General features: G+C 39.9%; 1 protein-coding gene across 6 annotated transcripts; it reads right to left on the reverse strand.

Moving 5' to 3' along the window:
- Positions 1 to 12,302: 12,302 nt before the first annotated feature.
- Positions 12,303 to 92,179, reverse strand: CWH43 (cell wall biogenesis 43 C-terminal homolog). 6 transcript variants are annotated; one of them, XM_003415873.3, is made up of 16 exons: positions 92,013 to 92,179; positions 89,653 to 89,844; positions 82,212 to 82,332; positions 81,330 to 81,484; positions 76,589 to 76,790; positions 70,201 to 70,289; positions 59,776 to 60,033; positions 56,719 to 56,844; positions 54,677 to 54,756; positions 50,568 to 50,673; positions 48,986 to 49,121; positions 33,515 to 33,664; positions 28,417 to 28,561; positions 23,334 to 23,395; positions 18,904 to 19,059; positions 12,305 to 12,604 (listed from the first exon to the last, which is right to left on the reverse strand). In XM_003415873.3, exons 1-16 carry the CDS (start codon positions 92,053 to 92,055, stop codon positions 12,526 to 12,528), a joined length of 2,100 nt encoding a protein of 699 aa, XP_003415921.1. In that variant the 5' UTR covers positions 92,056 to 92,179; the 3' UTR covers positions 12,305 to 12,525. The 6 variants fall into 6 exon arrangements, with proteins under 6 accessions (XP_064141899.1, XP_064141900.1, XP_064141901.1 ...); XM_064285829.1 differs by lacking the exon at positions 56,719 to 56,844 and having other exon boundaries at positions 12,303 to 12,604; XM_064285830.1 differs by lacking the exons at positions 23,334 to 23,395; positions 28,417 to 28,561 and having other exon boundaries at positions 12,303 to 12,604.
- Positions 92,180 to 144,179: the final 52,000 nt, after the last annotated feature.

Here is a 144,179-nt window from a genome sequence, read left to right on the forward strand (position 1 = left end):
TCCATTTTGTGATTGTAATTTTATGTTAAAGAGGATTCAGGTGGAATTGTAATACCACCCTTACCAGGTCACATCCCTGATCCAATGTAAAGGGAGTTTCCCTAGGGTGTGGCCTGCACCACCTTTCATCTCTCAAGAGATAAAAAGCAAAGGAAGTGAGTGGAGAGGGGGGGCCTTATACCCCCAAGAAAGAAGCCCCAGGAGCAGAGCGTGTCCTTTAGATCAGGGGTTCCTGTGGAGAGAAGCTACTAGTCCAGGAGAAGATTGACGAGTAAGACCTTCCCCCAGAGCCAACAGAGAGAGAAAGCCTTCCCCTGGAGCTGACGCCCTAAATTTAGACTTCTAGCCTACTGGACTGTGAGAAAATAAACTCTTTGTTAAAGCCATCTACTTGTGGTATTTGACTAGCACTAGATGACTAAGACATTTGCCTTAATGGTTAATTTTATTAAAAAAATATTTTTTTATTGTGATAAATATGTGTGACAAAACATTTCCCATTTTGACAATCTTCACATGTATATTTCAGTGACATAGATTATGTTCATCATGTTACTCAACCATGATCCTTATCAGTTCCCAAATTTTCCCCAGAAGAAGCTCAGTGTCCCCTGAACAGAAGCTCAGTGTCCCCTGAACATTGAGTGCACCTTTCTCCCTTCTTCCTGCCCATCCCTGGTTATCACTCATAACCTTTGGTCAAAGAGGAAGAGTAAAAAAGAAGCAGTATTAACATATTCTGTTGGTCAGAAAGTGTTTATTTGTGTTCAAAAAAATATGTCCAGCAATATACCTGTGAGGTTAGAAAATACAGTAGCCCTGGAGTCAGGAGCCCTGGAGTAGTATACCACCTTCCCCACTTACTAAATGTGTTATCCTGAATCTTAGTTTTTCATCTAGAAAATGCAAGTAATATCTCCTGAAATCTAGGTGTGGCAAATAAAAGATGGCCACGTGCTTTTTGACATCTCTCCCATTGAAAGGTTAAGTCCTAGTCCCCTCCACTTGAATTTAGCGACTACTGTGATGAGCCCTGGTGGTTCAGTGGTTAAGAACTCGGTTGCTAACCAAAAGGTCACCAATTTGAATCCACCAGCCACTCCTTAGAAACCCTATGGGGAATTCTACTCTGTCCTATTGGGTCTCCATCAGTCAGAATTGACTTGACTACAACGGGTTTTGTCACAGAAGTGACGTTACTCCAATTTCTGAGCCTAGGCCTTAAGATTCTGGCAGCTTCCATTTTATGTCTCCCAGAAAACATGCTGAGGGAACCCTGAGCCACCATGTATAAAGTCCAACTATCCTACGGGAATGGCTATGTGGAGATGTTCTGGGTCTGCATGGAGAGAGCAGCTGAGGGGCCCAGCTGAGTTCAGCCTTCCAATTGTCCTCTCCAAGGCACTAGGCATGTGACTAAAGCTATCTTGGACCCTGCAGCCCAGCCCAGCCCAGCCCAGTCCAGCCACTACCTAAATGCCAGCAAATGATCCCAGTCAATGGCACATGGTGCAGAAGAATCACCCCGCCAAGCAGTTTTCAAATGCCTAATCCACAAAATGATGAGACATAAAGTACTTTTTGGTTTTAAGTCACTAAATTTTGGGGTTGTTTACTATGCAACAATAGATTACCAGAACATGAACTAAAAAGATGATTGTAAGGATCAAAACGAAATTGCATGTAGGAAAGAACTTGCAGACTACAAAGGAACATGTATTGTTAATATTATATAAAAGAACAAATAAAGTCTCTGAACACGGGGGTTTACAATAATTCTTGTGACATATGCCATCATTCTCTGTTTAAAGATGCAAAGTTAATTGCCATTAGGTCACAGCGATGGAGATTAAGAGAAATATGTTCAACTTTTCGTTCTTTCCTTTGATGAGGGCGTGGGCTTTGTGAATAGGGGCTACTAAGGCAAACTCCAGCTAAGGAAAGAATATACCATCAGGCTTTAAGTTATTTACTTGGTTAAGGAATTTGGGACAATGATTTTTCTTTTCCTGTGACTATGTTATGTTATGACTATGATTATGTTAACCTTAGAGTATTTTGAAGTAATAATCTTATTTAACAAGAATACTCAGAGAATATGCTACCCAAATTAATTATCTGAACATTACATCTGAATTTCTTGTTGACAACCTCCCCAAAATTCTTTAGTAACTTTTTTGCCTTAGTAAGGAGTTCAGGAAATACAAACTCTTGGAAAGATTATATTCCAAACATTAATTTATAAGTTGAGTATTTGAAACTCAAAATACATTTTTCTCATTGGAATACTGCTGTAAAAGATAGTAAGAATCCTGTTGGATTCCAATAGATGCCAATGTGCTATGGAGCAGTTCTGCTCTGACACACATGGGGTCGCCATGAGTCAGAGCCAACTCAACGGCAATTGGTTTTGGTAATACTGCATAATTACATGTTTTAAGATGCAACAAACAAAACTAAGTCCACGCACCTTTTCTTAAAGCCTCATAAAATGTATTCAATCAGATCAAACCCTTTTTAGTCAAATTCAGGGAGCCCTCACAATGTCAGAGCCTAGTAGAATGACAGCTTTATGAGGGCAGTGGCTACATCTGTCTGTTTCTTGTGTATGTCCAGGCCTTAACACAGTATCTAGCACAGAAAAGTGTTCAACAGCAAATGTCTATTGCTGACCACTTAGGCAGAGACGCAGAGGGACATAGATGTGCTTTCAGGTCAGAGAGACCTAGGTTTGATTCTGCCCTACATCTTGCTAGCTGCAACCTAGGGTAAAGGCCAGTCTCTCTGAGCCTGAGTTGCTTTAACAATGAAATGAGAATCAGTAGTGCCTACCACAATGGAACTCCAGTGAAAATTCAATGGAAGATTTTATATAAAGGCCCGGCACTGTGTCTGGCACACACTAAGTGCTCAAAAAATAGCAGAAGCTATTATTACTATTGGAGTTACTGGGTTAATGTGCTTGACTGGTAACTGAAAGGTTGGAGCTTCAAATATACCCAGAGGCACCTTAGAAGAAAGGCCTGGCAATCTACTTCTGAAAAATTAGCCATATGGAGCATACTTCTACTCTGACGTATATGAGGTCGACATGAGCCAGAATCAACCCGAGAGCAATAGCAATAGATGGTATTATTATTACTGAACCCTGACCTAGCTTTGTGGCTCCCAGAGCATCCACTGTCTAACTCAGCACTTTTGGGGAATGGCGAAGGAGGGAGAAGTGCAAAGAGAAAGTATTAGGACTTCTATTTGTACATGTATATAAGTTATAAAATAAATATACACGTTGAGAGTGCATTCTCCATTTTTGTTCACTGATAGGGCTGCATACATCAAAAATGTTTGGAGACCGTTGGCTGAATCCTTCAAATAAGTAGTGGAACTGAAGCAAGGCTAGGAGTAGACCCTGACCACAAAGAGGGAGCCCCACCATGGGTGGAGGATGCTTAATGTCCTTAGCCAAGAGAGGGATCTTAACTCTCTATCTCTAGCTTCCATCACAGGAAAGGCCCTGCCTCCTTCTGAAGGCAAAGAAGTTGGAGGAGTGGAGAAGGGAGGGAGGGAGGCTGAGAGTGAGAGCTAATCTCTAAGTCAACCAGCCAGCAAAACAGTCAATGACAGTCAAAGTTAGGCAGTGAGCAGGCTTGAGCTCCCTCTGTTCAGGGAATTTCACAACAGAAGGTATGTGTGCGGAGAGTTTTCAGAGTTTGTATTGGTTTCCTAAGACTGCTGTAAAAAAGCACCACAAAGTGAATGGTTTATAAAATAGCTCCAGAGACTAGTAGTCTGAATTCAGGGTGTCAGCAGGGATATGTTCTCTTGAAAGTTCTAAGGGAAGATTCTTTCTTGTCTCTCCCAACTTCTGGTAGCCCTAGGCATTTTTTACTGCTCCTTGGCTTATAGATGTATCTTCATTTGGCCGATGTCGCTCTCTGTCTCTGCGTCTTTTCTCCTCTTTCATAAGGGTGCCGTTCGGATTAGATTAGGACCCACCCTACTCTAGTATAACATGTTAACTAATAACATCTTCAAAGACCTTATTTTCAAAGATGGTCATGTTCACAGGTACCAGAGGTTAATTAAGACTTCAACATACCTTCTTTGGTGGACACAATTCAATCTATAACAGAGCCGTTGACACCAAGACTAACAAAGCAAAGGACAGAAATGAGGTCAAAGAGGTGGTTGGGAAAGGAATCTCACTGGAGACATGAACATAAAAGGAAGTTAAATTAGAGGTGTGGATGGAAAGTACACGTCTGTCTCAAGAGGGCAATGAGTCAGGGCGAGGGTGCCGTATGTTTATTTGAGATGTGTGTAAGACAGACATAATTCAGGCTCTTAAATCTTCAAAGATGGAAGACATTGCACAGCTGCAAGTTCGCAATTTGGAACATTAGTTTTTATGGTGTCGAAGTTCAGACTGTGCAGATTCTCAAGATATAACCTGCAAATATTTTCCCCACCATATTTTATGAGGGGTAATATCATGTGGAAGGTGAAATGTTGGACGAGGGAGAGAGGAAAACTGGATTCTTCTTCCAGTTTTTCTGTTATTTAGCTATGTCCTTGTATAAGTCACTCCGTGCCTCTAAATTCTGATTTTCTAGGCTGCAAAAAAGACAGCTGAGTTATGTGATCTCTAGGTTCCCTTCCAGCCTTGTGATTATAAATTCCGTAATTCTGATATAGGAATATTTTCTTTTATTTGCCTCCTGCACCTCAAAATTGAGTGCAGAGAAGAATAATATAGTTTAAGAATGTCTGATTATGTGTGTTCTTATCAAAGTTTGGCTGTTTTTCACTCTAGAGTCTTCTTTAACGTGTCTACTCTCAAACTACTTAACTCCATTGCTTCTCCCAGAGTCAGAACTGACTTGACAGCAACTGGTAATTGCTGCTCCCACTTGCTGCTCACAGAATGAAAGCAGCTGAAGATATTAACTCTTCTCCAGCTCCTTAATACAGATTAAGGTAGTCTACCTGAGAGAGAGACAGACACTGCATTGTGATTAGCTCATATGAAAATATAGCTAAAATAATCTAATACTTCTCAAATACATGGGAATCAAAACAGCTACTGATCCAACTATATAAAAGAAGATAAATCCACCATTCCACAATACAACATCTAAGTGCTTTTCCTTTCTTCTTGTTTCTTTCATTATCTCCATAACCCCTCTGACCATCTAAAAGGCATCCTTGAATTCAAAAACAAATGAGAAATGAAAGGCTAGAGGACATCTTTTGAACTGCCAGATTCCACTGAGTAGGAAATTGGCACAGGACTGGGCAGTGTTTCTTTCTGTTGTTCACTGGGTTGCTATGAGTCGGCACTGGCTCAACGGCACCTGACAACAACCAGAAATTGGTAGAAGGCCAAGTAGGGAAGAACGGAGCGCCTGGACCCGAGAATATGCGAGACATCCACTGTCCGGAGTGACCACAATGTGAAGTTGGGGAGAGGTTTGGTTATTTCCATTGCTCTTCACAGGACTCTGACTTTCATAACCCTTAGCCCATGCTAGCAGACCCATCTCCTGGAGGGCACACTCAAGAAACAAGTGCATTCACATTTTAAATGTTAAAGGAACAGGGAAAAAGAAGGAAAATCAAATTCAACATTTTGCTGGCTAGCTAAATTTAAAAACAAAAAAAAACTAAACGGAAACTGCCAGAAATGTTGAGAAAATATTTACAGAGATATTGTTAGGAAGTTTCTGTTATGGCAAAAATATAAGATAGAAATGTTTATAAAGTGTTTCGTTCCCCTGGAAAGCAGTACAAACATGAGTAGAGCAATCTGCACACTTTCCTTCTCTAGATAGTAAATGGGAATTAGGAAGAATTAGATCCCCAGAGCTCCCGATAATCCTGGATCCAATTACAGAATACGGACTCTGGTGTTCTCACTAACCCAAACTAAAAACACCAAACCATTGCTGTTGAGTCGATTCCAACTCACGGCAACCCCAAGTGTTACAGAGTACACCTGCTCCATAGGGTTTTCTGGGCTGTGATCTTACAGAAGCAGATCACGGGATTATTCCGATGCGCCAATGGATGGGTTTGAACTGTCAGCATTTCGGTAAGCAGTCGAGCACAAACCGTTTGCGCTACTCAGGAACCAGTTATCTTTAACAAGAATTCCAAATTTCCACAGAATTGATTCAATTTCTTATCTATAGATTTCCTCTCAGAAAACTTTAAAAAGAAAGACTAAAACCGTATAGTATTTTGCTGGGTTCACAGATCAGATCAGCAACACTGTCAGTCTCCAAGGAGCCCCTGGGTGGTGCAAATGGTTAAAGCCCTTGACTGCTAAATGAAAGGTTTGAAGTTCTAATTCACCCAGAAGAGACTCAAAAGAAAGGTATGGTGATCTACTTCTGAAAAATCAGCCACTGAAAATCCTGTGAAGCACAGTTCTACTCTGACACACACACGCGGTCACCATGAATTGATTCTGACTTAATGGAAATTTTTTTTTTTTTTAATCAGTCTGCAAAGCCATCCCCATCAGTTCCCAGGATAACATTCCTCCCTCCCTCCACCCCAACGCCCCACCAACTTACCACAGGCCTTTGTCTCCTACTCCCAGGCAGGCCAATGGGCCTGCTCAGAACCGCCCAGCAATCAGAGAAACTGTGGACAGCCATACCCTCATCCAACTCAACACATCACGGCCTTTACCTTACCTCAGGATTTAGTAACAGCAAGCATCTATGAGGCTGGGATGATTACAGCTGTGCTCCATAGGGTTTTCAATGGCTGTTTCAATAGTTGGCAGTTCTGAATTACTATGCTTGCGCCGGAGTAATGGTCCTCAAGTTAAAGATTACATAATACTAACGCTCCATGTAAAACCAGAAAATTGTGTGTATTTTGACTTGCACACAGCACACTACTATATGGAGGTGTAAAGAGATAAATATGTGTTTTTTTATACGTCTGATATCATAATGTCTTTGCAAATACTAAACAGAAATTTGGAAGACAGCTACCTGGCCTACCACCTCGAAGAGATTCGTACTTGTGCCCATTCCAAGGAAGGGTGATTCAACAGCATGTGGAAATTACTGAACAATATCATTAATATCACACACAAGTAAAATTATGCTGAAGATAATTCAAAAACAGTTGCAGCAGTACATCAACAGGGAACTGCCTGAGGTTTGGGCTGGATTCAGCTGAGGACATGGAATGAGGGATGTCATTGCTGGTGTCAGAAGGATCTTGGCTGAAAGCAGAGAATACCAGAAGGATGTTTACCTGTGCTGTTGACTATGCAAGGGCATTTGACTGCGTGGATCATAACAAATTATGGATGACACTGAGAAGAATGGGAACTCCAGAACACTTAGTTGTGCGTATGTGGAACCTGGAGGGCAGTCGTTCGAACAGAACAACGGATACTGCGTGGCTTATAATTAGGAAGGGTGTGTGTCACCATTGTATCGTTTCACCATGCTTATTCAATTTGTATGCTGAGCAAATAATCTCAGAAGCTGGACTATATAAAGAACACAGCATCAAAATTGGAGGAAGACTCATTAACAACCTGGGATATACAGATGACACAACCTTGCTTGCTGAAAATGAAGAGAACTTGAAGCGCTTACTGACGAAGATCAAAGACCACAGCCTTCAGTATGCATTACGCCTCAACACAAAAAAACAAAAATCCTCACAACTGGACCAACAAGTAACATCATGATAAACGGAGAAAAGATTGAAGCTGTCAAGGATTTCATTTTTCTTGGATCCACAATCAACAGCCATGGAAGCAGCAGTCAAGTAATCAAACAATGTATTGTATTGGGCAAATCGTCTGCAAAAGGCCTCTTTAAAGTGTTAAAAAACAAAGCTGTCACCTTGAGAACTAAGGTGCACCTGACCCAAGCCATGGCATTTTCAATCATCTCACACGCATGCAAAACCTGGACAATGAATAAGGAAGACCGAAGAAGAATGGATTCCTTTGAATTATGGGGTTGGCAAAGAATATCTAATATACCATGCACTGCTAAAACGAACAAATCTGTCTGGAAGAAGTACAACCAGAATGCTTCTTAGAAGGGAGGATGGTGAGGAGGATGTAAGACTTTGTTTAGACATGTTATCAGGAAGGGCCAGTCCCTGGAGAAGGACATCATGTTTGGGAAAGGGTTAGCGAAAGAGAGGAAGACCCTCAGTGAGATGGGTTAACACAGTGGCTACAACGATGGGCTTCAGTATGGCAACGATTGTGAGGATGGCACAGGACCAGGCAGTGTTTCATTCTGTTGTACAAAGGGTCACCACGAGTCGGAAATGATGTGACCGCACCTAACAACAAGAACAACTGGCATGAAGCTGTTCATACTATTCTCTTATTTTCTTTATAATGTTCGAAAGATCTGTAATGGTGTCTACTTTTTCATTCCTGATGTTGGTGATTTTTGCCATCTCACTCTGGTTTTTTTGACCAGTCTTACCAAAGAGTTTTCAATTTTACTAGTATTTTCAAAGGAAAGGACTTTTGATTTTCGATCTTACAGGTCTGTTTTCCTTAATTTCTGTTTATTTCCTTTATTCTATTCTTTTTGCAGTTTAATTTTCTGTACTATTTCAAGGTTTTTCTGATGGATACTTACGTAACTCATTTTTAGCCTTTCTTCTTTTCCAAGCCATGCATTTAAGGCTACACTTTTTCCTCTAAGCAGAAAACTGTATCGCACAAATTTTGATATGCCATGTTTTCATAATTTAGATCAAAATATTTTCGAATTTCCATTGTAATCTCCTCTTTGACCCACGGTTTATTTATAAGTTTTTATTCAATTTCCACATATTCAGGGATTTTCCATTATCTTTTTGTTTCTGGCTTAGTTTTGGTATTGTCAGAATATTCTCTATATTAATTCAACGTTTTGACATTCATTAAGTTTTGATTTTCGGTCCAGCATATGGTTGGTTTTGATAAATGTTCCTTGTACACTTAAAAAGAATGAATAATTTGAAGTTACTTGAGGCGCGGTTCTACATATGTCAATTAGATTCACTGTACCGTTCAAGTTTTCTGCTTGCTCTATCATTTACTGAAAGAGGTGTATTGAAATCTCCCAGTTGGATAAGCCTATTTGAGAAGAAAGGAAGATCCTGAGAGCATGATGAGTAAACAAGAAACAAAGAAAAAGCAATGATTAATGTGATCTGCATTAGAAAGGAACTGAAATTTGGGGAAAGATGTGGGAAACCAAAGAAGGGGGTGACTGCTAAGCTACATAATGTGGAGAGAACAAAAGTTTTGTAAGATCAGGGGATATCGAATCATTCTATTTGAAGATGTTTTGAGTTTCTATCATATAAGCCCTTTGTCTCCAAATCGTCAAAAAAATTTGCTACCCATTAAACCACATGGTGAGCATGTTTTGTTTTGTTTGCTTGTGTAAGTCAAGGAAAGAACTGAGTTTTGTGTTCTGTTTGTTTGGTGTGGAGCAGAGGTAGCATTTGAAGATCTGCCTCCCCAGAACTTGGGAAATACTGAGCACCAGCTGAGTGCAAGACACTGGCTAGGGACTTTAAATGCATTCCTTCCTTGCTTTTACCTTGCATCGTAGCACAATCCAGGCATCAGAAATGAAACAGTCAGACCATCTCTGAACTGAAATATGATAGTGGAAGGAGATCAGTGAGAGACGTGGTCACAAAGATACAGCTCTTACCCCTCGCCCCAGCCTTCCTCTCTCACAATTCACACAAATCTCGGGGAGGACACTGCCTTTCAAAGGGAGTGGAATGGGAGTTCTGGCCATCTTATCTGGAGCTGAGGGTTAAAGAGACCCCAGTTGGCATGTGGGTAACCTAAACTTGCAGCATCATTGTCAGGAGATAATGTCGTTAAAGGACACGTAGAGAGTCAATAATCAGTAGTTAATATCCAAGCCTTTTTTGTATTTTTCTGTCTCCCAAGCTTAGTGTTTGGAAACCCTTGTGGCATAGTGGTTAAGAGCTATGTTTGCTAACCAAAGGCTGGCAGTTCAAATCCACCAGGCGCTCCTTGGAAACTCCGTGGGTCAGTTCTTCTCTGTCCTGTAGGGTAGCTATGAGTCAGAATTGACTCAACAGGAATGGGTTTGGTTTGGTTTTTTAAGCTTAGTGTTTAGGATTCGAAGAAATGAGCAACATCTTTTTCAGTTAAGTGGAACCTCTCCTCACCACCAAGTGCCTAGCACAGTACTATGGATATTAAAAAAACAAACAACAAAACAATCAGTTGCCATCAAGTGGATTCTAACTCATGGTAACCCTATATGATAGAGTGGAACTGCCCCATAGGGTTTCCCAGGCTATAATCTTCAGGGGAGTAGATTCCCAGGCCTTTCTTCTGGGTTGCCTCTGGGTGGACTCAAACTACCAACCTTTCAGCTAGCAGCTGAGCACATTAGCCATTTGTCCCAACCAGGGACTCTATTATGGATATGTTGTTGCTATTTTGTACTGTTAAGTTGATTCTGTCTCATAGCGACCCTATAGAACAGAGTAGAACAGCCCCATAGGGTTTCCTAGGCTGTAATCTTGATGGGTGCAGATTGCCAGGTCTTTTCTTCCATGGAGCTACTGGTAGGTTCAAACCCCCAACCTTTTAGTTACCAGCTAAGCACTTAACCATTGTGCCACCAGGGCTCCTCCACTATGGATATAGTAGACACTAAATAAATATTTGTTGTCATCAGGTTCTTAAAGTTCCCCAAACCTGAATAGGTTCAAGGGCTGTATTAGTTATTTATTAATGCATAACAAATTACCACAGTATATACCAAAACCCATTGCTGTCGAGTTGATTCCAACTCATAGTGACCCTATAGGACAGAGTAGAACTGCCCATAGGGTTTCCAAGGAGTGGCTGGTGGATTCGAACTACCGACCTTCTGGTTAGCAGCTGAGTTCTTAACCACTGCACCACGCGGGCTCCCCCTAATATATACCCATTGCCGTCGAGTCAGTTAGTGGCTTAAAAACAAACAACAACAACAAAAAAAAACCAGTTACTATCTCATAGGTTCTGTGGGTTAAGAATTTGGGAACAACTAAGCTAGATGATTGGGCTCAGAATCTCTCCCGAAGTTGCAGTTGTCAGCAGGGGCTGAAGTCATCTGAAGACTGACTGGAGTAGCAGGTTCCACATCTCTGATGGCTCATTTACACGGTTGTTGGCACGTGGTCTCAGTTCCTCACCAGAGAGGCCTCTGCATAGGGTTGCTCCCAACTTGGCAGCTGGCTTCTCCCAAAACCAAGAGAGTTAGACCAAGATGGATGCCACAATATCTTGTATAACCTAGGCTTGGAAGTTGTACACTATCTCTTTCACTCTATTCTCTTCATTAGAAGTAAATCACTAAGTCCAGCCCACTCTCAAAAGAGGTGTATTATACACCTCCTTTTTTTGAAGGAAGCGTCAAATCATTTGTGGACATATCTTTAAAACCACCACAGGGACACAGTGTTTTACATATGCCAGTGTACTCAATACATTTTTATTAAGTAGACCCATGGAACCTCCTTTAGATTGTGACATGAAACCTTTGAAAACTGTCTTTCTTCTCTTATCCCTGGCCCCAAACAACATTCAGGGCCTTTCCCAGTCCTAAAATCTTATGTGCCTCCAGGAACAACATTCAAATCATTATTACCTGTGAATAAAGACAGTGTTATTGAGCTAAATTCTCCCCTTACCTTCCTGTTATTTTAGGGAAGAAAATTTACTCCATGAGATGCCTCTGCGTGTTGAGGTGTGCACATTGAGAGCCTGGTGGCCTGACTGATTGGAAGCATCAACACACTGTATCACGTACTGCCAAAGAGTGATGGGGAAAAGACAGATGATATTTCATAGCTCAGGGAAGGATGGTGATGGAGGTGCTGCTCCTGCTAATTAGTCACCAGTAGTCACGTACACGTTATTCTTCTAACATGTAGGCTTACTCTTGAAACATTTTTTTCCTGCTTTGTCCCAAGCAGGATTTAAGGCTGCTTGATTTTTGTAAGTAGTCTTTCCGGCTCATCAATAAATCAATTCCCTTTTTTTTTAATCATGGAAAAGTAAGACATTTTACTGAGTTTCTGTTAAGGGGAATGAAAAATTTGGAAAAGAACAGATTGCTGCATACCATGGTGGCTGTAATTAGTGTCACTAAATTGTCCATGTAAAAATGGTGAAAAAATAAATGTTTTGTTACATATATTCCACCACACATACACAGAAAAACTTTTTTTAAAGTAAGACATTTTTATTATTTTATCTTTAATAGTAAAACTTTCTTATAACACTTTCCATTCTACTTTTTAATATAAAATTTAAAAACAACTGGGAGAAATGCTTTTATTAAGCAATGTTTCATAAATTGCTGGTATTTTTCATTGCATAAGTACCATACTTTTTTTAAGTTGAGGTTCTTCGTGGGTATTTTCCCACTTTAATATCGTATATAATTTTTTTCCTTAGACTTGCCAAGTTAATGACTTCTTGTTTTAAATAGCTCACAGAAAGTATTTGGGAGTACTCATATGGAAATGATGGTTGTTCTCATAATTGTGGCCTTCTTTGTAGGATCCAAATCTAAAAAACAAAAAGCAAATGGCACACAAAAACCATTGAAAAACGTATGCTTGTAGGTGAAATTTAACCATAATCCATTGTGGTTTTACTTATCTGTCATAAAACCAAGAGAGATGTGATCAATTTATGAAACATAAAATGAAGACATAAAAAAGGATTCATGCATATGGAAAGGCAGACCAAAATGTTAACCTGTAAAGTCCTCTTTCCATGGTCATGGATCATTCCAAAAGAAAAGTTGTTTAGAAATTGTTGGCTGATGACATAGCTGAAAAATCAGTTTGGATTTTCTCTCTAGCTCTCAGTTTGAATAGCATCTATTTCACAGGAGAAGCAGTCATGAAACAGGAAATGCTATTCATGTTGCTTTTGGGTGTATACAAAATCTATTTTGGCATAACTTCTAAATCTTCTACAAGTGCTCACATGCTGCAGATTAGCTATTTACTTTGCTCATGAATAACTAATTAATTTTACAGCTCTGGTTGCTATGAGGAATTACAAAAGATACTGGAAAGCAAGCTAAGGCCTGAGCAAACAAGGCAATTGCTTCCCTTTCTTCATCAGTAATATCCAAATAACCTCTATAATGTAGGAGATGGAAGATCTGTCTACTTTGTCATCTGAAAATGATAATGATGAAGAATATTAAAATTCTGCATCACCTTTGACCCTGCTGTTTCACATCTAGAACTAGATCCTAAGGGAGTAGTCAAAGATACGCCCAAAGATGTAATAATGAGTCGTCCCTGGAAGAGTTTTAAATTAGTGAAAAGAAAAATGTGCAATAACACCTAAAACTAGTTACTAAATTTTGCTAAGTCCATACAATGGAATGTTAAGTAATCATTAAAAATGACTTTAAGAGGAGTACTATATTGTGGAAGAAAGTTCATAATACATTATTGGGTGGAAAAAAATAAGATTAACAAATAGAATGAGTATACACACATACATATATATGTCATACATTGAAAAGTTGGGATAATTATATGATAAATAGATACACGTGCATATAAAAGTTGTTGTGCATAGCGACCCTATGCACAACAGAACGAAACACTGCCCGGTCCTGCATCATTCTCACAATTGTTGTTATGCTTGAGCCCACTGTTGCAGCCACTGTCTCAGTCCATCTCATTGAGGGTCTTCCTCTTTACCGCTGACCCTCTACTTTACCAAGAATGATGTCCTTCTCCACGGACTGATCCCTCCTGATAACATGTCCAAAGTATGTGAGATGTAGTCTCGCCATCCTTGCTTCTAAGGAGCATTCTGGTTGTACTTGTCCGAGACAGAATTGTTTGTTCTTTTGGCAGTCTGTGGTATATTCAATATTCTTCGCCAACACCACAATTCAAAGGTGTCAATTCTTCTTCAGTCTTCCTTATTCACTGTTCCAGCTTTCACATGCATATGAGGCGACTGAAAACACCATGGCTTGGCTCAGGCGAGCACCTTAGTCCTCAAGGTAGCATCTGTGCTTTTCAATACTTTTGCAGTTGACTTGCCTAAAAAAAAAAAGGCAATGTGTATTTTGATTTCTTGACTGTTGCTTCCATGGGTGTTGATTGTGGATCCAAGCAAAATGAAATCCTTGACAACCTCAATCTTTTCTCCGTTTATCATGATGTTGCTTATTGGTCCAGTTGTGAGGATTTTTGTTTTCTTTATGTTGAAAAAAAAAATTTTTTTTTTTTTTTTTAATGTTGAGGTGTAATCCATACCGAAGGCTGTGCTCTTTGATCTTCATCAGTAAGTGCTTCAAGTCCTCTTCATTTTCAGAAGCAAGGTGTGTCATCTGCAAAATGCAGGTTGTTAATGAGTCTTCCTCCGATCCCAATGCCCCATTCTTCTTCATATAGTCCAGGTTTTTGGATTATTTCCTCAGCATACAGATTGAATAAGTACAGTGAAAGAATACAACCCTGACACACACCTTTCCTGACTTTAAACCATGCAATATCCCCTTGTTCTGTTTGATCGATTGCCTCTTGATCCATATACAGGTACCTCATGAGCACAACTAAGTGTTTTGGAATTCCCACTCTCCACAATGTTATCCATAATTTGCTATGATCCACACAGTCAAGTACCTTAGCATAGTCAATAAAACACAGGTAACCCTCCTTCTGGTATTCTTTGCTTTCAGCCAGGATTCATCTGACATCAACAATGATACCCTTGGTTTCACGTCCTTTTCTAAATTTGGCTTGAATTTGTGGCAGTTCCCTGTTGATATACTGCTGCAGCCACTTTTGAATGATCTTCAGTAAAATTTTGCTTTTGTGTGATATTTATGATATTGTTCAATAATTTCTGCATTCTGTTGGATCACATTTCTTGGGAATAGGCATAAATATGAATCTCTTCCAGTCGGTTGGTCAGGTAGCTGTCTTCCAAGCTTCTTGACATAGACGAGTGAGCACTTCCAGTGCTGCATCCTTTTGTTGAAACATCTCAGTTGGTATTCCATCCATTCCCAAATCCTTGTTTTTGCCAATGCCTTCAGTGCAGCTTGGACTTCTTCTTTCAGTACCAATGGTTCCTGATCATATGTTACCTCCTAAAATGGTTCAACGTCAACCAATTCTTTTTGGTATAGTGACTCTATTCCTTCCATCTTCTTTGGATGCTTCCTGCTTCGTTTAATATTTTCCCCGTAGAATCCTTCAGTATTGCAACTCGAGGCTTGAATTTTTTCTTCAGTTCTTTCAGCTTGAGAAATGCTGAGAATGTTCTTCCCTTTTGGTTTTCTATCTCCACGTCTTTGCACATGTCATCATAATACTTTACTTTGTCTTCTCAAGCCACCCTTTGAAATCTTTTCAGCTCTTTTACTTCATCATTTTTTCCTTTCGCTTTAGCTACTCGATGTTCAAGAGCAAGTTTCAGAGTCTCTTCTGATAACCATTTTGGCCTTTTCTTTCTCTCCTGTCTTTTTAATGACCTTTTGCTTTCTTCATGTGTGATGTCCTTGATGTCATTCCATCACTCATCTGGTCTTTGGTTATTAGTGTTCAATGCATCAAATCTATTCTTGAGATGGTCTCTGAATTCAGATGGGAGATACTCAAGGTCATACTTTGGCTCTTGTGGACTTGTTCTAATTTTCTTCTGTTTCAACTTGAACTTGCATATGAGTAACTGATGGTCTAATCCACAGTCAGCCCCTGGCCTTGTTCTGTCTGATGTCTCTTTCCACAAATGTAGTTGATTTGATTCCTGTGTATTCCATCTAGTGAGGTCCCACCACTTATGTATGTTGGTGAAAAAAGGTATTTGCAATGAAGAAGTCATTGGTCTTGCAAAATTCTATCATGTGATCTCTGGCATCATTTCTATCACCAAGGCCATATTTTCCAACTACCAATCCTTCTTCTTTGTTTCCAACTTTCACATTCCAATCAGCAGTAATTATCAGTGTATCCTGATTGCATGTTTGATCAATTTCAGACTGCTCAAGTTGGTGAAAATCTTCAATTTCTTCATCTTTGGCGTTAGTGGTTGGTGCATAAATTTGTATAATAGTCATATTAACTGGTCTTCCTTGTAGGCGTATGGATATTATCCTATTACTGACAGCATTGTACTTCAGGATAGATCTTGAAATGTCCTTTTTGATGATGAATGCAAAGCTATTCCTCTTCAAGTTGTCATTCCTGGCATGTAGACCATATGATTATCTGATTCGAAATGACCCATACCAGTCCATCTCAGCTCATTAATATCAAGGATATCAACCTTTCATTTTTGACGATGATATTAAAGGAAAGATATATCCCAAAATCCTATCAGTGATAACCTTTCAGTTGCTTATCTCCCAAATAGAACATGATCTCCATAAGGAGAGAGACTTTGTCTTGTTCAGCACTCTGTTCTTGGTATCTATCCAACACAAGGCCCAGCATGGCGTTGTCATCGTAGTACTCAATGAATAGTTGCTGGATTAAGGAATTAAAAGAGATGGAATTTTTGGTAAATTTAGTTTCCTTTGCCTATTTCTACTTTATAAATTTTTACATGTGTGGGTGTACCTTTTGTAATAAGAACATTTTAAATTAAGGCAGGCCTTCTAGTTATGCTCCCGTTATTTTCATAATTAAACTGAGTGGGGAAGAAGGTATCTAGCTCTGCTCAGTTTTTGGAATTAATCTGCAGTTGTGGTTAGCCAAAAATATTTTATTTGAATTTCTCCACACTCCTGATATACAAAGTATAAAGAAATAGGAAAGTCTTTTCCTTCCCAGATCTTATATAACTGTTAGAACAAATAAGACCCACTAGTTGTTACTGCTTCTAATTTAGAGGAGAGGCCTTTGATGTTCTTCTAGTTTCTATTTAAAAAGTCATCTTAATCAGCAAAGGGAGAGGAAATATTGTATTTTATTTCTACTGTTATTACAACAAACACTATTCTTGCTATTGCTATCGAGCACTTACTATGCCACTGTTTATTCTAAAAACTTTATGTGTCATTCAAACCTCAAATAACCATAGGAGGTAGGCACTACTGTTGTTGTGTGCCACTGAGTTGATTCAGACTCATAGTGACCCTACAGGACAGAGTAGAACTGTCTCATAGGCTTGCCTGTTTTTATGGAAGTAGATCACCAGATCTTTTCTCCCGTGGTGGTTTTGAACCTCCAACCTTTCAGTTAGCAGCCAAGCACTTAACTATTGTGCCAGTAGGGCTCCTTAGGCACTAATTTTTTTTTTTCATCGAAGGACTTTTGGCTTAGAGAGGCTAAGCAACTTGCCCAGGGTTACCCAGCTATTAGTTGGCAAGAGTGAGGATTCGAACCCAAGACACCTGACCCCAGAGCCCATGCTCTTTACAACCACATTACATGTACAAAGAACAAGAAAAAAGTACAATAATGGAAGTAAATCAAGATTTAGTCATAGCACTTCTCATATTAATTGCCTACACTTTCATGCAGATTTTTTCTTGTTATAAGTGGGACAAAGGAGAAAAAGAAGATGGGGAAATAGGTCTTTCTTTTTCCACAACAAAATGAAATCTGAGAAATTTCTGAAGTTATTCACTGGCAAACACAATAAAGATGTCAAATAATAATAATAATGTACATCACATGTTCCAAGTTTGTTTTTATGCAGCGGTTTCCTCTCATTATCCAGTCAAGGAGGAGAAAAGAGTACATATTCCAAATTATACGTTCTGCTGCAAATAGACTTTTCAGAAAACCTCTATTAAAAACAAAACCAAACCCAATATACTTCACATGGTAGAGTATCTGCAGTGTAAACAAATTATGCACTCTCCATAGTCTGAGTTACATTATACTTGTCATCCTTAATCCTAACTGTACATTAGAATTGGTCTGGAAATATTTTTTAAATCCCAAAGCCCAGGTACCACTCCAAGAGCTTCTGAATAATTGGTCAGGGGTCGGGGGTCCAAGCAGTGTAAATCTAATGTGCAGCTGAACTAAGAATCACAGCAACCCAAGGATGCTAAGAGGCTTTCTTTCCACTCATTAGCTCTGTTACCTTCGTCAGCCTAAGCTTCCTTATCTATAAAATGGGCATAGTAAGAGTACCAAGCTGAACACACACAAAGCACCTACAACAAGATCTAAGACATGTTGTTGCTGCTGGTGCCATCGAGTCAATTTTCCACTCATAGTGACCCCATGTGACAGAGTAGAACTGCCCCACAGGGTTTTCTAGGCTGTAATTTAGGGGAGCAGATTGTTAAGTCTTTCTCCCACAGAGCCACTAGATGGGTTTGAATCACCAAACTTTCAGTTAGCCGCTGAGCGCTTAACCATTGAGCTACTAAGGGCTCTTCATCTGAGACATAGAAGCACTCAAATATTAGCTATTTTGATGATGCTAATGATGGTGACAATGATAATGATGACGTAACATTTTTTACCTGAGGTTGGGACCATAAAAGGTTTCTCTTAGAAAGCAGGGACCATAACTTCAACTGAAATAGGATTTTATCATGTTACCATGAGCTCCCTTATTTGGCATGAACCTCTAGAACCAAATTCAACTTGAAGCTAATTTTGAGGTGATATTTAGATTCCCCAGAGGCACGTGGCATCTCCTAACTGTCCAGTTGGCTCTGACTCATGATGACCTTATACATAACAGAATGAAACAACGCCCAGTCCTGCACCGTCTTCACGGTCATTGGCACGTTTGAGTCCATTGTCGCAGTTATGGTGTCAGTCCATCTCACTGAGGGTTTTTCCCTTGTTTTCGCTGATCCTCTACTTTCCGAAACTCTCATAAGCGTAGCCTACAACATAGAGGAACTCACTTACCTCGGATTGAAATGAATTTTCTCAGGAACTTTTCTGTGGTCGATGACCACTTTCTGGTTGTCTCTATAATTAACGGGGTCATCAGGGATCCTAAATTTGGCCACCTGAATTTCAGAGTCACTCAGTTCAGCATGGGAGATTCTTGCATATCCTAATCTGTGGCAGAAGAAGAAATGGTTTGTAAAGGTTTTATCATCATGTAGAAATTAGATGATCCCTAATAGTTAGTACTTTCATTATTACACCAATTTCCTATTTCTAACTCCTCAGACTCTGTATATCACAACTAGAGCTAAAGTAGAACTAAATATTTATTAAAACCTCTCTTTATGATATAAATCAATAAGGAGCATTCACATGAATTTAATTAACTAAATACACTGGGCAAACTTAATCTACTTTCTTAAACTAATGAATATTCTGCCTATACAAACTACCTCCACATGATTTTGTATTGAGTCAATAACAGGAATTCTTCAGGATGACAGGAATTTATGCATAAATTATTTTTTACCTTTAAAAATTCAAATACAACATGTACATTTTCATTCACTCTTATAAGTTTAGAATAAAAGATTTTGTATGTCTAAAAAAGCCCCACATCCTGCTTTGCTTAAAGCTTTCCGTTCTCCAGGAAATTCAAAGCATTTTACAGGCACTGTTCTTAGTGAGACGCTCAGACGGAAAAATGAGGGAACAGTGAGCAGCAAAGAATTCATTTTATTTAATTTTGCCTCTTCAAAAAAGAAAAATTAAGTCAGCTTCATTGATTTCTTTTTCAATGAATAAATATCTGTCAGTCCCTATTATGTGCCAGACACTGTTCTAAGCACTGGGGATAGGCAACGAACAAAATTCTTGCCCTTACGGAGCTCTCACTCTAATAAAATCAAAACCAAACCTGCTGAGTCTGTGTTGATTCTGACTCATGGCAACCCCATGTGCTGCAGGGTGATACGTGGCCGTGACCTTTCAAAAGCAGATCATCAGGCTTTTTTTCCAAGGTGACTCTGGGTGGGCTCAAACCACCAACTTTTTGGTTAACACCAAAATGCTTAACCATTTGGGCCACCAAGGGACCTTTTCATTCTAATGTTGTTGCTGTTTTGTGCCGTCACATTGATTCCAACTGGTAGCCACTCCATGTGAGACTAGAACTGTCCCATAGGGCTTAACCAAAAAAAAAAAAAAAAAACCCACTGCTGTCACGTCCATTCTGACTCACAGCGACCCTATAGGACAGAATAGAACTGCCTATTGGGTTTCCAAGGAGCGGCTGGTGGATTTGAACTGCCAACCTTTTGGTTAGCAGCCGAGGTTTTAACCACTGTGCCACCAGGGCTCCATTTAACTTATATATATATTACATATATTCATGAAAGTATCAAAATTTTCATATGTGTGTGTGTGTATATACACATATAACCATGCCTTCCCACCCTCTTGAAGTAATAAAGGTCTCAGGCTACATATGTACAAAGAACTCGGCTAGCCAGCTACAATGGTTGCTATAAACACCTTGTTCCTTGATGACCAACAATTTTTACAACTTGGAATTATACCTATTTCAGTCTATATTGTAAACTATTTTCTAGAAACTCTATCCCCATTAAGACAACCCTTATAATAAACATTTAAATAGTATTTTCAAACTGAGATATAAAGTACTTTACAAAACTAACACTTTAACATGCCCTCTCCCTGCTTAACTCTTTGGGAACACCAAAATTATAGCTGAGCTATCTACCTGGCAGCCATTTGGGCATATACCAGGCCTTTTAGGGTTTCTGAACGAGCAGTATAACCAGAATGATCCTAGCACGACAAGGTCCTCCTTAGCTCACTTCAGTAAGCATATGAACTTATGGAATTGTCCAGAAACCAAGAAAGGTCACCATTTTACTCAGAGTACTATCTAAAGTCCTCAATAAGGGCCAGGAGATCCTTTCAAGATCTCCTCCCTTCCCTTCCTGCCCACATACTCCCCACTTACCTCATCCTTCTTGTGACCCCGCCCCATTCCAACCCCACCCCTACACACACACTCCAGCCTCACTAGCCTCAATTTTCCTCTAACACATTGCACACTCCTGCCCTCGGGGCTTTTGCACTGGCTAGGTTGTATGCTTTCACCATATCTGTTCAATCTGTATGCTGAGCAAATAATCTGAGAAGCTGGACCAATAAGTAACATCAGGATAAACAGAAAAGATTGAAGTTGTCAAGGATTTCATTTTACTTGGATCCACAATCAATGCATATGAAAGCAGCAGTCAAGAAATCAAAAGATGCATTGCATTAGACAAATCTGCTGTGAAAGACCTCTTTAATGTGTTGAAAAGCAAAGATGTCATCTTGAAGACTAAGGTGCACCTGACCCAAGCCATGGTGTTTTCAATCGCCTCATATGAATGTAAACCCTGGTGGCATAGTGGTTAAGAGCTATGGCTGCTAACTAAAAGGTTGGCAGTTGGAATCCAAGAGCTGTTCCTTGGAAACTGTACGAGGCAATTCTACGCTGTCCTATGGTGTCACTATGAGTCAGAAATAACTCGATGGCAACAGGTTTGGTTTTTTTTGGTCATATGCATGTGAAAGCTGGACGATGAATAAGGAAGACCAAGCACCAGCGGAAAAAAGAGGAAGACCCTCAAAGAGATGGACTGACGCAGTGGCTGCAACAATAGACTCAAGCATAACAGCAATTGTAAGGATGGCACAGGACCAGGCAGTGTCTCCTCATGTTGTACATAGGGTTGCTATGAGTCGGAACCAACTCAACAGCACCTAACAACAACAGTTCCTCTACCTGGAAGGGTCTTCTCCTAGATAACCTCATGGCCCACTCCTTCAAATCTTGACCCAAATGATCGTGTTCTTGGTAAGATTTATCCAACTCCATATTTACAAATGCACCCCCACCTCCATATTCCTAATGCTTCTTACCCTGCTCTATTTTTTCTGACAGCACTCCTCACTTTCTAAAACACAATATCATAAAATTATGTTTATTGTCCATTCTCCTTCCTCCAGGGTAGAGATGCTTGACTGCTTTGTTTACAGCGATACTCCCGGTGCCTAGCATGTATACCACGCCTGATCAATAATTGTTGAATGACAAACAGGGATTGTACACCAAGAGAACATGAAGGTTTGATTTTACTGGACTGCTACTCTTTGGTCCCCACCGGACCCTGTGATCCTATATCATTCCTAGAAGGCAACTATTTCTTTCATAAATGCAGACCCACGCATCTTAGAAGATTACTTAGAGGATGATCAGGAGTACGTGAGTGGTGCAAACGGTTAAGTGCTCAGCTACTAACTGAAAGGTTGGTGATTAGAATCCAACCACAGGTGCTGTGGAGGAAAGGCCTGGTGATCTGTTTCCAGAAGATCACAGCCACCGAGACCCCTGTGGAGTGGACTGCAGTTCTATTCTGCAATCCATAGGATGGCCATGAGTTGGAATCGACTGACAGCAACTGCTTTTTTTTTTTTTTTAAGCAGTGATCAGATCAATCACCAGCCCCTGTCCTCAGGCTGGAAATACCAAGACACCTTTGATGAGCTGCTCTGTATGGATGAGGGACTAAAGCCCTGAGAATTTCATCCTAGAAGCCTACACCAGAGTTCCCAGCACTGCCCCAGGGGGGTAGTTAAAGGCCTCAGATCAAATATCTCCTAACAGATTCTGTACTACCAGGAGGAGCCTCTGGGAGTTTTAGGGTAGGTCTTCAGATTGCAGCATGGTCCCTCCGCTGAAGATGTGGAGGGACCTGCGTCTCAATCCACTGTCAACATGATCTGGACCCCCTTACATCTCTCCCCTCCCTTCCTACTTCACTCCACTCCAGCCACACTGGCCCCCTTGCTAATTCTCAAAAATATTAATCACACTCCTTTTGGAAGCTTTTGTACTTGCTGTCCCTCTGCCTGGCACGGTCTTCCCCAAGATACGAACGACTCTCTCATTTCATCCAGGCTGCTGCCCAGACATCACTCCATCAGAAGGGCCTAGTCTGCACACCCTGTGTAACATACCACAGCTTTATTCATGTCTTCGTCACACTTACCACCACCTGTCAAATTTTAGAATTTATTTGCTGATTTTCCATTTCCTTCTGTTGCAATGTAAGCTCTGTGATAACAAAGGATTTTGTTTTGTTCCTGTTATATCCCCACTAAGACAGTGTCTGGCCCATAATAAGTATTTAATAAGTACTCATCAAATGAATGAATGAACAGTTATTCCTTCTTAAATCACTAAGCCACGCCTTAAAAAAAACTGTTAAACTGCATAACCAGCCAAATCAGTGTTTATAAAAAACTAACAAAATAAATTGCTTTCGCAAAAATTTTCCTTCTAGGGTAGACCCAGAAGATCACAGTAAGAATAGATTAAAAAGAAATCAAACATCTGTGCTCACCTGATCAGCCCTCGATACATAATGTATTCACACCATCTGTCATGATCTGTGCTGTCGATATCCTAATAAAGGGCATGGGAGAGAACGCTTAAAGCATAAAAAGCAATCTTCGATTCTGAATTGCCAAGAAAACGCGTGAGCTACCATGATAAATGAGCATGCTGTTTTGTCTGCCTGGCTCCTACTCATCTTTTAAAGTTCATTAGACAGGTATTTATTCAGCACCTGCTAAGTGTCAATCTAGCTACTGTACTACCCACCCACCCACTGCTGTCAAGTTAATTCTGACTCATAGTGACCCCACAGGGTTTATAAGGCTCTAAATCTCTACGGAAGCAGACTGCCACAACTTCCTCCTGCGGAGCCACTGGTGGTTTAGAACTGGTGGCCTTTCGATTACCAGTCGATTGCTTTAACCACTGCACCATCAGGGCTCCTTAGCTACTGTAGATGCTAGGAATACAAAGATGAAGGTGGTCTAAAGAGGGAGTTGGGCAGGAAATCACTGATTACAATACAGTTCCTGGCTCCCTGCAGCTTTCCGAGACCTTCACCGTAAGCAGAATTTACCGTCTCTTCATTTGTCACCCTATGTAGTACTTTTTGCACAGCAGCTATGCCATTCTGCGACAGTGATTTGTTCATATATGTCTCCACCTGCCCTTCCTGAGCAGAAGGACTCTTCATCACTTTTGTCTCTCTGATACTTAGCATGAAGCCTGCTGTTCAGCAGGCACTCAATATGTGTTCGTTAAATCGAATCATGGAAATAAACACATTTTGGGAGAAATCACGAGCGTTTTTGATGTTGAAAGCTTGAGCCCAGGGTTATTTTTCATCACAGAAGCAGAAGAGAAATACATTGTTTTTTCCCTATAATGTGTTAGGAAAAAATAGGAAGCTGTTATATTGAAGGAAGAAGTCTCCATTTTTCTCTTAAACAAAAAAAACTATAAATAAAAATATACCTGACTTTTTGCTATTCCTGAATTTTACTAAGAAATGTAATTAAGAATATATTTTTAAATCACTGAAAGAATACATAATTTACTTATCTCCTAATTTTTTTTTCCTTAAGCTTGGTGGTGAACACATGAATGACTGTTACATGAACTTTTATTGGCATTTATATTACACACATATTAATGTACATTTCCAAACATGTAAAAACTGTAATGAGTTTTAAAAATTTAGAAGATTGTGAAGAACATCAATAAATAAAAGAAGTATGGTTCTGGTCTGCTTTAGGAAGAGATAAGCAGTAAGTCACTCAGCTATCTATACTGGGAGTAATAAACTATGAAGCTGTTTTAAGACTACAGAATTTAAATACTCATTTTTTAAAGAGAAAAATCTGTTCATCCAAGCATTTTTGACTTAAATGCCTCTCCACATGCAAAAACTTAATAGAAAAAGCTGTATGGGAATCCGTTGCCAATCCTGTTACGGCTTCTGACAGTGATAGTGGAAAACAACAGAGGATTAAATAAAAATCAAATAAAATTTGTCCTGCCCAACACCATGTATTTCCCTCACAGACACAGATGCACACTCACAACCATGCTGTGCACACACACACACATACACATACAATGTAAGAATGTTGTCCTTTATTAGGATGACTTTTTCCTCAGGCTTGCTAAATCTCATTTTGTCTAACATTCTTTCATAACTTATAAACCATGTACTTACACACGCATTTGTCTTGTTGGATTTTATACAGGCAGCCAGACAGACATAAGACATACATGTAGCTACCACTTAGTGGGTGCATTCCATATATGAGGGTTTTGTATACATTATATTTCCTCTTCACAACAACACAGTGATGGAAGAGATATTACATTACCATGTTACATGTGTGGAGATTGAGCCCCAGAAAGGTTAAGCAGCTTGTCCCAAGGTCACACAGCTGAAAAACGCAGCCCTGGCTAGGTTAGTGAAAGATGAGAGACCAGTGGAGAGAAAGGCTCAGCCGACAGCGAGCACTAAGGCCCCAGACATGTGAGTGGGGCCATCTTAGACCCTCCAACAAAAGCCAAGCCACCAGCTCATTGTATAAGTGAACCCAGGAAAGACCAGAGAATTGCCAAGTCAACCCACTAAATCATGAGAAATAATAAACTGATGTTGTTTTAAGCCACTGAATTTTGAGGTGATTTCTAACACAGTGAAAAATAACCGATGTCGTCTCTATGACTCCACACTCTCCAGGTTTTCCTCTTACTTTTCTAATTGTCCTTAATCTCTTTCTTGAGATAATTTCCCTTTTCTTCCCTCACCCACCACCCCATGATCCCCAAACCAAATCACTATTGTTGGGTCGATTCAGACTCATAGCAATCCTATAGGGTTTCCAAGGCCGTAAACTTTACGGAAGCATACTGCCACATCTTTCTCCTGCAGAGTGGCTGATGGGTTCAAACCATTGACCTTCTGGTTAGCAGCTGAGCTCTTAACCACTGTGCCACTAGGGCTCTCTCATGATAGCTGCATTGAACATGGCTTTATTGGGTTTTCTTTGATCTTCTTTTATTTTTTTTAATTTTTATTGTGCTTTAAGTGAAAGTTAAACCTATAGCCATCAAGTCAATTCCAACTCATAGTAACCCTAAAGGACAGAATAGAACCGCCCCATAGGGTTTCCAAGGAGCACCTGGTAGATTCAAACTGCCAACCTTTTGGTTAGCAGCTGTAGCTCTTAACCACTACACTACCAGGGTTTCCATGGTTGGCAGTTTGAACTTACCAGCCACTCCTTGGAAACCCTATGGGGCAATTCTACTCCATCCTACAGGGTCGCTGTGAGTCGGAATCGACTTGACAGCAACAGGGTACAGGTAAGTGAAAATTATAAATCAAGTCTGTCTCTCATACAAAAATTTATATACACCTTGTTTTTTTTTTTGCTATATACTCCTAGTTGCTCTCCCCCTAATGAGACAGCACACTCCTTCTTTCCTCTCTCTATTTTTGTGTCCATTTGGCCAGCTTTTAACTCCCTCTGCCCTCTCATCTCCTCTCCAGACAGGACCTGCCCACATAGTCTCATGTGTCTACTTGTTTGATCTTTTTGCTCTTCTATAACTTCACAAGCAATCTCATCCACTTCCATGGTTTCAATGATCACCTATATGCTGGCAACTCCCTAATCTCTATCTCTAGTCCTGATAGCTCTTCTGAATTCCAGACCCATATATCCAGCTGACCATTGGACATCGCCATTAATGTCCCACAGATGTGTCAAACTCAGCCCAAACCTGAGCTCATGATCTCTCTGCAAAACTCTTCTTTCTTTTGTATTCTATAATAGTAAATGTTACCATCATAAACTCTCTGACTAAAGCCCCAAACCAGTAGTCCATGTTGACTCCACTTTCTGCCTACCTACTGTGGCAGAGACTAACTCATGCTCCCCAATATCTTCCCTGTTCTTCTTCCAAAGTTGTAGCATGTTTAGCTGGGTTTGTGGCCATCAAGATTAAAAATTCCATCTTCCTGCTTTCTGTATAGGAAGGTGTGGTCATATGACTACATTCCAGTCAATGAGCTTCCTGGAACTTGCCTTTGGAGATAACCTGCATATGCACATTGCCCCTTCTTTATCCCTTCCTCTATTTTTTTAACTGGAATGTGCCTGCCATTTCCGACCGTGAGGCAAACTTGGAAATGTAGGCCTTGTAAACTGGAGCCACAGACAGAAGGACAGATTCCTGACACTACAGAGTGACTGAATCACTCGCCCAGACTTTTATATATATATATTTAAAAAACTATCTTATTTAAGCCACTGTTACTTTGTATTTTCTGTCACATGCAGAAAACCCTCATCATGCAGTGCTCTCTCCCACCTCTGTCTCTCCAAGCACTTGGTAAATAATATTACGCTCTATGAGTTTAAGTCCTAAGATCAAGTAAGATGGATAAGCTTTTATCACTGCAGATATTAGCTCAAGACATGAAGTCAAAAGCAAAATGAAAAGGACCAAGAAATCTACAGAAGGCTTAACTAAATAGAAGAATTGTATTTCTCGATTTGAGAACGCACTTGGCATTCTAGTGTATGTACCAGTCTCTTGAGGATTTGATTTGCTCATGGTTATGTCCAAGCACACTGACAAATTCAAGAGTTTTAGACTTGAAAAGGTATGATCTAATTCAGTGTCATCTGGTAAGGTCCTGTCTAGCTGATCAGCCTGCCACTCTGTGTGATGTTTCATTTTATCTTTCACTATCATAATTAACTCTCACCATGTGGCAGATTGTATTTTCTAAACATGGCCGCAACAATGTCTCACATCCCATATGCTATTCTTATATTGTGACTTTGATACTCCTCCCATCAAGAGGTGGGTTTTATGTTTCTTCCCATTGAATTTGGACAGGCTTGTTACTATGGCAGAAGAAAACACTATGTTGCTTATAAAGCTAGGCCATACAGCTTCTGCCTGGTTCTCTTGGGGCACTCACTCTTAAAATCCAGCTGCCCTATAGGAGGAAGCCCAAATAGCACATGGAAAGGAATCAAGGTCCCAAGCCCAAAGCCTCATCTGAGCTCCTGGTCAGAAGCCAGTATGAACTTGCCAACTATATAAATCATCTTGAAATTGGATCTTCCAGTCTCCAGTTGAGCCACCTCATTGACATTACATAGATGTGCTATCCCTGCTGTTGTTGGGTGCCATCAGCCATTTTTGACTCATAGTGGCCTCATGTGACAGAGTAGAACTGCCCCACAGGGTTTTCTTGGCTGTAATCTTTATGGAAGCAGATCACTAGTTCTCTCTCCCATGGAACTGCTAGGTGGGTTCAAACTGACAAGCTTTGGGTTAGCAAAAAAGACAAAAAATTTAGCAGCCATGCGTTAATCATTTACTCCACCAGGCCTCTGATAAGCCTGTCCAAATTGTAAATCTGTGAGCAAATAAATGATTGCTATTGTTTTAAGCCAATATGTTCTGTGGTGGTTTGCTCTATAGCAGTAGATAATTAGAACACATATTAAATTGTTGGGTTGTTTTTTTTTTAAGTATGAAAAAGAAGTATTTTACATAAGTCAGAAATCCTACTAAGATTGTGTTACCTTCACGTTGCCATGTTCAATGAGCTGTAGATAATCTCTGGAACCAGGTGCTGAGGTGATATATCCCAGAAATATCACTTGATCAGAGCTATTTTTCAGTAGCTTTGAAACAGCAATAGCCTGAAGTTTCCTGTCCAGGTCATCTCTAAAAAATGCAAAAACGTACCTCTTTATTATATTTGCAAAGCCACTTTTAAAAGTTTTAGGTACCTAAGGGAGCCCTGGTGGTGCAGTGGTTAAGAGTTTGGCTGCTATCCAAAAGGTCGGCAGTTCGACTGCCCCTTATTGGAAACTCTATGGGGTAATTTTACTCTATTCAATAGGGTCGGTATAAGTTGGAATAGTCTCAATGACAACAGGTTTTTTTGTTTTGTTTTGTTTTAGGTACCTAAGATGTCAAAGAATACCTTCAAATAATGCACAGAGGCAGACTAATTCCTACTTGGGCAAATGCCTTAATGTTACAAAAATGAACAAGACATTGATACAGAGCTTCAACCCAGTAGGCTGATACACTTTTCACTAAGAACAACATGATCCTTCTCCACAAATCACTTGAAGTTGATTTAAATATCTTTTAAAAGCAGCATTTGTCCAACTTTTCAGCAGAAGAAATTATATCAATAATGCCAGACCTAGTCATTGGCACTGCAGCTAAAAATGCTGGAGTTAAAAAAAAAAAAAAAGGATCTAGAAGCACTGGTAAGGAGAATCCTAACATCCACAGAACACTTCAGCATCATGTAGCCTGCTCAAATTCTTCAACTGAGCTTTCTAAAAGCCTCCCTAACTCTCCTGGCCAAATACTGGCTGATCACGGCACTTTTACTATGCCAACTGCTGTGGAGAGGCATTGGTGGTTCAGTGGTAGAATTCTCCCCTTTCACGCAGGAGACATGGACTCGATCCCTGGCCAATGTACCTCAGGCACAGCCACCATCTGTCTGTCAGTGGAGGCTTGTGTGTTGCTATGATGCTGAACAGGTTTCAGCGGAGTTTCCACATAAGAAAGGCTAGGAAGAAAGCCTGGTGATTTACATCCAAAAATCAACCAGTAAAAGCCCTATGGATCACAATGGTCCAATACACGATCAATCACTGATAATACGGATGGCGCAGAAGTGGGCAGCATTTCATTCTGTTGTGCATGAGTTGTGCGTGAGTCAGTGGGCAAACAGACAGCACCTAACAATAATAAAACACAGTGGCAGGTACATTAAGCTTTTGGGGGTTCATAGTCAGTCAATTTGGAGAAAAAAAGGATATCCTATTTGACATGATCCAGCCAGGAAAACTAAAACCATTCTAGGTGTTTGAAGCAAAGTGAGTTTAAACACAGAATTGGTCACCTAGGTGATGACAGAAAGCCAAAAAGAGACAACCAAAGGTTAGCAACAGCTGGAAACCTGTGCTACTTCTAGGGTTAGAGGGACAATAGGAGAAGGTGATATTATGAGAGGCCAGAAGCCAGCACTGACTGGTGGGAGATGGAGCTATGAAGAAGTTGGCCCAGAAGGAACTGGGACATGTAGGGAGGAGTTGGAGCCACGGAACTGACTCAGCCTCTGCCAGAGACACCAGAGGAAGCAGACAGAAAGAATGAGAAATACCCTGGCTTCTCTCCTCCTCTTGCCCTCTTGACCTTCCACTTGTGTCTCCCATTGGCTAAACCTTCTCAGAATCCAGAAGACAAGGAAGTCTGGGAAATATGGTTCCTTCAATGTATATGTAGCAGAGAAGGAGAACAAGGAATGGGTCCAAGGCAAATAGTTAATAGACCAACATAAAAAACCCATTGCTGTCGAGTCGATTCCAACTCATAGAGGCCCTGCAGGACAGAGCAGAACTGCCCCATAGGGCTTCCAAGGAGCAGCTGGTGGATTTGAACTGCCAACCTTTTGGTTAGCAGCCATAGCTCTTAACCGCTGCACCACCAGGGCTCCATAGACCAACATAGGTATTTTAAAAACACAGCTACCTAAGAAAAAACAGCTAATAAATGAGTGTTAAGGTAAAAAAGAAAAATTCAAAGCAAGATGGAAGGAGATCACAGAGGACTCAAAAGATTAGAGGAAACCTCATGGAGCTAGAATCTGCAGATAGGATTAAGTTTGGATAAGTATGTGTAGACAGCTGAATAATATTAAAAGATGTCTCAAGAAACAAACAAGTGAAAGAATGACCAGTTGTTAAACACCTACCGTCTGCCAAGTACTATGCTATTTGATATCGAATTCTCACAATAACTGAGAGGCAAGCACTAGCTGTATTTGTTAAATGAGGTTAAGTCACTCGAGTATGGTTATCCTTCATCTCCCCTGCAGAGATCCACTCTCTGCCCTTCTCTATGCCCGGGGTGGGTGGCCCCTGTAGACTGCACCTTGCAGGCTCCCTTAAATGCTGGTTTCCTATTGGGTTTGGTCAACTGGAGGCACCAGCAGGAGATGAAAAGGTGAGGGGAGAGCAAAATTGGGGCATTTGTTTCCCAGTCCCTCCCTCCTTTAGGGCTGAATCTCTAGCAGTAGTTGCATTCCTCTTGCCAGGTGGCCCCTCTTCCTTGGCTCCAGACCTCACTGGGCCCTAGAAACATTATCTCCTCCGATCGTTCCTTCAGAACTAAGGGTGGTAATGGTTCCTGACTGTTGCCAGCGTTTGAGCGCCTCAACATCTCATTTGTTTGTTTGGCCCTTCCAAACATCTTGGCAAGTAGTCCCTTCATTAGGTCTGCAGTGGATTCTGTTCCTTCTGATACATGGAATCAGGATTCAAATCCAGGTCTTGAGAGTTTCAAAGCCACTGCAACACAGGTAGTGCTTTCATTCAAATATATTCTAGCAATATATTACTGGAAAATAATCTGTGAATTTGATTTTATATTTTTGCAGGAGATAAATGTTATCTAATGATAATAAACAGTATATGTATGTGTGTGAGGACGGGAGAGAGAAAAAGAGAGCGATGGCTTTATGTTTTCTTATCTTTTAATATTTGCTCAGCCGAATAACCCTATAATGTGGGTTAGAAAAGATACATTTTATCCCATCTTCAGAAATGAGAGAATTGGAACTCACCCAGCTTACCTTGTGACAAACCCAAAACTAGAACACAGGCCTTCAGGCTACAGGTTCTGTGCTCTTTCCTCTTCATACATGGCACATGTTACAGATTTTTAAAAAATGGCGGCTTTAGAAATGGACAGTGGTAAAGGTCACACAACACTGTAAATGTAATCAATGTCACTGAATTGTACACTTAAAAATGGTTAAAACGGCAAGTGTTTTGTTATATATATTTTACCAAAATAATTTATTAAATGATGGGCTCAGTTAATTACATAAAATATTATCCATTTTACATATGGTGTTTACCTACATGACTTCTAAGAAGTGCTGCTATTTCCTACTTTCAATTGCGAAAGAGATGTTTGTATAGTCAGTAATTTAAAAAATTTGTTGAATCAGCTAGTCACATGTACAAGCAGCTTGTATTTCACTCCTAATATGATTTCACATTTGTATGCCTTAATCACGAGAAAATGAAATCTCTACATATTTATTCACAGTAAGAATTTTTATATCTAGTATTATAGAAAACCAAAGCAAACAAAAATATGCAACAATGGCTTCATAGACTATTCAAGGCACCAACTTTCTTATGTCATTTGTTGAGAAGGCACACAGCACAATGGTCATGGACAGTGTTTCCAAGGAGTAACACAGAGCAGTGGCTCCTTAAGGGCAAAGACTATGTCCACACTGTACCTGGGACGTAGAAGATGTCCAATTTATGTTTGATGAATGGATTGTTGTTTACAATTTCTAATATACCTTATATTAAAAAAAAAGTTGCCACCGAGTCTACTCTGACTCATGGTGACTCCAAGTGTGTCCGAGTAGAACTGTGCTGCACAGGGCTTTCAACAGCTGATTTTTCAGAAGTACCTGGCCTGAACTTTCTTCCGAGGAACCTCTGGGTAGACTCGAACCTCCAACCTTTTGGTTAGCAGTTGAAAATGTAACTGCTGCATTACTCAGGGACTCCACCATACATTTATAGTCTGATTCGGTTTAATAATAATGGCCAGCAGTAATTGAGCACTGTACTGTATTCATATTCTGTCTCATTTAATTCTCACGAGGAGCCTATCAGATAGATAAGATTATTGCTCTTGACTTACAGATGAGGAAACGGAGGATCCAGGAAGTTAAATAAGTTAGTAAAGGATACACTGCTACTGACAGAATTATTCAGACCAGACCGTCTGATTTCCAGGACTCATGCTCTTAACCATTAAACCATACTGCTTCCCTCTCTGGGGTTGCAGCTCCTCAGTAAGTGTTAGCTCTTACTGTTGCTGCTTGTGCCGTCATTTATTATTATTAAATCAAGAGCGTGAGTAAAGCAGCAAGTAAAGGAGATGGTGTAAATCAGAGAGCTTTAACAGAAAGTTAGAAAAGGACATCCTCCCCTCCTCAGAAAAGAGCACATTCCTAGGGCTGTCTTGTTTTCTATTTCAAGTCTATTCTTCACTTTGTAGGGGAGGCTGAGAGAGCTAGAGGGGACGGAAAAAAGGGAAGAAAAACAGACAGAGAGTAGATTCAAGTTTCTTAGGTGCAATTCCAAGTGAGGCCTCGAGAACTGGAGACAATTAAAAAAAAAAAAAAAGGCTCATAGTGACTTCAAGTGTGTCAGAGCAGAACTTCACTCCACAGGGTTTTCGATGGCTGATCTGTAGGAACCAGATCACCAGGACTTTCTTCTAAGAAGCCTCTGGGTGGACTCGAATTGCTAACCTTTCCGTCAGCAGCCAAATGGTTCCAAGCATTCAGGCTCTAGAGTTTTGGTTTGCCCATTCTCTAGCTGCACTATCTTGGCTGGACAAGTTACTTAACCTCTCTCAGCCTAGTTTCCTTAAAAATCAGGCACAGACATATTCTGAGATACAGGCAGTTCTTAGGAATGGTGCAGGGAACACACAACACAAGAGAAAATACTTTGGGGGCGGGGAGAAAGAAAGATTGCTTCATGGAAATTAATGTAATGTGTTAATACTATTTGTTGGCATTTGTATAATAATAGATTAGCCAGGGAAACTCACTCGTAATTTCCAAAGTGTGTCACAACAAAATCCACCAGCTTGCCTGCGATGGTAACAGTCAGGGTTATGGCTGGTGCAATCTCGCCCTCTGGTGACGGAAGCAAGTGGTGCTCAGATTTCACAATTGGGTATCTTGACAAAACCATAATCCTGTAAAGAAACGAAAAGAAATATGTGCATCGCTGTTGGTCCCACCATGTCATGCAGACAGGACTAAGCAAATGCCTTAAAAAGGGATGCACCACACTACAAACATCCCACTGAGGGAAATTAAAAGCAATAATGTCACACAGTATAACGACAGGGAACTGCCCAGAATTCAAACCGGATGCAGAAGTGGATGTGGAACGAGGGGTATCATTGCTGATGTCAGATGGATGCTGGCTAAAAGCAGAGAATACCAGAAAGATGTTTACCTCTGTTTTATTGACTATGCAAAGGCATTCGACTGTGTGGAACTTAACAAGTTACTGATAACCTTTTGAAGAATGGAAATTCCAGAACACTTAATTGTGCTCATGAAGAACCTTTACATAGCTCAAGGGGCAGTCGTTCAAACAGAACAAGGGGATACTGACCGGTTTAAAGTCAGGAATGCTGTGCGCCAGGGCTGTATCCTGTCACCACACTTATTCAATCTGTATATTGAGCAAATAATCCAAGAAGCTGGACTATATGAAGAAGAACAGGGCATCAAGATTGAAGGAAGGCTCATTAACAACCTGCATTATGCAGATGACACAACCTCGCTAGCTGAAAGTGAAGAGGCCCTGAAGCACTCACTGATGAAGATTAAAGAGTAAAGCCTTCACTATGGATTACACCTCAGCAGAAAGAAAACAAAAATCCTCACAACTGGACCAATAAACAACATCAAGATAAATGGAGAAAAGACTGAAGTTGTCAAGGATTTCATTTTACTTGGATCCAAAATCAACACCCCCAGACGTAGCAGTCAAGAACTCAAACAAAACATTGCACTGGGCAAATCTACTGCAAAAGACCTCTTTAAAGTGTTAAAAAACAAAGATGTCACCTTGAAGACTAAGGTGCACCTGACCCATGCCATGGTGTTTTCAATCGTCTCATATGCATGCAAAAGCTGGACAATGAATAAGGAAAACCAAAGAAGAACTGACGCCTTTGAATTATGGTGTTGCCAAAGAATACTGAATACACAATAGGCTGCAAAAAGAATGAACAAATCTGTCTCGGAAGAAGTACTGCCAGAATGCTCCTTGGAAGCAAGATGGCAAGACTTCTTCTCACATAATTTGGACATGTTATCAGGAGAGTCCAGTCATCATGCAGGACATCATGCTTGGTAAAGTAGAGGATCAGCGAAAAAGAGGAAGACCCTCAACAGGATGGATTAATACAGTGGCTGCAACAACGGGCTCAAGCATAACACTGATGGTGAGGATGACGCAAGACTAGGCAGTGTTTCTCTCTGTTGTACATAGGGTCACTATGAGTCAGAACCAACTCAACGGCACCTAACAACAAAATGTGAAGCAGAATTGTATCGCATAGAGAGTGAAAGTCAGCTTGTCAGTTCACTGCATCACTGTGACATAGAAACTCTTTCTATGACAATAAGCACAATGGCTATCAATTCTGTTTTAATGAGTCCTAAGGAGCCCTGGTGACCCAGTGGTTAAAGCTCGGCTGCTAACCAAAAGGTCGGCAGTTCAAATCCACCAGGCATTCCCTGGAAACCCTATGGGGCAGGTCTACTCTGTCCTATAGGGTTCCTATGAGTTGGAATCAACTGCATGGCAATGAATTTTGTTGTTGTTGTTTTAATCGTGCTTTAAGTGAAAGTTTACAGTTCAAGTTAGTTTCTCATGCAAAAATTTATACACAGATTGTTATGTGACCTTAGTTGCTCTCCCTATAAGGTGGCAGCATACTTCTCCTTTACACCCTGGATTTCCCGTGTCCATTCAACAAGCTCCTGTCCCTTTTTGCCTTCTCATCTTGCCTCCGGACAGGAGCTATGAATTTAGTCATGTATCTACTTGAGCTAAGAAGCACTCTCGTCATGAGTATCATTTTATGTCTTATAGTCCAGTCTAATCTTTGTCTGAAGAGTTGGCTTTGGGAATGGTTTCAGTTCTGGGCTAACAGAGAGTTCGGGGGCCATGTCTTCTGGGGTCCCTCCAGACTTAGTCAGACCATCAAGTCTGGTCTTTTTACTAGAATTTGAGTTCTGCACCCCACTTTTCTCCTGTTCCATCAGGCACTCTCTGTTGTGTTCCCTGTCAGGGGGTCATTGGTGGTAGCCAGGTACCATCTAGTTCTTCGGGACTCAGGTTGATGGAGTCTCTGGTTTATGTGGCCCTTTCTGCTTCTTGGGCTAATATTTTCCTTGTGTCTTTGGTGTTCTTCATTTTCCTTTGCTCCAGGTGGGTTGGGACGAATTGATGTATCTTATACGGCCACTTGCTAGCTTTTAAGACCCCAGACGCCACTTACCAAAATGGGATGAAGAACATTTTGTTTAATAAACTTTATTAAGCCAGTTGACCTAGAGGTCCCCCAAAACCATGGTCCCCAGACCCCCACCCCTGCTACTCTCTCCCTCGAAGAGTTTAGTTGTACTCAGGACACTTCCTAGCTTTTGGTTTAGTCCAGTCATGCTGACTTCCCCTGTATTGTGTGTTGTCCTTCCCTTCACCTAATTCTTATCTACTATCCAGGAATTGATGGAATATCAATTGAAATGTTTCAACAAATGGATGTAGCACTGGAGGTGCTCACTCATCCATGCCAAGAAATATAGAAGACAGCTACTTAAACAATAGGCTGGAAACGATCCATATTTATGCCTATTCCCATGAAAGGTGATCCAACCGAATGCGGAAATTATAGAACAGCATTAATAGTACACGCAAGCAAAATTTTGCCGAAGATCATTCAAAAACGGCTGCAGCAGTGATATCGACAGGGAATTGCCAGAAATTCAGGACGGTTTCAGAAGAGGACGTGGAACCAGGGATATCATTGCTGATGTCAGATGGATCCTGGCTGAAAGCAGAGAATACCAGAAGGATATTTATCTGTGTTTTATTGACTATGCAAAGGCATTCAACACAAATTACAATAACACTGTGAAGAATGGGAATTCCAGAACACTTAATTGTGCTCATGAGGAACTTTTACATAGATCAAGGGGCGGTTGTTCGGACAGAACAAGGGGATACTGATTGGTTTAAGGTCAGGAAAGATGTGCGTCAGGGTTGTATTCTTTCACCCTACTTACTCAAGCTGTATGCTGAGCAAATAATCCAAGAAGCTGGACTATATGAAGAAGAACGGGGCTTCAGGATTGGAGGAAGGCTCATTAACAACCTGCGTTATGCAGATGACACAACCTTGCTGGCTGAAAGTGAAGAGGACTTGAACCACTTACTAATGAACATGAAAGACCACAGCCTTCAGTACAGACTGCACCTCAACACAAATAAAACAAAAATCCTTACAGCTGGCCCAACAAGGAACATCATGATAAACAGAGAAAACATTGAAGTTGTCAAGGATTTCATTTTACTTGGATCCACAATCAACACCCGTGGAAGGAGCAGTTAAGAAATCAAACACCACATTGCATTGGATAAATCTGCTGCAAAGGACCTCTTTAAAGTGTTAAAAAGCAAAGATGTCACCTTGAAGACGAAGGTCGCCTGACCCAAGCCATGGTATTTTCAATCGCATCATATGCATGTGAAAACTGGACAATGAATAAGGGAGATGGAAGAAGAACTGATACCTTTGAATTGTGGTGTTAGCGAAGAATATTGAACATACCATAGACTGCCAAAAGAATGAACAAATCTGTCTTGGAAGAAGTGCAACCAGAATGCTCCTTAGAAGCAAGGATGGCGAGACTGTGTCTTCCATACTTTGGACACGTTGTCAGGAGGGATCAGTCCCTGGAGAAGGACATCATGCTTGGTCAAGTCCAGGGTCAGCAGAAAAGAGGAAGATCCTCAGCGAGATGGAGTGACACACTGGCTGCAACAATGGGCTCAAGCATAACAATAACTGTAAGGATGGCACAGGTCTGGGCAGTGTTTCATTCTGTCGTGCATAGGGTCACTATGAGTCAGAACCGACCCAATGGCACCTAAGAACAACAACAACGTCTAGTTAGTGAATACTCCTCTTCCTCCCTGCCCCCAACCCTCATAACCATGCAAGAATGTTTTCTTCTGTGTTTAAACCTTTTCTTGAGTTCTTGTAATAGTGGTCTCATATAATATCTGCCCTTTTGCAAATAATTTCTCTCAGCATAATGCCTTCCAGATTCATCCATGTTACGAGATTGTTCTTTATCATTGTGTAGTATTCCATTATGTGAATATACCATAATTTGTTATTCATCCATCCATTGATGGACACCTTGATTGTTTCCATCTTTTTTCTATTGTGAACAGTGTTGCAATGAATATGGGTGTACATATATCTATTCGTGTGACTGCTCTTATTTCTCTAGGATATATTCCAAAGAGTGGAATTGCTAGATCGTATGGTACTTCTATTTCTAGCTTTTTAAGGAAGCCCCAAATCGAATTCCAAAGTGGCTGTACCATTTTACATTTCACCAGCAGTGTATAAGTGTTCCAGTCTCTTCACAACCTCTCCAACATTTATTATTTTGTGTTTTTTGGATTTTGGATTTTGTTGGGGTGAGATGGTATCTCCTTGTAGTTTCGATTTACATTTCTCTAATAGCTACTGATCATGAGCATTTCCTCATGTATCTGGTAATGCCTGAATGTCTTCTTTGGCGAAGTGCCTATTACCCTTTGACCATTTTTTAATTGGGTTATTTGGCTTTTTGTTATTGAGGTTTTGCAGTATCTTGTAGAGTTTACAGATTAGATGCTGACCGGACTCGTCATAGCCAAAACTTTTTTCCCAGTCTATAAACTGGCTTTTTACTCTTTTGGTGAAGTCTTTTGATGAGCATAAGTATTTGATTTTTAGGAGTTCCCAGTTACCTAGTGTCTCTTCTCTTGTGCATTGTTAGTTATGGGCTGTATTTTGTTTATGCCACGTATTAGAGCTCCTAGCATTGTCCCTTATTTTTCTGTCATGATTTTTACTGTTTTAGATTTTATATGTAAGTCTTTGATCCATTTTGAGTTAGTTTTTGTTCATGGTGTGAGGTATGGTTCTTGTTTCATTTTTTTGCAGATGGATATCCAGTTATGCCAGCATAGTTTGTTAAAGAGACAGTCTTTTCCCCAAATAAAGGACTTTGGGTCTTTGTCAAGTATCAGCTGCTCCTATGTGGATAAATTTATGTCTGGATTCTCAATTCTGTTCCACTGGTCTACGTATCTGTTGTTGTGCCAGTACCATGCTGTTTTGACTACCATGGCAGTGTAATAGGTTCTAAAATCAGGTAGTGTGAGGCCTCCCACTTTGTTCTTCTTCAGTATTGCTTTACTTATCCAGGGCCTCTTCCCTTTCCCTATGAAGTTGGTGATTTGTTTCTTCATCTCATTAAAAAATGGCATTGGAATTTGGATCGGGATTGCACTGTATCTGTAGATTGCTTTGGGTAGAACAGACATTTTCACAATGTCAAGTCTTCCAATCCATAAGCAAGGTATGTTTTTCCACTTAGGTAGGTCTCTTTTGGTTTCTTGCAGTAGCATCTTGTGGTTTTCTTTGTATAGGTCTTTCATATCTCTAGATTTATTCCTAAGTATTTTATCTTCTTGGGGGCTACTGTAAAGGGTATTGATTTGGTGATTTCCTCTTTGAAGTTCTCTTTGTTGATGTAGAGGAATCCAACTGATTTTCGTATGTTTATTTTGTATCCTGATACTCTGCTGAACTTTTCTATTAGTTCCAGTAGTTTTCTTGTGGATTCTTTGGGGATTTCATATTATCTGCAAATACAGATACTTTTACTTCTTCCTTACCAATTTGGATGTTATTTCTTTTTTTAGCCTACTTGCTCTGACTAGCACCTCCAGCACAACATTGAATAAGAGAGGTGATAAAGGGCATCCTTGTCTGGTTCCCGATCTCAAGGGGAATGCTTTCAGACTCTCTCCATTTATGACGACGTTGGCTGTTGGCTTTGTATAAATGCCCTTTATTATGTCAAGGAATTTTCCTTCTATTCCTATTTTGCTGGGTGTTTTTATCATGAATGGGCATTGGACTTTGTCAAATGCCTTTTCTGCATCAGTTGATAAGATCATGTGGCTCTTGTCTTTTATTTACGTGATGGATTACATTGACTGTTTTTCTAATGTTGGACCATCCCCATATACCTGGTGTGAATCCCACTTGGTCACCGTTAATTTTTTTTTTTTGGATATGCTGTTGAATTCTATTGGCTAGAATTTTGTTGAGGATTTTTGCATCTAAGTTCATGAGGGATATTGGTCTCTAACTTTTTTTTTTGTGGTGTCTTTACCTCATTTTGGTATCAGGGTTATGCTGGCTTCATGGAATGAGTTTGGGAGTATGCCATCCTTTTCTATGCTCTGAAATACCTTTAGTAGTAATGGCGTTGACTTTTCTCTGAAAGTTTGGTAGAATTCTCCAGTGAAACCGTCAGAGCCAAGGGCTTTTTTTTTTTTTTTTTTGGTCAGGAGTTTTTTAATTACCTTTTCAATCTCTTCTTTTGTTATAGGTTTATTTAGTTGTTCTACATCTGTTTGTGTTAGTTTAGGTGGGTAGTGTGTTTCTAGAAATTTGTCCATTTCCTCTAGGTTTTCAAATTTGTTACAGTACAATTTTTCATAGTATTCTGTTATGATTCTTTTAATTTCAGTTGAGTCTGTTGTGATATCGCCCATCTCATTTCTTATTCAGGTTATTTGCTTCCTATCTTGTTTTTCTTTTGTCATTTGGCCAATGGTTTATCAATTTTGTTGACCTTTTCAAAGAACCAGCTTTTGGTCTTGTTAACTCTTTTAATTGTTTTTATATTTCCTATTTCATTTAATTCTACTCTAATTTTTATTATTTGCTTTCTTCTGGTGCCCAAGAGCTTCTTTTGCTGCTCTTTCTATTTATTTGAGGTGTAGGGTTAATGTTTTGATTTTGACCCTTTCTTCTTTTTGGATATGTGCATTTATTGCTATAAATTAACCTTTGAGCACTGCTTTGCCGTCTCCCAAAGGCTCTGGTAGGATTTGTCTTCATTTTCATTTGATTCCGTGAATTTCTTTATTCCGTCCTTAATCTCTTCTATAACTCAGTAGTTTTTGAGTAAGGTGTTGTTCAGTTTCCATGTGTTTGACTTTTTTTTTTTCCTTGCTTTTTCTGTTTTTGATTTCTACTTTTATGGCTTTATGGTCAGAAAAGATGCTTTGTAGTATTTCAATGCTTTGGATTCTGTTAAGGTGTGCTTTATGGCCTAATATGTGGTCTATTCTGGACAATGTTCCATGTGCATTGGAAAAGAAAGTACACTTAGCTGCTGTTGGGTGGGGTGTTCTGTATATGTTTATGAGGTCAAGTTGGTTGGCTGTGGCATTTAGATCTTCTGTGTATTTATTGAGCTTCTTTCTGGATATTCTGTCCTTCACTGAAAGTGGTGTGTTGAAGTCTCCTACTATTTTTGTGGAGCTGTCTATCTCTTCAATACTGTTAGAGTTTATGTATTTTGGAGCCCTGTCATTGGGTGCATAAATATTATGGTTATGTCCTCCTGGTGTATTGACCCTTTAATCATTATACGGTACCCTTCCTTATCCTTTGTGGTAGATTTTACTTTAAAATCTATTTTGTCAGAAATTAATATTGCCACTCCTGCTCTTTTTTTCTTGTTGTTTGCTTGTTATATTTTTTTCCATCCTTTGAGTTTTAGTTTGTTTGTGTCTTTAAGTCTAAGGCATGTCTCTTGTAGGCAACATATAGACGGATTGTGTTTTTTTTTTTTTATCCATTCTGCCACTCTTTGTCTCTTTATTGGTGTATTTAGTCCTTTTACATTCAGAGTAATTATGGATAGGTATAAGTTTGATGCTGTCATTTCGATGTCTTTTTTTTATGTTGTTGACACTTTCTTTGCTCCACTTAATTTTCTGTGCTGAGTTGTTTTTCTTTATGTATTTGCTTTTCATCTTTTTCATTATTGTTGATTTTTATTTGCTGAGTCTTTAATGTTTTTCTTGTTTTTTTATTGTGATGTATAGGATTGATAGTTTCCTTTGTGGTTACCTTAATATTTACCTGTATTTTTCTAAGTTTAAACCAATCTTTTATTTCTTTGTATCGCCTGACTTCCTCTCCATATGAAAGATCTATGACTACATTTTTTAGTCCCTCTTTTTTGTTTTAATGTTATCTTTAACATATTCTCTGTTTCCCTATTTTCAGTGTTTTAGCCTTTATTTTTGTGACTTCCCTATCTGGGTTTATATACAGTTGCTCTGTTGTCTGTTCTAGACTTGGGTTGTTATCTGATGTTATTGATTGCCTAGCTGGAGGACTCTCTTTAGGATTTCTTGTAATTTTGGTTTGGCTTTTGCAAATTCCTTAAACTTCTGTTTATCTGGAAATGCCCTAATTTTGCCATCATATTTAAGAGACAGTTTTGCTGGATATAAAATTCTTAGCTGGCAATTTTTTTCCTTCAAGGCTTTATATATGTCATCCCATTGCCTTCTTGTCTGCATGGTTTCTGCTGTGTAGTCCAAGCTTAATCTTATTGACTCTCCTTTGTAAAGACTATTTGTTTATTTTTTTTTTTTTAGCCACTCTTAAAATTCTCTCTTTATCTTTGGTTTTGGCATGTTTGATTATAATATGTCTTGGTGACTTTCTTTTGGGATGTAGCTTATGTGGGGTTCAATAAGCATTTTGGATAGATACCTTCTCATCTTTCATGATATCAGGGAAGTTTTCTGCTAACAAATCTTCAACAATTCTCTCTGTATTTTCTGTCATCCCAATCACTTGTAGGTTATTCCTCTTGATAGAGTTCCACATAATTCTTAGGGTTTCTTCATTTTTTAAAATTCTTTTGTCTCATTTTTCCTCAAATAATTTGATGTGAAGTGCTTTATCTTCAACATCACTAATTCTGACTTCCACTGCCTCAATTCTGTTCCTACAACTTTCTATTGTGTTGTCTAATTCTGAAATTTTATTGTTACCTTTCTGGATTTCTGTTTGCTGTCTCTCTATGGATTCTTGCAGTTGTTAAATTTGTCATTGTGCTCTTCTATACCTTCTTAAGTTCCTCTATTGCTTTTACTGTGTGTTCCTTGGCTTGTTCTGCATTTTGCCTAATCTCTTTCCTGATCTCTTTAAGAGTTCTGTATATTAATCTTTTGTATTCTACCTCTGGTAATTCCAAGAAGTTTTCTTCCTCCAGAAAGTTTCCTGATTCTTTGTTTTGGGAGCTTGCTGAAGCCATTGTGGCCTGCCTCTTTATGTGATTTGATACTGACTCTTGTCTCTGAGCCATCAATAAGTTATTATATTTATTTATTTTATGTTTGCTCACTGTGTCCTAGCTTCTTGTTTTGTCATTTTGATATGTCCAAATAGGCTGCTTTTGTGAGGTAGTTTGATTATTGGTGCCTTTGAAGCTCTAACGTCCTTCACCAGGTGGGTAGAGCTGTTACCAGGTATGTGAGTCCAGGAGTCCATTTACTTTCTTGTATGGATTCAGCTCAAGTGTCCAGATAGTCAGTCACCAAGTTTGTCACATGGGCAGGCGTGATTGGAGTAGGCACAGGTATCTGGCTGCAGTAGGGGGTCACGCGCTGAGCAAGACAGGGGCCTGACGGCTGCCCCTGGGTGTCCGGGAAGAAAGCGTGTCCCTGTTCCCTAGAGTGTGTAGGTGGGTAGGTTATGCAGCAGGACTACGGGCACCCAATGCTGTTAGCTGTAAGGACTGGGAGGCACCACTTATTCTTGAACCCAGTCACAGGTGGCTAGGTGGTGTGGGTTGAGCTACCAGTCCTCAGGTCCCTGTTGTGGGTAGGTGAGGACCCTTCTTAATGGGCAGAGCAATGCCAGATATCACAAACCTACCACTTTACCATATGGCTGATACAGGGAAATTAGGCTTCAGGTATATACCCTGTTGTACTGTGCTAGTGAGGGCCTACCTTGTTGAAAAGGGCCTACACAGGTCTATGCAGGGGTGAAAGACATTCAAAGTTCATGGACCCCTTATGCCTGTGCCTAGGCTGTGCCCGCCCTGAGTTCCCTGGCTCAGGGGAGCTGGCAGATTATTTTTTCCTGTTTGTTAATGTGTTTCCTCTCCAAGACTGGGAGAAAGGCTTAAGGCACATGACAGGTCCTACTTCCAGCCTAGGGGAAGTGGGAAGCAGAAACAGGAAATCACTGAAGCTGACCTGGGATCTGGTGCAGTGCAGGCAGGTAAATGGGAGAAAGGTTCTTCCCAAATGGGGTGTTTTTTGATCGGTGTGGTAGGTTACATGCATGTACTTATGTTTTGCTGACTGACTGCTGCTTTTCACTGGTTTTGGAGGCTTGAGTAGACTCTCTGCCGCTCTGTCTCTCCCAATGTGGAAAACATATCCCAAACGTCACTACTTGCCCGCACATGCTGGCAGATCTGGCCTGTAAGGTGCCGGTTCCTGCTGGGTCAAGTCTGTCAAGTTCTTGCTGCTTCTGAACCATCTATCCTTCCCCCTGCCACTCAGTCCAGTTCCTCAAATTTGCCTTTGATGTTCAGGGCTCCTACATTGTCACATATAATTGATTCACTTTTTGGAGGGGTCTTTGTTGTAAGAGGGACCACTGGAAGCATCTGACTACTCTGCCACCTTGGCCCTTCCCCTCTGTTTTATCTGGTTTTGGTTTTTTAAGGAGCTCTGATGCTGCAGTGGTTTAGCACTCGGCTGCTAACTGAAAGGTTGGTGGTTTAAACGCAACCAGCAGCAACGTGGGGGAGAAAAGGCCTGGCAATCTGCTCCTGTAAAGATTACAGCCTAGGAAACCCTATAGGGCAACAGTGCTAGTCTGTCATACAGGGTCACTATCAGTGGGAATTGACTCAACAGCAAACAACAAGGAGACACTAAATGAGCAACATCAAAAACACAGAAAATTCATTTTATCTACGCTGTTACTCTGACAACATATTTGCATAAAGAAACATTAATCAAAACATGTGAGAACGTACAATCTTGCCAGCAAATATACAAAGTAACAATTTACAAAATTTCAATTAGAAATCTAAAAACAAGAAATAAAAATTTGTTGGACAAAAAGATGGTAAAACAAACATGAAAAACTGTCCAAGCCCATCATAAATCAAAGAATTATCTATGAAGGATGAATAGAGCTCAGGCCTCAGCACTTCGCTTCTCTAGTTTCATGCATGAACCCCTGTGCCCTCATGGAGTCCTTCATACAGAACCACCTCTGCAGTCAGATACCTGAATTTATGTCTCCACCCTGTTCCAAGTGAACCCTCCAGGCTATGCACAATTGCCTACTTAACATCACTTAGCTGTCCAGGGCATCTCAAACTCAACAAAAACCTGCTGCTTTCTTGGTTGTTCCTGTCCCATTAAACCACATCATCTCCAGCAATTCCACTCCTACGTATATACTTAAGAGAACTGAAAACATATGTTCACACAAAAACTTGTATGTGAATGTTCATAGCAGCATTGCTCATAATAGCCCAAAAGTGGAACCAACCAAATATCCATCAACTGATACAATGGAATGAAGCTACAACATGGATGAATTTTCAAAACATTATGCTTAGTGAAAGAAGCCAGACACCAAAGACCTCATATTGTATGATCCCATGCATGAAGACGTCAATCAATAAACAGAAAATTAGTGGTTGCCAGGCGATGAAGGGTAAGGGGAATGGGAGTGACAATAGGTACAGGGTTTCTTTTTGGGGGGACAGAAATGTTCTAAAATTAGAGAGTGGTGATGGTTTCACAACAGTTAATATACTAAAACTACTGAATTACACCCTTTAAGATGGTGAATTTTATGTTATATGAAATATATCACAATAAAAAAAAACTTATTCATCTCTAATAAAATAATAAAGAGCTCAAATCAAAATGGAAGTTAGGATGTAGGCTACAAGCGCATACTACCAAACATTCTAGGCTTTAACATTTCATTACAGACACAAAATGCAGAGTTAAAAAAAAAACAACATAATTTCTTTCTCGCTGCCAACAATAATCCACTAGAGTCAACTTTCAGCTATGAGAGCAGCTTTCCTTTCACTCTTCAATTTTTCATAATTAACAATATTACTAATTCTGAGGACCGATACAAATTACCTAAGTTATGACATACTTCCCACAAAGAATCTTTGAGAACAATAGTAACCTTTTTTTCCTTTGACATTTCCCTAGATAGATTTGATTATTTCTTGAATTAGCACAATGTTATAAACAATTAGCACCCCAGTGTTCCTAGACATAACTCTTGCCCTTTGTATCACCAATCTCAAGCTTGAAAAGGTTCTAGACGTGGTTATTGTCACTCTGAGAATAAAGAGAGTTTAGGGCCAGCTCCTATCATTTGCTCAATGTCATTGTGAAAGAAAAACTCACACAGGAATGCCCTGAATTTCGAGGGAAATGTTACAAACCCATATTAGAAATTACTTGCAGTGAAGAAGCTCAAATATTATGAGTGGGGTGTTAATTTGAACACTTTGAATATATTTTAAGTTGAGAAGTAAACAAAGAAAAAAACTTTGTCCAGAACTCAATCATTCACATCTACGGATGAAAAAAAATCATGGTTTTTACCCCCAGAGTTCCATTCTCCATACTTTTTCCTTTCTACAGAGTTTCGCCAATGTTGCCTTCACACCCAAGGTCTCCAGTACCATCATCAGCAATCAGGTCCCCAGGCCCTCTCTCCTAAGCTCCAGATACGGACATCAGCTACTTACAGTGATGTCCCAAGACCACTTCAAAATCAACATCTTCAAAATCACCAGCTTCTCCCCAAAATCTTCTACTCTCCCAATCTCATGGAAGGGCACCACCATTGCCCAACCTGTCAAAGTGAAGAATTGGACAATCACCCCTGACTCCTCCATCAGCTGCCTCCCACATGCCCCTCAAATCTCTCCCCGCCTCTCTATGCTCATGCCTTGCCTCAGGCCCTCTTCATTTCTTGCTTGGAATATTGAAAATCTCAGCATTTGATCTGCAATCTTAGCCCCTTCCACCCCTCCTCCACACTGCCTTGAGCATGACCTTCCTAAAGTACAAATCAAAATCCTTCAGGGGTTTTAATGTATAAAAGGGCTAAACTCCTTAGAGTAACATAAAAAGCCTAGGTGGTTCTAGAACCTACTATCTTCCAATCTGACATATTTACACTTTCCAACACCTATCTAGGAGTCCCTGGATGGTACAAATGGTTAAATTAAGCAAAGGTTGCTAACTGAATGACTGGAGGTTCGAGTCCACCCAGAGTCACCTCAGAAGAAAGTCTTGATGACCTACTTCTGAAAACCCTGTGGAGGATAGTTCTACTCTCACACACATGGGATGGCCATGAGCCAGAACTGATTCATCAGCAACTGTTTTTTTTGTTTTGTTTTTTTAACCTATCTAGTTGCACAGTGGTTAAGTATTCGGCTGCTAACCAAAAGGTCAGCAGTTCAAATCCATCAGCCGCTCCTTGGAAACTCCATAGGGCAGTTCTAGTGTGTCTTATAGAGTTGATATGAGGCGGAATCAACTCAACAGCAACGGGTTTGGTTTGGTTGGGTTAGAATCCATTCACACTAAACTACTTGTGGTTCTACGAATGCAATATGCTAGTCTCATCTCTGAAAAGCTCTTCCTCGTCTCGTCTGCCTGGAAAACTTATCTTTTAAGACTCAGCCTAAGCTTTTCCTCATCGTGAAGTTATCCTTGAGCCCCACTCAGCTTGAAGCAACCCCTTCTCTGTGCCCTCACACAGCCGTATACAGCCTCTATTATATCTCTCATAATTGGGTGCATGAGTAATTGTTTACACTGATAAACAATGAACCCCTTAAGGGTGGGAATGGTGTTGTACTCAGTCCTGTATGCTCAACAAATACAAAAGTGCCTAGAACACAACAGTGTTCACGTAAAAAAAATGCATTATTGCTACAACTTCCTCCTTTAACAAACCTATACTCAAAGATTAAAAAAAAAGAATTAATTGGAAAATTTTCTCATCTTCCTGGCAAGCCTCATACAGAAACACAGTCAAAAGAAAAGTTCCGAGAGAAAACAACAGCAAGGAGTGATTCACGTGTTAGACAATCATGGCTTGGACCCTACAGCTGCCTGCAGCCATGAGAAAGCATAGATATTTTGAGCCGGCACTAAACCTTTTCTGAAGGCTTGTTCTTAAACTTTATTTGGCTTTGTTCTTAAACTTATTTCATTTAAAATTAAACCTTTAATTTGACAAGGTGATTTTCCTAAAGGCACATTTGAAAAGGAATTTCCGAGATTTTTTTGGACTATTATATACAGTGTTTTTAATAAGGAAAACCTACATCAAATCCACACAGTCCCATTCCATTCCCAAGGTATTGGCTGAACAGCAAAGTGCAATTCCAATTTCATTAAAAGGATTCCACTTTAAACTCCAAACCTTAAGAACCTCTTTGAGGATGCTCGCAAGAGACTCCTTCAATCGCACCATGACTACAATGATCTTTAGCAAAAGCTTATCACGTGTTACACAAAATTTTGCTGCAGATACATTTATACTCTCTCTTTTGAAAAATATTTTCCTTTAATATACAAGGCTTTGTCATTTGTAAAAATCTATCGTCCTTCATTCAGGGGTTCTTAACCACACATACCTATGGAGTCTTTAAAAATATCCTTGGGTAGAAGGTGGGAATGGTGTTGTACTCAGCCTTGTATGCCCAACAAATACAAAACTGCCTTGAATAGAACAGTGCCCAATTTAAAAAAAAAAAAAAACATGTTCTTGCTATCAATTCCCTCCTTTAACAAACCTTTACTAAGAAGATGAAAAAAGAAAAGTGAATTAATTGGAAAATTTTCTCATCTTCCTGGCAAACTTCCTGCAGAAACATAGTCAAAAGAAAAGTTTTGACTTCTACCTCTTTCTGGAGTCTCTGACTTAGTAGATCTGGCAAGTGGTTCCAGCATCCGTAGTTTTTCAGAACTCCCCAGTGACTGTATAACTACTACTGCTGAGATCACTGCTTTGGCCCCTAAACTCACTGATTCTCTTGGGATACAGAGGAGATGCCAAATGAGCCACACCAGTTCTGCTAAGAATTCCGTTTAGGACCACCAATGGAGAGGGAGGCTGGGCTATAATCCCTATGTGAAGTCTTCATCAATATCTGTTCTTAAGCACCTCCCAATCTCCCAAAAAGCATCACTGGGGCATATTCATGGAACAAGGTCACGACAATCTCAATTTCCCACTCCAAGACTGTGCTACCTAGTCTTTCAGGGCTATGTTCAGGATTAATTCTCAAGGTATACTCACCCCCAAGTGTGATCCCTTGTGCTTGGACCAAAGTCAGTATAGAAACCCAACTTCTCCCCTAGCCACATGGCTAAATCATTGTTCCCTATATAGGGCTTAGATGCATCGCTCTCCAAAATTGTTATGAAATCTGCACCTGTTCAGGGAAAAAACGCATGTCGTGATTCAACATACAATGCAAAAAACAATTAGTAAAACTTTATTCCTGACACTTAACCCTTCTGCTTTTACTCATAAACTGAAAACAAAGTAATACCTAAGAAGTCACCAAAGTGGAGAGGTTCAAATATGATCTATAAAGGAATTTTACCATGTTTAGAGTTTTTTTTTTAGAGTACAATTAAAACATGGAATACCTAGAGGAAGGACAGGGAAGGATAAAAGCATAAATGTTCTGCAGTTTATATCTTTCTTAAATACCTAAAACTCCAAATGATTTTAATGCCTTTCCAAATACCCAATTTATGTTCAGAAACAATACAGTAGTGCATATGGCATCTTATTCTAGGGCAATCACCGCCATGGTGCTGGCATGTTGTCGTTGTTAGTTGCCATAGAGTCAGTTCCAACTCATGGCAACCTCATGTGTGCTCCTTAGAGTTTCCAAGGCTGTGACCTTTCAGAAGCAGATCGCCAGGCCTGTCTTCCGAGGTGCCTCTTGAACGGGTCCAACCACCAACCTTGCATCTAGTAGTTGAGGGCTTAAATGTTTGTGCCACCCAGCTGCCTGGGATTGGCATAGAAGTGTATTAGCTTTTCAGACCCTGGCCAGATATGCCTCTGAGGTGTATAATCAGGACTAAATAAGGAGTAAGGGCCAAAGAAATTTTGTATTGACATAATAATCGTACAGAAACCCTGGTGGCATAGTGGTTAAGTGCTACGGCTGCTAACAAAAAAGGTGGCAGTTTGAATCCACTAGGCACTCCTTGGAAACGCTATGGGGCAGTTCTACTCTGTCCTTTAGGGTCGCTATGCATCAGAATTGAGTGGAAAGCAACGGGTTTAATAATCATATAGAGTAAGACGTTTCTCAAGAAACATGCTTATCAGTAGGAAAAACCAAAACACTTTAGCACTTTATTTTGCTCCACACTCCATGTAGCTGACCTAAGAACCAAACTCCCACATATTTTAAATGATGCTTCGTACAAAGATGAGTTACCCAGGGCACAGAATCAAACAAAACTGGCCCTCAAACTCTTGGAGAAAAACTGCTTCATAAATGAGCATCACTCTGACCCATTCTGCCCTTTAATCCAATAGTTTTCTGGGTCCTTAACAGAAGTTCCTCAAGTGACAGGAACCACCAGCAGGAGTATCACTAATAACAACGGCATGAGAAGAGCCCCCCACAGATACCCAGTATGAGGCTGTGTTCAGAATCAACTGAATTACCGTCAAACACAAACAGATGTGGTTACAGAAGCTTAACCCTCCTGAAGCTGCCGTGAAAGCAAAGCTTTTTGAAGAGGAGATTAGTTTATGACCCAACAAACCCTCCTCCTATAGCTTATGGACTTAAAATAAAAGTAACAATGGTAGTTTCTCAAAAACTGGAACTCATTCCAGTAACACTTACCAGTGTGATTGAGCAGTTGAGCTGATCTTTCTAGATTAGACCATCCTTCATTGTCGTATCCAAACCTGAAAGGCCAGATGGCTACAGAGACCTCTTTGGCTGGGGACTGAAGAATGTTTCAATGGTAATTTATGATGATTGTAAAAAATGGCAGTTTTGGTGGCCCAGTTTTCTCCACCTCTCTCTACCAAAATCCCTATGTCCCAAGTTTCAGCAAAGGAATACCCCCAAACATTTTTTTGTTGTTTAGAGCCATTCAGTCGGTTCCTACTCAAAGCGACCCTACGTACAACAGAACGAAATGCTGCCCGGTCCTGCACTGTCCTCACCATTGTTGCTATGTTGAGCCCTTTGTTGCAGCCACTGTGTCAAACCATCTTGTCGAGGGTCTTCCTCTTTTTCATTGACCCTCTACTTCACCAAGCATGATGTCTTTCTCCAGGGACTGACCCCTCCTGATAACATGTCCAAAGAACATGTAACAAAGTCTCGCCACCCTTTCTTCTAAGAAGCATCCGGGCTATACTTCTTCCAAGACAAATTGGTTCATTCTTCTTGCAGTCCACGATATATTCTTCGTCAACACCATAATTCAAAGGCATTAATTCTGTGGCCTCCCTTATTCATTGTCCAGTTTTCAGATACGTACTAGGCAATTGAAGACATCATGGCTTGGGTTAAGTGTACCCTAGTCCTCAAGGAGACGACTTTGTTTTTTAACACTTTAAAGACGTCTTTTGCAGTGTATCTGCCCAATGCAATATGTCGTTTGATTTCTTGACTGCTGCTTTCATGGGCATTAATTGTGAATCCAAGCAAAATAAAATCCTTGACAACTTCAATCGTTTCTCCATTTATCATGGTGTTGCTTACTGGTTCAGTTGTGAGGATTTTTGTTTTCTTTATATTGAGGCGTAATCCATACTGAAGGCTTCGCTCTTCATCAGTTAAGTACTTCAAGTCCTCTTCACTTTCAGCAAGCAAGATTGTGTCACCTGCATATCAAAGTTTGTTAATGAGTCTTCCTCCAATCCTGATGCCCCATTATTCTTCATATAGTCAAATTGATAGATGAGTGATGGCTCCAAATATAAGCACACATTTGATTCATTAAAAAAAGGAAATACTTGCTATATGGAATTCTCATATTAAATCTTCCTTCAACTTCTATGTTAAGCTTGGAAGTTAGGAGGAATATTTGGAAAGTGAATATTTATAATAAACATTGCTTATAATAACAGCAAAAAATCAGAAATGATCTGTCCATCAGTAAGAAAATAAATAAATAGTGTCACGTATATATGTATATATATCTTGTAATACTACTCAGCAATGGAAATAAATGAATTAGGGCTACATGTACCCACATGGATGAATCTCTATGCATAGGTGATTTTAAATAAAAATAAGTCAGTTGCAAAATATGTATGTACAATGTCATTTATTTAAAGTTTAAAGGAAAAACCAGTACTGTCTAAGGACGTATTACGTGTTACTAGCAATATAAAAGAAAGCATGAAAATGATAAATGCCATATTCAAACAGTGGTTACTTTTGCAAGGGAAAAGAATGCGGTCACAGAGGGATACACAGAGACCTGTAACGTATTTGCAAAGTGGTCTACTGATTCTCATGTAGTGTTATACCCTCTACTGTACTGGCAAGCTACTACCCATCTGTCCGTTTGTCATATTACGGTGGCTTGAGTGTTGCAGTGATGCTGAAAGCTACACCTTCTTATTTCAAATACCAGCAGGGTCACCCATGGTAGGCAGGTCTCAGCTAAGCTTTCAGACTAAGATAGACTAGGAAGAATGGCCTGGTGATCTACTTTCAAAAATTAGCCAATGAGAACATTATGGATCACAGCAGAGATCAATCGCCGGAGGAGGACATCATGTGTGGTGAAGTGCAGGCCAGCGACAGTGGGAGAGGCCCTTGGTGAAGTATGCTGGCACATAGCTGCAACGATGGACTCAAACATGCTAGCGATGGTAAAGATGAAGCAGGATCAGGCAACATTTTGTTCTGTTGTAAATAAGGTCACCATGAGTTAGATTTGACTCAACGGCAGCTATCCATCTATCTATTTCTATCTGTACTGGCAAGGCAAGGTTGAAGAACACAGCCTCTTTTGAGATCTCTTCTTTGGAATCCATGAGTTCAGTCAGAATGCACTGCCCAACTCTAACCATCAATCTCAAACAAATACCTACTGATCTATAACAGACATTTTGCGAGTACATGGTTGAATAAGAAGAAATCCATCACTGCAGTTGAAGAAACAACTCAAACTGGACCATACAAGTTCAGGTTAGGGAAAGGATAAGTAGCAATATCTTTGCATCAGAGGTCCACTTTATATAACAGCTCAATGTGCTTGTTTTACCAGCAGTGGGCTGGACATTTCATTTTTATCGAGAAGAACTATTCTGTTTTGTAAATACATCATAAAAAGAGAATGAAACCATCAACAGATACTTGAAAAGGCATGATTATCTTCATCAAACTATCCTTTTTGTGACATAACCATACTTCTGTGATTCTTGATTTCATCACCCAAAACCTATTATTCCCTCATTTTTCCCATCTCAGTAAATGCCACATCCTCCATCCAGTTGCTCAAGCCAAAAACCTAGAAATCATCCCTGATTCTTTCCTTCTCCTCATCTGCCAACGTCTAATCCATCGGTAAGTCCTATCAGCTCTGCTTTCAAAATATATTCTAAGTCTATCTACTTCTCTCCAACTCCACTGCCACCACCCCAGTCCACATCATCTTTCCCCTGGACAACTTAAAGCCCCATAACATATCTCTCTGCTTCCACTCTTGTGTGCCCCTATAATCCACTCTTCACAGAGCAATCTAAGTGATGTCTTCACTCTCCTGCTTAAGATACTCCAATGGCTTCCATTGCAAGTAAAATAAAATCAGAGCTCCTTACTGTGGTCTACAAGGACCTATGTGATGTGGCCCTCACCAGCCTCTTCAACTTCACCTTCTACCACTCTTCTCCTTGCTCACCAAGCTTCCGCAACTCTGGCTAGCCTGATGTTCCTCAGACATGCCATGATTGCTCTCCCTTCAGTTTTTTACACATATTCCCTCTACTTGATTCCTTTATCACCAGCTCTCCGCACAGATATGTTTTTCTCAACTTTTAGGTCTCAAATCAAATGTCACCTCCACAGAACAGCCTTCTTTAACCACCTAGACACAGTTACTCTCTACTGAATAATCCAATTTCCTTCATAGCAGCCCCATCAAAAGTGGTGGACTTTATTTATTTGTTCTTTTGAATCCTGTCATTATCCTCTACTAGAATGTAAACTCTATGAGGGCAGGTGTCTTGTCCAACTTGTTTACCTCTGTATCCCTGGCACCATGCACATAAGAGACATTCAATAAACATTTATCAAATAAATAAACAAATGAATGCATAAAGAATGAATGAAAGAGCATGTGTTAAATCTAATCCAATGGCTCCTTTGGAAAAGGAGTCCTGGCTGACATTAGGTATCCTCTCTGACTGACTTTATGTTATAATGATAACAGCTAACAATTAAGGGGCAAAAGAAAGAGACCATTTAATAAATTATTTAACTTTTAACAAAAAGTTACTGAGAACTGCATATATGCCAAACACTCTGTGAGGTGCTGGAATATAAAGACAAACAAGAGAAGTATGATCTCTGTCCTCATTGTAACTTTTTACTTAATATGAAAAATTTGCCAGGTAGTAGAGATTTCTAAAATTCAAAGTTAACTTTCAAATTCTATTTTAGCCAAAATTGTAACTCCAACTCATCATAAAATACTTTGAAGTTTTTATCAGAGCAAATAGAAAGCACAACACTGCAACTACTTGCTCCAGCCCAGCTTTCTAGAAGAGAAAGGGACAATAAAATATTTAAAAACTGTATACAGTAATAGGGAAAAGGAGGAGACAAGAAAACTTTCAAGCCCATCAATATACAAGCAACCTGTACTCTGCAATATCAAGAAATGTCTGTAAGACTTTTCCTGGTCTAGAGCTCAATGTACAACTGCATATATATAAATACATATCATATAAAATTCTATTTCAAAGTTTTAAATTACTACTTACCTCTTTGCTCAATTTCTTCTCATAGGCTTTTTGTCGTAGTCCTAATCCCAATAATCCCACACCAACAAGCAGCCACAAGACTAAACAAAACCAAAAAAATAGCTGCCTTTTAAACAACTTTTAAACTATTTCTTTTAAAAATTAAGTTTACTGATTTAAAAAAATCATTTTTATGATTGTGTCAAATCTGTTAACCGAGGATTTTCTGCAAAGGGGAACTGTCCAGTTCTTGGGTTAATTTTCATGTGTGACATGCATACATGACCCATACTTTAAACCCAGAACTCAAAGGATATTCTCTAAAAGTGTTCCAAGGACCATGAACTTAAAGTAACAAATAAATAAATAAATCATAAAATACCTAAGAAAACATGTCTTAATTAGCAAGAATCAAAGGTGGGAAAACCCTGCAGAATTAAGCCCACAAAGATTTCAGATACTAGAACTTTCAGAATCAGAATACAAAATAAGTATTTAACATGTTTAAAAAAATAAAAGAAGATATTCGCAGTAAGACTAAGGTATATGAAACTATAATAAATGATCAGATATGTTTGTAAAGAAATCAAATAGACTTCTGGGAATAAAAATATAATAATTATGATAACTGAAATTAGAAACTCAATGGACAGCAGATGAGACAAAACATAATATAGAACTAGTAAACTGAAAGGTGTATCTGAGGAAATTACAAAGGGTACAAAACATGAGAGCAATCAAGAGACATGAAGAACAAAATAAGAAGAAGATCCAACATATATCTAATTGGAGTCAAAAAGGAGAGACAAGAAAGAATGGAGCACAGGGAATATTTGAAGAAATAATGGCTGAATATTTTCCAGAATTTATAGAAGACATTATTATTCAGGTTCAGGAAACCCAAGGACTCCTGATCAAGATGAAAAAAAACCCACATCCAAATATATTACAGTGAAACTGCAGAGCACCACAAAAAGAGAAAATCTTAAGAGCTACTAGGACAAAAGACAGATTATCTTCAAAGAAGCAACAATTCCACTGACACCTGAATTTTCAATAGCAAAAATGGAAACCAGAAGGTTGTGCTGAAAGGAAAATAATATAACTACTTGAAGAATAGAAATTGAAGGTATAACTTCCAAACTAGAACAAGGAGTGGGGAGGAGGGGGATAAGGGAGAGGGGAAAAAAAAATAGCAAGAGGAAAAAGGGCACCCTGAAAAAGTGAGAAAAGAAAAGACATAGTAATATATGATAGAAATAAATTGTAATACCTCAAAAATCACAATAAAAATAGATAAACTCAAGTTAAAAGACAAAGATTGTCAGGATTAAAAACAAAATCTGCTAGATCCTGGTTTCAACGGCAATAGGGACACAAAAAAAGAACCTCATTTCCACTAAATTTAAATATGATGTTTCCAAATTATGATGAAGCATACATGAAAATTTTTAAATATTGCTTTGTGATATTTCTTTTAGAAATACACTAAAAATTTATTTAGTTTAATTGTTCCCTATCTCATTACAATATAATAGTTTATCTCCTTTAGTAAAGTATCAAGTTCTTGAGGGTGGGGAACATTTTTTTACTCATCTTTGTATAACACTTAACAACTACCTAATACACTATCAGCACATTGTAGACATTCAATAAATATTTTTATTTAATCCAGTCTATCTGTAACGAATCAGATATTGAATAGTAAATTAATAACATGCTTAAGTTTCTTCATTGACATTCCAAACATAATCCATTCAATCTCCCAAAAAAGGAGAACTAGAAATGAATAAATCATCTCAACTATTAGAAGAAAGCATTTTAGAAATTTCACCTGTTAAATTATCATATCCATATTGTATGTGAAGCAAAATGAATACAGAAGTTTTTAAAGTACTTCAGCAAAAAAAAAAGGAAGCTATCTGTTAATAACATTGGTAAAATGTTGATAATTGTTAAAACTTGGTGAAATGTACAAGAAGATTCATTATACTTATTACTTTTGTATATGTTTGAAAATTGATATAATAAAATGCTTTTAAAAAGCATAAAACTATACTTACAAAGTTTCACGTATTTTTCACTCTTTCTGAAAAGCATTTTAGGACTATTTTTTGTTTGAAGAAGAAAGTCAAGGCTTTTCTTAGGACCAAAGAGCATATTTAGCCCAATAATTAGCATCATTGTCCCTAATAAAAGAGAAATGAAGCATATATTATATTTTCATACCCCAAATCCTTCCGATGGTATATTCCAGGAGCCAAAATGTCATTTAAATGAACATACCTTGAAAATTCAGTTATTGAGTTAATTTAGCTCAGTACCGTACTCAGTAAATTACTCTAATAGTAATATTAATAATTAGGGCAATTATAAGAAATCAAGTAGAGTTCTAGGAATCATGCTCTAATCGAGGGGGCCCCAGACTTTTCCTGATATGGGATTTCTTTTAATTTCCTGAGTGCTTCCTAGTTGTTAGGTTGCTGACATGATAAGTCATTGGCCATGAAGGAATGACTGCTGACTACACGGAGAAGACAGAGCACAAGAGAAAGGGGCCTTCTGAACCAATCTTCTCTAGGGAAGAGACCATGCATGCACCAAGCTGAGGAACAGGACAGAGGGTGTGTAGGTTCTATATATGATGGCATTTGTGGCAGTAATTCTGACCTAGGATACAGGAAATGCATGCCAGAGCTCACACTGTGCCAATAAGGCTGGCCAATAAAGTTGAGCTAAATTAAGATGCTTTACAATATGTAAAGTTTACGTACTTCTAAAATCATACATAATAAGAATGGAAACAGGGGTATGATTGAACAATATGTAAATTAGGAAATGCCAAGTAATGGTTTAAGCTAGCAAAAAAAAATTGCGATCAATTTCCAGAAAAGAAAAAGAGGAGCCTAAAAAATAAATGTATAACTAATTTCTGATATAAAAATGTATAATTTCAGTTCAATTGTATTAAAAGCTACTCTGAATGTTACCAGTGTTCCCTGGTTTTCTTGCAGCCTTATTAGCCTAACGTTCATGTTTACTAAAAAAAGTCTCAGTTGTATAAGGCTCTAAGAAGGCAGTTTCAGCACCCCCAGAAGCAGTGAACAGTGAGAAGGAACTCAAAAAGCTCATCATTCACAACAATCTGAAGAAACAAACTTAAACACGGAATGGAATACTCATGGGCTCTTACTTTCATTTGTTTTCTCCACATGGCTGACCTCTAAGCAAGCTGGAGTTAGAAAAAAAGCAGGGCATTGGACAGGAGGAGAGAGCAGGACAGAGTACACACACCTGAAAGAAACCAGAAGAAATACAAAGTTCCCAAAGCCAAGACCATCCCAGAAGAAATGCAGCAATGTACCTCTCTAATTAAATATGAGCTGGTAATTATCAGAGATACAAAATCCTCAAAAGGCGATTCTAAAATATTTCATGCAATTTAAAAATATACCTTCCAAATCAGCCTGTTCTGACAGCTGCCTACTGTCCTGACAGTTGTCTACTGTCCTGACAGTTGTTGTGAGGTATAAACGTTTAAGTGAAAATGTACAGAGTTGTTGGTTATATGCCAGGGACACAATAGACAAGGGCAAAGGAACACAAGCTGTAGTCTATACATCTCCTTTATAGCTCTCATCCTAATTGTAGTTTTATATGTATTTGCCTCCTTTATTGCTGAAATGAGACAAATATGTACAAATTGCAAACACAAAATAAATTAATAATCTCATTTTAATTAATATCTCATTTTATTATTTATTAACCGGGAACCCACCAAAGTTCCGGCAGTCAGGGACAGTATGTGTCTTGAATCTCTAGCACCTGCCAATGTGCCTGGCACTTAGTAGGTGCTCAATAATTTTTTAAATAAATAAATGGCTAAGTAGAAAAATAAATGTGTGAACAACAAGAACTAGCTCCCGTATTAACATTTTTTCTCCTCATTTCTCAAAGAGTTTATTCTGGAAGCATTTAACATATTTTACTTAAAACTAAAATGATAAGCAACATTTGATTTATGGATGCCTGGTGAATGCCAATAATTTTATTATTGCCAGATGACAATTTTTAAATATTAGACTAAGCTATGTTTATGAAATTTTAATTCTGGTACATAAAATCATAACTACTGAACTAGAAAGTGAATTTTTTCCATGATTTCAGAATTTATCATTTACATGATTTCAGAATTTATCATTTACAATAAGATAAAACCCAGAAACCCATTGCCGTTGAGTCGATTCTGATTCGTAGCAACCTTATAGGACAGAATAGAACTTCCCCATAGAGTTTCCAGGGAGCGCCTGGTGGATTCAAACTGCAAACCTTTAGGTTAGCAGCCATAGTGCTTAACCACTATGCCACCAGGGTTTTTTGTTGTTGTTGTTGTTGTTGTTCTCTTGAATTTTATCTCTCATTTATATTTACCACATTTTTACCAATAAAATATATTTTGCATGTATTATCTTATTATCTCTAGAATAAAATCTAGAGATAAGATAATAGAGATTATCTTATTATAAGATACAGAAATTATCTTATTATAAGATATAGGGATTATCTTATTATCTCTACAATAAAATGTAAAGACAAGATAATAGAGATTATCTTATTATCTTATCTCTGCAATAAGAAAATATATGCAAAATATATTTTATTGGTAAAAATGTGGTAAATATAAATGAGAGATAAAATTCAAGAGAACCAAAAAAAAATCAGTCTTTCTCTCTACTTCCCAACCTACTGTTGAAGTACCAGCATGAGCATCATAATCAGACCTTTTCCCAAGATAGCAAATAATACAAGTGTTACACAGTACCTTTTTTACCCTTTAATATGGATTAATTTTTTTCCACAAATAATTCACTAAAGCCACATTTGCAATAATAAATATTACTGAAACTCAATGATGAATTAAAAAATTTGTTAAGTAATAGTTTAGACATTCTTCAAATTTCTTGTTTCCATTTTTGTTTTAGTCAAGAAAGTCTATTTCCCTAAGATAAGCAAGGTCATCCTACTTATTTCCACCAGTCACATAAATGGCTAAATCTTGGTCAGGCCTGAGGTGTATTTTTGAGCAGCTGCTTTAATCCAGACTTTTCAAATGTACTCACCCAAAAGCAAATCAGATCTTTCTCTAGCATAGATGCCTCCTGGGACAAACTTAAAAGCTGTACACCATGCACAGAAAAATATTTCTAGAAGATAAAATATCATGGCAGTGGTCATGGTTTTTCCAGGGCTTGTCCCTGAGCTAATAAGGTGTCCGAGCACTTGAGGCCACAGGGACGCTGTGAAGATGGCAAGCACACAGCCAGAAATAGCAGCTGCCCACGTGGGCAGGTAAAGGAGGCCTGCAGCTGAAGCCGCTCCTATTTGTGAGAGTGAGAGAGAGAAAAAAAAGAATCAGACAGGAAAGTGCCAATAGTCTCTTTCATTTTCTTATTAAAAAAAACGAAGGGGTTGGTGGTGGAGAATAATAAGCTTACAGGATAACTGATTTATAGTTGTTCAGAACTTGAAGGCACATTAGGGAACAACTGGTCCAATCTCCTGACATGAAAAAACGGAGGTCCCTGCGTGGCACAAACTATTAAAGGTTAGCAGTTTGGACCAACCTGGAGGCACAGCAGAAGAAAGACCTGGGGATCTGCCTCCATAAATATTACCGCCAAGAAAACCTGTGGAGCACAGTTCTACTCCGTAACACATGGGGTCACCACAAGTCAGACTTGGCTCAATGGCAACGAGTTTGATTTTTTGTTTTTGGTTATCGAGGTTACAGTGATTTGTTCAAGGTCACGCAGCTAGTTACTGGCACCACGACTACAGGTGGAATGTGGGTCTAGTAAATCTCAGTCAAATGGTAGTTTTTCACAAAGGCAAGGACAGGGAAGAAAGCAATTTCAGATTATTTGTGTTAAGATCTTAACATTGATAAAAATAGCAAATACCTGTAATTACCAAAAATATGTTCACTAAATTTAACCACCCAGATCCAGGACGTTAGAAAACACATAAAGTCAGTGTGGTCTCCAGAACATTTTTAAAGGACTTTCTAAAGAAATCCTCCCCTGCCCCGCCCCTGCCATTTAAATGCTGCCCCTTGTCCTAAAAAAAAAAAAAACCAAACCCAGTGTCGTCGAGTCGGTTCTGACTCATAGCGACCCTATAGGACAGAGTAGAACTGCCCCATAGAGTTTCCAAGGAGCGCCTGGTGGATCTGAACTGCCGACCTTTTGGTTCGCAGCCGTAGCACTTAACCAGTACACCACCAGGGTTTCCGCCCCTTGTCCTACAATGTGTAAATAGAATTTCTCAACCACACAGTTAAAAGAAGACGTAACTGATAAAGTACAGTATAAACAGAGAATTCCTTAGTCAGTCTGTTCATTATTCAGGAGTGTTGGGGCCTATACAACCTGCCTCCAGTAGGCACTTAGTAAATGTTTACAGTTTGTGGAGCCAATGCTGAAGTAATATAACATTTCTCCCAGTTTCTGTGAAATCAGCTTTGAGATGGCATTTCAGGGCTCAAAAAAAAAGTTTTTTTTTTTTACAGCACCCCGTTTTGGAACTATCACTATGACATCTTTCTATAGATATGATATTTTCTACACTAGTCTGTGTAGAAATTTGAAAAATGCATAATTACAAAAGAAGCACTTTAGAGCCACCTTAGACTAAGACAACCACACCCAATACTTGTATTTTTCCTGTGTATACAGAGAAGTACTTTTACATAAATGGAATCATAAAACACATAAATAATTACATTCTGCTTTTTATGTGATATTACATCAACAGTATTTTCTCCTGTTATTAATTTTTCCTAAAATATCGTTTTTATGTATATATGTGTATATATATATATATATACAATATTCCATTGGGTGAATACAAGTAGCCATTTTTCTATTCCTGGATAAAACAGGAACTCAAGCAGATATTTGTACACCAATTGATGGGATATTGTGCAGCCATAAAGAGAAATGAAGTTCTACTATATGCTATGACATGGATGAACCTTGAAAACATTATCTTGAGTGAAATAAACAAAACAAATAAACAAAAAAACCTGTTCAAGAAACTAGACAACTGGGAGCTCCTAAAAATCAAACACTTATACTCATCAAAAGTCTTCATCAAAAGAATAAAAAGACAACCTACAGACTGGGAAAAAATTTTTGGTTACGACATATCTGAAAAGGGTCTAATCTCTAAAATCTACAAGATACAGCAACACCTCAACAACAAAAGATAAATAAACCAATTTAAAAATGGGCAAAGGATTTGAACACACACTTCACCAAAGAAGACATTCAGGTGACTAACAGATACTTGAGGAAATGCTCACAATCATTAGCCATTACAGAAATGCAAATTAAAACTACAATGAGATATCATCTCATCCCAACAAGGCTGGCACTAATCCAAAAAACCAAAATAATAGATGTTTGAGAGGTTGTGGAGAGACTGGAACACATATCCACTGTTGGTGGGAATGTGTTGCTGTTGTTAGGTGCCGTCGAGTCAGTTCCGACTCATAGCAACCCTGTGCACAACAGAACCAAACACTGCCTGGTCCTGCGCCATCTTCAAAATCGTTGTTATGCTTGAGCTCATTGTTGCAGCCACTGTGTCAATCCACCTTGTTGAGGATCTTCCTCTTTCCCGCTGACCCTGCACTCTGCCGAGCATGATATCCTTCTCCAGGGACTGATCCCTCCTGACAACATGTCCAAAGTATGTAAGACGCAGTCTTGCCATCCTTGCCTCTAAGGAGCATTCTGGCTGCACTTCTTCCAAGACAGATTTGTTCCTTCTTTTGGCAGTCCACAGTATATTCCATATTCTTCATCAACACCACAAATCAAAGGCGTCAACTTTTCTTCGGTCTTCCTTATTCATTGTCCAGCTTTCACATGCATATGATGTGATTGAAAATACCATGGCTCGGGTCAGGCACACCTTAGTCTTCAGGGTGACATCTTTGCTTTTCAGCACTTTGAAGAGGTCCTTTGCAGCAGATTTGCCCAATGCAATGCATCTTTTGATTTCTTGACTGCTGCTTCCATGGCTGTTGATTGTGGATCCAAGTAAAAGGAAATCCTTGACAACTTCAATCTTTTCTCCGTTTATCATGATGTTGCTCATTGGTCCAGTCGTGAGGATTTTTGTTTGCTTTACGTTGAGGTGCTGTCCACACTGAGGGTTGTGGTCTTTGATCTTCATTAGTAAGTGCTTCAAGCCCTCTTCATTTTCAGCAAGCAAGGTTGTGTCATCTGCGTAACGCAGGCTGTTAATGAGTCTTCCTCCAATCCTGATGCCCCGTTCTTCTTCATATAGTCCAGCTTCTCGGATTATTTGTTCAGCATACATATTAAATAGGTATGGTGAAAGAACACAACCCTGACACACAACTTTCCTGACTTTAAACCAATCAGTATCCCCTTGTTCTGTCTGAACAACTGCCTCTTGATCTATGCAAAGGTTCCTCATGAGCACAATTAAGTGTTCTGGAATTCCCATTCTCCGCAATGTTATCCGTAATTTGTTATGATCCACACAGTAGAATACCTTTGCATAGTCAATAAAACACACGTAAACATCCTTCTGCTATTCTCTGCTTTCAGCCAGGATTCATCTGACATCAGCAATGATATCCCTGGTTCCACGTCCTCTTCTGAAACCAACCTGAATTTCTGGCAGTTCCCTGTCAATATGCTGCTGCAGCTGTTTTTGAATGATCTTCAGCAAAATTTTGCTTGTGTGTGACATTAATGATATTATTCTATAATTTCCACATTTGGTTGGATCACCTTTCTTGGGAATAGGCATAAATATGGATCTCTTCCAGTCAGTTGGCCAGGAAGCTGTCTTCCATATTTCTTGGCATAGATGAGTGAGCACCTCCAGCACTGCATTCGTTTGTTGAAACATCTCAATTAATATTTCATCAATTCCTGGAGCCTTGTTTTTCGCCAATGCCTTCAGAGCAGCTTAGACTTCTTCCTTTTAGTACCATCGGTTCCTGATCATATGCCACCTCTTGAAATGGTTGAACATTGACTAATTCTCTTTGGTATAATGACTCTGTATCCTTCCATCTTCTTTTGATGCTTCCTGCATCGTTTAATATTTTCCCCATAGAATCCTTCACTATTGCAATTCGAGGCTTGAATTTTTTCTTCCGTTCCTTCAGCTTGAGAAATGCCAAGCGTGTCCTTCCCTTTTGGTTTTCCATCTCCAGCTCTTTGCACATGTCATTATAATACTTTACTTTGTCTTCTCAAGACGCCCTTTGAAATCTTCTGATCAGTTCTTTTACTTCATCAATTCTTCCTCTTGCTTTAGCTGCTTGACATTCGAGAGCAAGTTTCAGAGTCTCCTCTGACATCCGTCTTGGTCTTTTCTTTCTTTCCTGTCTTTTCAGTGACCGCTTAATGGATGATGTCCTTGATGTCATTCCACAACTCGTCTGGTCTTCGGTCACTAGTGTTCAATGCATCAAATCTATTCTTGAGATGTCTCTAAATATAGGTGGGATGTACTCAAGGTCATATTTTGGCTCTCGTGGACTTGCTCTGATTTTCTTCAGTTTCAGCTTGAATTTGCATATGAGCAATTGATGGTGTGTTCCACAGTCGGCCCCTGACTTTTTTCTGACTGATAATATTGAGCTTTTCCATCGTCTCTTTCCACAGATATAGTCAATTTGATTTCTGTGCGTTCCATCTGGCGAGGTCCATGTGTATACTTGCCGTGTATGTTGGTAAAAGAAGGTATTTGCAATGAAGAAGTCGTTGGTCTTGCAAAATTCTATCATTCAATCTCCGGCATTGTTTCTATCACCAAGGCCATATCTTCCAACTACTGATCCTTCTTCTTTGTTTCCAACTTTCGCATTCCAATCACCAGTAATTATCAATACCTCCTGCTTGCATGTTCGATCAATTTCAGACTGCAGCAGCTGATAAAAATCTTCTGTTTCTTCATCTTTGGCCCTAGTGGTTGGTGCGTAAATTTGAATAATAGTCATATTAACTCAAAATTAACAATTTTGAATCGGTGGGGATGTAAAATGGTACAACTACTTTGGAAACCAATTTGGGGTTTCCTTAAAAAGCTAGAAATAGAAGTACCATATGATCCAGCAATCCCACTCCTTGGAATATACCCTAGAGAATAAAGAGCCGTCCCATGAATAGATATATGCACCCCCATGTTCACTGCAGCACTGTTCACAATAGCAAAAAGACGGAAACCACCTAGGTGCCCATCGACAGATGACTAGATAAACAAATTATGGTACATAAACACAATGGAATGCTACAGAACAACAAAAAACAATGAAGACTCCTCAAAACATCTTACAACATGGATGAATCTGGAGGCATTATGCTGAGTGAGACTAGTCAGATGTAAAAGGGCAAATATTGTATGGGACCACTATTATAAGAACTCAAGAAAAGGTTTAAATACAGAAGAAAACATTCTTTGATGGTTACAAGGGTGGGGAGGGAGGAAGGTGGGAATTCACTAACTAGACAGTAGACAAGAATCATCTCAGGTGAAGGGAAGAACAGCAAGCAATACAGGGGAAGTCAGCACAACTGGACTAAAGCAAAAGCTAAGAAGTTTCCTGAACACAACACTTTGAGGGACAGAGTAGCTGGAGCTGGGGCCTGGGGACCATGGTTTCAAGGGATATCTAGGTCAATTGGCACACAAAGTTAATCAAGAAAATGTTCTGCATCCCACTTTGGTGAGTGGCATCTGGGGTCTTCAAATGTACTGTGTAGCCATCTAAGATGCTTCAATTGGTTCCAACCCACCTGGGGCAAAGGAGAATGAAGAACACCAAAGACACAGGAAAATATTAGCCCAAAAGACAAAAGGGCCACATAAACCAGAAAGAACTAGATGGTGCCCAGTTACCACCAATGACCACCGTGACAGGGAACAGAACGGAATCCCTGACAGAGTGGGAGAAAAGTGTGGAGCAGAGCTCAAATCCATGTAAAAAGACCAGACTTTATGATCTGATTGAGACTGGAGGTATCCCCGAAGCCATGGCCCCCACACGCTCTGTTAACCCAGAACTAAAACCATTCCTGAATCCTACTCTTCAGACAAAGATTAGGCTGGACTGTATAACACAAAATAATACTGGTGAAGAGTGTGCTTCTTAGTTCAAGCAGATACACAAGGCCAAATGGGCAGCTCCTGGAAGCAGGATGAGAACACAGGAAGGGACAGGAGCTAGTTGGATGGACACGGGAAACCAGAGGTGGAAAGGGGGAGTGTGCTGTCACATTATAGGGGCTGCAAGTAGTGTCACATAATATGCGTATAAATTTTTGTATGGGAAATTGAGTGTAAACTTTCACCTAAAGCACAATTAGCAAAAAACTGTTCAGCCATAAAGAGAAATGAAACTTCCAATGTTAAGGTTTTTAAAATAACACTCTGGTAACCATCTTTCTTTTTCAATAAATCTCTTAGCACATCCCTGATTATTTCCTCAAAACAGATTCCTATAAATACAACTACTCTGACAAAAGATGGAAGCATTTTAATGAGTGTTATTACTTGTAGTCAATCAATTGCTTCCCTGAAAGGTTATACCATTCTTCACTTGCAATGGAAACCTTGCCAAGAGTGTCTTTTAGGCCTTGCCAAAATTACTTCTTTTTAAAAATCTTTATCAAATTAGTATGGAAATAGTATCACACTTCAAATTGCATTTATTTGATTATTAATGAGATTGATTTTTTCCTGTTTATTAGCATACAATGACTATTTTTAAAAAATAATGAGATCTAATTTGATATTCTAATCTAAAGCATGAGAATGATTTTGTTATCTCTCTCTTACTCAGAGAATTACCTGGAGGAAAAGAAAGCATCTGTTCAAATTTTCCTTGATTGTTCTTGATTTTATTTTTTAATTTAGTTTCTACTTTTAAATAGGCTATATATTTTTAGTTCTATTAAAACTGTATTTTTAAATAGGTCATAAATTCAAAATACATAATTAGAAGTATACAAAAGGGTCCCTCTGACTGCTGTCACCAACTAGAGCCCTTGAGTGAAGGCAACCGACGTGTTTTCTTCTGCATCCTTCTACAGATATTCTATGCGTACAAAGAAACATATATGCGTGTGCATTTTCCTCCCTTTTTGCACACCAATGGTAGCATATGATGCACAATGTGAGTCCCTTTGTCTTTTTCACTGAACTGTATGTACCTTAACTGGTTTTCATTTGAGACTCAGTCCTCCAAATCATCACCCTTAAATCTTTATAATGTCTAAGACATTACGCAGAATGTATGGTAACTGAATATTTAAATAATATTTACAATAACTAACATGTAAGTTTTCAATAGATTAATTTTTCATATGATAAAATTATACACACATTGTAGAGTACACTGGGGCTCTATTCACTGCATTTAGGACATCTATGCCTCTTTCACAGAACTTTGATTTTGGTAATTTACTTGCCATCAAGCTCCTGTATCTCTGCTTTTATGAAATTCTATTGGCCACTGCCGTAATTAATTTCATGCTGAGTCCCCAGGTGAAATCGCAAACTTTAACTGCGCAATGATAAAATATGATTCATTTTTCTACACCCTGCTTTATGATACGGTTTCCAGAGATGATTCACAGTGAAAAGTGAGTGCCACCTCAAGATAATTAAGTGTGAGCTCCAACTTATTTCAGGAGAGCCAGCCATGAGAAAAAGAGATAAAGCTCAAGAATTATGTCCCTGCTTTTCTCTCCACTGTAAACAGCCTATTACGAGCCTTAAATCTGCCTGCCCCTAGGATCTTTAAAATTAATATTTAATACTCCAGAGAGACAGGAAAACTAGATTAGCTTTGACTGTCAGGACCATAACCTTACTCATCTGGAAAAATAAGCATAAGTTGTTTCTCACAGCTTTTCTGTTTTTTGACTAACCATCTATGTTCCTGTGTACCTCAGTTTCCCCATGTTTAAAATGGAGCTGGGAATTATCTGCTCAATAAGCATTTTGTCTATATTCTATGACAGAAGGCATGATGTAAGTGCTAAAGAAACTTTGAATGTGTTTTGTGCTCCTTTCCAAATTGCATACAGATTAGAAGTTATATATGACTCACTGCAAACTAGTGTTAAAAGATATCAGTCCCATTGCTGGGCTGAGGGCTGTGGGCACCAGGTCTAGGGGAACATCTAGCTCAACTGGCATAACATAGTTTATAAAGCAAATGTTCCACATCCTACTTTGGGGAGTAGCGTCTTGGGTCTTAAAAGCTTGTGAGCATCCATCTAAGACACTTCACTGGTCTCACATCGTGGGGAGCAAGGGAGAATTAAAAAAGCCAAAGACATAAGGGAAACATTAGTCCAAAGGACTAATGGACCACATCTACCACAGTTTCCACCAGACTGAGTCCAGCACAACTAGACGGTGCCCAGCTACCACCGCTGACTTCTCTGACGGGAATCACAACAGAGGGTCCTGAGCAGAGCTGAGGAAAGATGTAGAACAAAATTCTAACCCACAAAAAAAGACCAGACTTACTGGCCTGACAGAGACTGGAGAAACCCCGAGAGTATGGCCCCTGGACACCATTTTAGCCCAGTAAAGAAGTCACTCCTGAGGCTCATCCTTCAGCCGAAGATTAGACAGGCCCATAAAACAAAACGAGCCTAAAGGGGCACACCAGCCCAGGGGCAATGACTAGAAGGCAGGAGGTGACAGGAACCCTGGCGATTGGGAACCCAAGGTTGAGAAGGGAGAGGGTTGAGACTGGAGTTGACTTGTCATGGGTCACTAGTGTTCAATGCATCAAATCTATTCTTGAGATGTCTTGTCATGGGGTGGTAACCAATGTCACAAAACAATATGTGTACTGTCTAATGAGAAGCTAGTTCATTCTGTAAACCATCTAAAGTACAATTTAAAAAAAAAAAAGGTATCAGTCCCCCTTTTTGATGAAACTCAAGAGGCAGCTCTCTGGTAAGAAAAAAAGTTACTCCTATACACACACACTTCCACACACCTTAAATGGAATGCCTCAGTCTACCAAAAAGTACACAGCCAAACAGCCAACAAGTTGCCGTCAGGTCAATTCTGACTCATGGGAATCCCATGTGTGTCCAGTAGAACTGTACTCCACAGGTTTTTCATTGGCTGATTTTTTTTTCTTGCCAGGGCTTTCTACCAAGGTGCCTGTCTGGGTGGACTCCAACTGCCAACCTTTTAGTTAGCATCCAGGTGTGTTAACCATTGCACCACCCAGGGACTCCAAAAAGTACACAAGCAAGTAAAAATCAGCTCAACAGGCCTGCAACAGTTTGCTCATGCAGCTCCTAGAGGATAGGAACCTGGTCAACCTCATTAATTCACAGTCTATTGGGATTATACATTCAATTCCATGCAAGTTCAATGATGCTTATCCTATACAGAAGTTTTCTTATTATGTTACTTATCCCACATCTTCTATTACTGATGCATACAGTCCCACAAGCTGCAGGAAGCTTCTAGTGCAGCACTCTGAATCTCCTGCTTAATTTGCACAAGGACACCTATTCTCACAGAAACCAAATTGTAGTATTTTATCTCTAACAGAGTAAGAACTTTTTAACACCAAAACTGACTATAACCATGTCTGCCTTTTAAGGAGACAAGGAAAGACTGACACAATTCAGTGATAGGAAAATAAGTACAAATCTCTCTCATGCTTACAAAAAATGATGGGAGAGGAAAAAAAAGGGGGAGACCCTGGGTGGTGCAAACAGTTCATGAGCTTAGGTGTTAAGCAAAAGGTTGGAGGTTCAAGTCCACCCAGAGGCACCTAGTGATCTACTTCCCAAAAAAAACAGCCATTGAAAACGCTATGGAGCACAGTCCTACTCTGACACACGCGGGGTCACCATAAGTCAAAGTCAACTCGATGGCAACTGGTTTGAAATACAATAGTCTTCACCAATACTTCTGTAATCCTAAAGGGTGTGACTGGGAGGAGATGGTCCAAGTCTCTGAATAAACAAACATGGACCCAAAAGCTTGGTAGAGGGTAGAGAGTTAAATTGTTACATGTAAAAGAAAAAGGAAAGTTAGTTTCAATATGTAGTCCCAAAAGAGAGTGTTCCTAAAAAGCTGAGAAGCAAGGAACCTTGGAGAGAGGATGGGATCTAGCAATATGGCAATGTATAGCCCTTCGATCTCCTTACACCTTCGGTAAAATCCGCTATGCAGGATTATGGCAGTATAGTCAGGGGGGAATGGGGCGGCCACAGGAGGAGAGGGAGAGTGAAGTGGGATAAAGCAAGAACCTGGAGCCAGTGGTCACCAGTGAACTTGGTTATATCTGGATTAAGCTGCTGCAGTTGGTTGTAATAGCCCACTTGGCAACAGCACATATTTGTATCGCTACTTCAGTCATCTACTCTCAGTCTAGCTGCATATGCTTACAAGTTCATTGACTGGATAACCAAGCAGAATGACTAGCATCTCTGCAAGAAAATTCCACATACCTGTAACCCACCAGATTAAACTGGAACCAGGAAACCATGAACAAACCGAAAGCATCAATCCACTTGCCAAGCCCAGCAAAACTGCACCTCTGTCAAAAAAGATATGCTGTAAAACACTTGGATTATTAACATTTCATTGTCCCAAATACAAAACAGATATATACCTCCTACCTCTAAGAATTAACATGAGTGTGAAATAATCAACAAGATAATGAGAGCCTAGTGGGAGCCAACACTCAGGATATTAAAGTAATAAAAACTCTAACTTGAGAAAAATAATACCTGAAGTCTTTCATGGTCAATGTAAACACGGTAATTGAGTTTTCTCAGACTATTAAATTATAGTCCATATTGGCTGTGTGACATTTTATACCACTGCCAAAGACAAAAAGAAAAAGTTTCTATTTAATTTGCCTTTTTCCCTTTCTCTTCTCTATCTCAATACTGATTTTATCTATAGTTTTTGCCTTCCTGGGACTGGTGTCAGTTTGATAAATAATTAGTAGTTGTGTGATTTTTTTTTTTAAAACAACCCCAAACTATCTTATTCTTTTGCTATTTGGGAAAGTACTTGTAGGAGAAGGAAAAAAAAGAATTTAATTAAACTTTAGGGGAAAATCTCCAGCAGCAATAACAGCTACAACAATGCACTTAAGTAAGAAGGTATAATAAAAAAAAATAAACTAAAATGCACAGCACTTAACATACTAAGGGAAAGAGCAATGAGTAACCGGCCTGAAGTACATGCAGCTAGTAAGGGTGAGAGTGTAAAAACGGCCTTCAGGCTCTGGAGTGAGGCTCTTAGTCACTACACTGCCTGCTCCTACCTCCTGAGCTTAAGGATTGCCCTGGGTCTATAGAAGATTAGATGTGAGAAAGGGCTGTAGAGGACAGTTTTGGTCTTTTTCTATAAGTAATTAGACAACAAATATTTCTGAGTGCCTATTATGTGCCCTGCTGGTGTACTGGTTAAGAGCTTGGCTGCTAACCAAAAGGTTGGCAGTTACAATCCATCAGCCACTCCTTGGAAACCTTATGGAGCAGTTCTACTCTGTTATATACAGTTGCTCTGAGTTGGAATCAGGTTTGGTACTATGCGCCAAGGAGCCATGGTGGGGTAGTGGTTAAGAGTTTGGCTGCTAACCAAAAGCTCGGCAGTTCAAATCCACGAGCTGCTCCTTGGAAACCCTATGAGGCAGTTCTACTCTGTCCTATAAGGTCACTAGGAGTCGGAACTGACTCGACGGCACCTAATAATAACTATGTGCCAATGGGGCACACTGGTGGTTCAATGGGAGAATTCTTGCCTCTCATACAGGAGACCCGGATTTGATTCCCAGACAACACACCTCATGCACAGCCACCACCCATTTACAGTGGGGGATTGTGTGTTCCTATGATGCTAAACAGGTTTCAGTAGAGCTTCCAGACTAACACAGACTAGGAAGAAAGGTATGATGGTCTACTTTCAAAAATTAGCCGATGAAAACACTATGGATCACAATGGTCCGACCTGCAACTGACCATAGTGATCATAGTGATGGCATAGAACTAGGCAGTATTTTGTTCTGTTTTGTACGCGATGGTCATGAGTCAGGGGAGGGGGAAACCGGAAGGCCACTAACAACATCTATGTGCCAGGCTCTGTTCTAGGTGCTTGGGGGATACATAAGTGAGCAAAGATTTCTTTCCTGGGTAAAGCCTAGTGGGGATGGGAGGGTGTGGGTGAGAGACAAACAATAAACACAACTAATACCAGTAAGTAATACAGGATATCGGAAGGTGGAAAGTCCTACTCTACGGTAAGGGGACTGAGAGTGCTGCGGTGCGCAGATGGGAAACAGGAACATGTGACTAAGACACAGTTTGTCCTCCTTCCTCACCCTCCCAGCAGCCAGGATCGGTATGCTCCTTTAACTTCCAAGATCCCTTCAGCACCCTCTGGGCCTCTCCCTCACCTCTTTATCCCACTGAAACCTACCAATGATCCATTCCTTTAAGCGGAATCTAGTGAATTTAAGAAAGCAATTCCTACTATGATGGTGGTAGGCGATGATGGTCTAATGCAACATTTCTCAACCAGGGTTCTGAGAAACAATAACTTTATAGGATGTTAATAGGTGTTCTCAAAAAGGATTCTCATGAAGCCAGCATAACCTGTACAAGGTCATGGAAGCTCCATAGACATATCCAAACTCCCTGAGGGACCAAATTGCTGGGCTGAGGGCTGTGGGGACCATGGTCTTGGGGAACACCTAGCTCAACTGGCATAACATAGTTTATAAAGAAAATGTTCTACATTCTACTTCGGTGAGTAGCATCTGGGGTATTAAAAGCCTGTGAGCAGCTATCTAGGATACTCCACTGGTCTCACCCCTTCGGGAGCAGGGAAGAATGAAGAAAACTAAAGATACAAGGCAAAGGTTAGTCCAAAGGACAGCCTCGACCAGACTGAGTCCAGTACAACTAGATAGTGCCTGGTTACCACCACTGACTACTCTAACAGGGATCAAAATAGAGGGTCCTGGACAGAGCTAGAGAAAAATGCAGAACAAAATTCCAACTCAAAAAGAAAGACCAGACTTGCTGGCCTGGCAGAGACTGGAGAAACCCTGAGTGTATGGCCCCAAGACAACCTTTCAGCTCAGTCATGAAGTCACTCCTGAGGTTCACCCTTCAGCCAGAGATTGAACGGGCCCATAAAACAAAACGATTCTGAAGGGGCACACCGGCCCTGGGGCAAGGACTAGAAGGCAGGAGGGAACAGGAAGGCTGGCAATAGGGAACCCAAGGTTGGGAAGGGCGAGTGTTGACACTTTGTAGGGTTGTTAACCAATGTCACAAAACAATATGTGTACTGTTTAATGAGAAACTAGTTTGTTCTGTAAGCATTCATCTAAAGTACAATTAAAAAAAAAATTCCCATGAGGCCAGAAGAAGTGGGTGGTACCTGGCTACCATTACTGAATGTTTTGATCAAAGATTCTATAGAGAATCCTGATCAAAAGAGAGAAAAGGTTGAACAGAATTTCAAATTCTCATGGAATCCAGACTTTTTGGAGCCATGGAAACTGGATGATCCCCCAAAACTACTGTCCTGAGATAATCTTTAAACTTGAAGCCAAAAATATCTCCTGAAATCTTCTTAAAATCAAACAACAGTTTAGCTTAACTAGTAAAGAATGTCTGCCTTGAGCACTGTGCTCTTTTAAGGTCTAGGTATATGTAATCAAATTGACAACAGCAACTTGAAAGATTAGATAGAAAACTTAGAAGGCAGTGAGTTTATGTTCATAGCAGAGGAACAATTTGGTAAAGGTGGGTGAGAATGGCTGTATAACTTGAAGAATGTAATCTATGTCACTGAACTGTACATGTAGAAATTGGTGTATATTCTGCTATGTATATTCTCAACAACAACAAAAATAAATTATTTGGGGAAAAAAAAAGAATTCCATGCTCAAATAAGTTCTGAAAACTTCTAAGAGGCTCTAATATGCTAATGTGTGCTGTGAATCTCAAAGAAGGGATATGAAATGCAGTATTTCTCAAACCTATATGATCTAGAAAGCTTCTTTTTTTTTTTTTTAGAGCACTTATTAATATCTCAAGACACTAACAGTTCACAGAACACAATTTGGGAATTGCTATATCTCCACCTTCAAAGTCTCATCTCATTTACAAAATTACAAAATGTAGGAAGAGAAGACCTTCATTTTACAGGTGACAAAATCAAGGCCAGAGATGAAACATGATTGACCCAAAGTTGAATGGTGAGTTGCTGTTGCCACGAGGACGCATGTCCAGCCTTGAGTTCCTAATTCAATTCTCCTTTTGTTCTTCCACACAACTTACGTGTGTTTTAACAGGGAACTGTGGAAGGAAAGCTTTGATACATGAGAATAAACTCCTTCCTTTCTCCTCACTCCCTTTGTTCCTTTCTTCCTTCTCTCTTTTTCTCCCCAGTGTGCTAAAGTATCCAGGATGAAAAAGATATAGACTCTGGATGAGATAACCTATGTAAAGTTGCTAGTTCAGTGCCCAACACAACATAAACCTGTTGCCATCATCAAGTCAATTTTGGCTCAAAACTGAGCACTTAACCACTGCGCCACCAGGCTCCTCAGGTAATAAATATTAGTTCCTTTTCCATTCCCTGCCCTCAAGGAACTTAGTGTCTAGAAAGAAAGACACAAAAATCCCTGCAATGCAGAATAAAGAGCCCTGGTGGTACAATGGTTAAGCACTCAGCTGCTAACCAAAAGGTTGGTGGTTTGAACTCAGCCAGCAGCTCCTCGGGAGAAAGACCTGGTGATCTGCTTCCATAAAGATTATAGGCAAGAAGACCCTATGGGGAGGTACCATGCTATCATACGGGTCACTATGAGTTGGAACCAACTCAACAGCACCCAACAATACAGAGTAATAAGGGATATAACAGAGAGAGAGAGATTCAAGGTAGTATGTAGCATAAAGGAGAGAACTCCTGGGATGATCAGAGACGACTTGAAAGGAGATGCACAACTGGGTCTTGAAGGGTGAGTAAGAGCTTGCCAGGGTGCGTAAGAGCTTGCCAGGGTGCCAAGACAGAGAGGACAGCCCAGGCAGAGGGCACAGCGTAGGCATGCAGATGGATCACCGGTATGGCCCAGCACTTCCATGGAACTGTAAATGGGGTCGGCCAGGTGAAATACAGGGGATAAGGGGATAATGCAGGGAGTATTTGTAAAGGTAAGTAGAGAGATCAGATTCTATCTCATATGGCCTGGTATGTGATTAAAAAAAAAAAATGCTGAATGGTTTTAAGAAAGGGAGCAATGGAGTCAGATTTACATTTTAGAGAGGCCACCCTGGGGCAGTATGAAGAAGAGATGGGCAAGGAGGCCACACTTAAGAGAGGGAGAGAGAGAGACCATTAGGAGACAATTGGAATAGCCAGGATGAAATATGGTGAGGACTCCACTAAGACAGATAAGATTAGAGAGGAAGGGATGGAGTTGAGAAAAGTAGCGGAATTGACTGGACTTCATGCCAGTCAATTGGGAGAAATGAGGAGAGCAGAATGCTGGGATGATTCTTGGTTTTCGGCCTGGGTAATGGGGTGGACAGATAGCGAAGATGAGAGCGGAGAAGAGGAAGAACAACTGAGAGACTGGAAAATACTGAATCCAGACTTGGACATGCTGAGTTTGAGAAGCATGTGGATATGCTCAGAATGCCTGCTGGAGAAAGATCCAGCACTAGAAGAGAAATGTGAGGCAGAAGGGCTGCACCTGGCCACTGGAGAAAAGGCATGTCAGGAAGAGTAGAGAGAGGATCAAAGAGGACCAAGCACACAGACCAACACTTAGACTTAATACTGCTAACTCCCCAGGGTTGGAGCAATTCTCAAGGTAGTATTCCTCTCAAAGCCTCCCAGGGCTTCCATCCTTTGCAGAGAATAGCAATAGGTTTCTGTGCCCCAGGCAGGCAACCTGGTCTCTCCCATCAGGGCACTCTGGACTAATCCTACCAAATGGCCATAACTGTAATGCAGGCGGGGGGCAGAGGAAACGGTCAGGGAATACCAAACCTTTCCTGACACTGAGAAGGCTCCTCTATGTGAGGATTCCTCAGAGCACCTATGCAGGAGCTCTGGAAGCCTCTTACTTAGCAGGCACAATCCCCAGTCCTCCCTCATATGAGGAGGGACTGCTTTTCATGTATTCTTCAACACAGAGGCAAATGCCCTCCTGGCTCCTTCCTATCAGAGTATACAATAAATTCACACAATGTTTCTGATATCTGTTGCCGTCAGTTGTGGCTGACTCAGCTCTGACTCACTGTGACCCAAGTTCACAGAATGAAACATTGCCCAGTCCTGTACCATCTTCTCAATCGTTGGTATACTCTCAAGTCCACTGTTGCAGCCACTGTGTATTTTGAGTCCCTTCCAACCTAGGGGGCTCGTCTTCTGCCATTGTATCAGACAATATTCTGTTGTGATCCACAGGGTTTTCATCGGCTAATTGGAGCCCTGGTGGCGCAGTGATTAAGAGATGGGCTGCTAATCAAAAGGTCAACAGTTTGAATTCACCAACCACTCCTTGGAAATCCTATGGAGCAGTTCTACTCTGTCCTATATGGTTGCCATGAGGCAATGAGTTGGGGTGGGTTGAATATTTGGAAGTAAATCACCAGGCCTTTCTTCCTAATCTTAGTCTGGAAGCTCTGCTGAAATCTGTGCACCATGAGTGACTCTACTGGTATTTGAAATACCGGTGGCATATCCAGGGAAAGTGGACAATGAAACACCTGGCTACCACACACAAAGCTGCTCAACAAGGAAGGTATCTCTTCCTCCAACCGTAGTTGTCATTGTTTTGATTGCTTCCAACACTAAACTCACCCACATGGGTTAGGATTTGGCCCTGGGTGTGGATGCCCACTCACTGCCCATCTGGAAACAAGAGAGACCTCTCCAAATATCCAATGGGTGAGGAACACGAGGCTACCGAAGGCAGCTCCCGTCAACAGCCAGTTAGGTTTAGAGGCCATCCCTTTGGCTACCTCGCCATTCTTCTTGCCCTCAGGCTTACCACAGTCATCGTCTAGAATTAAAAAATGGGAAAGGGTCAGTTATGAGGAAATTCGCCGTCTGTATTTAGTTTAAGAAACTTTTACCAAGTGAGAAATGGTACCTGGCTTCAAGGAGATTATTCTGGAAGAGATGAGACATGCCAGTAGGATCTGAAACAAATATGCTGAGAACTATTCAGTGGAGAGACTGTTTCAGGCAGGCTAGATCAGGAATGGTTTCAGGAGAACAAGCCATTTTGGAATTTGACAAGTGGAAACACCGAAGGTTATTAATTTCATTATTTCATGTAGAGTTGGCAGTATGAGCAAAATTATATTCGGGAAAAGTAAATGGCATGTTCAGGGAACAAATGTAGTCCAACTTGAGTGGAACATTTCCAGTTCACCAGGCTGCTCCCCCTCAAAACAACAGGGCTCTCTCTCGTCTGTGTCCAGAGTAATAATAAAACATTTATTAAGCAGTTATTATGTGCAAAGCCCTGTTCTGGGCTTTGCACATTAACTTCTCTCACCTTCACAACAATTCTATGAGTGAGGCTCTATTACCAATTCCATTTTACAGTTTAGAAAACTGAGGCCCTAAGAGATTAAATAACTTGCCAAAGACCACACGGCTAATTTCTCTTTACAAACTGGGATTCAGGCTTAGACAGTCTGGCTCCAGTGCTTGTGCACTTAACTATACACCACACCTCACAGTTCTGTCCAACCAAAGAGTCTTAATTCTCATAGTATCAATGACTTTGCATACAAAAATGTAACAACATGGAGAAAATGCTATCTTCTTAGTAGCCAAGGGGGAATTCCTTTATGGGAACAGAGAACCTGTTGGGTAGATGCTTTGTGACACTGTAAAGCCCCGTGCAGAGTAGGAGGAACTTCAAGGTCTGCCTGTCAGGCTGGCATTCCATTTCAAAAGGAAGAAGTTATTCTGTCAATAAAGGGGCCGGAATAACATAGTTTATAAAGAAAATATTCTATATTCTACTCTGGTAAATAGCATCTGGGGTCTTAAAAGCCCATGAGCGGCCATCTAAGATACTCTACTGGTCTCGCCCCGTCAGGAGCAAAGAAGAATGAAGAAAATTAAAGACACAAGGAAAAGATTAATCCAAGGGACTAATGGACCACAACTACCACAGCCTTCACCAGACAGACTGGGATCACAATAGAGGGTCCCAGACAGAGCTGGAGAAAAACGTAGAACAAAATTCTAATTCACAAAAAAATACCAGACTTACTGGCCTAACTGAACCTGGAGAAACCCTGAGTGTATGGCCCCTGGACACTATCATAGCTCAGTAATGAAGTCACTTCTAAGGTTCACCCTTCACCCAAAGATTAGACAGACCCATAAAACAAAATGAGACTAAAGGGCACAACAGCCCAGGGGCAAGGACTAGAAGGCAGGAGGGGATAGGGAAGTTGGTAACAGGGAACCCAAGGTCGAGAAGGAAGGAGTGTTGACATGTCATGGGGTTGGTAACCAATGTCACAAAATAATATGTATACTAACTGTTTAATAAGAAGCTAGTTTATTCTGTAACCCTGCATATAAAATACAATCATAAAAAAATAAATAAAGGAGCCAAAGGAAGAAGGAACAGAGCTGAAAGCAGTGGACATGAGGGTAGAGGAGAGGTAAGGAGAGAAGAGAGGCCAGGGATGGGAAGCTAAACAGAAAGTATTTGGAGAGAAAATATCTAACTCACTTTGCTGAATAACAACACTCTCGGCTGCTAACTGAAGGGCTGAAGGTTCAAATCCACCCAGTGGTACTTCAGAAAAAAGGCCTAGCAATCTACTTCTGAAAAATCAGAACTATGGAGCACAGTTCTACTCTGACACACCTGAGGTCACCATGAGTTGAAGTCGACTTGATGGCAATGATTTTTTTAATATATGAAATTATATTTGTTTGGATGTCTTATTTACAGGTAAAAAAAAACACACAAATGGCTATTTCCAAATTTTTGCTAAACAATGGGCAGACATTCCTATATTTAAGTATTTTAAATAGCATATAAATTACCACTACCGCTTCTGCAGATTGTTTGGGCTATACATAGAAGTAAATGTATGAAAAACTTACTCAGGACATTTATGGATTCTGTAAATACATATACACATTGTGTGTGTATGTGTGTGTGTATCTACGTGTGTGTGTGTATATATGTACGTGTGTATATATATACATATATATAGGGAGCTCTGGTGGCACAGTGGTTAAGAGCTATGGCTGCTAACTAAAAGGTCAGAAATTTGAATCCACCAATAGCTCCTTGGAAACCCTATAGAGCAGTTCTTCTCTGTCCTATAGGGTCTCTATGTGTCAGAACCAACTCGACGGCAATAGATTTTTTGCTATATATATGGAGGAGCCCTGGTGACACAGAGGAGCCCTAGTGGCACAGTGGTTAAGGGCTCAGCTGCTGAGCAAAAGGTTGGCAGTTTGAACCCACCAGCCATCCTACAGGAGAAAGATGTGGCAGTCTGCTTCCATAAAGATTACAGCCTCGGAAATCCTATGGGATAGTTCTACTCTGTCCCTATAGGGTGCTATGAGTCAGAATCGACTTGATGGCAGTGGGAATATATATACGTATGCAACTGGTTTTTTTTATGATGAGTAAGCCCTGCAGCAGTCAAGACATTAAATAACATATTATATTGGGCAAATTTGCTGCAAAAGACCTCTCTAAAGTGTTAAAAAAAACAAAGATGTCACTTTGAGGACTAAGGTGTATCTGACTCAAGTCATGGTTTGCCTCATATGCATGTGAACACTTGACAATGAATAAGGAAGATCAAAGAGGAATTGATGCCTTTGAACTGTGGTGTTGGTGAAGAATATTGAGTATACCATGGACTGCTAGGAGTACGAAAAAATCTGTCTTGAAAAGTACAGCCACAATGCTTCTTAGAAGCCAGGATGGCAAGACTTCCTCTCACTTCCTTTGGACATGTTATCAGGAGGTGCCAGTCCCTGGAGAAGGACATCAGGCCTGGTAAAGCACTGCGTTAGTGGTAAAGAGGAAGATCTTCAGTGAGACACAGTGGCTGCAATAATGGGCTCAAACATAGCAACAATTGTGAGGATGGCACAGGACTGGGCAGTGTTTCCTTCCGTTGTATAGAGGGTCACTATGAGTCAGAACCAACTTGATGGCACCTACCACAAGAGCAACCCCTGCCCCAGAACCCCACAAATCTTCAGGGGTAGCCAGATATCCTGGGGAAGCTGGTGAGGAGTCTGAGTTGTATACACAGGGGCAGAAACAGAGGAAGGGACTGACAGCCAGCAACTGGGTCACATAAATTTAAAACAGAAGCGAGAAAGAAGAAAACCCAAGTCAGGAAATGTAAATAATACCCTAAGTTCAGATCCTTATCTGGCTGTACCTGTGAAATTTGCTGCCTGTTTCTTCCTGTAAAACACATATCAGGTGACTAGATCAAACATATATTAGGGGGCTAGTTAGGACTAAATGTTCTAATATTAATGTTATACGACCAGTTCACTTGCATGATTTCCCCCTATTCTCACCACCCATTTCGTGCCAAAATTGGGGCCAGAGGGGAATTATACAACCATTTTGTTCATGGTGAGCCAACACCCTCTACACTTCCATTAATCTGGGAGATTCCTCTTCACATTTACAAAAGAACAGTGGTTCACTGAGAGTTACAGAAAAAGCCAGGAGCAAGTTAATCAGAATACAGTAACATTTCTTCCTTCTTTTTAGAAAGAAGTCGAGTTAGCCTACAAAGCAAAAAATCAAAGTGGGGTATGTGTCAGTCTCAGAGACTGTCAATTCCAGATGATTTGAAAGGTGGTGTGAATGTGCAAGATTTCTTTTCAAGTTTTAGAGTTGAAGCTTAAATATCTTCAAACTTCTGCGGGGAGGTGGGGGGGAACAGACAGTTCCACGGCCCTAGCTCACAGTAATTTTCCACACTGTCATAGATGTACTGGGCAGGGTGTGTAGGTGCAGGGATGGAGAACATCATCCTGGAAAGCCCAAAGGTAAGGAGAAGGAAAACAGAGCCGAAGCGAACTGGGAGTATGAGGCCTGCTGGTTCTCCTCTCCCACTGTCACAGCAGTACAAGCTAAAGAGGACTCTTTTATTTTCACCTCTGTCTGTACAGGAAGGTCCCTGGGTGGTGCAAGCTGAAAGGTTGGTGGTTCAAATCCACCCAGTGGTGCTGCAAAAGAAAGGCCTGGCAATTTACTTCTATAAGATTACAGCCATTGAAAACCCTATGAAGCGCAGTCCTACTCTGGATGCCGTGAGTCGGAACCAACTCAACAGCCACGGGTTTGGTTTTATTGGTTTTGGTCTGTACTGCCAAGGAAAAGGTGCCTACTGTTTAGAGAGTAGCCCACTGGGTGTGCCAGTTAGCATTTCAGAGGGAAAAGAAGTTGAAATGGAGATATAGTGTGTGAAAATAATTTTTATGGATTTCCTTTTCAAGATGTGCCACGTTTGGAGGGGAAAGTAAACTATGCAAGAGAGAAAACCCCTAAATAAACTGGGCATACACTTACCTGTGCAAATACGATCAAGTGTGGCTATGGTGCTTAATGTCAGCATCACTCTGTTGGGCATCTGATAACTCCAGATTGGGTTTAGAGACGTGTACCATATTCGGAGAACAAGAAGAAGAATCTGCCCTAAAATGAATCCCCAGATTCTGAGGTACCTGCAAGTATAAAAGGTATTTTTGAAGATTTTTTTGTGTGCAGTCACTGTACTACATCCGTCATTAATGTCAGTTTCATAAAATCAGTATCGGAGATAGTATTCTTGGTACTCTGGTGACACTGTGGTTAACACACTGGCTGCTAACCAAAAGGTCGGCAGTTTGAATCCACCACCTGCTCCTTGGAAACCCTATGGGGGCAGTTCTACTCTTCCTATAGGGTCACTGAGTTGGAATCAACTCGATGGCAATGGGTTTGTTTTTTTGTTGTTGTTGTTGGTAGCCTTTTATATAGCCCACTACATAGGCAACTTGTTATAACTCTTTAATTCTCAAAACTTTCTGGAGATTGATGGCAATTATTCACATCCTGATTTTGTGAAATGGAAAAAAAAAGAGAGACTTCTGCAAGGCCATAAACCCGATAAGCCAAACCTACTGCCATTGAGTCAATTCCAACTCATAACAACCCTATAGGACAGGGTAGATCTGCCCAACAGGGTTTCCAAGGCTGTAATCTTTACAGAAGCAGACTACCACGTCTTTCTCCCATTGGTAGCTGGTGGGTTTGAAACATCGACTTTTCAGTTAGCAGCTCCATTGCAGGGCCATATGGGAGGTAAATAATGGGACTAAGAGCTATAACTTGTACCTCCTGATATCCACATTTTCCTTTGCCAACTGACCGGGTTTATCTGTCCGTGAGATCATAACATACAAATCATACCTTTGCAGACCACTTCCTGACCACCAAGTTACAGCTTGCACTATCAGCGAGGAAGACACACCAAGGGCAAGGACCATCAGCCGAAGAATGGCATTTGGAGCCTGGAAGGAGGCTATGCTGCCTGCAAACAGATGTGAGGAGAGGTAAGCATTTCTGACAATCACTCATTGATACTCAATCTACACCTGTGAAACACGACTGATACCACCTTTATACTCAGGAAGCAGAATATATATATATGATGTGGTGGTGCAGTGGTTAAGAGCTTGGCTGCTAACCAAAAGGTTGGCAGTTTGAATTCACCAGCCGCTCCTGAAACCCTATGGGGCAGCTCTACTCTGTCCTATAGCATTGCTACTTGATGGCAATGGGTTGTTGCTGTGTTGTTTTTATATATATATACATACATACACACATACATACACATAAAGAATACATATATATGTATGTTGTTATTATTGTGTGCTGTCAAGTCAATTCTGACTCATAGAGACCCAATGTGACACAGTAGAACTGTCCCATAGGGTTCCTTGGCTGTAATCTCTGCAGGAGCAGAAAGCCAGGTCTTTTCTCCTACAGAGTCACTGGGAGCAGCCAAGCACTTAAACCATTGTGCCTTCAGGGATCCTACATCCATCTCTTTTTAAAATTTTTTTGAGGAATAATTCACATACCATAAAATTCACCATGTTAAAGCGTAGAATTAAATGGTTTTAGTATATTCACAAAGCCTTGCAACACTCACCACTATCTAACTCCAGAACATTTTCATCATCCCAAAAAGCAAACCCATACCTATTAGCTGTCACTTCTCATTTCTCACCCCCAGGCCCTGGCCATCATGAACCTACTTTTTATTATTATGCTTTAGGTGAAAGTTTACAGCTCAAGTTAGTTTTTCGTACAAAAATTTATACACACATTGTTATGTGACCCTAGTTGCTATCCCTATAATGTGGCCACACATTTCTCCTTTCCACCCCGGATTTCCTGTGTCCATTCTACTAGCTCCTGTCCCTTTCTGCCTTTTCATCTCGCCTCCAGACAAGAGCTGCTCATTTAGTCCCGTGTATCTCCTTGAACTAAGAAGCCCATTCTTCACAAGTATCATTTTATTTCTTATAGCCCAATCATGAACCTACTTTTTATCTCTATGGATTTACCTATTCTGGACATTTCACGTAAATGGAATCATACAACATGGGATGTTTTGTGTCTCCCTTCTTTCACTCAGTATAATGTTTTTTGAGGTTTATCCACGTTGTAGTAGGTATCAGTACCGCATTCCTTTCTATGGCTGAATAATATTCCATAAATGGATAAAGCACACTTTGTTTATGCGTTCATCAGTTGGTAGTCATTTGGGTTGTTTCCACTTCCGGTTATTATAAATCATGCTGGTACGAACATTTGTATTTAAGTTTTTGCGTGAATCTACGTTTTCAACTATCTTGGGTATATACACCTAGGAACAGAATTGCTAGGTCATATGGTAACTCTATCATTATTTTTTTTTTAATGTTAACTGTCTGAGGAACTGCCAAACTTTTCCAAAGCAACTACACCATTTTACATTTTCACCAGCAGTGTATGGAGGGTTCCGATATCTCCACATCCTCATCAACACTTGTTAAATTGTCTTCCTTTCTGATTATAACCATCCTAATGGGTCAATGGGTCAAAATCTTTAAGGTAAAAAATAACCTACATGAATAAGAGTGTGAACCAGTTTTACAGTTAATTGCATAGTACTAGTTGCTGTTGAGTTGACTCCAACTCATGGTGACCCCATGTGTGTCAAAGTAGAACTATGCTCCACAGGGTTTTCTACGGCTATTTTTTTTTTTTTTCTTTGGAAGTAGATTGCTAGGTCTTTCAAGGCACCTCTGGGTGGACTTGAATCTCCAACCTTTCAGTCAGCAGCCAAGCACATTAACTGTTTGCACTACCCAGCAGCTCTAATTACACAGTAATTAACCTAAAATATGAGGTGCCATAGGCGGGAGAGCATGTAACATTCGTACCTTCTCTGTAGTTATATAAGAATACCTTAAAAAAAAAAAAACCATTGCCATCGAGTTGATTCCAACTCATAGCAACCCTATAGGACAGAGTAGAACTGCCCTGTAGGGTTTCAAGGAGTAGCTGGTGGATTCAAACTGCTGACCTTTCGCTTAGCAGCCTGAGCTCTTAACCGTGTGCCACCAGGACTCTATGTACCTTGGGATTCTAAAACCAGAGGAACTAGATGGTGCCCGACTACCACCAATGACCACCCTCGCAGGGAACACAACAGAGAGGCCCTGGCAGAGCAGGAGAAAAGTGAGGTGCAGAACCCAAGTCACGTAAAAAGACCAAACTTAATGGTCTGACTGAGACTAGAGAAACCCTCTGTCTTGGTCACCTAGTGCTGCCATAACAGAAATACCACAAGTGGATGGCTTTAACAAAGAGAAGTTTATTTTCTCACAGTCCAGGAGGCTAGAAGTCCGAATTCAGGACGCCAGCTCCAGGGTAAGGCTTTCTCTCTCTCTCATCTCTGGAGGAAGGTCCTTGTGATGCATCAGTCTTCCCTTGGCGTGGGAGCATCTCAGTGCAGGAACCTCAGGTCCAAGGACACGCTCTGCTCCCGGCACTGCCTTCTTGGTGGTATGAGGTCCCCAAGTCTCTGTGTTTGCTCCTCTCTTTTTATATCTCAAAAGTGATTGGCTTAAGATACTATCTAATCTTGTAGATCTCATCAATATAACTGCCACTAACCCATCTCATTACATCATAGTTACAGGATTTACAACCATAGGAGAATCACATCAGATGAGAAAATGGTAGATAATCATACAAGACTGGGCATCGTGACCTAGCCAAGTTTGACAGATATATTTGGTGGACACAATTCAATCCATGACATCCTCGAAGACATGGCCCCCGGACTCTCAGGTAACCCAGAACTGAAACTATTATCAAAACCTACTCTTCAGACAAAGATTAGACTGGACTACAAAACATAAACTAATATACATGAAGAGCGTGCTTCTTAGTTCACGCAGATACAGGAGACTAAATGAGTGGCTCCTGTTCAGAGGCAAGATGAGAAAGCAGAAAGGGACAGGAGCTGGCTGGACGGAGATGGGAAACCTGGGGTGGAAAGGGGGAGTGTGCTGTCACATTATAGGGATTGCAGCTAGTGTAACATAACAATATGTGTATAAATTTTTGTAAGAGAAATTAACTTGAGCCATAAACTTTCACATAAAGCTCAATTTAAAAAAAAAAAAAAAAAACAAAGCTGTCTCACATCCTTAAGAAGCATGTGGGAAAAGTTTTCAGGCAAATCACAGATTGCTTCAGTTCTGTTTAGCATAAACAAAGCTCAGTGGTTACCTCCAAGGATAACTGGCAGAGAGTGGCCTCTTCATCTTCAACTCTGAGTCATTTTTCCCACCTACTCCACTTACCCAAATACAATTCTACTTCCATCCAAGGTGATAGGTTTTCATTAAGAGAGGATGTGAAAAAGGAACAAAAGGAAGATCCCCAATCAAATGCCATACCCACTCCAAAGTTATCCAATATCATGTCCCATATATCCCAGAGAAGTCACCAGGCTAGAGCTAGACTTGAATAATGGAAAACTATCTCAGGAACTGCTCAGCAGGTAAGACCAGCACAGGCAACAATGAGGAAAGGTGAAGAAGCAGTGCCGCTGATGAGTTCAGTTCTGTAAAAGCCAATTGGCAAGCATGAAGAGAAACAAAATCTGCAACAAGCAGGTCACAGTAATTCACACAAGGATACCGTAAGCTGACAGCAGCTGAACTCAGTTACTATATACTCAGTTCAGGATAGAAAGTGCCATTTCTATTATTTCTCGAGCTGAAAATTTCATGATCATTTGACACGCCTTTCCATTTTTATGGGCACCGTTCTTTCAAAGGGGGCATTTTTTGGTGGTCTTTACCCCTGTTCTTTTTGGGCCGGTACTCTTTTAAAAACAAGGTACAACATTGATCTCTATTCTCTTGGAGTAATAGAGAAAGAAGAGTCAGGAATAGGAGGAGGAAATGGAATGCATGTCTAATTGCCTCCATGAGTTCTGTTGTCAATTTGATCCCACATAGGCAGTCTTTAAAAGAACACAATGTTCATGGCAGACATTCTTTTTTTTTTTTTTCATTTGTACTTTAGATGAAGGTTTACAGAATGAACTAGCTTTTCATTAAACAATTAGTACACATATTGTTTTGTGATATTGGTTACCAACCCCATGACATTGGTTCCCAACCCCATGCCATTGGTTCCCAAACTCCCTCCCTTTTCAACCTTGGGTTCCCTATTACCAGCTTTCCTGTTCCTGCCTGCCTTCTAGTCCTTGCCCCTAGGCTGGTGTGCCCCTTTAGTTTCGTTTTGTTTTATGGGCTTTTCTAATCTTTGGCTGAAGGGTGAGCCTCAGGAGTGACTTCATTACTGAGCTAAAAGAGTGTCCGGGGAACATACTCTCAGGGTTTCTCCAGTCTCTGTCAGACCAGTAAGTATGGTCTTCTTTTGTGAGTTTAAATTTTGCTCTACATTTTTCTCCAGCTCTGTCCGGGACCCTCTATTGTGACCCCTGTCAGAGCAGTCAGTGGTGGTAGCTGGACACCACTTGCTTGTGCTGGACTCAGTCTGGTGGAAGCTGTGGTAGTTGTGGTCCATTAATCCTTTGTATCAATCTTTCCCTTGTGTCTTTGGTTTTCTTCATTCTCCCTTGCTCCCAGTGGAGTAAGACCAGTATCTTAGATGGCCGCCCACAAGCTTTTAAGACCCCAGACACGACTCCCCAAAGGAGAATGCAGAACATTTTCTTTATAAACTATGTTATGCCAATTGAGCCAGATGTTCCCCGAGGCCATGGTCCCCACAGCCCTCAGTCCCTCGGGAGTTTGGATGTGTCTATGGAGCTTCCATGACCTTGTCAAGGCAGACTTTCTTTACTAATTAAGCTAAACTATTGTTTGGTTTAAAGAAGACTTCAGTGATATTTTTCGTTTAAGGTTTAAAGATTATCTCAGGCAATAGTTTCAGGGGTTCATCCAGCCCCAATGGCTCCAGAAAGTTTGGATTCCATGAGAATTTGAAATTCTGTTTTTTATTTCCTCCTCTCCCCCCTTTTTTTTCAGGATTCTTCTGTAGAATCTTTGATCAAAAAGTTCAGTAATGGTAGCCAGGCACCATCTAGTTTGGAATAGAGCATTTGGTTTCTGTTTGTTTGTTTTTATTTATTTAAAAAACAAAAAAAGCACTTTACAGAGTGCTTTTTTTTGTTGTTTTTTAAATAGTTTATTGTATTTTTGTTGTTGAAAATATACACAGCAAATCATACACCAATTCAACAATTTCTACATGTACAATACAGTAACATCGATCACGTCACTCAAGTTGTGCAACCATTCTCACCCTCCTTTTTCAAATTGTTCCTCCCAAACTAACAAAACTCACTGCCCTCTAAGCTTCCTATCTAATCTTTCAAGTTGCTTTTGTCAATTTGATCCCTTAGAGAGCCCTGGTGACACAGTGGTTAAGAGCCTGGCTGCTAACCAAAAGGTCAGCAGTGTGAATCCACCAGCTGCTCCTTGGAAACTCTATGGGGAAGCTCTATCTACTCTGTCCTATAAGGTCACTATGAGTGGGAAGACTCAACAGCAATGGGTTTAGCTGGTGTTTGGTCGTGTACTTGAGTAATCACAGAACCCACTGCACTAAACCATGTTCTGCTTTCTTCAAGGCCTGACTCACAGAGAAGCAGATGTTAACTTCATAGTGATTCCTGTAACTGTTTTCGAAAAAAGCAAAATGACTCTTTCCACACAGAAGAACTAGACAGCATGGTTCATGAACAAATGCCTTTGAAAAACTTTTCAGAAAAACCAACTGAGGTATAACAGAAGGGTAAAAATCCAGAGTTTTCAGGCAGATGCAACCACACTAGAGACTCTGGTGGTTTTGTTTTTTTAAATGTTTTCTCCACGTCCTCACCTTCTTACTGTTTTTTAACTACAAATACTTCTCCGAGGTCTCTCAGTAGTTGTTAACATAAAAAAATCTCAAGCCTTTGTGATAGTGAGTGCACATTTATAAAAACAATGTAATATCTTCCAAAGGTTCAGAATTAAAAGGTAGGAAACATATGCACTGCAAAGTTCCCCTTCTAGACCTGTCTCCAGGTATGTTCTCCACCCTGCAGGCTTTTTTGTTTTTAATCTTTCCAGAGATATCAATGCATGTTCAATCACATACTAAGTATGTTGTCACCCAATATTTTAACATGAGGAAAATTTTAGAATTCTGTACACATTGTTCAGTACTTTCCTCTTTTTACTTAACAATATATCTTGAAGAACATTCCATTTTATTACATTAATAACATTATCATTCTTTTTTTTTTAATAGCTGCATAGTATTCCAAGTTTCATAACGATAATTTATTGGCGACATTTAGGTTATTTCCAGTCTTGCTATTACAAATACTGTTGCAATGATTAAATAACTTTATATTTTTATCATTGCATGCATATGTGAACATGTCTTCAGGATTTACTCCTAGTAGTGAAAATGCTGGGTCAAAGGGTATATACATTCATAATTTTCATAAATACTGCTACATTACCCTCCATAGAGACTGTTCCAATTTACATTTCCACATTCCCACCAGTAATGTATGACTGCCTGTTTTCCCATCCCCAAAACACAGTATGATCAGAATTTGTTCTTTGCTAATCTCATATGCTCATGTGTGTATGTTATGTATAATTTGTATTTCTATCCATTTTATTATATTTTAAAGAACAAATTATATTTTTTTAGTGAACTGATCATTTTCTTTGCTCACTTTTCTATTACATTGTTCATCTTTTTTATTATTGATTTGTAGCAACTCTATACATATTAAAGTCTCCATGAGTTGAAGCAAACTTGATAGCAACTAACAACAATTAACCACGAATATACATAGTAGGGAAATTACCCCTTTGAATACCAGTTGCAAATATTTTACCTATTTTGTTATTTGACTTTGCCTACTGTTGTGTTTGTCATCCATAATTTTTGTATTTTCTATGCATATTAGTTAACAATCTTTTAAAATGGTTTTTGAATTTTGTACCATAGTTTAAAAAAAGACCACAATATATTCAAGAATCTACCAGTTCTCTTAGGTGTCTTTCCCCTCCTCTTTTCATCGATTTTTAGATTTTCCAATCTGACAGGAAAATTAGAAAAGTAAAACACATTTACTATTGATATAGTCTTTCAATTTTAATGAAAGTCCCCTAAAGTAGTGGGAAGAGAAAGTAAAATCTTTGATTTTTTTTTTTTATTGAAGCATTTAGCTTTCAAAGAACAGTTTACATAATTTCACCAGGGTTTTAACTGAAAAAAATCTTAAGGAAACATTTCTAAAACTTACCAACAGTAATTATCCTCAATAGGGTTAGCATCCACTTCTTGTTAACCAAGTTCCAGAAAGGAGTAATTGTTAGGCATATCGGAGAAAGACACGCTATACTAAAACCTTCAAGCCCAGTAAGTTCCAGTGTTTGCAGAGGAAAATAATAGATCATCGGTCCCAGGCCATGGTAGAGAGACCAAGAAACGTATCCTATGAAAAATTTTTAAAGAGAAGGAGAAATGTAACTTTGGCATTGTCCACTATACTTGCTCCCACTGGCCACCCTCCCTCACTACTCTGGGCTTAACTGAGTTCCAGTAACATAAACCCTCCCTTTTCAGGTCAAGCCCTGGTTGAGACTGGCTTCCTGCTGCTGTGAGACCCTCCTCGTTTATGCCTTTAACCTTGTCCATATCCCCATAGATAGTCCCTTTATTAAAGCCACTTCATTTGAACCATCGGTGATGAATTCTGTTTCCTGCCAGGACCTGATTGACAAAATTTGTTTAGATAATTTGACCCCTACTTAAGGTGAAACATGAAAATCACAAACAGCAACAAACAGATAGACTTTCATCTCCCACCTCAGACGACATTCAAGGGCACTTTGGTTAAGGCAACAATGTTTTTCTATTTAAATCTATTTAAAACTCAACCATTAAGAGGCTGCCTGATGTGGCAGAATACACATCTCTGTCAACTACTGACTCTAACCTTGTGCAATAATGATAACATGACCGGGTACTTACCATGGGCTAAACTCTGTGCTACGTATTTAACATATTTAACATGATCGTCTCTCTTATTCCTCACACAACCTCAGGTGCCAGGAGGTTGACACAGTTTTGACTCCCCTTTTACAAATGCAACACACACACACACACACACACACACACGCCTAAACGAAAACCCTGAGACTCAGAAAGTTAATTAATTGCCTAAAGTCATACAAGTAGCAAATGGCAAGGTGAGTTTAAAGCCAGGCAGCTGGCTCCAAAATCAACTAGACTAACCACTATTTATGGTGGTTACACAACTTTCTCCCAAGTTAGTTCTTCTCAACTAGCAAAATTGGGATATTTAACCACCTCAGAGTTGCCAGACCAGACGTGGTGACTCCGTGTATACCAGAGTAGAACTGCGTTACATAGGGTTTTCGGTGGCTGATCTTTCAAGTAGATCACCAGGCCTTTCTTCCTAGGTGCCTCCAGCCCAGTGTGTTTGCACCACCCAGAGACTCCCACACAGTTGCTAGTAGGATTAAAAGAGATCAAGTACACGGATTATCTAGAGCCCTAGAGACTTATTTAATGTTAGTCGCTTTACATTCCCCTCCTTAGAAGATACAGAACCCTGGTGGCTCAAAAGGTTAAGCACTGGGCTGCTAAGTAAAAAGTTGGAAGTTCAAGCCCACCAAGCAGCCCCACAGGAGAAAGACCTGGTGATCTGCTTCCACGAAGATTACAGCCAGAAAGCCCTACTTTGTTACATGGGCTCACTACGAGTCAGAAAATACTTGAGGGCATTAACAATTTAGGAGATGGGGTCACCATGAGTTGGAATGGACTGGATGGTAATTTTTTGTTGTTGTTGTTAACTAAAGAGATACTGACTAAGCCGTTAAAAAAAAGAGAGCGAGAGAGAACAACCAGGAATCCTGAATAACCAGCTCCCGCTGAATAAAGTTCCCAGAAAGGCGCTCCTCCCGGGCCAGAGGGATCCTTGTCTCATACCGAATCTCAGAATTCTCTCAAACGTTTGTGCGGTAACTGATTTTAATCTTATACCTCCGACAGAATTACACTAATAATCGTCCTCAGGACTTTTTGCAAAGCTGTTAAGTAAGCAAACGAGATTCGAGTCCTCCGCTTTTCCCCAAATGCCAAAGTCTGTAGCCACCGCCAAGGCCTCTCCTGCCCCGCCAAAGCCAAGAGCTACTACCCTGTGCTCACCTACAGCCCCGGAGGAAACTGGCGCCCTTTCCTTTCTGAAAAGTAAAGTTCGGTACTGAATTTCATAAAGTTAAACTTAAAGGCCAAGGGTGAGAGGTTGGGGCAGTCCCTGCCGCGACGGTTCTAGGGAGACACATGCTGAATCGCGCCTCGGGCGCAACTCCAGAACGCCGTGGGAGCTCAGGCGGCTTCGCCAGCCGCGGGCGCCTCCCTGCAACTTCGGCTTCGGAACCTAAGTCTAGGTCTTTTCTTTTTTTCCTCCTCGGTAGCAGAAGTTCCCAGGGGACGATCAGCATCTCCATTCCGGGCACGGTGCGCGCTTTTCTCCTTCCAGAATTCTGCCAACCTAGCCAAGCGCCGCGGCGCCGGGTCGGGAAAGGGAGAGCGGGGAACACGCGGACGCTCGGTGGGGCAGCCTCGGCTTACCTAGGAGGGTCTCCAGGATGATTTCTTTCCACAGGGACGGCATCGTCGCGGCCTGAAGGGGCGCTTCCTAGGAAAGCAGCACAGGCCGGGCCGCCTCGCGCCTTGCACTTCTGCGTGGGAGCCCCGCCTGCCACCCACAGCCGCGTCCTCCCTGGCCCGCGTCCCCTTCCAAGTCCCCACACTCGCTCTGACGCCGCCGGCTGCGGGCGAGCCCTGGTGGGCGTGGGCCAGGCGGCCAGTACGTCCCCTTCCCCACCACGCCCAGCCTAGCCCAGCCGGGCGCCGCCCGTGCGCGCTTCGCCGCCAGCCGCGGGCATCTCTCCGCCTTCGCAGTGATGCTGGGGCCTGAGCCCCGGCCGCGCCCTGGCGCCCGCCTCCTCCACCAACGCGACTGCAGACTGCAGGGGACACGCGTCCCGGCGCTGGGGCGCGGGGGTCGAACCTCGCCATCCGACAAGGAGAAGGTTGCCCAGACTGCTCGCAGTGCAGCCCCGGGGACAGAGAGTTGCCGGCCCCAGGAGGGAGAGAACAAATCAACTTCGGATCAGAAAGGCGCTGGTGCCCTTGTTTAAACGAAGCCCGCGGAAGTGCGTTGCGAGACAAAGGCTGAGGGAAAGGGCTGGAGACCCAGATGGGGCAGCCGGAGCTGAGGGAGAGGGCCAGCAATACCCTACTCTGTGCTTTGGACGCCTTACTCGGGGGCATAGTGCCAGCAGGACGTTGGTGCGTGCGAGGCGGAGGCGTGTGGGCTGGCAGAGGAGCCACCTGACTGTGCTTACCGCTTCTCAGCCTTGGTAGGAAACAAATTGCGTTCTGGAAAGGTGAGCAAAAGTTCTAGAGGCTGCAGGATTTTCTGCGAGTTTTAGAGATATTGCAACCCCTGTTCAGGGGAGAGAAGATAACTAATGCGAGTGAAAACTCTGACCCCCTAACCTCAGGAGTCATGATACATATTTCAGAGTGCCGATTCCTGAGGAGAAGATGGGAGACGCTTAAATTAACAATGTAGCCAGTGAACTAGGCCCGTTATTTTTCGAGCAAATGCTATCACATCCTAGCATGTCTTGAAAAGGATGTCTTGGCGCACTGTTTAAGCGTTTGGCCGCTAACCTGAAGGTCAGCAGTTGGAGCCCACCAGCTGCTCTGCAGGGAGAAAAATGTGGTAGTCTGCCTGGGTAAAAGATTACGGCCTTGGAAACCCTATGGGACAGTTCTATGTATATTCCGCTATGAGTCGGAATATACTTGATGGCAATGGGTAGGATTTCTTGAAAAACTAAGAACCTTCTCGAAACAATTAATTTTAACTTGCTTTTTAATTATTTTAGAAAGAAACCAAAAAAAAAAAAAAAAGCCCATTGCCGTCGAATCGATTCCAACTGAGCAAACTTAGAAAGAGTTCATCATTTATCACTTCTGGAAAGTTTACTCTGAAGTTAAACAGTAATGGATGGCTAAAAAGTGTGAGAATCACAACCCACAGACTGGGAGAAAAATTTTGAGGCCCATATATCTGATAAGGGCTTAATATCCAAAATATATAAAGTACTCCTACTTTTTTTTTTACTCCTACTATTTAAAGACAAAAAGACAACCTAATTGAAAAATAGGCAAAGGACATGAATAAACATTGCACCAAAGAGGATATACAAATGGTCAACAAGCACAGGAGAAGATACTCAATGTCATTAGTCATTAAAAACCAAACCTGTTGCCATCTAGTCAATTCAGACTAAAAGTGACCCTATGGGATGGAGTAAAACTGCCCCATAGTGTTTCCAAGGCTGTTGTCTTTCTCCCACGGAGCAGCTGGTAGGTTTGAACCCCTGACCTTTCGGTTAGCAGCCAAGGACTTAACCATTGAACTATCAGGGCTCCTTCATTAGTCATTAAGCCAAAAGTAAACAATCAAAAAACAAAAACAAACCTCTTACTGTTGAGTTGATTCCGACTCATAGTGACTCTGTAAAACAGAGTAGAACTGCCTGATAGGGTTTCCAAAATGCAGCTGATGGATTGAAACTGCCAACCTACTCTGGTTAGCAACCTAAGCTCTTAACCAGTGCACCACCAGGGCTCCTCGTTAATCACTAGGAAGATGCAAATCAAAATCACAATAAGATGCCATGTCACCCCCACTAGAATGGTTACGATTAAAAAGAAAAAAGTAACGTGTTAGTGAGGACATGGAGTAACTCAAACCTTCAGTAACTGATGGTGGGAACGTAAAACCATTTGATGCCGCTGCTATGGAAAACAGTTTGACTGTTATTTAAAAAGTTAAATATAGAATTACCACATAACCCAGTAATTCCACTCCTAGCTATACACCAAAGAGCCTTAAAAGCCAGGACTCAAAACGGATACACCAACGTTCACTGCAGTATTAGTCACAATCGCCAAAAGGTGGAAACAACTCAAGTGTCCATCAACAGAGGAATGGCTAAACAAAAAGTGGTATACACATATAATGGAGTACTACCAGTCATAAAGAGAATTAAAGTTCTGATCCATGCTATAACATGGATGAATCTTGAAAGCATTATGCTGAGTGAAACAATCAGACACAAAAGGGCAAATACTGTATAATCTCACGTACATGAAATATCTAGACCAGGCAAATGAATAGAGACAAAGTTTAGTAGTGGTTACCAGGGGCTGGGAGAAGGGGGGAGCGGGAGTTATTGCTGAGGGGTGCTGAGTTTCTGTTTGGGGTGATGAAAACATTTGGAAATGGACGGTGGTGAAAGTTACTAATGTCACTGACTACTCCACTTAAAAATGGCTAAAACGGCAAACTTTTTGTTATATATACTTTACCACAATAATATGAAAATGAAAAAAAAAGTGAGAATCAGTTAAAAATCAATGATTGCTCTAATTCCATGGCAGTTACCAGGAAAGTGTCCCAAGTCAATTACTCACTAGTACTCTTTGAGACAAGGATACTAGTACTCTTTGAGACAAGGATAAAGATAGACGTATAGAATTAGAGTTCTATGGAATAGAATTGAGAGTCCATGAATAAACTGTCTCATTTACAGTTAATTGTCTTTTATTTGTTTTGTGGCTGTTTTTGTTTTTAATATGCAGGTTCTTGGTTCCACATACCAGACCAACTTAATCAGAATTTCTGGGGTAGGACTGAGGGAAATGTTTTGTTTTATTTTTATGCTCTGTGATTGACTGTATTTCTGGTAATTATCTTTTGTCTGGATGAATTGGCCTATTCCAGATGTTTCATATAAGTGAGATCATACAGTATGTGTTCTTTTGTGTCTGACTTATTTCACTGAGCTTATTTTCAAGTTTCATCCTTATGATGGCATGTATCGGAACTTCATTTCTCTTTATGGCTCAATAATATCCTGTTGTGTGTATATACCACATTTTGCTTATCCATTCATCTGTTGATGGACATTTAAGTTGTTTCTACCTGTCTGCTATTGTGAATAGTGCTGCAGTGAACACTGATGTACAAGTATCTGTTTGTGCCCTGCTGTCGAATTGGGGTATATACCTAGGAGTGGAATTGCTGGGACGTACGGTAATTCTATTTTGATATGTTTGAGGAACTGCCAAACTGCTTCCCACAGTGGCTGCACCATTTTACATTCCCACCAGTGATAGACGAGAGTTCCAATTTTTCCACATCCACACCAGCACTTCTATTTTATGTGTTTGATTTGTTGTTTTTGTTTTTTATGTTGTTTTGTTTTTATAATAGCCATTTTAGTGGGTGTGAAGTGGTATCTCATTGTGGTTTTGATTTCATTTGATTTCCCTAGTGACTAATGATGGTGAACATCTTTTCTGGTACTTATTGGCCATTTGTATATTTTTTTGGAGAAATACCTATTTGTGCCCTTTGTCCGTTTTTTAAATGGGTTGTTTGTCTTTTTGTTTTTAAGTTGTGGGAGTTCTTTATATATTCTGGATATTAAACCCTTATCTGACATACGGTTTCCAAATATTTTCTCTCGTTCTGTAGGTTATCTTTTCAGTTTTTTGATAATGTCTCTTGATGCATAAAAGTTTTTAATTTTGAAGAAGTCCAGTTTTTCTTTCTTTTTTCTCTTGTTGCTTGTGCTTTTGATGTCATATCTACAGCTCCATTGCCTAGAACAGGGTACTGAAGCTTTACCCCTGTGTTTTCTTCTAAGAGTATTATGATTTTAGTTGTTATATTTAGGTCAATGATCCATTTTGAATTAATTTTTGTATATAGTGTGAGGTATGGATCCAACATTATTCTTTTGCGTGTAGAGATCCAATTGTTCCAGGATTTGGCACCTTTATTGAAAATTAATTGGACATAGATGTATGGGTTTACTTTTATATTCTCAGTTCTATTCCATTCGTCTCTATATCTGTGCTTTTATCAGTAGCGCACTGTTTTGGTTACTATAGCCCTATAACGTGCTTTGAAATCAGGAAGTGTGAGTCCTCCTACTTCATACATTGATTTTTTTTTTCCTTCTCCTTTTTCAAGATTGTGTTGGCTCTGCGGAACCCTTGCCACTTCATATAAATTTGAGGGTTGTTCTTTACTGTAAAGGAATAATTTTCTTATTTTCTTTTCAAGATTGTTGCTGGTGTATAGAAACACAACTGATTTCTGTGTTGACCTTGTAACCTGCAACTTTACTGAATTTCTTTATTACTTAGTACCTTTCTTGTAGATCATTTGGGATTTTTCTATATATAGTATCATGCAGTATGGAAATAGAGACAGTTTTACTTCCTTCTGACTTGTATGCCTTTTATTTCTTTTTCTTTCCTAACTGCCCTGGATAGGTTCTAGTTGAAGCCAGAACATATGATGAAGAACACTTCATCAGGATTGGAGGAAGACTTATTAACACCGTGTGATACGCAGATGACACAACCTTGCTTACTGAAAATGAAGACAGCTTGAAGCACTTACTGATGAAGATCAAAGACTACGGTCTTCAATATGGATTACATCTGATAATAAAGAAAACAAAAATCCTCACAACTGGATCAGTAAACAATGTCTTGATAAATGGAGAAGAAACTGAAATTGTCAAGGATTTCATGCTACTTGGATCAACAATCAATGTCCATAGTTGTAGTAGTCAAGAGACCAAACAATGTATTGCACTGGGCATATCTGCTACAAAAGAACTCTTTAAAATTATGAAATTCAAAGATGTCACTTTGATGGCCAAGGTGCACCTGACCTAGGCCATGATCTTTTCAATAGTCTCACGCACATGTAAAAGCTGGATAATGATGTGTTTGAATGATGAATAATTGATGTATTTGAATTGTGGCTTGGGGGAAGAATTGAATATACCATGGACTACCAGAAGAATCAACAAAGCAGTCTTAGAAGAAGTACAACCAGCATGTTCCTTAGAAGCAAGGATGGTGGGACTTCGACTCACTTATTTTGGATGCATCATCAGGAAAGACCAACCCTGCCTCCATCAGACTGAGTCCAGCACAACCAGATGGTGCTCGGCTACCACCACTGGTGGCTCTGACAGGGATCACAATAGAGGGTCCTGGATAGAGCTGGAGAAAAAAACAGAGCAAAATTCAAACTCACAGAAAAAGACCAGACTTACTGGTCTAATGGAGACTGGAGGTACCCCAAGATTATGGCCCCTGGACACCCTTTTAACTCAGTACTGAAGTTACGCTGGTGGTTCACCCTTCAGCCAAGGATTAGACAGGCCCATAAAGCAAACAATAATACACATAGCTCAACCATGTATGTGAGACTAAATGGGCACACCAGCCCGGGGGCAAGAATGAGAAGGCAGGAGGGAACAGGAAAGCTGGACCAATGGAAATGGGGAACCCAAGGTGAAGAAGGAGAGAGTGTTGACACATCATGGGGTTGGCAACCAATGTCGCAAAACAATGTGTGTAGTAATTGTTTAATGAGAAACTAATTTGCTCTGTAAACTTTCACCCAAAGTGCAATTAAAAAAAAAGACCAGTCCTTAGAAAAGGACATTGTGTTTGGTAAAGTAGAGGGTCAGTGGAAACAAGGGAAACCCTTAATGAGGTAGATTGACACAGCAGCCACAACAATGGTCTCAAACATACCAACAATCATGAAGATGGCACAGGACTGAGCGGTGTTTCATCGTGTTATACATAAGGTCACCAAGACTCAGAGTAGACTCACCAGCAACTAACAACAACAGAACTTTCCAGAACAATGTTGAATAGCAGTGGTGAAAGTGTTCCTGACCGTTAAGTATAATGTTCTCTGTGGTTTTTTCATAAATGCTCTTTATCATGTTAAGGAATTTCTCTTCTATTCCCAGATTGCTGAATACTCTTATTATGAAAGGATGTTGGATTTTTTCCAAATACCTTTTCTGTGTCAGTTGAGATGATCAAGTGTTTTTCCCCTTATTCTATTAATGTGGTGTAATACATTGATCGATTTTCTTAGGTCGAACTATTTCTGGTATAAATCTTACTTGGTCATGCTCTGTAAACCTTTTACTATATTGTTGAATTGGTTTTGCTGGTATTTTGTTGAGAATTTTTGCCTCTATAGTCATAAGGATATTGGTCTGTAGTTTTCTGGTGGTAGAACCCTGGTGGTGCAGTGGTTAAGAGCTCGGTTGCTAACCAAACTGTTGGCAGTTTCAATCCACCAGCCCCTCCTTGGAAACCCTATGGGGCAGTTCTACCCTGTCCTATAGGGTTACTATGAGTCAGTATCAACTTAATGGCAATGGGTTTTTCTGGTGGTGTCTTTATCCAGTATCAGGGTAATGCTGGCTTCATAAAATTAGTTAAGAAATATTCCCTCCTATTCAATTTTTTGGAAGAGTTTAAGAAGGATTGGTGTCAATTCTTTCTTTAGATGTTTGGTGCAATTCCCCAGTGAAGTGATCTGATCCAGGACTTTTTTGTGAGGAGGTTTTTGATTACTGATTCAGTTTCTTTACTGGTTATGGATCTGTTGGGATTATTGTTTTTTCATCTTCTTCCCTGTCATAAAATAGTGTGTCTAGTCTAGTTATGTTTGTACAACCAGAATGCTCCTTAAAAGCAAGGATGGCGAGACTTTGTCTCACATACTTTGGACATGTTATCAGGAGGAATCAGTCCTTGGAGAAGGACATCATGCATGGTAAAACAGAGGGTCATCAAAAAAAAGGGAGAGCCTTAACGAGATGGATTGACACAGTGACTGCAACAATGGGTTCAAACATAACAAAGATTGTGAGGACGGCACAGGACTGAGCGGAGTTTCGTTGTGTTTTACATAGGTTCGCTATTAGTCGGAACCAATTTGACAACACTGAACAACAACAACATGGGTTTGTCAATTTTGTTGATGTTTTCAAAGAATCAATTTTCTTTTTTTTTGATCTTCTGCATTTTTCTATTCTCTATTTTGTTTATCGCAGCTCTAATCTTTATTACGTCCTTCCTTCTGGTTGCTTTGGGCTTTGTTTGCTCTTTCTTGCCTAGTTTCTCAAGGTGAAAGTTAGATTATTGATTTGGGCTCTGTGGCATAATTGGTTTTCTTTCAGGTGGCCTTTCTTCCCTGGGTTTGTAATTCTCCCAAAGTGATTGGTTGGGCCACAGTCTGCTAAAGGATTGGTTGGTTTGCTGTCTGCATAAGCAGCTTGCAAGGGTTGGTCGGTTTGCTTGGCTGGGGGGCCCCACCCATTAGTTGACCTTTACCAGGATTGGCTACTGAAGCCCCACTCAGTCTGACCTTTACCAGAATTGGCTTCAGGCCATCCAGTAACTGATAAAAATCCTAAAATGTGAAGGCTCAAATAGGGCTTCCTGATCCAGGAGAGCTAGGAGGGGAGCTTGTCTGTCCTAGAAGAGTTGTAATACAGGTCAAAGCCTGTAATACTGAACACTGAGAGAAACAGCAGTTAGTTCAGCAGAGCCGAGTGGCAGAAAACGGTGGCAGTGGCGCAAGCAGTGGAAACCATGAGACCTGCAGACTGCGGCATTGGGCAGAGTGGGCCCACAGAGTGGGTCTGAGCTCCTCAAGGAGGAGGTCACCAACAGAGCAGAGGCTTGGGCATATACCACACAGGGGCTGCCCATAAAACAATTTGCCCCAAGAGCTGTTGTAATGACAGCCTGATCTTGGCGCTGGCCCAGGCTTACCCCAAAGCTCCTGATTGAGAGCTGTACCAGCAAGCACAGGGGGCCAGACCCAGCCAAGAAGAGCTGTGGAGAAAGAGAGAGAGAGAGAGAAAATAAACATAGCCACATCACACCCCAACCTGACCTGACGACACACCTGCTGAGAGTGAGACACCTGCTGACACCTGGCCCACAGCATGCCCACCAGTGACACAGAAATAGACATGGGTAATTTGGGAAGGGTGGCTGGACCCCCTATTAGACATAAGTGAGTTCCACTCTGTCTTAGTTTTCTAGTGCTGCTGTAACAAATACCACGCGTGGGTTGCTTTAACAAACAAAATTTTATTTTCTCATAATTTAGGAGGCTAGAAGTCTGAATTCAGGGTGCCAGCTCTAGGAAAAGGCTTTCTCTCTCTGTCGGCTCTAGGGGAAGGTCCTTGTCTCTTTCAGCTTCTGCTTCTGGGTGATCTTCACGTGGCTTGGTATCTCTCTTCCCCCATCTCTGCTGCTTAATCTTTTATGTCTCAAAATAAATTGGCTCAAGATATACCCTACACTAATACCACCTTGTTAACAAAGAAAACCTATTTCCAAACGGGATTATAAACACACGTATATGGGTTAGGATTTACAACACATATTTTGGGGGGACTCAATTCAACCCATAAACTTCCCTATAATGCTAAGTGGGGTACTGGTAAGGTTGGAGGAGACTGGATCACCTCAAATTTGTTCCTGTTGTTTACTGTTTGCTTTCTATGCATAATTTGTCCTTGTTGTTTACTGTTGACTTTCTATAAGCAATAATGGCAGCTTTCCATTGCCAACACTTTGTAAAGTGTCTTTGTGTGTGCAACCTAATCAGATCCGACAGTAGAGTCCTCATCCTAGCAGTCTCATGATTGCTTGGGATTTAAAGGCCCTTCTTTTTTAATGTAGGCAGTTACAGCTATAAATTTCTCACTGAGTTGCCTTCACTGCATCCTACAGATTTTGGTATGCTGTGCCGTCACTCTCATGCATCTCTAATTATTTTCTAATTTCCCTTGTGATTTGTTCCTTAACTCATTTTTTGTTGAAAAATAGTATGTTGTTTAATTCCCACGTATTTGTAAAATGTATAGTTTTTCCTTCTGTTATTGACTTCTAGTGGCATTCCACTGTGGTCAGAGAAGATAATTTGTAGGATTTTAATCTTTTATAATTTATTTAGACTTGTTTTGTAATCTAACATATTGTCTATCCTGGAGAATGATCCATGTGCACTGGAGAAGAGTGTATATCCTGCTGCTGTTGGGTGAAGTGTTCTATAAACGTCTGTTAGGTTTAGTTGATTTATAGTGTCGTTCATGTCTTCTATTTCCTTGTTGATCTTCTGACTAGATGTTCAAGCCATTATTGAAAGGGCTGTGTTGAAGTCTCCAACTGTTATTACAGAAGTGTCTATTTGTCCCTTCAGTTCTGTCAGTGTTTGCTTCACGCATTTGTGGATGCTACTGTTAGGTGACGGAGCCCTGGTGGCACGGTGGTTAAAGCACTTGGCAGTTAACAAAAAGGCTGGCAGTTCCAACCCATCAGCCACTCCATGGGAAAAAGATGTGGCAGTCGGCGTCCATAAAGATTACAGCCTTAGAAATCCCATGGGGCAGTTCTACTCTTTCCTACAGGGTTGCTATTAGTAGGAATCAACTTGGCAGCAACAGGTTTGGTTTGGCTATGAGGTGCACATATATTTATAATTGTTATTTCTTTTTGATAAATTGGTCCTTTTATCATTATACAATGTTCTTCTTTGTCTCTTATTACAGTTCCCCCCCCCCCGCCCCCAGGGGCAGCACCCATTCAGATGAAAGGGTACAATTTTTTTAAATTGTTGTTGAAAATATATACAGCAAAATATACACCATTTCAACAATTTCTACATGTACAATACAGTGACTTTGATTATATTCTTCAAACTGTGCAGCTGTTCTCCCCCTTCTTTTCCAATTTGGTCCTCCTCTATTGACATAAACTCACTTCCCCCTAAGCTTCCTATCTCACCTTTTGAGTTGCTGTTAACAATTTGTTGAAGGGGTACTGTTTATTATTTTATTATTTTATGATGCTGCACAGTAAATTGATTTCCCATTCAGTAATTCATACACAAATTGTTCCGTGACAGTGGTTGCAATCCCCACAGTGTATCAGCACTCTCCTCATTTTCACCCTGGGGTCCTCCCTTCCATTAGTCTGGTTTCTCTGCCTCTTCTTGCCTTCTCAATTTTGCTTTTGGGCAAATGTTGCCCTTTTGGTCTCACACAGTTGATTGTTCTAAGGAGCACATTCCTCATACGTATTATTGTTTATTTTATAGACTTGTGTACTATTTGGCTGAAAGGTGATCTCTGGAAGTGGCTTCAATTCTGTGTTCTAAGGGTGTCTGTCTTAGGGCTATACTCTCCGTGGTTCCTCCAGTCTCTACCAGACCAGTAGTCTGGTCTTTTTTTATGAATTTGAATTTTGTTCACCATTTTTCTCCCACTATAACTGGGCCCTTCTGTTGTGTTCCTGGTAGAGCAGTTGGTAGTGGTAACTGAGCACCATCTGGTTCTTCTGGTCTCAGTCTAATGGAGGCTGAGGTTCATGTGGGCCTTTAGTCCTTTGGACTAATTGCTTCCTTGAATCTTTGCTTTTCTTCACTCTGTTTTGCTTCAGATGGGAAGAGACCAACAGTTGTATCTTAGATGGCCGCTCCCAAGCTTTTAAGACCCCAGACACTACTCACCACAGTAGTACGTAGAACATTATCTATGAACTCTGCTATGCCCATTGACCTAGATGTCCCCCAAGACTATGGTCCTAAGCCGTCAATCCCAGTGTCTCAGTTCCACAAGGTGTTTGGTTATGTCTAAGAAGTTTCCATAACCGTGCCTCCTATATGCTCTATTGTGTATATATGAATATACATACGAGACATATAAATATGTTTGTAAAAGTATCCACAATCATACCTATTTATGAAACGCAGGTGTACTCCTGAATGACCTCCCACGCCTATTTATCATGTATCTCTACCTGTGTAACCAACTTATTGTTTGTTATTACTGTCGCAGAATTATATGTGCTATAGTGTTTACTGCTGTTGCCCTTTATTTTTGCATACCTCTCAGTGCTGACTTCTCCCATATTGTGTGTTGCCTTTCCCTTCACCAAAATTAACATGGGTCTAGATAATAATTCTCTCTCCCTCGCCCTCCCATCCCTGGTGACCATCAAAGAATGTTTCTTTCTGTGTGTAAACCTTTCTTGATTTGTTATAATAGTGGTCTCATACAATATTTATCCTTTTGTTATTGACTTATTTCACTCACCATATTCTGTTCCAGATTCATCCATGTTGTCAGATAGATGGTTTGCAGATTCATCTTTATTCTTTCTCTTTGCATAGTATTCCATTGTGTACATGTACTACAGTTTGTTTATCCATTCATCCATTGATGGGCACATAAATTGTTTCCATCTGTTTGCTATTATGAATAATGCTGTAATGAACATGGGTGTGCATATGTCTATTCACGTCATGGCTCTTATTTTGCTGGGATGTATACCTAGGAGTGGGATTCTGGGTCATGTGGTATTTCTAGTTCTAGCTTTTTAAGAAACCATCATACCGTTTTCTACAGTGGTTGTACCAATTTACATTCCCACCAGCAGTGTATAAGAGTTCCAATCTCCCCACAACGTCACTAGCATTTGTTGTTTTCTGTTTTTTTTTTATTCGCACCAGTAATGCCGGGGTAAGATGGTATCTCATTGTAATTTTGATTTGCATCTCTCCAATGCTAAAGATTTCAAGCATGTCTTCATGTATTTGTTAGTCACCTGAATGTCTTCTTTGGTAAAGTGTTCTTGTCTCTTGCCCATTTTTTAACTGGATTGTTTGTGTTTTTGTTGTTGAGGTGTTGAAGTTTTCCATAAGTTTTAGAGATTAGATCCTTGTCAGATATGTCTGTGCCAAAATTTTTTTCCTAGCCTGTAGGTTCTCTTTTTACACTTTGGAGAAGTCTTTTGATGGGCATAAGTATTTAATTTTTAGGGAGTCCCAGTTATCTAGTTTATCTTCTGCTGTTCGTACATTTTTAGCTATGTTTGATACACTATTTATGCTGTAAATTAGGGCCCCTGGCTCTGTCCCTACATTTCCTTCCATGAACTTTATAGTTTTAGGTTTTACATTTAGGTTTTTAATCTACTTTAAGTTAGTTTTTGTGTATGGTGTGAGTTATGGATCCTGTTTAATTTTTCTGCAAATGTATGTCCAGGTTTGCCTGCACAATTTGTTAAAGAGACTATCTCTTTCCCATTTAACGGACAGGTTGTTGAAAAATCAGTTGTCCATAGGTGGATGAATTTACATTTGGGTTCTCAATTCTGTTCCATTGGTCTGTGTGTCTGCCATTGTACCAGTACTAGGCTGTTTTGACTACCAAGACTGAATAGTAGGTTGTGAGATCATGGAGTGTGAAGCCTCCTACTGTGTTCTTCTCCTTCAATAATTCTTCATTTATCCAGGGCCTCTTTCCTTTCCATATAAAGTTGGAGATTAGTTTTTCCACTTTGTTAAAGAATGTTGTTGAAATTTGGATCAGGATTGCATTATATCTGTAGATCACTTTGGAGTAGTATTGACATTTTCACAATGTTAATTCTTCCTATCCATGAGCATGGTATGTTTTTCCAGTTACACAGGTCTGTTTTGGTTTCTTGCGGTGGTGTTTTTTAGTTTTCTTTGTATGAGTCTTTTACGACCCTAGTTAGATTTATTCTTATGTATTTTATCTTTTGGGGGGCTATTGTAAATGGTATTGTTTTCCTGATTTACTTTTTGAAGTTCTCTTAGTGTAGAAGAATCCAGCTGATTTTTGCATGTTGATCTTATACCCTGCCACATTGCTGAATCCTTCCATTCATTCCAGTAACTTTCTTATGGAATCTCTGGAATTTTTCTATGTATAGGATCATGTTATCTATCAACAGGGATAGTTTTACTTCTTCATTACTAATTTGGATGACCTTTATTTTCCTTTCTTGCCTTATTGATCTAGTTAGGACTTCCAGTTCAATATTGACTAAGAGTAGTGATAAAGGGCATCCTTGTCTGATCCCTGTTCTCAAAGGGAATGCTTTCAGCCTCTTTCTGTTGGCTATTGGTTTTGTGTATGTATATATACCCTTAACTATGTTGAGAAATTTCCCTCTATCCTTACTTTGCTGAGCATTTTTGTCAGGAAAGGGTGTAGGCTTTTATCTAATACCTTTTCTGCATCTATTGAGATGATCATGTAATTCTTTTCCTTTCTTTTACTTATGTGGTGAATTATGTCAATTGATTTTCTAATGTTGAAGCACCCTTGCATAGCTGGTACGAATCCCACTTGGTTATGATGTACTATTTTTTTGATAATACTATCAAATTCTATTGGCTAGAATTTTGTTGAGAATTTTTGCATCTATATTCATGATGGATATTGATCCATAATTTTCTTTTTTATTGGTGTCTTTTCCTGCCTTTGGTATCAGAGTTGTGCTGTCTTCATAGACTGAATTAGGAAGTACCCCTTTCTTTTCTATGTTCTGGAATAGTTTGAGTAGAACTGGTTTCAACTCTTCTCTGAATGTTTGATAGAATTCTCCAGTGAAGCCATCTGGACCAGGGCTTTTTTTGTTGTCGTTGAGAGTTTTTTTTTTTATATATAATCTCTTCAATTTCTTCTTTTGTTATGGGTCTGTTCAAATTTTCTACTTCAGTTTGCATTAGTTTAGGTAGAAATTTGTCCGTTTCTTCTAAGTTTTCAAATTTATTGGAGCTGTTACAATACTTTTTATCTCAGTTGCTCTGTTGTAAGTCACCCATCTCTTTTCATATTTTGGTTATTTGCATATTCTTATTCTTTTTCTTGTCAGTTTGGCTAGTGGTTTGTCAATTTTATTGGTCCTCTCAAAGAATCAACTTCCAGTTTTGTTGATTCTTTCTATTGTTTATCTATTTTTTGTCTCATTTATTTTTGCTCTAATCTTTATTATTTCCCTTCTTCTGGTGACTGTGAGCTCCTTTTGCTGCTCTTTTTCTCTTTGTTTGAGTTGTAGAGGTCGGCTATTGATTTTGGCCTTTTCTTCTTTTTTGATGTTTTCATTTATTGCTATAAATTCTCCTCTGAGCACTGCTTTTGCTATGTCCCAAAAGTTTTGGTATGTTGTGTTTTCATTCTCATTTGATTCCAGGGATATTTTTATTTCATTTTTAATTTCTTCTATTACCCAGGGGTTTTTGTTGTTGCTAGGTGCCATTGAGTCGGGTCCAACTCATGGCAACCCTATGTACAGCAGAACAAAACACTGACCAGTCCTGCTCCATCCTCCCAATCATTTTTATGCTTGAGCCCATTGTAGCCACTGTGTCAGTCCATCTCATTGAGGGTCTTCCTGTTTTCTGCTGACCTTCTACTTTACCAAGCATGATGTCCTTCTCCAGGGACTGATCCCTTCTGATAACATGTCCAATGTATAGGAGACATGGTCTTGCCATCTTTGCTTCTAAGGAGCACTCTAATTGTACTCCTCCCAAGACAGATTTGTTCATTCTTTTGGCAGTCCATGATATATTCAATACTCTTTGCCAGAGCTACAATTCAGAGGCATCAATCCTTCTTCGGTCTTCTTTATTCATTGTCCAGCTTTTGCATGCATATGAGGCAATTGAAAACACCATGGCTTGGGTCAGGTCCCTCTTAGTCTTCAAGGTGACATCTTGCTTTTCAACACTTTAAGGAGGTCTTTTGCAGCAGATTTGCCCAATACAATATCTCTTTTGATTTCTTGACCGCAGCTTTTATGAGTGTATATTGTGGATCCAAGTAAAATGAAATCCTTGACAACCTCAATCTTTTCTCCATTTATCATGAGGTTGCTTATTGGTCTAGTTGTGAGGGTTTTTGTTTTCTTTATGTTGAGGTGTAATCCATACTGAAGGCTGTGGTATTTGATCTTCATCAGCAAGTAGTACAAGTCCTCTTCACTTCGAGCAAGCAAGGTTGTGTCATCTGCACAACACAAGTTGTTAATGAGTCTTCTTCCTCCAATCTTGATGCTCATGCTTCTTCATATAGTCCAGCTTCTAGGACTATTTGCTCAGCATACAGACTGAATAGATATGGTGAAAGAATACAACCCTGACACACACCTTTTGTGACCTTAAACCATGCAGTATCACCTTGTTCTGTTCACATCACTGCCTCCTGATCTATGTCCAGGTTACTCATGAGCACAATTAAGCGGTTCTTAAGCAAGGTGTTATTTAGTTTCCATGTTTTTTTTTTCCTCTGGTTCTTCCTGTTATTAATCTCTAGTTTTATAGCATTGTGATCAGAGAAGATGCCTTATATTATCTTGATGTTTTTGATTTTACCAAGGCTTGCTTTGTGACCTAAAATATGATCTATTCTGGAGAATGATGCATGTGTGTTGGAGAAAAATGTGCACTGTGCTGCTGTTGGATGAAGCCTTCTTTATATGTCTATGAGGTCAAGTTGGTTGATTGTGTTATTTAGATCTTCCGTATCTTTGTTGAGTTTTTTTCTCATTCTGTCCTTAGTAAAAAGTGGTATGTTCAAGTCTCCTATAATTATTGTGGAATTGTCTATTTCTCTTTTCAATAGTGTTAAAATTTATTTTATTTTGGAGCTCTGTCATTGGATGGTTAAGTATTCATTATGGTTTTGTCCTCTTGATGGATTGACGTTTTAATCTTTATATAACCCCCTTCCTTTTCTCTTGTGATGGATTTTGACTAAAAGTCCATTTTATTAGAGATGAATATCGCCACTCCTGCTCTTTTTTGGTTACTGTTTGCTTGGTGTATTTTTTTCCATCCTTTGATTCTTAACCTATTTATGTTTTTGTGTCTAAGGTATGTCTCTTGTAGGCAACATATTGATGGGTTATTTTTTTTTTTAATCCACTCTGTCTCCTGACTGATGCATTTAAACCATTTACATTCACTGTGCTTATCAATAGGTATGAATTTTTGCTGTCATTTTGTTATACTTTTTTGTGTTGTTGACAGTTTCTACGTTCTGCTTAATTTTCTGTGTTTATTAATTTTATTTGTGGTTACTCTGAAATTTACCTTTATTTTCCTAAGTCTAAAACAGTCTGTTATTTCTTAATATTGCCTTGACTTCCTCTCCATTTGGAAGTTCTATAACAACACTGTTTATTCCTCTTTGTGTTTTGCAGTTGTCACTGATTACTAATTGACATCTCTGGTTCCCTGTTTTCCCTTTTGTAGCTTCTTAATTTTACTTTTGAGAGTTTTTTTTATATGGATTGGTATCTGCGTGATGCTGTTGTACGTCTTAATCTTAGGTTGTTGTCTGATGCCATGGTTCTCTGTCTGAAGAACTCCCTGTAATATTTCTTATAAAGTGGGTCTGGTTTTTACAAATTCCTTTAATGTCTGTATATATGTGAATATCCTCACTTTGCCATTGTATTTGCAAGACAGGTTTACTGGATATATCACTCTTGCTTGGCAATTCTTTTCTTTCACAGTTTTATATATGTCATCCCATTGCCTTCTTGCCTGCATTGTTTCTGTTGAGAAGTCAGAGCTTATTCTTACTAGTGCCCTTCCATAGGTGATATTTCATTTTTCTCAAGCTGCTCTCAGAATTCTTTGTCTTTGGTTTTGGACAGTTTGATTATGTCTTGGTGATTTTCTTGTGGGGTTTATCCCGTATGGGGTTCATTGAGCATCTTGGATGTAAACATTTTTGTCTTTCATGATTTACAGAATTTTCCTGCCAGCGATTCCTCGAAAGTTCTCTCTGTGTTTTTTTTTTTGTTTTTGTCTCCTCCTGTTCTGGAATTCCAGTCACACATAAGTTATTCTTCTTGATAGTGTCCCACATAACTCTCAGGCTTTCTTCATTCTTTTTTCTGATTGTTCCTCAAACAAGTTAGTATCATGGAATTTGTCCTCTGTTTTGCTAATTATTACTTCCATTGATTCAATTCTACTTCATGTCCTTTACTGAGTTATCTATTTCTGGTATTTCATTGTTAATCTGGATTTCTAGTTGCTGTTTCTGTATGGTTTCTAACTGTCTATTTATTTTGTAATTTTGTTCTTGTGTTGTTTTCCTGAATTCTTCTGGAGTTTAGTCTGTATTTTCCTTGGATTTGTGCGTGTTTTCCTTGATCTCTTTGAGGATCTTATATACATATAAGCCTTTTGACTTCCTTGTTGGGTCATTTTGTTAACCATTTCTTCCTCAGGAAGGTTTTCTGCTCCTTTATTTTGCTCATTTGTTTGAACCATCTTATCCTGTTTCTTCACATGATTTGTTATTATCTGCTGTCTCTGAGACAGTAAAGTTTTTTGCTGGTAATTAGTGCATTCTTCAGAGATCAGAGCAGGACTTCTCTGTATCCACTGTGAGAGAGTGCTACCTAAATGGATAGGATATGCCCACTGTACATGGACAAGTTTGTGTCTCAGTAGGTGGTGAGGTATCAAAGGGTTTCAGTACAAATGCAGACAGCCTGCAGGAACTGTTCAGGTGTGGGATGTGTGCTGTTGCAGCCAGGTAGGCGATAGATGAGAGCATAGAGTCTCCTGTTCACCACTTGGCAGGTGTGTAGCTGGTGCCTGTCAGGATGTAGCTGGTATTGCTGGTGAAGTGATGTATCTGTCCAGCTGTTCACTTGGGCATGGGCGCAGGGAGCATTCTCACCAGACACTGGGTTGGGTGCTATATGTGTGCACTGCCAGTTGCTGGGTGGTCAGGGTGAGGGTGCACAGTTTACTGATCACCAGATAAGTGGCATGGAAACTTGCACCAATGGCCCTGGGCAGGTGGGGCTGCATGGGGGTGGTCAGAGTAGGCATGAGCCTCTGTATGGGGGGGGCGATCTGGGGGGACAAGGCTGGGGGATGCCACAAGTCCACAGGTGCATGCTGGGAGGGTGTGTCCCCATCCACTAAAGCATGACATGGGGTAAGGTGCATGACTGATCTGTGGGCCTGTGGCACCAGTGGCTGGGTGGAGGAGTGGGCACTGACAATCCACAGGCCCCTGGCATGGGTGTCTGGGCGTGGGAGCAGACACCCCCAGTGCTTGGGTCCTTGGAGTGGTTGACTGGGTGGAGGAGGTGGCACTGCTGGTCCACAGGTGATCTTTGTGGTCTTGATTTAGGCAATGTATTCTTAGATATGACATCAAAAGCACAAACCACAAAAGAAATAATAGATAAATTAGACTTCATCAGAATTAAAAGCTTTTGTGCTTCAAAGGACACTGTCAAGAAAAAGACAACCCACAGAAGGGAGAAAATATTTCCAAATCATATATCTGATAAAGGTCTAGTGTCAAGAATATATTAATAACACATCTCAGTAATAAAAAGGCCAATAACCCAATTTAAAAATGGGCAAAGTATCTGAATAGGTGTTTCTCTAAAGAAGCTATAGAAATGGCCAATAAGCACATGAAAAGATGCTCAACATGACCAGTCATTAGAGAAATGCATATCAAAACCTCAATGAGCTACCACTGTACACCAACTAGGACTTCTATAATCAAAACACAGACAAGTGTCCATGAGCATGTGGAGAAATTTGAACGCCTATACATTGCTGGTAGAAATACAAAAGTGATGCAGCCACTTTGGAAAAGTTTGATACTTCTCAAAAAGTTAAGCATAGACACTACTAAACAACCAAACAATGGGTCAAGGAAGAAATCAAGAGAGAAATTTAAAAATAAAATAAATCCTGGAGTTAAAAGGAAATGAAAACACAATATACCAAAACTTACGGGACACAGCAAAGGCAGGCCTCGGAAGGAAATTTATAGCAATAAATGCCTACATTACAAAAGAAAAAAGATCTCAAATAAAGTCTGATTTTACAACTTGAGGAATTAGAAAAAGAAGAGCAAACTAAACCTAAAGCTACTGGAAGAAATGAAATAAAGATCAGAACATACATAAATGAAATAAAGAATAGAAAAACAGCTAAGCTGACAAAGATAAAAAGAGAGAAGATGCAAATAACAAAAATTAAGAAAACAAAGCAGAGACATTACAACTGACCCAATAGAAGTAAAAAGGATCATAACAAAATATTATGAACAACTATACTCCAATAAACTTGATAACTTAGATGAAATATGCAGATTTCTAGAAGCACATTACCTACATAAACTGACTCAAGAGGAGGTAGAAAATTTCAACAGATTCATAACAAGTGAAGAGATTGAATCAGTAATTTAAAAAAATCCTCCCAACAACCAAAAGAAGAAGAAGAAGAAGCCTTGGACCAAATTGCTTCACTGGGTAATTCTGCCCAACATTTAGAGAAGAATTGACAATAATACTGTTCAAACTCTTCCAAAAAGTAGAGGAGGGAGAAATTCTCCCTGAATCCTTCTATGAAGCCAGCATTACCCTGATACCAAAGCCAAACAAAGACACCACAAGAAAACTACAAACCAATATCTCTCATGAATATAGATGCCAAAATTCTCAACAAAATACTAGCAAACAAAATCCAATAGCATATTAAAAGAATCATACATCACAATCAAGTAGGAGTGTAAGGATGATTCACCATTAGAAAACCAGTCAATGTAATACACCACATTAAAAGAACAAAGGAAAAGAACCACATGACCATCTCAACTGAGGTAGAAAAGGTATTTGATAAAATCCAGCACCCGTTTTTTATTGAAAACTCTCAACAAGATACAAATAAAAAGGGAAGTTGTTTGACATGATTAAGGGCATTTATGAAAAACCAACAGCCAACATTATACACACAATGGAGAAAGATTAAGAGATTTCCCTTTGAAAATAGGAACAAGACAAGGATGCCTGCCTCTCACGCCTCCTATTCAATATCGTATTGGAAGTCCTAGCCAGAGCAATATGACAAGAAAAATAAAATTACCCATTTTGGAAAGGAAAAGGTAAAACTCTATTCGTAGATGACATGATCCTGTGTATAGAAAATTCCCAAAAATCCACTAAAAAGCTTCTGGAGATAATAAAGGAATTTATCAAAGTTGCAGGATACAGGTTCAACACACAAAAATCAGTTTCTATACACCAGCAATGAGAAACCTGAAAGGGACATTAGGGAAGCAATTCCGTTTACAATAGCATCTGAGAGAATAAAATACCTGTGAATAAAATTAACTAAGGATGTGAAAGACTTATATAATGAAAATTATAAAACACTGCTGAAAGAGATGAAAGAAGACCTAAATAGATGGAAAGACGTTCTGTGTTCATGGATTGGAAGACTTAATATAGTCAAGATGTCAGTACTACCCAGAGTGATTTATAGATTTGACACAATCCTGATCAAAATTCCAGCAGCATTTTTTAACAGAAAGCGAAAAACTAATCCTCAGCTTAATATGGAAAGGCATGAAGCCCTGAATAGCCAAAGCAAACTTGAAGAAGAAGAAGAACAAAGTAGGAAGCCTCACACTTCCTGACTTCAAAACATATGTATTACACAGCTACAGTAATCAAATCAGCCTAGTATTGATTTAATGATAAACATATAGATGCAGGCCACATGCCCAAGGAAACTCCCTTTCAGCTGATTGGCTATTCACAGCAAATCCTATCGGGGGGTGATTGCATATCACATCTAAACAGGGAAGTGATCACAACATCATATGACTGCCAAAACACTGAGAGTCATGGCCCAGCCAAGTTGACACACAATCTTAACCATTACACCATATCACCCCTACTAGAATGCCAATGGTAAAAAAAAATAGCAAATGTTGCCAAGAATGTGGAGAGATCAGAACCCTTATTCAATGTTGGTGAGAAAGTAAAATGGTACAACCATTGCAGAAAACAATATGGCAATTACTTAAAAAACCATATGACCAAGCAATTCCACTCTTCAGTATATACTCCACTAGAAGTAGCAACGCAAATAGACACATGCATTCCTACATTAATTGCATCACTATTCACAATAGCAAAAAGGTGGAAACAACGTAACTGCTCAACAACAGATGAATGCATAAACAAAATGTGGTACATCCATATAATGGAATACTACTTAGCTATAAAGGGTCACTATGAGTCAGAATTGTGTCCATGGCAATGAGTTTGGTCTTCGTTTTATAAGAGAAAGGAAGTCTTGATACATGTTACAACATGGATGGAGCTCGAACACATGATGCTGAGCGAAATAAGTCAATAACAAAAGGACAAATACACTATGAACTCATTTATAAGAAAAGAGAAGAATAAGTGAATAGAGATCAATGGCTATTAGTTGTTAACTGGGGTGGGAGATGAAAGGAAGAGAGGGAATTATTCTCTGGGAAGTAATGGGTTTACGTTTATGGCGATGGGAAAACTGGCATCAATTAGGGTAATGGTTGCAAAATTTGATGAGTATAGCTGCAATAAACAAGTTGTACACCAGAAAAAGGGCAAAGCAACAAATGTTGTGTTACATATAATTTTACAACAACGATAACCAAAAAAAAGGCAAAAGTTGCTGATACTACTTGAGTAATCCAAACACCTCATGGGATTAGTTCTTTTGGCTCAAAGATTCAGGATCATGGCTTCGTGGGACTGTCTAGTCAATTGGCCTAATATGATTTTTAGAGTTCCCTCTCTACTCTCTAGTTCAGCGTGTAATGTCTGGGGTGTTAAAAGCTTGCAAGCAACCTCCCAAGATACAGCAATTGGTCGCTGTTCACCCGGAGCACCAGAGAAAAGGACACCCAGGAATCGGAGAAGAACTGGACTGCAGGTCTAACTGCCTCCATGAACTACTGCCTCCTTATCAGAAGAGACCAGAACTGAATAGTGCCTGCCTACCATTACCATGCTTCTGTCAGTTTGTCGTACTGTGGGGGCCTGTGCATTGCTGTGATACTGGAAGCTATACGATCAGTATTCAAATACCAGCAGGGTCACCCGTGGAAGACAGGTTTCAGTTGAGCTTCCAGACTAAGACGGACTAGAAGGAAGTACCCAGCAGTCTATTTCTGAAAAGAATTAGCCAGTGAAAACCTTATGAATAGCAGCAGAACATTGTCAGATATAGTGCTGGAAGATAAGCCCCTCAGGTTGGAAGGCACTCAAAAGATGACTGGGGAATATCTGCCTCCTTAAAGTAGAATCGACCTTAACGATGTGAATGGAGTCAAGCTTTTGGAACCTTCATTTGCTGATGTGGCACAACTCAAGATGAGAAGAAACAGCTGCAAACATCCATTAATAATCGGAACCTGGAATGTATGAAATATTAATCTAAAAAAATTGGAAATCATCAAAAATGAAATGAAATGCATAAAGACCAATATCATAAACATTAGTGAGCTGAAATGGATTGGTGTTGGTCATTTTGAATCAGACAACCATATGGTCTACTATGTCAGGAATGACAACTTGAAGAGAAATGGTGTTGCATTCATTGTCAAAAAGAACATTTCAAGATCTATCCTGAAGTACAGTGTTGTCAGTGATAGGATAATATCCACATGCCTACAAGGAAGACCAGTTAATAGGACTATTATTCAAATTTGTGCATCAACCACTAGGGCCAAAGATGAAGAAATTGAAGATTTTTACCAACTTCTGCAATCTGAAATTGATTGAACATGCAATCAAAATGCACTGATAATTACTGGTGATTGGAATTCAAAAGATGGAAACAAAGAAGAAGAATTAGTAGTTGGAACATATGGACTTGGTGATAGAAACGGTGCCAGAGATTGCATGATTGAATTTTGCAAGACTTCTTCATTGCAAATATCTTTTTTCACCAACATAAACGGTAACTATACACATGGACCTCGCCAGATGGGATACACAAGAATCAAATTGACTACATCTGTGCAAAGAGACAATGAAAAAGCTCAACATCATAAGTCGGAACAAGGCCAGGGGCTGACTGCGGATCAGACCATCAACTACTCATCTGCAAGTTCAAGTTGAAACTGAAGAAAATTAGAAAATGTCCACAAGAGCCACAGTACGACCTCAAGTATAAAACCAAACCCATTGCTGTTGAGTTGATTCCGACTCATAGCAACCCTATAGGACAGAGTAGAACTGCCCATATGGTTTCCAAGGAGCGCCTGGTGGATTTGAACGGCAGACCTTTTGGTTAGCAGCTGTAGATCTTAACCACTGTGCTACCAGTGTTTCCTACCTCAAGTATATCCCACCTGAATTTGGAGACCATCTCAAGAATAGATTTGATGCATTGGACACTAATGACCAAAGACCAGATGAGTTGTGGAATCAAGGACATCATACGTGAAGAAAGCAAGAGGTCATTAAAAAGACAGGAGAGAAAGAAAAGTCCAAAATGTATGTCAGAAGAGACTCCAAAACTTGCTCTTGAACGTAGAGTAGCTAAAGCAAAAGGAAAAAATGATGAAGTAAAAGAGCTGAACAGAAGATTTCAAAAGGCAGCTCAAGAAGACAAAGTATTATGATGGCATGTGCAAAGACCTGGAGACAGAAAACCAAAGGGAAGAACATGCTCAGCATTTCTCAAGTTGAAAGAACTGAAGAAAAAATTCAAATCTCGAGTTGCAATACTGAGGGATTCTACAGGGAAAATATCAAAAGATGCAGGAAGCATCAAAAGAAGGAAGGAATACACAGAGTCACTATACCAAAAAGAATTGGTCGACGTTCATCCATTTCAGGAGGTATCATATGATCAGGAACTGATGGTACTGAAGGAAGAAGTCCAACTGCACTGAAGGCATTGGCAAAAAACAAGGCTCCAGGAATTGATGGGATACCATTTAAGATGTTTCAACAAATGGATGCAGTGCTGGAAGTGCTCATTCATCTATGCCAAGAAATTTGGAAGACAGCTACCTGGCCAACCAACTGGAAGAGGTCTATATTTATGCCTATTACCAAGAAAGGTGACCTCACTGAATGCAGATATTATCAAACAATATTATCAATATCACATGCAAGTAAAATTTTGCTGAAGATTATTCTAAACCAGTTGCAGCAGTATATTGACAGGGAACTGCCAGAAATTCAAGCCAAATTTAGAAGAGGATATGGAACCAGGGATATCATTGCTGACATCAGATGGATCCTGGCTGAAAGCAGAGAATACCAGAAAGATGTTTACCTTGTTTTATTGACTATGCTAAGGCATTTGACTGTGTGGATCATAGCAAATTATGGATAACATTGCAGAGAATGGGATCTGTACATGAATCAAGAGGCAGTCGTTAGAACAGAACAAGGGGATACTATGTGGTCTAAAGTCAGAAAAGGTGTGTGTGAAGGTTGTATCCTTTTACCACACCTATTCAATCTGTATGCTGAGCAGATAGTCCAAGAGGCTGGACTGTATGAAGAAGAACAGGGCATCAGAATTGGAGGAATACTCATTAACGACTTGCGTTATGCAGATGACACCACCTTGCTTGCTGAAAGTGAAGAGGACTTGAAGCACTTACTGATGAAGATCAAAGACCACAGCCTTTAGTATGGATTATACCTCAACATAAAGAAAACAAAAATCCTCACAACTGGACCAACGAGCAACATCATGATAAATGGAGAAAAGATTGAGGTTGTCACGGATTTCATTTTACTTGGATCCACAATCAACAGCCATGGAAGCAACAGTCAAGAAATCAAAAGATCCATTGCATTGGGCAAACTTGCTGCAAAAGACCTCCTTAAAGTGTCGAAAAGCAAAGATGTCACCTTGAGGACTAAGATGCGCCTGACCCAAGCCACGGTGTTTTCAATCACCTCATATGCATGTGAAAGCTGGACAATGAATAAGGAAGACCGAAGAAGTATTGACACCCTTGAATTGTGTGTTGGCGAAGAATATTGGATATACTGGACTGTGTATTGAATATACATGGGCTGCCAGAAGAATGAACAAATCTGTCTTGGAAGAAGTGCAGCCAGAATGCTCCATAGAAGCAAGGATGACGAGACTACATCTCACATACTTTGGACATGTTATTAAGAGGAATCAGTCCCTGGAGAAGGACATCATGCTTGGTAAAATACAGGGTCAGTGAAAAAGAGGATGACCCTCAACAAGACGGACTGACACAGCAGCTGCAACAGCAGGCTCAAACACAGCAACAATTGTTAGGATGGCACAGGACCAGGCATTGTTTATTTCTGTTGTTCATAAGGTCGCTATGAGTTGAAAGTAACTTGACGGCACCTAACAACAACCATTACTAAATGTTTTGATGAAGGAAGCAACAGATGAATCCTGATCAAAAGGGGGAACATGTGGAACAGAATTTCAAATTTTTACAGAATCCAGATTACCGAACCTGAGACTGGAAGAACCCTTAATCTATCACTCTGAGAAAATCTTCAAACCATAAACTGAAATTATCCCCTAAAGTCATCTTTAAACTAAACAACTGTTTAGCTAAATTAATACAGAAACTTTCACCACGAACATTGAGCTTTTTAAAGAATTAGCTATATGAGATCAAATTGTCAACAGTAACTTTAAAGCACAGATGAGAAGTTTATGGGGTAGTGAGTCTAAGTCACGGGTGGTGAAAAAATATAGAGACAGAATGTTGACACAATGGAAGAATGTAACCGATGTTATTGAATGGTGCATGAAGAAATTGATGAAGGAGTGTATGTTCTTCTGTGTTTATTTTTACCATAATTAAAATTAAACAGAGTTATCAAATCACCCAATAATTCCACTCCCAGGAGTATACCCAAGAGAAATTAAAAAAACACAAAAACTAGTGCATACATGTTATACCAGCATTATTTATAATAGCCAACAGCGGAAACAACCCAAAAGTCCATCAGCTAATGAATGGGTAAACAAAATGTGTTATATGCATAAAATGGATTATCATTCAACCATAAAAAGGAATGAAATACTGATACGTACTCTAACATGGATGAACCTTGAAAACACTGTGCTTAGTAAAAGAAGCCAGTCAGAAAAGATCACCTATTGCAAGTTTCCATTTATATGAAATATCCGGAATATGAAAATCTGTAGCAACAGAGAATAGATTGGGAGGGGGGAGAAGGAAGTGGGGAAAGGAAGTGGCGATTAATGGGTTCAGGGTTTCTTTTATGGGGGAAGAAAATGTTCTAAAATTAAATAGTGATGCTGGTTGTACAACTTTGCCAATACACTAAAAAAAGTGCGTTGTACACTTTAAAAGGGCGAATCTCATGGTATATGAATTATATCTCAGTAGATTGTTAAAAATTTAATTCATTCTAGTTATATTTGGTATAATTGTTTTGGCTGGAGTTTCAGTCATTTAATATAAGGCATTTTCCAATGTATGAAGAACTTCAGTGACAAAAAAAATCAGACACTGCGTTTTCCTTCCTCTTTGCCCATATATGTTTAATTCCCATGCACCCATATGGAAAGTATCTAATTGTAACTTTTTATGTGCTTAGTAAAAGTGCTTAGTAGGTGCTTATAAATGTTTATCCCTTTCAGAGGTAAGTGCTAGGAAAATCTTGGCCTCTACTAAGGAAACGGTGTGTTTTCTTCTCCACTCAGAGCTCAAATTTTGGCTTTTTTTTTTTTTCCTCCTCTTCAGCAGTTTGATCACAGCTAACTGTAAGGGAGTCTGGAAAGTGCAGTCTAGCTATGTTTTGGTGAGCAACTGACCACCACGTCTACAAAAACTTACTTTATATGAAGGGTTTAAATGGAACCCTGGTGGTGCAGTGGTTAAGCATTTGCCTACTAACCAAAAGGTCGGCAGCTTGGATCCACCAGCCGCTCCTTGGATACTCAACGAGGCAGTTCTACTCTGCCCTAAACCCAGTGCCATCGAGTTGATTCCGACTCATAGCAACCCTATAGGACAGAGCAGAACTGTCCCTCTGCCCTGTAGGGTCACTATGAGTCGGAATCAACTCGATAGCAACAGGTTTGGTTTTTGGTTTTGAGGTTTAAAGAGATTATGGTACTCAGCACAGTGCTTGGCATCCAGGCTGTTTTTAGTAAATAATAATTTGTATTATTCTTTGTATACCCTTCATAATGTTTGCTAAGTACAATTATATTAATAGTGTCTCCATCCTGAGATCATTGCCGTCTTTAGGGTTTCTGTAATTCATATGACTTTTTTCCAATTGCAAAGACAACGGCACTATGCCAAGGGAATTTCATCAGAGGTGTTTTTGCTTTTGTTTCTGTTTTCTTTAAAGGGATAATAAGGTTTGCAGTTTAGTTTGCAATCTTTTTTCTGGTTTACCATTTTGTCCCTCTGTAGCACATTGTGGGAAAGTTCACCGTGATGCCTGGTCCTGTCCTATGTAGATTTTAGGTACAATTTGAATTGCTGTTCCTATAGCAAATTGGGAGCCCTGGTGACGCAGCGGTGAAGAGCTCAGCTGCTAACCAAGTTGTCAGCAGTTTGAATCCACCAGCCACTCCTTGGAAACCCTATGGGGCAGCTCTACTCTGTCCTATAGGGTCGCTATGAATTGGAATTGACTCAACGGCGATGGGTTTTATAGCAAATTAATGATGAAGCTGCTGTTACTTCACTTCCAAATATCATGAATCAGATAGAAAGCTGATATGAAATTTTAACTACCTTTTTCTCCATTGAATTTTGTTGCTATTTAGTCACTGGTACTGTATACTCACAATGTACAGGACATGAGTGAGTTACTGTATAACTAAGACATAATAGCATCATTACACTAATTCATGTTTGACCTGCTCTGTGAACGCATCCATTATATATGTAAGTTCACTGCTACTACCTCAATTTTCATATTTATAATCTGCCTGGTTCTAATTTAATTTTGAAGGCCACACAGTGTTTTCATTTTTGCTGGAATCTCTTCTTTGACCTCAAGTTGCCATTTGCATTCTTCTTCTACATGGGAATGAATGAAGCCCACTGCCTCTTTCTGCCTCCCGTATTTCTTGGAACATGAACACATCAAGTTCAGTCAGAACATACTGAGACTATTTTTCTTTTTATCATAAAGCAAAAATCTCTACGATGAGGTAACACTTTTTACAGTATAATGAACACATTCTGGTCTCCTGGCTAAAAACAGATATGGTTTTCTTCGAAGAGTTTAAATAAGGAAAAACCCCGTCATACCACTTTAAGCTCTCGCTTAAGCTCATTATTCTATTTTATTTTGTTTTAGTGAGAGTATACGTAGCCAAACATATACCATTTCAGCAATTTCTACATGTACAATGCAGTGACATTGGTTGCATTCTTCAAGTTGTCCTACCATTCTCCCTATCCTTTCCCAAGTATTTCCACCACCATTATCTTAAACTCACTGCCCACTAAGCTTCCTGTTATGAATTGAATTGTGTCCCCCCCAAAAAAAAAAAAAATTTTTTTTTCTTGGCTAGGCCATGATTTCCAGTATTGTGTGATTGTCCTCCATTTTGTGATCTGATGTAATTTTCCTCTGTGTTGTAAACCCTAACCTCTATGATGTTAATGAAGCAGGATTAGAGGCAGTTATCTTAATGAGGCAGGACACAATCTACAGGATTAGGTTGTATCTTGAGTCAATCTCTTCTGAGATATAAAAGAGAGAAGTGATCAGAGAGAAGAGGGACCTTCCAAGTAAGAAGTGCCAGGAGTAGAGCACATCCTTCGGACAAGGGGTCCCTGTGCTGAGAAGCTCCCAGACCAGGGGAAGATTGATGACAAGGACTTTCCCCTAGAGAAAACAGAGAGAAAGCCTTGTCTTGGAGCTGGTGACCTGAATTCGGACTTCTAGCCTCCTAAACTGTGAAAGAATAAATTTCTGTTTGTTAAAGCCATCCACTTGTGATATTTCTGTTATAGCGGCACTAGATAACTAAGATACTGCCCAGCCAAGCTTGTCAATTTGATCTCACATAGATAATTCTTTAAAACAGCATAATACTTAAAGTAAACTTACTTTACTAATTAAGACAAGCTTTTTTTTTGTTATTGACAGCCAAGGAGGTTAAAAATCAGTGCCTTTATCCCCTCCCCCCCCTTTTTTTTTTCCTGTTTATGAAGCCCTAGTGAAAGGCTGAGCCAACAATAAATGATCCCAAGTCCTTGAATCACTACATGGAGGAAAGCTAGCCTGTTCAGTGGGAACACTGACCTTGAACTGCGATGTGTTATTGTGTTAAGCCGCTGCAATTTTGGAGTTTATTTATTACAGCACTAGCGTTGCCCTAACCAGCACCCCCACATCCATTTTTCCCCCCAGAGGTATAGAAGAGTGTATGGAAATTAAAGGGAGTGCCATGAAGCATTCATCCTATACCCCTCTAGGCACAGAGAAGAAAGAAAGAGAAATAATCAGGTTATAAAATATGAGTTCGGTGTTTGAACTAACTTCTCCTCCAGGTATTGTTGTACTGCCCCAGATAAATATTGGCTCAGTAAACATCATTGAGGGAAGCAGTTCAGGCAAGGATTCAGTCTCACCACTCCCAGGGTCCTCTGTCAGATTTTCAACTGAACTTACATATGAAATCACCACATCCTTTTGAACTAGCAAAATGGAAAAGCATAATGCAGTTATTAAGAACGGGGCCTTGGAGAAAAACCAACCAGTGTTCAAATCTAAGCTTGACTGTTGACTAGCTTCAGGCTAAATAAACTTCCAGGAACAAGAGCCAAAACCATGTTCCCAAACTTGTCTTAAGAGGAAATTCAGCTGCACAGAGCGTGGGATGCTAGTTTGCTCCACTGCCATTTCTGTGCTTGGCACTCAGCTCTCCTGAAACTCCTCCTCCCACCAGCACCAAAGCCACAACTGACTCCACTACTTACCTTTTCAGCTACCATTTCTGCCATTACCTCCAAAGAGGGTGTGTTAGTTTAGGTCCCTCAGGAAGCAGATGCCAAGAAAGAATTAGAAATGAAAGAGATTTATTGGAAGGGAAATGCCTGTGAAAGACAGGGGGAGGAAACAGAAATAGTTAGGAGTAGTCAGACCATGATGCAGGTCTGACACCTGTAAAATCAGAGAGAGAAAGAGAAGGATTGGATAGGAAGAGCCACAGACTGCAGTGACCTCTTTCACAGTCTTACCCAGGCCAATGAGAACCTATGAGAGTATCTTGCAGTGGGGAGGAATGGCCTGGTTCTTGTTACCCACTGCACCCCCCACCCCATGCTCATTGATTGACTGGAGCTTCCTGGGTAGAACAGAGATGTGAAATGAATATTGCAGCCAATTCCAAAGGATGTCAGCTAATATCACCCCTACAGCAGGTCCACTTAAAGGGAGATCTGAGCAGCATACCTCCATGGCTGCCAAAGGAGTTCTCCCATCTCTCTTAGTTACGTAGAGCTACCATATCAGAAAACTCACAAATAGGTGGCTTTAAAAGATAGAAAATTATTCTCTCACAGTCCTGGAGGCTAAAAGTCCAAATCAGGGTCTCAGCTGTGACAATTTCTTCTGTGAGCCTCTCTCCTAGTTTCTGGTGTCTGCCAGCGATCCTTGGTGTTCCTTGGCTTCTGTCTTTCCCCTGTGTGTGTCTCTGTGTTTATTCTGGTCTTTTATAACTCAGAAGTGATTAGGTTTAGGATCCACCCTACACTGGTATGGCCTCATTAACGTAACAAAAGCCACTATTCCAAGCAAGATCACATCCGTTGGTAGGTACAGTACATATTTTAGGGGAACACATTTCAATCCGTAACACAATCTTTCCTTCTGGCATCACTAACTCCTGAGTCAAAGTCTGATTGATGGAGCATTAGTCCATGTGCCATTGCTGCAAGAAAGCCTGGGGAAGCAAGTCTCTAGCATTTTCAGCACCAAAGATTGAGTCTCCTTGTATACAGGTGAAAACAAATGATGAGTGTCCACCAGAGCATGTAAAGCACTTAGCCCAATATCTGGCACCTCACAGGCACTAAATGAAGGGACGCTTACTAACAATTGTAAAATGGTAGGGAGGGATGATGGAAGAAGCAGGGGTTGTTGAGTTGATCTCTCTTGGATTTGAATCTTGACTCCAGCTTCTGGTGGAATTGGGCAAGTTATTTAATCTTTCTGAGCCTCAGTATTTCATCTGTGAAACCTCTTTTGCAGAATTGTGAAAATTTTAGTTATCATATATAAAATGATTGGGCCAGAGTAGACTCTGAGAAAATGTTGTTAGGTACTGTCAAGTCAGTTCCGACTCATAGCAACCCTATGTACAGCAGAACAAAACAATGACTAGTCCTGCACCATTCTCACAATTATTGCTGTGCTTGAGCGCATTGCTACAGTTACTGTGTCAATCCATCCTCTTTTTTGCTGACTGGCTACTTTACCAAGCATAATGTCCCTCTCTAGGAACTGGTCCCTCCTGATAACATGTCCAAAGTACGTGAGACGAAGTCTCGCCATCCTTGCTTCTAAGGAACATTCTGGCTGCACTTCCTCCAAGACAGACTTGTTCTGAGAAAATAATAATGCTGTAGTTACTTGGAGCCCTGGTGGTGCAGTGTTTAAGAGCTTGGCTCCTAACCAAAAGGTTGGCAGTTTGAACCTGCCAGCTGCTCCTTAGAAACCCTATGAGACAGCTCTACTCTGTCTTATAAGGTCACTCTGAGTCCAAATCGACTGATGGCAATGGGCAATGGACTGTAGTTACTTTGTGGTGAACAGGGTAAGGAGTACCAGCATTAGATTGTAAGCTCTGTGGGAACAAGCACCATGCTGTGTTCTTCTTTGTAGTCTTGGTTCTTTGTATGGAGCCTGGTATACACCAGGCCCTCCCTCAATAGATGTTTGTTGATTGAATGAATGAGTGAACTAATGAATGATCAAACATTTTTTCTTATTGATAATCACTAGAAAGCTACATAAATCATTTTAATGTAATGTATTAAGAACATGTAATGTTCTTGTGTTCAATCCAGCCTCTCCAAGAAGCTTAGAAATTACAGTTTTATTTTATTTCATTAATTTAATTTTTATCAAAACAATGTGATACACAGTGTTAAAAGTTACCTAGTAATGACCAGAAATCTTTTCTCTGGCCCATCCCTTCTCCCACCCCTGAGTCCCATTCTTCAGTGGCAACCACTTTCAACTCCTTAGTTGTATCTTTTGGTATTTACTTCCATATTGTTCTTTCTTGATTAAAAAAAATAGATAATATTGATTTTTTACTACGGAAGATGGAGGCTTCAGTCTCTTACACCACCTCCCCCTACACACATACACATTCACAAGTCCCACTTCCCATCCAATATAGTTACTTCAGTTATTTCACAAATTCTTGTTAAATCAGTAATGTGTTTATTGCATAAGATTATGTCAGTACTAAGCCATGCAGAATACTGTAATAATGTTTTATTTCTCATATTTTTTATCCCCTTTGGTTTCTAATTGACCTGCTTTTTCATTTACTTAACTGTGATGATCACGAATTCATTCCCAAACTATCCTCTAGAACTATAAAATCTCATGATAGCCAAACATATGTGATCTTCTCTTGGTTCCCTTCTTCCTGGGAGTCATCCCTCCAGTGCCCTCTGATCTTCTGCTGCAGCTCGGACCTGTCGCTCAGCCTTGTTGCAGAGCTGTTGTCCTGCAACATCATTTGAGGAAATGCTTTCACCTCTCCTGTGCTGGATTCTCTGTATCCAGGATCCCATGTCTTCCTCTTGATTAGGTGACTCTGGAAGCTCCCTGAGAAAGAGTGCAGAGGAAGTAAGTTTTTATTTTGTTTTGTCTTTTGAGGCTTTGCATGTCTACACATCTTTATCCCACCCTGAGGTTGAGCCATTATTAGAATACGAAACATCTTATAGCAATTATTCATTCCAAGGTTTGTCCAAGAGTGACAGAAGTTCTGAAATAACAGTGGTTTGAACAGCACTGAAGTTTTATCTCACTCACGTGAAAATTGGCATAGGTAATCCAGGGCCTGTGTGCTGGCTCCCCAGTTGCAGGAACACAGGCTCTTTCTTTCACGTCATTCATCATCCTTAAGAGGCAGCCTCCACTTGGTGATTTGAGATAACTGCTTCAGTCCCAAGCTTTGCATTCTCTTTCAAGCCAGCAGATAGAAGGAAGAGAAAGGGAAAGGACAGGGAACCACACTTTAAGGACATGTCCTAAAAGTTGCACACACTTCCACTTACATCCTATCCCATTAGCCAGAATTTAGTCATAAGATCATATTAACATTATTTTACCCTTCTTTTTAAACTTATTTGCATGATATCTCCCACAGATTTTATTGTACCTATGTATCTGCATCATTACTATTATTAGGTTTTAAGTGCATGGTGTGAACTACCATGCCCATTAATTTTTATTTTATGTCTTTAATTTGTAACCCAGATGTTTTATTTTGTAAGCTGTCCTAACCTTGAAGTAAACATCATCATATCCAACAGAAGAAAAGTCAATAATGATTGTTGAAGTTTGACCTGACTGTCTTCCTGGGGAACCTTGTTCGTGCTGATGCTTTTAGGCTTTAGAAGTTTTCTAGTTACCTTGGTGGTGGAAGCTGTGCGCTGAAAGGCAGAGAAGGTGTTGTGTGTCTCCCACCGTGGCAGTATTCAAGCCTCTCATTCTATCTGCTACTAAGGTCCACCTGCATCTATACCCTTCCCTTAGTTTGGTTGTTCAACACTTCCATGGATTCTGTTGTTGTTAGATCCTGTCAAGTCAGTTCTGACTCATAGCAACCCTGTGTACAACAGAAACACTGCCCTGTCTTGTGCCATCCTCACAATTCTTGTTATGCTGGAGCCTATTGTTTTAGCCACTGTGTCAATCCATCTCATCGAAGGTCTTCCTCTTTTTCACTGACCCTCTACTTTACCAAGCATGATGTCCTTCTCCAGGAACTGGTCCCCCTGATAAGTCCAAAATACATGAGACAAAGTCTTGCCATCCTCACTTCCAAGGTGCATTCTGCCTATACTTCTTCCAAAACAGATTTGTTCATTTTTCTGGCAGTCCATGGTATAGTCAATGTTCTTCACAAACACCATAATTCAAAGACATCAATAATTCTTCAGTTGTCCTTATTCATTGGCCAGACTTTGCATGAATAAGAGGTAATTGAAAATACCATGCTTGAGTCAGGCACCCCTTAGTCCTCCAGGTGACATATTTGCTTTTTTTTTTATTGTTATAATTGTTCCATTTTATTATTAGTTATTGTGGTTAATCTCCCTTTTTTATTGTGTTTTAGGTGAAAGTTTACAGCTCAAGTTAATTTGTCATACAAAAATTTATGTTGTTGTTGTTAGGAGCCATCAAGTCGGTTCCAACCTCATAGCGACCTCGTGCATAACCGAACAAAACACTGCGTGGTCCTGCGCCGTCCTCACAGTTGTTGCTATGCCTAAGCCCATTGTTGCAGCCACTGTATCAACCCACCTCTTTGAGGTTCTTCCTCTTTTTCGCTTACCCTCTACTTTACGAGCATGATGTCCTTCTCCAGGGACTGATCCCTCCTGACATGTCCAAAGTATGTAAGACGCAGTCTCGCCATCCTTGCTTCTAAGGAGCATTCTGGTTGTATTTTTTCTAAGACAGATTTGTTCATTCTTTTGGCAGTCCATGGTATAGTCAATATTCTTCACCAACACCACAGTTCAAAGGCATCAATTCTTTGGTCTTCCTTATTCATCGTCCAGCTTTCACATGTATATGATATGATTGAAAATACTGTGGCTTGGGTCAGGCACACCTTAGTCTTCAAAGTGACATCTTTGCTCTTCAACACTTTAAAGAGGTCCTTTGCAGCAGATTTGCCCAATGCAATGGTCTTTTGATTTCTTGACTGCTGCTTCCGTGGCTGTTGATTGTGGATCCAAGTAAAATGAAATCCTTGACAACTTCAATCTTTTCTCCATTTATCATGATGTTGCTTATTGGTCCAGTTGTGAGGATTTTTGTTTTCTTTATGTTGAGGTGTAATCCGTACTGAAGGTTGTGGTCTTTGATCTTCATTAGTAAGTGCTTCAAGCCCTCTTCACTTTCAGCAAGCAAGATTGTGTCATCTGCATAACGCAGGTTGTTAATGAGTCTTCCTCCAATCCTATTGCCCCATTCTTCTTCATATAGTCCAGATTCTCGTATTATTTGCTCAGCATACAGATTGAATGGGTATGGTGAAAGAATACAACCCTGACGCAGAACTTTCCTGATCTTAAACCAATCAGTATCCCCTTGTTCTGTCCGAACAACTGCCTCTTGATCTATGTAAAGGTTCCTCATGAGCACAATTAAGTGTTCTGGAATTCCCATTCTTCGCAATGTTATCCATAATTTGTTATGATCCACACAGTCGAATACCTTTGCATAGTCAATAAAACACAGGTAAACATCCTTCTGCTATTCTCTGCTTTCAGCCAGGATCCATCTGACATCAGCAATGATATCCCTGGTTCCATGTCCTCTTCTGAAACCAGCGTGAATTTCTGGCAGTTCCCTGTCGATATACCGCTACAGCCATTTTTGAATGATCTTCAGCAAAATTTTGCTTGCATGTGATATTAATGATATTGTCCTATAATTTCCACATTCAGTTGGATCACCTTTCTTGGGAATAGGCATAAATATGGATCTCTTCCAGTCAGTTGGCCAGGAAGCTGTCTTCCATATTTTTAGGCATAGACGAGTGAGCACTTCCAGTGCTGCACCTGTTTGTTGAAGAAAATCAGACCATCCCTGCATAGCTGGTATGAATCCCACTTAGTCATGGTGAATTATTTTTTTGATATGTTGTTGAATTCTATTGGCTAGAATTTTGTTGAGGATTTTTGTGCCCAAGTTCGTGAGGGATATTGGTCTGGGGTTTTCTTTTTTTGTGTGGTGTCTTTACCTGGTTTTTGTATCAGGGTTACGCTGGCTTCATAGGATGAGTTTGGGAGTATTCCATCCTTTTCTATGCTCTGAAATACCCTTAATAGTAGTGGTGTTAACTCTTCCCTGAATGTTTGGTAGAATTCTCCCATGAAGCCGTCAGGGCCAGGGCTTTTTTTTGTTGAGAGTTTTTTAATTACCTCTTCAATCTCTTCTTTTGTTATAGATTTATTTAGTTGTTCTACCTTGGCTTGTGTTAGTTTAGGTAGGTAGTGTATTTCTATAAATTTGTCCATTTCCATAGGTTTTCAAATTTGTTGGAGTACAATTTTGCATAGTATTCTGTTATGGTTTTTATTAATTTCAGTTAGGTCTGTTGTGATATCACCCATTTCATTTCTTATTCGGGTTATTTGCTTCCTCTCCTGTTTTTCTTTTGTCAGTTTGGCCGGTGGTGTATTGATTCTGTTGATCTTTTCAAAGAACCAGTTTTTGGTCTTGTTGACTCTTTCAATTGTTTTTCCATTTGCTATTTCATTTATTTCTGCTCTAATTTTTATTATTTCCTTTCTTCTGGCACCCAAGGGCTTCTTTTTCTGCTCTCTTTCTCTTTGTTCAAGTTGTAGGGTTAATGTTTTTTTATTTTGGCCCTTTCTCTTTTTTGGATGGGTGCGTTTATTGGTATAAGTTGGCACTGAGCACTGCTTTTGCTGTGTCCCAAACCTTCTGGTAAAACATGTTTTCAGTCTTATTTGAAGCTATGAATTTTTTTATTCTGTCCATGATTTCTTCTATAACCCAGTAGTTTTTAAGCAAGATGTTGTTCAGTTTCCCTGTATTTGATTTTTTTCCCCCCTTGGTTTTTCTCGTATTGATTTCTGCTTTCATGACAGTATGGTCAGAAAAGATGCTTTGTAATATTTCGATGTTTTGGATTCTGTTAAGGCTTGTTTTATGGCCGAATATGTGGTCTATTCTGGAAACTGTTCCATGTGCACTGGAAAAGAAAGTATAGTTGGCTGCTGTTGGGTGGAGTGTTCTGTATATGTCTATGCGATCAAGTTGGTTGATTGTGGCATTTAGATCTTTCATATCTTTGTTCGGCTTCTTTCTAGATATTCTGTCCTTGACCAAAAGTGGTGTGTTGAAGTCTCCTTGTATTGTGGAGTTGTCTATTTCTCCTTTCAATGCTGTTAGAGTTTATTTATTTTGGAGCCCTGTCGTTGGGTTCATATATGTTTATCGTGATTATGTCCTCCTGTTGTACTGACCCTTTAATCATTATATAGTGTCCTTCCTTATCCTTTGTGGTGGATTTTGCTTTAAAGTCTATTTTATCGGGATTAATGTTGCCACTCCTGCTCTTTTTTCATTTGTTGTTTGCTTTTTCCCTTCTTTGAGTTTTAATTTGTGTCTTTGAGCCTAAGGTGTCTCTTGTAAGTGTATATAGATGGATCATGTTTTTTTAATCCATTCTGCCACTCTCTATCTCTTTATTGGTGCATTTAGTCCATTTACATTCAGTGTAATTATTGAGAGGTATGAGTTTAGTGGTGTCATTTTGATGTACTTTGTGTGTGTGTGTGTGTGTGTGTGGTGTTGAGAGTTTCTTTGTTCTGCTTAATTTTCTATGCTGAGTCATTTTTCTTTATTTTCTTTTCATCATTTTTGATTTTGCATTTACTGAGTCTTTATGTTTCTGTTCTTTATTTTCACACATAGGATTGTTAGTTTCCTTTGTGGTTACGTTAAAAATTACCTCTATTTTTCTAAATTTAAACCAATCTTTTATTCCTTGATATTGCTTTAACTTCTTCTCCATATGAAAGCTCTATGGACTACACTATTTACTCCCTCTCTTTTGTTTTACCGTTGTCATTTTTTACATATTGATGACTCTGTTTCCCTATTTTCAGTGTTTTAGATTTGACTCATTTTTGTGACTTCCCTATCTGGGTTATTTGATTGGTTTGTCCTGTATTTTAGTCTTGGGTTGTTATCTGATACTACTGATTCTCTAACTAGAGGACTCCCTTTAGGATTTCTTGTAATTTTAGTTTGGTTTTTACACATTCCCTTAACTTCTGTTAGCCTGGAAATGCCCTAATTTCACCTTCATGTCTGAGAGACAGTTTTGCTGGATATATGATTCTTGGCTGGCAATTTTTTTCCTTCAAGGCTTTATATATGTCATCCCATTGCCTTCTTGCCTGCATGGCTTCTGCTGAGAAGTCCAACCTTGTTCTTATTGGCTCTCCTTTGAAGATGACTTTCATTTATGCCTAGACACTCTTAAAATTCTCTCTTTATCTTTGGTTTTGGGAAGTTTGATTATAATATGTCTTGCTGACTTTCTTTTGGGATCTACCTTGTGTGGGATTCGATGTGCTTCTTGGATGGATATCTTCTCGTCTTCACGATATCAGAGAAGTTTTTTGCCAACAAATCTTCAACAATTTTCTCTGTATTTTCTGTTATCCTCCTCTGTTCTGGTACGCCAATCGCTTGTAGATAGAGTCCCACATAATTCTGAGAGTTTCTTCATTTTTTTAAATTCTGTTTTCCGATTTTCCCTCAAATATATTGGTCTCAAGTGCTTTGTCTTCTGTCTCACTAATTCTGACTTCCATTGCCTCAGTTCTCCTCCTATGATTTTCTATGTGTTGTCTAATTCTGAAATTTTATTGTTAATTTTTTGGATTTCTATTTGCTGTCCCTTTATGGATTCTAGCAGCCTGTTAAATTTGTCATTTTACTCTTGTATAGCCTTCCTAAATTCCTCAATTGCTTTGTGTGTTCCTTGGCTTGGTCTGTGTTTTGCCTGATCTCCTTCCTGATTTCTTGAAGAGCTCTGCATATTAATCTTTTGAATTCTACCTTCAGTAATTCCAAGACCTTCTCTTCCTCTGTGAGGTTTCCTGGTATTTTGTTTTGGTCAATTGCAGAAGCCATCATGGTCTGCCTCTTTATGACTTGATATTGACTGTTGTCTCTGAGCCATCGGTAAGTTATTATATTTATTTATTTTATGTTTGCTTACTATGTCTTAGCTTTTTATTTTGTTTTGTTTTGATATGCCCGAATAGGCTGGTCATGTGAGCTACTTTGATTATTGGCATCTTTGGAGCTCTCATGTCCTGTCACGAGGTGGTTAGAGCTGCTGTTAGGTCTATGAGCCCAGGAGTCTGTTTTCTTTTCTGTGTGGTTTTAGCTCAGGTGCCCAGGTCATTGGTCACCAAGTATGTGTTGCAGGACTACATAGGGATGATGGGAGTAGGCACAGGTATCTGGCTGCAGTAGGGGGTTGTGTGCTAAGCAAAGTAGGGGGCTGGCCGCTGCCCCTGAGTGCCTGGGTGGAAAGCATGTCCCTGTTCCCTAGAGTACATAGGTGGGTGGGTTTTGTAGCCAGACTTTGGGCACCCAATGCTGTTGATTGTGAGGACTGCGAGATACCACTTGTTCTTGGACCCCTGTGGTGGGTGACTAGTTGGAATGGGTGGAACCACTAGTCCTCAGGTTCCTGATATGGCTAGGTGAGGACCCTGCTTAATGGGCAGGGAGGTGTCAGTGTCCCCAATCTGCCATTCCCCCTTAGCCATTGCATTTGGAAATAGGTTTCAGGTATATACCCTGTTGTACCGTGCTAATGAGGGCCTACGCAGTTGGAATGGGCCCATACAGGTCTAGGCAGGGGTAAAAGGCATTTGAAGTCCATGGAGCCCTTATGCCTGTACCTAAGAAAAGGGGCAGTGCCTGCCACTCTCTATCTCTTTATTAGTTCATTTAGGGGAGCTGACAGATTCTTTTTTCCTGTTTGTTTATTTATTTATTTGTTGTCTCCCCAAAGCTAGGAGATTGGCTCAGGTGTGATGGGTCCCATTTCTGGCCTAGGAGGCACAGCAATTGCTGAGCACTGCCGGACCAGGACCAGAGCAGAGTGGGGAGGGGGAGAGAGGCACTTCCAGAGGGAGAAGGGTTGTTTGGATCCTGCATGGGTAGGTTAGACACTTGAAGGACTTAACTTTCACAGATCCATCACCACTTACCCCTGGCTTCAGAGGCTTGTGCAGACTCTCCACTGCTTGGCTCCTCCTGGCATGGAAAATGCGTCCTGAGTGCTACTGCTTGCCTCAACTTGCATGCGGTAGCTGATCCAGTATGCAGGGTGCCAGTCAGGTCAAGTCTGGCAAATCCTCGCTGCTTCTGAACTGTCTCTCACTCCCCCTACTACTCAGTTCAACTCCTCAACTTTGTCTTTGATGTTTAGGGCTCCTAGATTGTCATATATAATCAATTCACTTGTTTTTTCTAGCATCTGACTATTCCACCATTTTGTCCCCGCCTCCATATTTGCTTTTTGACACTTTAAAGAGGTCTCTTTCAGCAGATTTGCCTAATGCAATGTATCATTTGATTTCTTGAATGCTGCTTCCATGGGCATTGATCGTGGATCCAAGAAAAATGAAATCCTTGACAAATTCAATATTTTCTTCATTTATCATTTATCATCATGCTGCTTATTGGCCCATTTGTGAGGATTTTTGTTTTCTTTATGTTAAGGTGTAATCCATACTGAGGGCTGTAGCCTTTGATCTTCATCAGTAAGTGCTTCAAGTCCTTTTGCTTTCAGCAAGCAAGTTTGTGTCATCTGCATATTACAGGTTGTTAATGTGTCTTCCACCATCCTTACGCCACATTCTTCTTCCTAGTCTAACTTCTCAGATTATTTGCTCAACATACAGATTGAATAAGTATGGTGAAAGGATGCAGCCCTGACAAACATGTTTCTTGATTTTAAACCATACAGTATCCACTTGCTGTGTTCACACGACTGCCTCTTGGACTATGTATAATTTCCGCATGAGCACAATTAGGTGTTCTAGAATTCCCATTCTTTGCAATGTTATCCATAATGGATCCTATAGTCAATAAATCATCCTTTTTACCAATGCTAGTTTGATTAAGATTTCTGTCACTTGAAGACAAAATAGTCCTGACTATTCACATTCAAACAAAGTAGCTTCTTGTACTTGCAGTAGAGCTTGTTCATTGTGCACAGGTCTCATTTTCCATTGCTTTTAGTTCCCTGTATATTAATTGCATTGCAACCATAGCAGTCTACATAATGCCAATCAAATTTCCTAATTAGTGTATCATGTTTTATCCATTTCATAATATAAAATTTGGATGGTAAAAGAAATATCATTGTGTTTGATGTAATATTTATTGTAATGTAAATTGATTTTTGAATAGCCTTGATTTTTTCTGCACATCTATACTTTAGTGTTAAAATGACACTTAAATTTTACAGAATTTTGGCCAGTAGTTATTACGAATAACCAACCAACCAATCAACGCTTTGCCAGCAAGTCAATTCTGACTCATAGCGACCCTATAGGACACAGTAGAACTACCCCATAGGGTTTCCAAGAAGCAGCTGGTAGATTTGAACTGCTAGCCTTTTGGTTAGCAGCCGAGCTGTTAATCACTGCACCACCAGGGCTCTGCTATTATAAACAGTGTTATTTAATTTTACTAGTTTATCATTTTGCCTTTGAGTCTGTAACTGTGTACAGTTTCAAACAGCAATGTTTATAATCCTTGTGCATTATAGACGTAGGTGCATTTCACAAAAGTTTCTTCATCTATACTTACCTGCTTCTTGACAAAAACTGAGTAACATTTAAAACAAAACACCATGATTTCAGGGGACATCTAAGTCAATTGGCATAATAAAATCTATTAAGAGAATATTTACATCCTACTTTGAAGAGTGGTGTCTTGGGTCTTAAATGCTAGCAAGCAGCCATCTAAGATGCATCAATTGGTCTCAACCCACCTGGATCAAAGGAAAATGAAGAACACCAAGGACACAAAGTAATTACGAGCCCCAGAGACAGAAAGGGCCACATGAACCAGAGACTGCATCATCCTGAGACCAGAAGAACTAGATGGTGCCCGGCTAAAACCAATGACTGCCCTGACGGGAACACAACAGAGAACCCCTGAGGGAGCAGGAGATCAGTGGGATGCAGACCCCAAATTCTCATAAAAGACCAGACTTAATGGTCTGACTGAGACTAGAAGGACCCTGGTGGTCATGGCCCCCAGACCTTCTGTTGACCCAGAACAGAAACCATTCCCGAAGCTAACGCTTCAGACATGGATTGGACTGGACAATGGGTTGGAGAGGGATGCTGGTGAGGAGTGAGCTTCTTGGATCAGATGGACACATGAGACTATGTTGCCATCTCCTGCCTGGAGAGGAGATGAGAGGGTAGAGGGGGTTAGAAGCTGGAGAAATGGACACGAAAAGAGAGAGTGGAGGGAGAAAGCGGGCTGTCTCATTAGGGCGAGAGTAATTGGGAGTATGTAGCAAGGTGTATGTAAGTTTTTATGTGAGAGACTGACTTGATTTGTAAACTTTCACTTAAAGCACAATAAAAATTATAAAAAAGAAAACAGACCCTCTCTCAACAATTAATATAACAAATAGACAGGAAATCAGAAAGGATGTAGAAGAACTCAACAATACCGTCAACCAATAGGATATAATTAACATTTATAGAATACTGTACCCAACATTGGCTGAATACGCATGTTTTTTTCAAATGCTCACAGACATATACCAAGATAGAACATATGCTAGGCTGTAAAACAAGCCTCAATAAATTTAAAAGAATTGAAATTAAACAAAGCACGCCTTCCAACTACAATAGAATCAAACTAGAAATTAATAACAGAAAAATAATAGAAAACTTTTTAAACACTTGGAAATTAAATAATACCTTTCCAAATAATCCATGAATCAAAGAGGAAGTCTTAAGGAGAAAAATATACATTGAACTGAGTGAAAATGAAAACACATCTTATGTGGGGCACATCTAAAATAATGCTGAAGGGAAATTTTATAGCAATGAATGCATACAATAGGAAAGAAGAAAAATCTCAAACTAATCATCTAAGTTCCCACCTCAAAAGACTAGTAAAATGATACCAAAATATAAAATAAAGTAAGTAGAGGAAGAAAATAGGAGCAGAAATCAATGAAGTTCAAAACAGAAAAACAATGGAGAATATCAATGAAACAAAGAACTGGTTCTTCAAAAAGATCAATAAAATTGACAAATCTGAGCAATATTGACAAAGAAAAAAAGAAAGAAGATACAAATGACCAAAGTCAGGAATGAAATAAAGGATATCACTGAAGACCCTGCAGACATCAAAAGGGCAATAAGGGAATACTATAAAAAAAAAACTCTACACATACAAATTTGACTACTTAGATGAAATGGACCTATTCCTTGAACAATACAAACTACTACAACCCACTCAATATGAAATAAGTAATTTGAATAGCTCTAAGCCAGAATTCCACCACTTGTCTGTCAGTTAGTCATACTGTGGTGGCTTGTGTGTTGTGATGCTTGAAGCTATGCCCCAAGTATTTCAAATATCAACAGGATCACCCATGGTGGACAGGTTTCAGCAGAGCTTTCAGCCTAAGACAGACTGGGAAGAAGGACCTGGAATTCTATTTCTGAAAAAATTGGCGACTGACAACCTTATGGATAACAGCAGAATATTGTGATATAGTGCCAGAAGATGAGTCCCTCAGAATGGAAGGCACTCAAAACATGACTAAGAAAGAGCTGCTTCCTCAAAGTAGAGTTGACCTTAATGACATGGATGGAGTCAAGCTTTCGGGACCTTGATTTGCCGATGGGGCATAACTCAAAATGAGAAGAAACAGCTGCAAACATCCATTAGTAATCAGAACGTGGAATGTACAAAGCATGAATCAAGGAAAATTGGAAGTTGTCAGAAATGAAATGGAACGCTTGAGGATTGATATCTAGGCATTAGTGAGCTGAAATGGACAGGTATTGACCATTTTTAGTCTGATAAAAAAATAAAAAATAAACTTTTTTTTTTTTTTTAATCGTGTGGTCTACTATGACAAGAATGACAAAGAGGAACAGTGTTGCATTCGTCGTCCAAAAGAACATTTCAGGAGCTATCCTGAAATACAGTGGTGTCAGTAATAGGATAATATCCATATACCTACAAGGAAGACGAGTTCAAATTTACACACCAACCACTAATGCTGAAGATGAAGAAATTGAAGATTTTTACCAACTTCTGCAGTCTGAAATTGTTCAAACATGTAATCAAGATGCATTGGTAATTACCAGTGATTGAAATGTGAACATTGGAGATGAAGAAGGATCAGTAGTTGGAAAACACAACCTTGGTGACAGGCCATATTTTCAAAACTATGCTGGAGAGCTCATAATAGAATTTTGCAAGGCCAATGACTTATTGATTGAAAATACCTTTTTCAACAATATAAATGGCAGCTATAAACATACACCTCACCAGATGGAATACACAGGAATCAAATTCACTACAGCTGTGGAAAGATAGATAGAGAAACTCAGTATCATCAGTCAGAGCAAGGCCAGGGGCTGACTGTGGAACAGACCATCAGTTGCTCATGTGCAAGTTCAAGCTGAAGCTGAAAAAATTTAAAACAATTCCACAAGAGCCAAAGTACAACCTTGGGTATATCCTACCTGAATTTAGAGACCACTGGAAAATTCTACCAAACATTTAAAGAAGAGTTAATACAACTTCTATAAATCTATTTGAAAAAATAGAAGGAAAACTTCCAATTCATTTTATGAAGCTAGCATTACACTGATACCAAAATCAGACAGACAGTTCAAAAAAAAAAACTACAGGTGAATGTCCTTCATGAACATAGATGCAAAAATCCTTAACAAAATATTAGCAAATGAAATTCAGCAATATATAAAAAGAATTACACACCATGATCAATGGGCGTTTATTCTGAGGATGCAAAGCTGGTTCAATATTTGAAAATATAATCCACAATATTAACAGACTAAAGAAAAAATTATGATAATCATTAGTCGATGCAGAATTTTTTTTTACAGAATTCAACACTCATTCGTGAAAGAAATTCAGATAAAAATAGCAACATAGGAGAAATTCTCACTCTGCTTCAGAATCAACTCAAAGTTAGCTGGTTTGGTTTTGATTTTCTTCAACTTAATAAAGAACATCTACAAAAAAGCTACAGCTAACATTATGCTTAGTGATGAAAGAATGCCTTAAGACTGGGAAAATGGCAAGGATGTCCACTCTCACCACGCCTACTCAGCATAGTACTAGAAGTTCTAGCCAAGGCATGCAGGTTGGAAAGGAGAAATATAGCTATCGCTATTTGCAGATGATATGATTATCTATGTAGAAAATCCCAGGAAATCAGAAAAAAAAAATCCTCCTAGAACTAAGGAATGAGTTCATTATAAGTTGTAGAATACAAGATAAACATACAAAAATGAATTGTATTTCTATATAGTAGTGAAAACATGGACACTGAAATTTTAAATACAATACCATATATAGTCACTGAAGGGAAAACGGATTAACTGTAAATTCACAACTCAGAGTCACTTTAATTGTTAACAAATACCACAATTTTAAATGATACATATAGAATTACTACTCACTATAATCTGAAATTATGTGCAATTCCTGCCTTGCTAACTGTAATTCTATCCCTTTCTTTTGCACTCAAAAAGTACGTGAAAATACAAGTGAGTTAGAGTGCCATTATTCTCATAATAATCTTGACTCAACTCAAATTAACTTATTTTGGAAATAAAAATTGCAGTATATTTGTTAAAATTACTAACAATACACCTTGCAGCTAAGGATAACATAGAGTGTGCTTTGACAATGTGGTGGAAAACCATTGTTGAGGGCAATAGAAACAACTGAAGGGTTTTAAGTCAGGAAGAAGTTTAAAGGGTTAAATTTGCTTTGTATATATTGTTGCTGTTTTTGTTGTTATCTTAGTCATTTTATTGTATCATAAAACACAATCTGTGTTTGCTCCTTCCATGTAGTGCCAAAGATTTTTCTTTGAGTATGGTCTACTGCCTGGAACACTGAGTCTTCATTTTTAGATTTGTTCTTGATAAAATTTGCTCTAAATTATTGGGAGAATAGACTGGATAGGAGAGAGAAGCTAATGGCCATGAAACTAGCTACAGAATTAGCTGAACTTGAGTTGGTAAGATCCTAAACTAGAGTAGTGGTGTAATAAGCCAAACCAAACTTGTTGCTGTGACTCAATTCCAACTCATAGCGACCCTGCAGGACAGAGTTTAAAACTGCCCCATAGAGTTTCCAAGGAGGATTCCAAGGTGGATTCGAACTGCCAATCTTTTGGTTAGCAGCCGTAGCACTTAACCACTATACCACCAGAGTTTCCAGTGGTGTAATAGAGCGGGCAAATCTCTGAGAAGTCATTACAAAAAATGAGTAAACAGAAGAGATAATCAGGTACATGGAGAAAGGGAAAGAGAGGAATTGATGACTCAATGGATCAAAGATGACTCACGGGGTTGTTTTATAAAGGTAAATTTGGAATGAAAAGATCAGGATAACTTTGGAATAAAGACAGCATTGGAAATGTCATCATCTGGAAAGAAAAATACCTCTGGATGGTTAGAGCCTCGCAGGACCCAGATGTCGATGAAGTTACAGCAAGGGCTGGATGGAGCCATGTTGGCAAAGGAGGGCCACTGACCTTGACTGAGCCAAGGGAATGAGTTTCAAATCTATCACTGAAAACCTATCCAGCAATGGATGCAATCAGAAGAGCGCAGGCAGGAGGGCCCTCTACGCACAGGACCTTTCCTTTCCCCATACCCCTTCGCCGTTAGGCCATCTACCCTCGTGAAAACTGGTTGAGAAGGGGACTGCAAAGCCAGAGTAACACCAAAAAAAAAAAAAAAAATCAAACCCGTTGCCATTGATTCCAATTCATAGTAGCCCTAATAGGACAGAGTAGAACTGCCCCATAGGGTTTACAAGGAGCAGTGGCGGATTCAAACTGCCAACCTTTTGGTTAGCAGCCAAGCTCTTTACCACTGTTCCACCAAGCCTCCCCAGCTTCCCTCAAATGCTCTCAATTAGAACAGAGCCAAGACATTCACTCCTCCTGATACCCAGCACTCACAGCCTAACCCCCAGGGTTGTGTCCTCCAAAGCTAATCTCATTGTACACCTTGTCCCTGTTTGCTTCAGTCATCTGATGTCCAGATCACCCTCATCCTCTGCACTCTCACCCAAAACTGGTGTGGTGAGTTTGAGGGAATTTGGGGTTGATCAAGGAAAAAGATATAACCAGGAGATAGCAGTATTGCAAAAGCTATTTATTGGGCCTGGGGCTTGACAGCTGCATGCAGGGGGAGGTTCCCCCACAGCAGGAGGTGCAGGAGAAGAGGGCATGAAAACCACAGGGAGGAGGCGAAGCGGGGTGGTTTACATGTCCCTACTCAAAGTCATTTTGCAACAAGGTTGGGAGTCTCTGGTCAGAGAGCTCCAAAGGCAGTAGTATCTTAGGGTCTTTATAACTACAAGGTTTTATTTTATTTTTTAGGCTACCAGGTGTTGGCTGTTGTTATGCAAGGCATGTAAAGTAGGCAAGCTCTAAGAGGCTAAAAACTGCTTATTTGTGCTATTTTTAAAACAATTAAAAAAGAATTGCTGTTGGGTTGATTCTGACTCATAGCGACCCTATAGGACAGAGTAGAGCTGCCCCATAGGGTTTCTAAGGAGCAGTGGTGGATTCAAACTGCTGACCTTTTGGTTAGCAGCCAAATGCTTAACTACTGCACAACCAGGGCCCCTTAAAACAATTGGACATGCACAAATTTGAGTTGGTGCCAACTGGCTTTTTTTACGCTAACAGGCCTCAACCTGCTATGAAGAAATAAACAACCTGGGGCCAATACACAGAAGCCATGTTTGACTCATTTATACCACTTGTTACATTAATGAGTCAAACATGGCTTCTGTGTATTGGCCCCAAGTTGCTTATTTCTTCAAAGCACTCTGTCTTCTTGTCATTGAATTATACACTTTAAACAGGTGAATTGTATGGTATGTGGATTCTATCTCAAGAAAGCTGTTAAAAAAAAAAAAAAAAACTACTATAAGTTGTCGATATAAAATAGTTAGCAACAGACCCTCATTATGTCTACCTGGATCTAGTTTAAACTTGGACTCCTGGAAGAGTAGTGGTCAAGGCAATATCACCCTCACAGTGGATGAGGCACGGCCTGTTCTCAGAGACCAGCAAAACCACTAACTCCGGCCTGGGCCACAAGGCTTTCTCAAAGAGATGAAAGAGAATCAATCACTTTGGCTGCCCAAAGTAAAGAAGGTCTGCTTGAGCCAACATTCTTAATATAGTAAAAACAGAATCAGCAAGCCTTGAGAAACTTAGTCTTGAGTTCATATCCTAATATAAGCATTAGGTTTTCTTTCATTTAGGTTTATAATCTAGAGTACCGTTTTACAACAGGCTTAAAGGAAAAAAAAAAAAAGTTTACTTAGAAGACTTCATTGTTTAAAATGTACCCACCAATCAGCAGTTTCTTTGAAATACAGTTTTACTTATTCATTCTCCTAAGGTCTCCTGGGAGCTCTCTATGTGTAATGTGCTGCTGTCATCCCTGAGGGCACAGAGAGGATCAAGACAGTCTCAGGATGGAGGGGCTCCCAGCTCCGTGAGGGAGTCTAAAGTACTCAGATAATCACAACCCACTGAGGAATTAGTGCTGGGGCGCTGAGGAGGGACTCTGCCTGGGGACACTCAGGACCCAGCTGTTAGGGTTATTCACTCAGAGTGTTTGTGCGCATTTACCTTCTACACCTCCACTTTCACACCTGAAAAGTGAAGCTAAAATTATAGAACCTAAGAAATGATTGTATCGGTGCACTAACTGGTCATCGATATCACACGCAAGCAAAATTTTGCTGAAGATCATTCAAAAACAGCTGCAGCAGCATATCGACAGGGAACTGCCAGAAATTCAGGACGGTTTCAGAAGAGGACGTGGAACCACGGATATCATTGCTGATGTCAGATGGATCCTGGCTGAAACCAGAGAATAGCAGAAGGGTGTTTACCTGTGTTTTATTGACTATGCAAAGGCATTCGACTGTGTGGATCATAACAAACTATGGATAACACTGCAAAGAATGGGAATTCCAGAACACTTAATTGTGCTCATGAGGAACCTTTACATAGATCAAGAGGCAGTTGTTCGGACAGAACCAGGGGATGCTGATTGGTTTAAAGTCAGGAAAGGTATGCATCAGGGTTGTATTCTTTCACCATACCCATTCAATCTGTATGCTGAGAAAATAATACGAGAAGCTGGACTATATGAAGAAGAATGGGGCAGCAGGATTGGAGGAAAACTCATTAACAACCTGTGTTATGCAGATGACACAACCTTGCTAGCTGAAAGTGAAGAGGACTTGAAGCACTTACCGATGAAGATCAAAGACCAAAACCTTCACTGTGGATTACACCTCAACATAAAGAAAACAAAAATCCTCACAACTGGACCAATGAGCAACATCATGATAAACAGAGAAAAGATTGAAGTTGTCAAGGATTTCATTTTATGTGGATCCACAATCAATAGCCATGGAAGCAGCAGTCAAGAAATCAAAAGATGCATTGCATTGGGCAAATCTGCTGCAAAGGACCTCTTCAAAATGTTGAAGAGCAAAGATGTCACCCTGAAGACTAAGGTGTGCCTGACCCAAGCCATGGCATTTTCAATCACATCATATGCATCTGAAAGCTGGGCGATGAATAAGGAAAACCGAAGAAGAGTTGACACCTTTGAATTGTGGTGTTGGTGAAGAGTATTGAATATACCATGGACTGCCAAAAGAATGAACAAATCTGTCTTGGAAGGAGTGCAACCAGAATGCTCCTTAGAGGCAAGGATGGCGAGACTGCATCTTACATACTTTGGACATGTTGTCAGGAGGGATGAGCCCCTGGAGAAGGACATCATGCTTGGCAGAGTACAGGGTCAGCGGAAAAGAGGAAGACCCTCAACAAGGTGGATTGACACAGTGGCTGCAACAATGAGCTCAAGCATAACAATGATTGTAAGGATGGCGCAGGACCGGGTAGTGTTTCATTCTGTTGTGCATAGGGTCACTATGGGTCGGAACTGACTCAATGGCACCTAACAACAACAACTGATCTGACTTGAAAATAATACAGATCAAATATGACTTACTCATGCTACCAGTTAACTCCTTTGGAAGACTGTGAACCAGTATATACAATTCTGGAAAACCAAAAAAGAAAAAAAAAATCAAACCTGTTGCCAACAAGTTGATTCTGTCTCATAGCCACCCTATAGAACAGAGGAGAACTGCCCCACAGGGTTTCTGGTGGATTTGAACTGCCAACCTTTTGGATAGTAGTCGAGCTCTTAACCACTGTGCCACTGGTGCTGCAAATTTCTGGAAAGAGGTACCTAAATGCAAGAATTCCATTATTATTAGTTTTTTTCTTTCACTTATTCATTCAGTAAATATCTACTGAGCATCTATTAGCCGTGTTTCCCAAACCGGGATACACGAGGTTGGGGGAAAAGGGCGGGCAGCAGTGCCTCAGAGGGTATACAAACTGAGCAACTCAGTATTGCACATCTTGGAGCATTAAGTTTACTCGGTGGAAGTACTTTAACACATTACTTTTATATTAGAACAAACACAGGTGTACTACAGAGAAGAATGTGAAATGCATATCAAGTTTTAGGATAAAACATTTTTGGTTTATAGTGAACTTCTTGGAGCCTTGATGGCGCAGTGGTTAAGAGCTTGGCTGCTATCCAAAAGGTAGGCAGTTCGAATCCACCAGCCACACCTTGGAAACCCTATGGGCAAGTTCTACTCCATCCTCTAGGGTCACTATGAGTCTGAATGGACTTGACAGCAATGGGTTTGGCTTTTTGGGTTACTGGACTTCTTTGATATGTATTTTCCAGGATTTTGAGGGGAACTTATTCATTCTCTTCTGCCATTAATTAAACTTCAGTTGACAAAAGAGAAATAGGCATCATAAAAAAATAGGAGATGCAAAAATGTACATTCTTCCAAGAGTATATGAGATGAGCTGAATCAAAACATATGAACAAGTAAATTAAGTAGATATCCATACATGTGTCTTTTGAGAAGTGTGAAGATTGCTCCTGTGTCTGTGATCTGTGAAGTTGTTTCCTATTAGATGCCTGCCAATGCAAAACTATGAAAAGCCATTCTCCTGGAGTGGGGCCCCTGAGTGTTCCACCAGAGAGAACCTGAAGAAGAGAATGAAATTCAGCAGGCAGTTAATTAAGGAAACAGAACCACAAGTAGCAAAGGAAGGGTCATTCTTGAATTGAGCAAAAAGTTCACGTCTGCTAAGGTGATCAAGGAAGATGGGCCTAGAAGGATGGAGAGGATTACAAGGAGTAGGGCATGGGTGAAATCCCTTTCAGGAATGATACCACCCATTTGTCAGATTTTCACACTTTGGTGGCTTGTGTGTTGCTATGATGTTGGAAGTTACGCCACCAGTATTTGGATACCAGCAGGGTCACTAATGGGGAACAGGTTTCAGTGGAGCTTCCAACTAAGACAGACTAAAAAGAAAGGCCTGGCAATCTACTTCCAAAAATTAGCCAATAAAAATCCTATGGATCACAACAGAATATGTCTGATATAATGCTAGAAGATGAGCCCCCTAGGTTGGAAGGCACAAAACAGTAGTTGCAGCAGTGCACTCAAACATTAGGATGGTGCAGAACTGGGCAACATTTTGTTCTGTTATACATGAAGGTCGCCATGAGATGAAACCGACTCAATGGCAGCTAACTACAACATTTGAGGTTCAGTGAGTCATCCAGCTGGTCTAAAAAAGTTTCACCAAGCATGCTACCACGGATGAATCAAAAAAACCAAACCTGTTGCTCTTAAGCCAATTCCAACTCCTAGTGACCCTATAGGACACAGAGGAACTGCCTAGGGATTCCAAGGCTGTAATCTTTAGGGAAGCAGACTGCCACTTCTTTCTCCCATGGAGTGGCTGGTGGGTTCAGATTACCAAATTGTTGATTAGCAGTTGAGAGCTTAACTACTGCGCCCCAAGGACTTTCTTAAGCTGAATGAAGGGACCTGGAAACCAAGAACAAAGAATATGAAATGTGCCTACTCCTTAGCACATACTCACTGAAGTTTGCTGAGTGAATGAAGTAAACGAGCAGGACCAGGCAAATGGGATAATGCACTCCACTTCTC

This window comes from Loxodonta africana, chromosome 5 (genome assembly GCF_030014295.1).
Source record: "Loxodonta africana isolate mLoxAfr1 chromosome 5, mLoxAfr1.hap2, whole genome shotgun sequence".
NCBI classification, from domain to species: Eukaryota; Metazoa; Chordata; class Mammalia; order Proboscidea; family Elephantidae; genus Loxodonta; species Loxodonta africana.

Excerpts from the sequence above, each read along its gene's own strand:
- CWH43 (XM_003415873.3), bottom strand. The coding sequence starts at position 92,055 with ATGCCGTCCCTGTGGAAAGAAATCATCCTGGAGACCCTCCTAG. Across the intron at positions 82,333-89,652 it reads ATTGAGGATAATTACTGTTG|GCAGCATAGCCTCCTTCCAG; the intron begins GTAAGTTTTAGA and ends ATCTGTTTGCAG. Across the intron at positions 81,485-82,211 it reads TCAGGAAGTGGTCTGCAAAG|GTACCTCAGAATCTGGGGAT; the intron begins GTATGATTTGTA and ends TTATACTTGCAG.